The sequence below is a fragment of the Scomber scombrus genome, chromosome 10, assembly GCF_963691925.1.
Source record: "Scomber scombrus chromosome 10, fScoSco1.1, whole genome shotgun sequence".
NCBI classification, from domain to species: Eukaryota; Metazoa; Chordata; class Actinopteri; order Scombriformes; family Scombridae; genus Scomber; species Scomber scombrus.
The window spans coordinates 27,263,361-27,386,078 of NC_084979.1; the positions used below are offsets into that span (position 1 = coordinate 27,263,361).

Here is a 122,718-nt window from a genome sequence, read left to right on the forward strand (position 1 = left end):
TAAGATGCAGCTACTAAATTTGTGAGGTAAATGAGGTATAGAAAGGTATTCACGATGGACCCCTGTGATACAACACAATGTTGTTAAGTTTCAGATATTCGCTACATTACTACATAACTACTGAAAAACCGGTGTATAAGTAGCAGTCTATTTTGGGAGTTCACATGCTGGGAAAAACACCTTTCTATTAATTATTTGAATGTACCAGTAGGTATTAATTTATAAACACGGACGTTTATACTCGAAAATGTTTTCAATTTATTTTTATTTGAAACGCAAAAAAAACACACAAATTACACCTGAAACAGTGTGTCGGTTAAACCTTTTAAAAGAACACAGTAACTTCCCCCAATGTTACCAGGAACTTCCTTAATAGACTCTGGGCTAATGTCACACCCTGTGCATTTACCGTCAGTAATGCAGTACATATACATTCTTGATTTATTGCCAGACACAAAGAATATTTTTCTAATTGCATCCTCATTTCTGTTTTGACAGCAGTTTCTGTCTTTAATTAGACATCAGAAACGTCAGTCTTAACAATCCTTCACAATCCTTCCTGATTCATCTTACACTAGTCATTTCTCTGCATCAATTACTGTAAAAACTGGTGTATAAGTGTACCTTTCAACATGATTTTTCATTTAAAAGTGGGGTGCCCAGGGCGCGCAGGTGGTCGAGTCGTTAAGAGCGCTTGCCATGTACACAGCGGACCCCTGTTCAAGTCCCGGCCGGCAGACCCCTCTGCATGTCACATCCCCCTCTCTCTCCTGTAATTTCCTGTCTCTCTACTTTCAAATAAAGGCGTCTATGCCAGAGAAGATCTTTAAATTTAAAAAATGTGGGTTGCCCGAGGAAGTAAACTCTTGTGGTTATCATACCGTGATATAATTACGATTAATCTCAAAACCGGTTTATCCCAACATCCCTAGCTGTGACGAGTCTTGCAGGGTTATAAATGAGAGAGAGCGACAGAGAGAGAGCTGCAGACGTGGAGCAGGCAGAGCTTTGTTCTGTCTGAAATTTGGCTTGCAGTAAAACTAGACTGTGTCCAGTGATTTTTTTTTTTTAACAAAAGACGAAAACCCTAACCCTAACTTTGGATTTCAGGCCTCCATCATGTCCAATAAGCAGTCCATTGACACCAATGCAAAAGTGGTGAAGTACCTGAACCAGGACTACACGTCACTCAAGCGGGAGTGCCGGTCCTCAGGAAAACTCTTCACTGACAAGAACTTCCCCGCAGCGCCCGAATCGCTGGGCTTCAAAAAGCTGGGCCCGGAGTCTGAGGTGGCCAGGGGAATCAAATGGATGAGACCCAAGGTAAGAGTCCCGGCCTGGACCCGGAGCAACAACTGGATCTAGGTAGATAGGTGCTGGGTGCTGGGGTTCAGGGCAGTGTTAATTTTAACAGCGAATTTTGGTTTAGTTTTAGTCATAGTCTTTTGACTAAAATGTCACATAGTCATAATTTAGTCATCTACATTGTTTTTGTTTTAGTTGACTAAATCTACTGTAGATTTTGACTTTAATCTAATGATATTTAGTATAATGAAGTGTAATTGGTAATACTATAAAAAAAATTATTATAGTCATTATTACTACTAGATAAAATGAATCTTATGTTTAGCTGTTATGGGTAGTAGTAAGGTTTGAATGTTCAATACTCACTTCTCCTGATGTTCATCAGATGAAAAAGGTTTACTTTATGTTTTGAAGATGACATCACTGACAATCATTAATCACCTGCTGTCTCATCCAATCAGGAGCTGTGTTCTTATCAAACACAGTGTCCTTATGCTGAGTTCATCATAGGCAAAGCGGATAGGACCGACATCTGTCAGGGAAAACTGGGTGAGCACGCGCACGCACACACACACACACACACACACACACACACACACACACACACACACACACACACACACACACACACACACACACACACACACACACACACACACCTGTATCTGTGCTCTCTGATCATGTGACCTGCTCTCTGTCAGGTGACTGCTGGCTGCTGGCTGCCATCTCCTCTCTGACCCTCAACCCTAAGATCCTGAAGTGGGTCGTTCCTGAAGGTCAAAGCTTAAACTCAGATTACGACGGCATCTTCCACTTCCAGGTGCTCACACACTAATCAATTAATTAACTAATTAATAATACACACACAGCACAAAAATTTGCCTAAATTTAGTCTGTTTTCAGTATCATTAATTTTACTGACTGAACTTTTTCATTGAGTTTATGTATTTATACATAATATACGGGTCAGTGACAAATAAGGGTCGGCAAGATAAAATTATCAAAAATATCTTTAAAAATTGTCTTAAAAGCAGCATCAGGTTTGTTAAAATGTACATTTTGTACTTTTGTTGGTTTTATGCCATTTGAAATGACATTTCCCCCTTTTTTTTACCAAAAGTAAGACTGAATGCTCCTGAAAATGTCAAATGGAGTAACCACAAAAGAATGATAAATATTAAATATTTTATCCTCCTAGGGTATATTTAAGTGTACTTATACAAATAATGACTTAAATAAGTTGTGACAAATTATGTAAAATTAATTTTTTAAAAAGCTGTTTCATTGCAAAAGTGGATTATATTTATTACATATTTTAGTTCACATTTATTTTCCTGTATATAATCAGATTCTTATGAAAAAAGACACCAATTGACATCGGGTTGCATCACGTCATTGACCCGATATATTTGGCTTCTCTGATATCAAATGGCAGGTCGTTCCATAGTTTTGGGGCGTAAGTGACAAAGTAGTACACAACACAACAAAGAGAAAATAGAAATATATATTAGAAGTAATATAAAATAATAGAAATATATACGAAGAACATGAGGACAGTGACATGATGTTTGATTTCATGCAGCTGTGGCAGTACGGGCAGTGGGTCGATGTTGTCGTGGACGACCGGCTCCCTACCAAACACGGAAAACTGCTGTTTGTTCATTCAGCGGGGGGACAAGACTTCTGGAGTGCTCTGCTGGAGAAAGCCTACGCCAAGTAAGACACTAACAAATAAACAAACAGAATGCACATTAAGTCCTCCTGTTCATACTGACCATTAGAAGATCTCTTATAGACACTTATATGAGGCTTCAGCAATCTGCGCTTTACTCCTGAATCCGTCAGGTCTTTACCTTAAAGGAAACCAGCAGTCAGGTGTCCATATGAACCTCACTGTAATCACTCATAATCACTCACAGTGTGTCCACGCAGTCATTTTAAAGTAGATGTGAAGCTTATATTCAGCTTCAGCAGTCTGAGTTAATCATATCAAGTGGATATCTGACACATTTACAGTCTGTTTAGCATCAAATTCCCTCTGTGTGTTTCCCTGTTGAGCTGTGGTGGAAGTATAGTAACAAAAAGACTTTGGTACTAAAAACACTGTAACGTTGAAACATAGAAGATGAAGACTTGACTCTTTTGGACGACTGAAGCTTCATATTAACTTCAGATCTACTTTTAAATACATTTTTGCACAGAAGCAGGACTGTGCATTTTGTCCTCCATCATTGAATAATTGTGAACCTCTGTACACCATCTGTCCAGCTTTAGGGGAAGTCATGATCAGGCCCAGCAGTTAGCTCCACACACATGGTGGATGCTTCCATTTTGAACTAAATACTTTTTAGACCCTCCACCATTCACAGCAGGAACAACACCAAATCAGCTGACATGAACAGGAGCTGTTAGTGAGTATCAGCAGCAGGGTAAAGGATGTTTACTCAGTAAACATCAAGGGCATCGATACAGAGTCACTAACACACATTTCACTTCCTGTTCCTTCACAACAGTGTTCACATCATCAGACAGTTGTTATACTTCATTTTAAATAAATCTCATCTTGATTTATTTTCATTTTAATTTCTCAAACAAACACTTTTTACTGTAATGACGACAGTAGAAGCGGACCCAAGAGCAAGTCTCAACTCAAAAAACAGTTCCAATCCAAAGAGTGTAATGATAAACAGGTTTGATACAGGGGTAGGCAGTCAGGCTAGGCAGATGTGTCAGAATCACAAAAGGCAAAAGACAGGGTCAAAAACTAAACTGGGTCAAATACACGAGGAGTTTACAGTAAAAAAAGGCTGGGACGCTCACAGGAAACTGAAGAGACAAACGTGCAGAGATAAAGGGGAAGGTGGGATAATTAGACACAAGTGACACCTATCAGGGCGGGGCAGGTAATCACACACAGGAGGACAGGAAGTTAAGATCTCTGAAACGAGAGACAAAGGTGATTACAAAATAAAACAGGAAATTACCAGGAATGCACAAACTCAGCAACTCGATGTTACATTCGCTGTTTCACCTTCATCACAGCAGTGAAGTGTGAGCAGTTGCTCGGAGTCTAAATTAATTTCTATGCTCAAATCTGTTTGTTGATGTTTCGACTTTTTACTAAACAACAAATATTTTCTAACTCTTAGTTATTTTTTTTGTCAAATTTGTTTTATTGAAAATGGAATGCATAATGGAGGACAGGAACACAGTCTACATTTTCAATTGAAAGTGGAGACAAAGACAATACAACAGTGTCTAAAATAAACACGCAAAAAACCCAAAACACATATATTGACACGTAAAACTAGTTAATTCCTTAAAATAAAAACTAAACTAAAACTAAGTAATCACTTAACTGATATAAGAAAGCAAACTGAAAAGCTTAATTTCCTCCTCACTTCATCTTCACCAATGTCAGTGCTTACAACTAAATTTAATTTCACACCAGTTTCATCATATACACCAAATCACACTTTAACTCCTTTCAGTGCTCACTCTGTAGTCTACACATCAACTGTAACTACTGCACTCAGCACAGTTTTAGCTCCTTTGTTCACTTTTACCTCGACAGACACTTCACTTACCGTCACTTCAGCTTCCTTCAGTTCTTTAGTTTCTTTAAATAAACCCAGAACATCAACCTGAAATGTGACTGCTGTAACATCTTTACATTAAGGTTGTTTCAAATGTTTTCACTGCAGTGTTTTAGTTGTACACAAATGTTCTTTTAGTTTAGAGACAGATATTTATCTTATTTAACATGTTCAGTTCAGTTAGCCTGTTTAACTGGCCTTACACATACTAACACTAATGAAATAACAGCACAGTATGTTGTTCATACATTATTGAGTCAAACTCTCTCTGCAGGGTGAACGGCTCGTATGAAGCTCTGATCGGAGGTTGGCCCATGGAGGCTTTTGTGGATTTCACTGGAGGAATGGCGGAGAGCTACGACCTGGATAAAGCTCCGTCCTTCCTGTTCCACATCATCAGGAAAGCTCTGAAGCTCGGCTCGCTGCTCAGCTGCCGCATCAACGTAAAGATAAAGAAACAACTGTTCACATCACAACCAGAGACACAGAGAACATGTGTAGCTCAGAAGATCATTTAATTTCTGTAGAGGATAACATTTCTTCAGATGAAAGTTATAAAACTCCACCCAGCTCCTTTTTCTGCTGGAAACAGTTAAAAAGTTTTAAAAATAACCTCAATTCAACGTCCACTTACTGTATTTTCTTTGGCTTTCAGCTGCATCAATGTCTTCATCATGATTCTGACTGATAAACCTTTATAAATGTCAGTTTCCTGATTTTCTTCCAGAAATCGAACTCAATTGAGATGGAAAACCTCACCAGCTTCAAGCTGGTCCCAGATCACACCTACTCCATAACTGCAGCCCAGCAGGTGAGACATTCTGGGAAATTATCCCACATTCAGCTGCTGAGAGGTCAGAGGTCACAGTGATGTTTTGTCCTGCAGGTGCATTACAACGATTCTCTGGTGGAGCTGGTGAGGATCAGGAACCCGTGGGGTAAAATGGAGTGGAACGGAGCCTGGGGCAGCCGGTGAGTTCAGGTCATCACACCTGTCAGTCAATCAATCAATCAATCAATCAATCAATCAGTCATTCAATCAATCACTTTATTTGCTTTCATTGATTATTTCATTATCATTATTATTCAGAGACGACTGACGAGCTGATAATAAGAATAAATGCTTAGATCATGTTTGTTAGTTGTAACTTCAGTGAGTCTGACTGCATGATGTGAACAGTCCCAGTCAGACCAGTAAAGCTGCGTTCAGACCAAAAGCGTCTGACGCGAATTGAGCAGCAAGTCTACATAGAAAATGAATGTAAATGGCGCGATCACACGCGATTTTATATCAGGCGGCGCGAATGAACGAATGAATAAATCAAGTGTCTGAAGCGGCGCGACATCCAATCAGCGGCGAGTTTCTCCCGACGTCACAAGCGCAAATGAAGCGAATACAGCAATGATCCGAAAATGTATATTTATGACAAGCGGCGCGATATAAGCGATTTTTTCGTGTCAGACGCTTTTGGTCTGAATGCAGCTTTAGTGTGATTCAGTGGTTGTGTGTGTGCAGGTCGGAGAAGTGGAACGATGTGAATTCGGAGGAGAAGAAGCTGAATAACTCCGATGAGAATGGAGAGTTCTGGTGAGCGTCGATATATAAAATCATCATTTTAGCCATTTGATCAAACTTGTAAATCCAACTGCTATTTCTTCTTCTTCTGTTCTCTGCAGTATGTCCTACACAGACTTCATTCGTTACTTTTCCCGCCTCAGCATCTGCAACCTGACTCCCGACACGGTGATGAGCGACGAAGTCCTCAGCTGGAGCTACAAAACATTCAAAGGCAGTTGGGAGAAAGGCGCCACCGCTGGTGGCCGCAAGCAGAACCGGGGTACAACCGCTCATCACTCACAATTTCTTTCTTTCTTGATTAATGTGATACCAAACAACTAATAACTTTTTGTTTTTGATTATCTTTTGCTCAACAGACGACAGGCTCATCATGATTCTGATATTTAATTTATTATTATTGTGTCAGTTTGGTGAAGATTGAATGACAAGTTTAAATGTACAAACAAACCTGCTCAGAGTTTTTCTCTCCACTCGTCTGGATTCCTGCCAGCTGTTAACGTATCTAACCCTTTATTTGTGGACATCATGCAGCTGTGGTCAAACAGTGGCCCGTCGGCCAAATCCCGCCCTCCAGCAGAAATATTTGTCACCTTAATGAAAGTTTAAATTTGGACTTTTATAGTTTAATTGAGTGCAATACTTTATTATGTGTAATTTATTGTTGTGATTGAAACATCTGGTGTTGTTCTGTTCATATATAATTTGTACTGTAACTGTGGAGACATTTATATGCATAGCATTTGAGTCCAATAAATCATATCATATCGTCATTTTTTATATTCTTGTAGATTTAAAGACTAACTTAATCAGTCGTTATTGATTTAATGAGGGAATAACAGCGTCCTCTCCTCTGTGTCTGCAGCCACGTTCTGCACCAACCCTCAGTTCTTCATTAACCTCAACTACGTGGACGACGACCCTCATGACGGCGCGGATGGCTGCACCATCCTGATTGGTCTGATGCAGAAAGACGCTCGGAAGGAAAAATACTTAAGGATTGGATTCTACATCTATAAGGTACACACACACACACACACACACACACACACACACACACACACACACACACACACACACGATGAGTGAGGAACTGAGGAGAAAATACTGTGGATGTTTTGATGAGCTTCCGTTGATCTTTTCTTTCTTTACTTCGACTGGTTTCATTGTACTGTGATCAATACATTTTACATATTTACATTAAAGCAGACTTCATGTAGAGCTTCTTGTATTTTTTACAATTCTCTGTCTTTGTTTCTTGTTCAGGTTCCAGCTACGGTGAGTTCAACATTAATAACTGTTCTCTTACACCAACTCTTACACCAATTAATGACTAATACAACTGAAACTAATACAACTGTCACACTTTGTTTACTAATAAAATAACTGAACAGTATCAGTATACATTGAAGCTCTTCTTCTATGATCAGTATAAAGGTCGCCGTGAAGTCCACGTGGGTCGGGACGTCCTGCTGGAAACGGAACCTAAGCATTGCACAGATTTCATTTTCCGCAGGGAGGTGTATTGCCGTTTAAAACTGCCTCGTGGAGAGTACGCCATCATCCCGTCCACCTTCGATCCGGATTGTGAAGGAAGCTTCATCCTGAGAGTGTTCGCCGAGAAACAATATACCACCAGGTGTCAATGTCTCCTCCACTGGGATCTTAACTGTCTCTAACATGAAGCGTTGCATTATGCATTATGGGTTGTTTGTGGCATTGATGTTGCCCTGGTAACAAGTCTACAGTGTGTTTATAGTGAGAGTGTATCAGTCAGTCATTAAAGGAGTTGGGTTAGTCCAGTTTAACCTGCAGGAGTTTGTGAATGTTCCTGTCTGAGTATAAATGCTACCTGCTGATGGGGCTGCAAGGATGTAACTATCATCCAAGTTATTTTCTCATTAGTATATGCAGTACTGGTCAGACTGGTACAGAAGATGAAGAGTTTTTGTCCTCCCTCTCTCTAAAAACTAACTTTTCTCTGCTTGTTTCAGGTCGAAGGAGGACGTGAACGTTGACTTCAACAAGGTTCATGTTCCATCATTATCTTCATTCACACATATTCATATATGATGCATGTCTATAAGAGATAATAATTGGTTAGAATAATTGGTATAACTGGTTAATAACTGTTAGAACAGTAGAAGCCCAAAAAAAGAATCGACTAAATCAAAAACATTTTAATTAGACAGTTGAAAAACGGCAGTAGGTACATAGGACCTCTATCGGCTAAAGAACGAACAGCAACAGAGATGTTTGAAATACGAGATATGAACATAATCTACGAAGCCAGGAGACTGCTGCAAAAATTATTCAAAGATAATAAAATAATAGAAATATATATTCATTGAATAGTGTAGAGCCATTTCTCTTCTCTATGTTATTATTGCTGGTATATATTACCTTTAAATGTATAATGATTTAAAAACGCCAAAAAAAAACCAATATTAACTTGATAAAAAAATGTTATAGCAGAATTAAAGAATCACAGACATGAACATTAATTTTTTTTCTTTTTAAAAGGAGTTCTGTAATTTTTTTTCTTTTTTATTCTTTGATACATTTTTTTTAAAGTGATGAAATGATGTCGAATGAACGGAATAAGATGTTTTATTTTCATTTGATACAGTGCAGATCTGATCACTGCTTCAAAATATCCGTTTAACCCGGGATGAGAGGAAAACTAAATTTAAAAAAGAGCAAACAATTACAACCAGGAGTTATGATCTTTGTGCTAATGGTTAAGCTCGTTAGCTTCGGCCATGCGTTAAAAGTTTTACACGATATCGATGAGTTTTCGGTCTGATTGTGAAAAAAAGAAAAGAAAAGTGAAACGTCGTCTTAACATCGTCCATCGAGCAGAGCGAGTGGCTTTTGGCTTCATGTTTTATTTTGGAAATCCTGAGGAGAAAAAATCCGTCCTTCCAGTTGCAACAGAGACGCAAAATGATGATGATGATTGAAGATGATGATGATGATGAGGAGGAGGAGGCAGCATCATCATCATCATCATTGTAGAGAGTCAGACATCAGAAAAAGGGCACAGTATCTTTTTGTCTTCCTCCTCGGGGTCAGCAGCAGCGTCACAGTTCAGCCACCAGGAGGCGCCACCAGGAGGAGGAAGCTCTAATTGTCTGTTCTTTCCCTCTTTCCCTCCTTTCATCCCTCCCCTCCTTTCCTCCCTGCAGCTATCCCTCCATCATAGGCATGACTCACCTTGGGTTCCCGCAAGTCGAATCACTAGGGGACCTGGGGATTCTCGAGGATTTGGGGCGCTTCCTCCGGCTACTCCTTGAGCAGCTCCATGCCGGCCTCGCGGCTCATCTCGGGTACGCTGGGAGTGCGAATCTTCCCCCGGGGGCTCATCCTGGAATGAGGGGAAGCAGAGAGGAGGATCAGGAGGAGAAGGAGGAGAAGGAGGAGGATGAGGAGGAGTAGGGGGAAATATTTAAGGTTGTGACTTTCTTTCATCTTATATAACGGCTTTCAGGTGCTTGTTTGTAAATCCAACACCAAGTTTGTGTATCAAATCCTTCATAATATCCCAACCCTTACATAATGTCCATATTCTACACTCTGGCAGTTTGTTCCGCTCATAAAAAGTGTTGATATCAAATTTTGAACCACAGATCAGTTTAGAAACCATCAATACTCGATCTGACCGATCTATAGGGCTGGGCAATAAATCGATATTTTATTGATATTGTGATACTTTATAGATATCGTCTTAGATTTTGATTATCCTAACATCGTGATATGGAAAAAAATGTGTGTTGTCCTGCTTTTAAAGGCTGAATCACAGTAAAAATAAAATTTTCTGAGCCCTGTTCTATTATCTGCCTTTATCCAATTTGTCATTATCTCAACATTACTGATGATTATTTATCAAAAATCTCATAACGTAAATATTTTGTGAAAACACAGATAGTTATCCCTACAATATTGTCAAAATATTGATATTGAGGTATTTGGTCAAAAATATTGTGATATTTAATTCTGCCCATATCGCCCAGCCCTACTGATCAATAAATGTGATTAAACCTTGATTAATGTTTCAGAGAGCAGAGAGAGTGTATTTTTTTAGGTTTTACACCACCTTGTTCTACTATCACACAATATCATGTCCTATTTTACCTAAGACATGAAAATAATGATTTAAAGGTATTTTATAGAAAGTGAAAATTACAAGAACTTAATGGATCTGTGGGGTTTATTGTAAAACAATTAGAGCCATCAGTCTTCACTGCTACATCATAAAAAGAAATCCTAATAACTACTATCTAAACTATTAACTATTCATTTAACTAAAAGACATGTCAATAGAAGCAATCAGTAAACAGGAAGTCACTGACATAACTTTATAAGGCCAAAAGATTTTTTTAAAAACAAACAAAAGAAACTTAACTTAGGTCTTTTTTTCTTTCTTTCTTTCTGCATTCCTGGAGAAAATGGTGTGCTGTAGAATAAGTTGTATTCATGTATTGAGAGGGAAAATATCTCATTTATGATAAACTGACACATTATTTGGTCATTAATGTTTGTAATTTGGGGTTTGGTGTGTTTTTTTCTGTGAAATAATGTTAAACTTAAATAATCACTGATCAAAGGTAAATGGGAGCAATTTAATCATGAAATAATGCATTTTTTTGGTGACATTTTTTGGTTCCAGCTGCTAAAACTTGGGTATTTTCTTGTTTTCTTCGTCTTCTATGAACGTAAAATGAATGTGGTCAGTTTTTGAGCTGTTAAATCGGACAAAACATGAAATCATCTCAGTGTGGCATCTTAAATAAAAAATGTTAAATAAATAATAAGGTCAATAAATCAATATGATATCAATATCCTGATATGGTGTAAGTGTCGTCCTTTCAGACTGTTGTAGTTGTTCTATTATTCCCCTTTAACCCCTTTAAGATTTTTGATAAATTGTCATCAGTAATGTGAATATAATGACACTGAGTAAATATTATGTGAAATCAACGATATTCATGCCTACAATATCGTCGTATCGTATAATATAGATATTGATAACATACAGTACTACCAAGGCGGGTATGGAGGTTCAATTCTAGGCTACTGGCAGATGAGGAGTTTGTGGCCTACATGTCCAATCAAATAGATTTCTACCTTGAAACCAACCAGACGCCCGACGTATGTAAGAACACCTTGTGGGAGGCTATGAAGGCCTTTCTACGAGGCCAGATAATCTCATACAGTGCCAGTGTAAATAAAAAGAGAATGGAAAGAACCAATCAGCTTGTCTCCAGGATAAATGCTATAGATCAGGAACATTCTCAGACCCCTCGTGCCAATCTCTACACGGAGCGAGTGGTGTTACAAACAGAATTGGATACTTTAAATACAGAGTCGGAGGAGGAGCTTTATCTGATGTCCAGGCAGAAGGTATATGAATTTGGAGAGAGGGCCAGTGAGCTACTCTGTCACCAGTAACGATAGGCTACTGAAGCTGGATATTGGGCAGAAATACATTCCCCTCATGGTATAACCACAGATCAAGTAGTTAATAATCAGTTTAAGAAATTCTATGAGGATCTACATTCATCAGAGGCTAGTGATGGACCGGAGATAGATAGCTTCCTTATGAATCTAGACTTGCCTACTATTAGTGATGCGGATAGGGGAAAACTTGAACAGCCTATTGTAGTTGGGGAAATTGATCAAGAACCTAAGGGAATGAAGAGCGGGAAAGCCCCTGGAGCCGATGGGTTTCCCATCGAGTTCTATGAAAAATTCTCAGCTAAATTGATTCCCATCTTGAGGGACATTTTTGCAGAAACACTTGAAAAAGGGACATTACCACCTACCATGACAAAAGCCATAATCTCAGTTTTGCACAAAAAAGAAAAGGATCTTTTGAAATGTGGCTCCTATCGACCTATAAGCCTACTTTCAAATGATGGCCCTCCTGTGTCAGAAGTGCTAATTTCCCTTGATGCCCATAAAGCCTTTGATCGCATTGAATACGATTATTTATTTTCAATTTTGGACAAGTTCGGTTTCGGTCCCAATTTCTGCTCCTAGATCAGGGTCCTATATGCCTCTCCGAAGACATGTATTAGAACTAACAAGGTTATATCAGACTACTTTCCCCTACACAGGGGTAAAAGACAAGGCTGCCCGCTCTCCCCACTTCTGTTTCACATAGCTATAGAGCCATTAGCCATTGCAATAAGAAAAGAGGCAGGCCTGATGGGTATTAATAGTGGCGGCCATGCCCATAAAGTATCATTATATGCTGATGATCTTATTCTTTACCTTTCTGAGCCAGATTCTTCTGTTCCCAAAGCCTTGGATATTATATCAAAATTCGGGAAAATATCAGGATATAAGATTAACCTTTCTAAAAGTATCATATTCCCAATAAACGGCCCCGCACAACAATTGGACTTCAATTTATTCCCATTTAAAGTAGCCAGAGACAGATTCCTATATTTAGGTGTCTCAGTCACACATAAATTCAGTGGCAGGATTAATTATGTAAAAATGACCTCGATTGCCTCGATTCCTGTTCTTGTTTCAGACTGTCCCCGTGTTTATTCCAAAATCCTTTTTCAAGAGCCTAGATAAATGCATATCATCCTTTATTTGGAATAAAACGGTTCCAAGAATTAGAAACGCCTTTTTAGAGAGACAGAAGAAAGAAGGGGGACTGGCACTTCCAAATTTTCAGCATTAATATTGGGCCTCCAACACTCACAAAGTTATACATTGGATACCACATTTCTATCAGGGTATTGGCCCTGTATGGGCGGAGATGGAACAGTTTACATGCAACCCAGTGTCATTACCAGCGATGCTCTGCGTACCACTACCTCGTAGCAAAAAAAGCCAGACAGTCAACCCCATAGTAAATAGTTCACTGAAGATATGGTCCCAGTTCAGGTCCAGTTTTAAACACAAACAAACGCTTTCTTTGCTACCTATTGTATCAAATGGACTATTTCCACCTTCAATGATGGACTCTGCTTTCAAATTGTGGTTTAAGAAGGGACTACTGTGTGTTAGGAACCTTTTTCATGTAAACAATTTTGTATATTTTGAGCACATTGTGGGGGAACATGGCATACCTAGATCTCACTTCTTTAGATATCTGCAAGTATGCAGTCTAGTCCAGAAACACTTTGCCTCCTTCCAATCTCCCCCAGTAGGTGGCTGGATGAGGAACTTTTAGAATGGGATCCTCTGGAACGTGGCTTGATATCTAGACTTTATAGCACCATTCAAAGAGTGGCTTCCCCTTCTTTGAACCATCTCAGGGAACAGTGGAGTGAAGATTTTGGGGCAGATATTTCAGACGAAGTCTGGCAGTATGCAGTCGAACGTATCCATTCAACGTCTGTGTGTGTAAGGCATGGTCTATTACAATTTAAGGTCATCCACAAGCTCCATTTCTCAAAAAGTAAACTTGGTAAGATGTTCCCATTAACAGACCCAATCTGCTCCCGGTGCCATCAGGATGAAGCAACCCTTTGTCACATGTTTTGGTCTTGCCCTGCCCTGGTTCCATTCTGGACTGCCATTTTTGAGACTTTCACATATATTTGTGAGAAAGAGATACTACTAGATCCAGCAATCGCAATATTTGGGGTTGCCCCTACGGAAATCTCATTGTCAGTGGCACAGGGCGACGCAGTGGCCTTTTCGTCATTACTAGCACAGAGGCTGTTATTGTTAAAGTCATAGTCAGCTGGAAGTGGAAATCCGCTAAACCAACATCACTTCCCCAATGGGTACACAATGTCATGTTGTTTCTGAAGTTAGAAAAGCTGAAATATTCATTAAGAGGCTCAACCAAGAGGTTTGATAAGGTTTGGCGTCCGATTCTATTTCCTTTCTATACCTCATTTACCTCACAAATTTAGTAGCTGCATCTTAAACCATATTTTTGCTTTATGATAATAATGCAGTACTTGCATGCTTGTTTCACATGAAACCTTTTCTACACTTATTTCTGAAGTATAGAAGGCTTTTCAGCCAAGCGTAGCCCGATTGCTAATGTTACTATAAATGCAAAGTCACCACGCTTAGCAAAGCTAGTTAGCTATTGTGCTAACTAACCAAGAGCAGGTCAAGATCATTACAAACATAGCTTAGCCTTAGCTACTTAACATATTTTAAAAGTCCTACTCTGACAGCATCTTGACCCCTCTCCAACCAGGCAAGAGTGAAAAAAGCGGACGCAGCAGTTCAAAAATTCAAATGGCATGACGTGATTGGTTGACAGAAAAAGCAGCTGTTATTCTTTTAAATTTGATATATCCAGATGCATTCATTTTATTCATTGTTTTTTTATTATTATTATTATATTTTATTTGGAGCTTTTAATGTCCTACCATATAAAATATGTTTTTGTTGTTCTCAAACTGCCCTCCCCCCAGATGATAACATAAGTAGGGTGTCAATCTATCCAGGGGTATTCTTTAAAAAAAAGACACATTCTGTGTTACAATCTACACAACATGTGTCAAAATGCTATCAACACAGTCATGTGTTAACTGTTAGAACAGATAATAACTGGTTAATAACTGTTTTAACGATGATAATAACTGGTTAATAACTGTTTTAACGATGATAATAACTGTTTTAACGATGATAATAACTGGTTAATAACTGTTAATAACTGTTAGAAAAGATAATAACTGTTAATAACTGTTAGAACAGATAATTGGTTAATAACTGTTAATAACTGTTAGAACAGATAATTGGTTAATAACTGTTAATAACTGTTAGAAAAGATAATAACTGGTTAATAACTGTTAGAACAGATAATTGGTTAATAACTGTTAATAACTGTTAGAAAAGATAATAACTGGTTAATAACTGTTAGAACAGATAATTGGTTAATAACTGTTAATAACTGTTAGAAAACATAATAATTGGTTAATAACTGTTAATAACTAGGGATGCGTACCGATACTCGGTACCATAATGGCACCGGTGCTGACGTAAACGGTAGTAACCAGACCGAAAAGCCACGCAGCTTTCGGTGCTTCATTTCGGTGCCACTGAATCTTTAATTACCGCCCCCCTTAGCGCTACTGCCGTGCCAACGCTACACGTGACGTCAGTTTTTCACCTGCATGGATGGAAGTCAGACATCCCATCTCTCCCGCATATTGATAGCGGCTCCCTGACACCCGCAAATGAGACACAATCTCCCGGAATCTGCAGCGAGCGAGCAAGAGTGCGCGCTAGAGAGTGTCTGCGTGCGCTTGTGTGTGTTTGTTGTGTGACTATCAATGTAGCGCGTGTGAGAGCAAAGCGTCCTGATACCTTTGTGTTGCTGCTTATTAGAGCAATCGCATTTTTTTTTGCATGTTCTCTGTGTTCTGTATTGCTGCTGGTCTTGATAAACTGCAGTTTTTATTATGATGATGACATTTTGTTGTGAATTTTATTTTATATTGGTTAATTTATTTCTTAGTCTTAGTTGTATTTATATTATGTAGGGATTTAAATGAATATTCTTTTCAAATTTCCTTAAAAATAAAAAGGCACCGTTTTTGGACAAAGTTTGTAGCCTATGTTTTCCATTCTTTAAGCACGGTTCGGGCACTGTTTAACCACCGGCACCATTTCAAAAGTACCGGTTTGGCACCGGAATCGGATAAAACCTAAACGATACCCAACCCTTTTAATAACTGTTAGAACTGTTAAATAACTGTTTAATAATTGTTTAGTAACTGTCATTAAGTTTATGTAAAATATGAAACTACTAAAGCTATCCAATAAATGTAAAGTATAAGATTTTCCTCTGAAATGTGTTGGAGTAAAAATATATAAAGTAGTAAAAAAAATAGAAGAAATATCTTAAAATAAATGTTAGACTGTAAAATGAAGCCACCAGTCACCCCAAAAACTACCTTAAAAATAATGTAGATTTAGCACTTTAAATTTAGTTTCTTGAGCTGCAGCCAATTTAAACTTTTATATAGCCTTTTTTATTCGGTTTAATTGATAACAAATCATAATATTTTTTTAGTTCATTAGGTTTTTTTGTAAAGTCTGAAACTACTAAACACTGTCGAATAAGTATGAAGGAGTATAAAGTAGAAGATTTCCCTCTGAAATGTGGTGGAATAGAAATATATAAAGTAGGAAAAAATGGAAGAAATACCTCAAAATAAATGTTAGTTTTCACAACCAGACCCAAAGAAAATTTAAACAAAAACAAACAAAAAAAACCCCTTCAAATACCTAAATACCTTAAAATAAATGTTAATCTGTAAATGAAGCCACCAACTCCCCCCAAAAAAAATCATCGACACAAACAAGTAAATCAAAAACATTTTAATTAGAAAGTTGAAAAACGGCAGTAGGTACATAGGACCTCTATCGGCTAAAGAACGAACAGCAACAGAGATGTTGAGATATGAACATAATCTACGAAGCCAGGAGACTGCTGCAAAAATTATTCACAGATTACATTAAAAAAAAAAGAGAGAAAAAGAAAAGATGGCTGCAAAATGATGTACATTTTTAAAATAAATAAATAATAGAAATACATATTCATTGAATAGTGTAGAGCCATTTCTCTTATCTATGTTATTATTGCTGGTATATATTACCTTTAAATGTATAATGATTTAAAAACGCCAAAAAAACCCAATATTAACATGATCAATTTTTTTTATAGCAGAATTAAAGAATCACAGACATGAACATTCATTTTTTTTCTTTTTAAAAGGAGCTCTGTAATTTTTTTCTTTTTTATTCTTTGATACATTTTTTTTAAAGTGATGAAATGATGTCGAATGAACGGAATAAGATGTTTTATTTTCATTTGATACAGTGCAGATCTGATCACTGCTTCAAAATATCCGTTTAACCCGGGATGAGAGGAAAACTAAATTTAAAAAAAGAGCAGACAATTACAACCAGGAGTGATGATCTTTGTGCTAATGGTTAAGCTCGTTAGCTTCGGCCATGCGTTAAAAGTTTTACACGATATCGATGAGTTTTCGGTGCGATTGTGAAAAAGAAAAGAAAAGTGAAACGTCGTCTTAACATCGTCCATCGAGCAGAGCGAGTGGCTTTTGGCTTCATGTTTTATTTTGGGGAATCCTGAGGAGAAGTCTTTTAAAATCCGTCCTTCCAGTTGCAACAGAGACGCAAAATGATGATGATGATTGAAGATGATGATGATGATGAGGAGGAGGCAGCATCATCATCATCATCATTGTAGAGAGTCAGACATCAGAAAAAGGGCACAGTATCTTTTTGTCTTCCTCCTCGGGGTCAGCAGCAGCGTCACAGTTCAGCCACCAGGAGGCGCCACCAGGAGGAGGAAACTCTAATGGTCTGTTCTTTCCCTCCTTTCCTCCTTTCATCCCTCCCCTCCTTTCCTCCCTGCAGCTATTCCTCCCTTCTTGGCTGGAATCATCCTTGGCTGCCGCAAGACGACAGGCTGTCGTACAGGGAATCACTGAGGGACTCAGGGGTCTCGAGGACTTGGGGCTGGCTCGGGGAGAGTGCCTCCTCCGGCCGTTCCTTGAGCAGCTCCATGCCGCCCTCACGGCTCATCTCGGGAACGCTGGGAGTGCGAATCTTCCCCCGGCGGCTCATCCCAGAATGGGCGGGAACGGGCAAACTGCCTGGGTCGACCACTCGGCTAGAGGAAGAGGGACCGCCGGCCTTCATGCCCTGAGGAGAAGCAGAGAGGAGGAGCAGGATGAGGATGATGAGGAGGAAGAGGATGAAGAGGATGAGGAGAAGGAAGAGGATGATGATGAGGAGGAGGAAGAGGATGATGATGACAAGGAGGAGGAGTAGGGGGAAATATTTAAGGTTGTGACTTTCGTTCATCTTATGTAACGGCCTTCAGGTGCAAAAAAGAAAAGAAAAAAAAAGTAGGTTACAGAAAATCATCCAAGTGTGAATTTTTAATATTCATCTGATTAATAATTTCTAACCTGAGAATGTGCTTCAGTGTTTTTTTTTTTTTTACATTATGTAAGAAGTGAGATTTAAAAATGGATCTCCACTTTACTTCTCAATATATAACCGACACACATTATTATTTATTTGATTTTTTGGTCCTCATTCGTAAATCTGACACAAAGTTTTTGAGTCAAATCCTTCATAATTTCTTATATGATACGATATTTTAAAGATAAGATTCATAATTACAGCAGCAAAAATAGAAAGAGCATCAATAAGAAGAAAGAAGAATAAAAAATAAGCAAGGAATGAAGACAATAGCAGTAAAATAATGTACAAGAGTAATATTGGTGTTAAATGATAATATATCTGATAGTGTAATATTGATATTGCACAGAATTTAAAGTTAAAAAATGTATTACAGAGTTGAATTGAAAGTAATAATACACCTTTTTTATTCATAAACTCTTCTCTCTCTCTCTCTGCTGTTAGATTGAGCGCGGCTCAGTGTAGCGTGAGCGGTGAAGTCGAGCTCGTAGCTGCTTCGACCATCAGTAAAAACTCCTTTGTGGCCTTTTTTCTTTCTTTTTTTCTTCTTCTTTTTTTTAAAGTTTCTGAGTGCTGAGCTGAGTTAGCGAGAAGCTCTCTGGTGTCTGTGAGTCGGTACGAAGCCGTTCAGGCGTTAACTTTCTTTTTTAATATAAATTTCATGATGTTGATTTAAAGCGGCGAGCGGGCGACTCTGTCAGCGCCGACCTCACAAAGTTCACGGCTGATTTAAAACAGCAGACGGTCGGAGTGTTGAAACATTTTTAAAAACACATTAAATGATGATTTTTTTATGTTTCATCCAATTTAGTTTGCTGCGTTTTAAAAGACAGATTCACAGTTTTTTAAAGTCTGTCTTGCAACAAAAGTCAGGAGCAAAAATGAATATTGAAACATGTTTTTCCCTGCTTTTTAAGAAATGTCTTAGCTAGTGAACACCTTTAATAATGTCAACTCCTTAAGAAACTGAATGTTTAGCGTTGTCTGTCCAGTAAGAAGCAATCAGTTTTAGAGGTTTTAAAGAAGATAAAAAATAAAACTTAAATGTTGTGACTTTGGATCTGACTTTTTTCTTTCTTTCTTTCTTTCTTTCTTTCTTTCTGCATTTCTAGAGAAAAAATTGTTTTTTATAATTAATTATATATAATATATATTCATGTATTCATGCAGTTTACAGAGAGAGCGAAATAACTCCACCTGATAATATTACATGTAGAATCAATATTTAGTAATTATTAATCTCTCAGTAACGAGCAGTTTGTGTGGCGATCATAGTTTAAATAATGATCTCAATTAAACTTACAAACAGCTGATGTAGCTCTCTTTTTTGAAACATGTTAAACTGAATAATAATAACTGAGAGTCTGAACTGAAGTCATGTCCGTACCCCTCTGAACGGCGAGCCGAAGGACACCGCCTCCTCCTCTTCCTCCTCCACCGCCAGGTAAACCTCCGCTGGTCCCGCCGGGGTCTTCAGATTGGGGAAGGTCCAGGTCTTTGAGCGAGGGGAGAACATGTTCGCTCCGTGGGCTTCTTTGTCTGCAGGAATGATTAAATTGGTGTTAAAGTTAATAAATCACTGATCAAAGGTAACTAGGAACAATTTAATCATGAAATAATCTTATATTTGATGATATTTTCTGGTTCCAGCTGCTAAAACTTGAGTATTTTCTTGTTTTCTTCGTTTTCTATGAACGTAAAGTGCATCAACATGTTTGTTTTGTTGTGTTTTATTATTTATAGGAATTTATAATATACATTTATAATCGTTTCATACAATAAAGTTTACAGTTAATCTGGAAAATATTGTGTGCTTGATAACCACATCGCCAAAAATGTGGGTTTTATGTATATATTCAGAATATATCAGAATTATTTGACTCCCTAATATCGGGTATCTGTCGCGCTGTAGTGACAGATGTACTAAAATATTAAAGTTTGGAGGCTAATTATCAGAGAACTCAATGAGCTCCGTCCATGTTCTGATCTCTTCAAGCTGTTTTTGGTGTATTTATGTTTTTTTTATTCACCTTCACGTATTACGCCGGCGGAGCTTCGCCCCTCCAGCACGGAGCCGTACTGAATGGTGGGAATCAGCTGTTTGTGCGGCACGTAGCACTCCTCCTGGGACATCAGCTCTCTGTCCAGGGTGCGAGCCCGTCGGCCGACTCTCCCCGGGGAGCCCGAGGAAGAGTGGTGGTGGTGGTGGTGCTCGGCCCTCGCCTTGGACAGACCGCGCCCAGCCGCGCCGCTGCTGCAGTCCGGCAGGGGGAACGTACCGATACCGCTGTCCAGAGTGTAGGTGGACGCACCGGAGCCTGCAGAGACGGAGCAGAGAGACATAAATAAATACGTGAAATATGAGACAAAAATAGATTAAATATGAGACAAAGAGGCAAACGTGTAAATTAATTAATTCTCACTGTATTTTTTAATCTTTTACTGAAGTCTGAATCGGTTCTCCTCGGGGGCGTGGCCTACTTTATCTACCTTTGATATGCTAATAAAGGTGTGAGCCAATTTATTTGCTCTCAATATGCAAATTAAATGTTTCAGTCAAATCCTCGTGGACTGTCACAGATGTTCTGTCCTGGATTCAACTTAAAAAAGGGGAAAAACAACCTAAATATTATATGTAAAAATATAAAGGTACAGAATGGATAAAGTAATATACAGTGTTATATATATTCATTTATATATAATCTACAAAAAACAAAATAAACACGTCACTTGGTATCTTAAGTTCAATAAACCTTCCAGAAATTAAAGTTTTAATACGTGAAATTCAACAACTTTTGGGCAGAGGAAGAGAAATGCTGTGTTGATGCCATTTTCCCCCTTTTAGATTCGATCTTTAGCAGTGTTGTAAATCTGTTTTTATTCTTTCACTGCATCGACAAATCCTGAAAGAACTGGCCCCTGGTTTATATTATATAAGTTGTTATGTCTATCGTCTGCTGGGTCACCATGTCTCGATGGTAATCCTGTTATTTCACCAATAAAGTATATTATATAACTAGATGATTATCTTTCATGTGTTGACATGTAAACAGTATTTTAATGCTGCGGCTGGTCGAGGCTGAAATTAAATACTTTATACACAGAAAGATTTATTGGTAATAATTTATAACATTTTTTATTGATATTTATGTAAAACGTGTAAAATGTTACTCTGCAAAGTAACTAAACGCTGTAAAGTGGAGTGAAAAGTACATTTACCACTAAAATATAACTACTTATAGTATCTTAAACTCGTACTTCGTCATGTTACGTTCCCCCCGCTCGGTCCCGAAAAAGGAGTGATGTCACGTTTCTGATGTGGGTGATAGATAAAATATTGATCAGAGCGATCACAGCCTGTAAACTGAGTTTTATTAGAGTGATGCTGCAGTTTTTAGTCTGCTTGTATTTATCATTATTATAATTTCCACCTTAATGATGAATATTAGCAGCATGTTGTTGAGATTTCACTGTTCTCACTTCTGTTTAGAGTTGTGAGGCGGCTCCTGAGGGTAATACTACATTTTTAAAAAGGCTTATGTAATCTTTACTATAGATGTCTCTGTAGATGTACACATTTTATGTTTTATTCATTTACTTGCTTCCTAATCTGTGTATTTTGTCTTTCTGTTGCTAACGGCAACCACTGCTGACACAGATCTGTTACAGCTGCCGCTTTACTCTGAAATCACCAGAGACTAAATTCAAGTTCTTACATAATATGACTAAATTTCAAACGGGGAAAACAAGTGTACGTGTTTATCACACACACACACACACACACACACACACACACACACACACACACACACACACACACACACACACACACACACACACACACACACACACACACACACACACACACACACACACGATCATGTACACTTGTGGGGACATTACATAGACTTACATTCATTTCCTGAACACTAACTCCGACCACTGACCCAAAAAAAAAATCAGCTTTTTCCAAATTGGGAACATGTTTCGACCCCAAGTAGACAAATCGTCCCTAATTAATAACTGGTCCTAAGTCATATGAAATTTTGACACACACATTAAAATTAAGTCTCTATTTCCCAAATTTAGAGGGTAATTTTGATATAAATGTCAAGTTGTTCCTTGTTTACACCGTCTGTTTGCCCAACAGAAAAATAAAATGAAATAGAAAGAAAAATATAATAACATGGACGGGGTTAAGTAAGTCCACAGCTGGCAGGGATGACACAAAATTATTATGATGATGATTAGTGAACGTCTGAAACCTCGATTTACTGCTAAATACACAGTGAACTATAGAGTCTGTTATATAGTGTTAGTGTGTATAGGAGGGAATGAATGGATGAGGGAGTGATTTCAGACACTGTGACTGAAGCAAATACTGACAGATAAATGTAATCTACTCTTCAACGAGCGTTATTAGTCAGTATTACTGCATCACAGCTGTTTTGTGATGCATTCAGTGCCGCTCTGCTGGTGTTTGGTTTAATGTAACGTTGCTGAATCACTGTTAAGATAACTAGAACATTTTTTTTTACAATTTTTTAAAAAACTGTTATCTTTCTGGACTTCCTCTGATACTTCTTCTTCTTCTTTATGTCAGGAAGAGGAAGAAGTCTCAGCAGTCTAAAGTGTGTTTGACACAACGTCCAGACGATCTGAGAGGAACTGAAAGTATAAGTAAGATATTTTTAGACGTAGATTAAAACACTTGGATGTAGTGGACGGGGTTTGGGATGTTGTGAAAAGCTCCTATGTGTATGTTCATGTCGTTACTATGTTGATTGTGTTGTGTTTTTGTGTCATTATCATTTTTATTACTTATGTATTTTATTATTATATTATGTATTTTGTTTAATTGTTATGTTTTGTGCCTGAGGAACCCTTTGAAAATGAGATGGTGCATCTAAAAACATGTTAATTCATATATATGTTCATTTTGTTCAATTATTTGAGGTCTTATTAGATATTTTTCTAATCAATTATGACCTTTTATTACTTATTTATTAGTTTTACTTACATTTTAAGAGTCACCTTATTTTAATTTAGGTATTTTACTCGTATTTTGGTGTGCATCAGTCTCAATAATCAATATTTACCGTCCTATGTGTTTGTCAGTCATTAGTAAAACACTTGAATGAAAGATGCTATATGAATACATTTTGACTGACATAGTTTTGTGAATCCAGTTTTCATGTTAAACCACAATAAAACATACTTTTCTTTCATCGTTGTTTCTGATTTTTAGTCACATTCCCTGAATTTTTGTGTTTAATCATGTTTTCAGTTGCAGAGCCACTTCCAGTAAAGACTTTAAAAGCCATCTGCAGTCTTCAGCCTTTTTACTGGAAGTGTGTTTACTTCTCTCTGCGGGCTCAAGACTGTGAATCTGGTTTTTATATTCCAGACTAGTTCTACACACACACACACACACACACACGTCTGGTTTGATCTTGCACGAGGTCGTAATGCTCATAAATCTTACAAAATGTGTGCCGCTTCTGTCCTCTGACAAACTCTCCTGGCAGACGCCTCTTTTCTTTACCTGCAAAGTGTTGAGAGTGAACCGAATCTGCGAGGTTCTCGTCTGATGTGATCTTGCCCATTCGATCTGATCCCTGCATTAAAAGAACAACAAGGCAGCAGACGGAGAAGAGAATGAAATGAAAGGCCCCCCGCTCTTCAAAATCAGCAAATTAGACGCCGAGTTCAGGCTTCAAAGCTGATAATAAGAAGAACAAATTAAACCGAAGCTCTGCTGAGATCTCTGTAATTATTGTCTAACAACAGAGAAACGAGGAGCCGTGTGATTCGTGTAGGTACCTTCTCCATATCGTCACGACTGCCGGTGTGACTGATGATGTCGCCCTGCTGACTGAACACCGGCTTCGACGACTTACAGTCGAACGAGAGCCGGCGCTGAGGCACGCTGATCACATCCTTCCCGTCCACTCTGCAGTCATAAAAAACACACATATCCAGTTAAAATCTCAAAGTTTAGTGTTAGTATTGTGCAAATCATCATTTTAGTCAGTTTCAATCAGTCAAAGGTAAAAATAAACATTATTTGAAGCTTGTATGAATGTAAACTGAATATATTTGGATTTCAGGTGGTTGATGAGACATTTAAAGACGTCACTTTGCATTTTATAGACCAAATGTTGAATGTGTAGAAAATAATCTATGATCAAGGAAATAATCTTTCTTTGCAGCCTGAGTCATAATTGTTCTTCAACATCTATTATAAAGGAATAGTTTGACATTTTGGGAAATAAGCTGATTTGTTTTATTGCTGAGAGTTAGATAAGAGTGATACCAGTGTTGTGTCTGTGTGGTGAATATGAAGCTACAGATGATTAGCTTAGCTTCAAACTAAACACGGTGAATCAGCATTTAACTACCAACTGAACTCAAATCAGCCCCAAAATGTGAATATTTTTAAATCCAGGTTAAAAAACATTTCTCCTTCCATGTGTTTTGTTTTCTTTCTTTTCTGTACTTTTTTATCTTTATCTTTTTCATTATAACTGGGTGTTCTTGTTTTTTGTATGTTTTAATGTTTCCAATGTTTACTGTTTAATCATCCCCTGATATTTTGTTTTTATGTAAAGCACACTGAGTTGACCCTGTGTGTGATATGCACTATATAAATAAAGCTGCCTTGCCTAGCTTAGCATAAAAACCGGACACAGCTAGTCTGTCTCTATCCAAAGATGATGATCCTGCCTAAAAACAGCTCTAAAGCTCAATAATTTAAATGTTATATTTTGTAGGGATTAAACAAACAGAGCTAACAGTTTCCCCCTGTTTCCAGTCTTTATGCTAAGCTACGCTAACAGTCTCTGGCTGTAGCTTCATACTTACAAGGCAAAGCAGCTTTATTTATTTATTTATATAGGGCCATTTCTTACACAGGGGCAACTCAATGTGCTAAGAATTGGAAGAATAAACACATACAGTTAACATAAATACATAAATAAAACCCAATTATAGTACAAATTGAAAACAGAGTACAGAAATCTGCTTCTCGTCAAACTAACACTAAGAAAATAAAACTAGTGTATTTCCCAAAATGTCAGACTACCCCTTTAAAGCTTCAGTCTGTTATAAACTGGCCTCCACTCGTCCTCACCTGTTTAGCAGCTGTTGCATGAAGTTGTCGGAGCGCGCTCCTCTGTACATGACAGCCAGCTGTCCCTGAGCTTGGTCCATCACCACCTCACACGAGTGACCCCTTCCAGACCTCTCCACGTACGCCCGCTCCTCCTCCAGGGCCCTCCTCAGCCCCTCCGCCTTCTCCATCAGCGTGGAGATGTTCAGACCCTCCACGCCTTCTTTACACCTGGTGGCCATTTTCACCGAGTCCCTCCCCACCGAGGGGATGTTGATCTTCCACTCTTTCTTCTCGTCTTTCGCTTTGGTCCCGTCGGCTTTGCGGCTCAGCGCGGGCAGCTTGCTCTTCTTCAGTCCGAACCAGCTGGCGATGCCGTTGGAGGCTTTCTGCTTCACCTCGCCCACCTGCACTCCTCGGTCCTGCTCCTGGAGCTTCAGCACGTTCTCCTCGATGCCCTTCATCACCTTCTGCTCGATGGCCGATTGCGGGCTCGGGACCGGCTGCACCGGCTTCTCCCCGTCGGACATCGGAGGTCTCGGAGGAGGAGGCGGGAGGCTGTCTCCGTACATCGGATTCTTCTTCCCTTTCCCGCTGATTTTGGTTCTCTCCTCGGATTTGGACGAGTAACGCGGGGCCTCGGTGGGCTTCCCCGCTCTGTGGACGGACGGGCCCTGACAGGGTTTGGACGGCGACTTTGGGGGGATTTTATTGGGGCTGTTGCTACTGTGAGGCCCCACACCGGATTTAACGTTATAAGCCAGATTCAAGGAGCCGGGACACTTAATGTTGTTGCGTAGTACCTGCGGAGCGTCTGCGTTGGGCGAAGGTAGACCTATTTTGCTTTTGGGGCTTTCAGTCTTTGTCACACACAGTTCTTGTTTAACTAGACCAGACGGCTGAGATTTGACCCCCTGCTCGTACAGCGGAGACGCCCCCGGGTACTTCAACACGCCACCGCTAATTTTAGGCTTTCCGTCCAGAGAGTCTGTGTATTTTGAGTGTCTCTGCTCCTCTTTAGGGAGCTCCATGGGCCTCTCCGCCGTCTTACTCCTCTCTTCGCTGTGGGCGACGCCGCTTTCCTGGACACTGACCTGTAAATCCTCCGAGCTCCGCAGCTTTCCCAGCGCTGCCAGTCTGTCTTTGAAGGCGTGGTGACTGGAGTCCGCGGGAGGTCTCGCCGGCCCCGTCGCAGGCCTCTTGGGGATCGAAGAGTCGTTTCGTCTGATCGGAGGCGGAGGCGGCTGGGAGGGACCGGAGCTCTGCTGCACCGTCACCTCCCTGACGTCCACCTCCTGCTTCTCTCTGGTCCGCGAGTAGTTGGGTCGGGTCTGAGCTTTGCTGAGGGCAGAGGAGTTGGGAAGGCTGTGATGGTTCACCCACACCGGACTGTCCGAGTCCTCTTCGTCGTCTGAAGTGGACTCCGACGTGGACGAGGACGACTGCTTCCGCTGAGGGACGGGGTTGAGGACGCTTTCCGGTAACGATTTCACCAGCTTCCTCTCGCCACCGTTCGCCTTCGCTTGCGGCGGAAACGTGGTTCTTTTCTCGAGACCCTGACTCGGTTCCGCCTCTCTAGAGTTGGTAGATATATCACAGACGTTTTCGTAATGTGGGACCCTTTGGGATATTTTGGGCGACGATGACGACGTTGAGGAGGGAGCGCCCATCTTTGAGGCAACTTTGGGTGCAGAGAGGCTGCTGTAGCTTATGTCCTTAGCGGGCGGGGAGCAGGGGTCTTCGGGCTGCGGAGGGGAGGTGGGCGCTGAGTGTGTGGCAGGGTACGACTCGGACCTGGCGGGTGGCGGCGGGGGCTGCCTGCACCTCTCCGTAGTGGTGGCTCTGCGCGTGGGGACAGGAGAGTGGTACACCTCGTAGTTGTTGGTGCGACAGGGGATCCTGGAGTTGCGGGTGAGTTGGGGGCTCAGACGGACGGCGGGGGGCGCAGCCTGAGTCTTCTCCCCCATCGAGGGAATCTTTAGGAACTTGAGCAGTTTGGACGGGGAGTTGATGGCGGCGGCTTTGACGTCGCTGAGGCAGGAGGGGCTGGGACTGACGGAGGCGCCGGCTCTCACTGAGGACGCCTCCGGATCTGTGCTGTCTTTCTCGGGGACGGCTGCGGGGTCGTTGGACGTGGCGGTGCTGACGGACAAGAGCGCTAAACCGTTGTGAACGCCATCGCTCGCCTCGGAGTCGCAGCGTGAGATCTGCGCGCCCTCCGTCGCAGGACCGGGCAGATGGGAGGCGGGACAGAAACCGACGAGCTCTTCGGCAGCAGCGTTTAAACAACTCTCAGAGTCGACCTGCTCCTGCTCCACTCCTATCGCCTCCAGGCTCTGATCGTCCGTCTCTGTGATTGATGAGTGGGTGGGGGCGCCTGCCGGTTGCTGGTGGGCGTCATTCTTGGTGCAAAGTTTAGACGGGGGAACAGACTCTGCAGTTCTGCTCTTACCGTGACATTCGCTCATAGCAGCTGCGGGAGCTACGTGACTCTGGGTGGCGGCTTTTGAAGGACTACAGACGTGGTTGCATGGCTTCGGAGGACCGTCGGGACTCCTCTTGCAGTGTAAACAGCAGGTGGTGCTCCCTCCCTCTGACTTCACCGCCCCGTCGCCGTTGACGTGCTGGTGCGGGTCAGCGTCAGAGCAGGAGCAGTGGCAGTGCGTGTGGAGGGGTTTGCACTGTAGTGGAAGTGGGTCCGCGGTCGTAGCCAAAACAGCTTCTGTGGACATGAGCACCTGGCTGTAGTCGCAGAAAGACAAGCTCGTGGTGGACGGGTGAAACTTCAGAGGGTCCGTCTCCTCCATCTTCCGCAGGACCTCCAGGATGTGTGCTTTCTTCTTGAAGAAGGGGGACAGGGCCTCCATGGAGGCGGCGGGGCCACGAGGGCCTGGGGAGGCATGTTGTGTGCGGTAGCCATTTCCCTTTCAGACAGAAAAGAGATCTCTATCAGCGTAACATTCACTGCCGTCACTTAAAACAATTTACTTCATAAAGACCTTTTGAGTGCATGTGGGAACATACAGGAAGTGAGAGGCAGATTAGCAGCAGACGTCTTTTTTTAAACGCACAATAGTGAAGCAAATGTCAGAGCATTCATATGGAGGTTGGGGGATTGTGCTCTTATTTAAACTCTATGATATAATCCTCCCCTGTGTCACTCTTAATGTTTGATAAAGCTCTGAAATAAACACCTTGGCTTGTGCTTCAGTCTGTGCCGGCTCCACCTGCTTGGCAGAGTCATTGTGCAGCTGTGCATTGTAGTCTGGGAGGGGTCCCGCCTGGACCTGTAACAGGAGATTCATGAGGCAATTATGATGACACTGTATACACTACAGGGTATTGTATACGCACACAGCACACACACGCACACACACACATATACACACACACACATACGCTACTAGGAGCTGCATTGTTCGAGCATCTGTTGGAACAATATGGAGCAGAAAAGACAATACTGAGATCTGCTGCTGTTTGAAAGAAAGAGGGTAAAAAATAAACTAGCAGCTGGTCTGTAGTGTCAGAGCTGTGCACTGATATTCAGACAGAGAGATTAATTAGCTTTAAGTAAATTTTAAGTGATGAGTACTCCACAGATTTGCACTCCTATAAATAGCACATTTTAAAACATTGATGCAGCAGAACCAGAGGGAGTGTTCTCTTATTCTTAATTTCAGACATTTTATTCTTCTCCTTGTCACAACCTGGTGCCTACATTACCCACAATGCAACTTAACTGCTGACAGCTGGGTGGGAGATTTGGGTGTGTCGTGTCAGTAGCAGCTAACGTAGCCTGGAGCTGCTAGCCACAAGCAGGGATGAGGAGCAGGCTTCTTTTCTAACGCCACACCAACAGATGTGTTTCATTAATCAAACTTCAGCCCCTAACGACGCCGATTTAAGTGACATCACTTGAGGCAATGCATCAGATTTCACAGCCGTTTCCTCTGCAGCCACAAAAGGCTTCATAATACAAGCTTTTCCACATATGCAGCAATTATAGTAAAACAGTAATTAGAGTAATTACAATAAAATTATGAGTGGAGTTCCCCTTTATGCATCTATATTATATTAAATACATTTCTGTGTCAGCTTTGGTTACTTTGCAGATTAAATTATTATGAATCAAATATATAGTCAGCGTATAAAACATGATGAATGATGATGAATTAATTGCTGCTGTTATAATGCAAATTTCCCCATTATGGGACTAATAAAGGAATATCTTATCTTATGAATTGTTATAATTGTTACAGCTAATAATTGAAGTAGTTAAAATGAACAGCTACATCACAACAATATTAATCAAATTATATAATATGTATAATAGTTATTCCTTTATTATTTTTAGTATTTTTACTATGTTGTATCACTACTTTTACTTAAGATACTTTCTCTACTACTGTGTTGAGACTGTAAATGAATCACAATAATTTCTGGAACATTAAAGGAGGAAGAAGATGATGAAGCTCGTTCACCTGGTAGTGAGCCGTGGGGTGATTGGGTAGTTTCTGCTGAAAAAGCTCACACAGCGCTCGGTTTTGTCTCTCTAGGTCGAACACCAACATCTTCAGCTTGATGCACTCCTCTCTCAGATCCTGCTCAGTAAAAGACACACACACACGAACACACACACACACACAGCTGTAAGATAAACAAACACACAGTAAAATAAATCCAAAACACAGATGTAGAAACGTATCCTCACGCTACCTTCTGGTTTAACAGAGCTTGGACCACGTGGTTGGCCACCTGATAACAGAAGAGAACATTTATATTTTAACATGTGACCCGTCAGAGCAGAATTTATCAGCATTTTTTCTTTTTAAGTTTCTAAAATTAAATAACAACACATTATTCATAGAGCTCACCTCATCCAGGCATCTCTCATAAGCTTCTCTCTGACTCTCATTTGCCAGCATGAGTGCAGAGTTCTCTGCCTGCGAGGGAAAATAACAATAAAACATGTTGCTGAAAAATGCTCGTAATAGTTCCCGGCCCACACGGACTCACAAAAAACAGCTGCTGCAGCGGTGAAACATTTGTCTGACAAGAACATTACTCTCCTACAAATAACATTACACTGCAAACAAGCAGAGAACATCGTCTCCTATAACGGCTCCGCAAATAAAAATCAATGTTTTAACAAATAATAATAGACTTTAAATCGCCATATAATCAGCTTTAAAATATGAAATGGACTTCATGTCTCTTCTCTTCTTGGAGATGATTCATAATAATTATAATAATAGGAGGAAGAGGAAGGACAAGAGGAGGAGGAAGAACAAGAACAACAACAAGAAGAAGAAGAGGAGGAAGAAGAAGAAAATGAAGGAGAAGAAGAAGAGGAAAAGGAAGAAAAAATTCTAAGAAGAAAAAGAGGAAGAAGAAGAAGAAGAGGAAGAAGAAGAGGAAGAGGAAGAGGAAGCAGAAAAATAAAAAATAGAAGAGGAAGAAGAAGAAGAAGAAGAAGAAAAGCAAGAAAATTCTAAGAAGAATATGAAGAAGGAGAAAAAAGAAGAAAAAATTCTAAGAAGAAAAAGAGGAAGAAGAAAAAGAAAAATAGAAGAGGAAGAAGAAGAGGAAGAAGAAGAAGAAGAACAAGAAATTCTAAGAAGAAGTAGAGGAAGAAGAAGAAGAAGAAGAAGAAGAAGAGCTATTATTTTAGAGTTAACGCCTGTTTAGGGTTAACATTTATCCTGGGAGAACAACAGGAGGATTAATAACGTTACAAAGTGTTTTGTACAAAAGGAAATAAAAGCACACAAGGCGACCAGGAGCACAGAAGTAACTGTACAAGATGTATAAAATAATAATACAATTAAACCTGTTTCTACAGCTGATAAACTTTACTTTACACACAGATCTTTGATTTTAAGTTGAATTCTGCTTCATATTAAGATCCACACTGTTGCTGTTTATCATCAGATTACATGTTTGTAGTTTAGCTTTGAACCGAACATCAACAGACCGACTTTCTTTATACAAAATAGTACGATTAGCTCCGAGCTTCATGAATATTTAACTACATCCTGGTTTGAAAGGATAAAAAAAGAAACGAATCGTATAAATAAAGATGTTTCAACATGTGGATTACGACTGTTGAACTGCTTTCTTCTGTTTCCTGTAGTCTGTAGGAGGTGAAACCGACCTTCACGGCAGGATTACATAACTCAGATTCAATTATCCGCTTTTCAATTTGCTGAACAGCCGATTAGATTCAGATAAGATTCGTTCGTATTAAAGTTTGTGATGCAGACGTGATGTGATGTGTGTGCGTTTCCTCTCCCGTCTCCTCTCACCTCCAGCTCTCTCAGTCGGTCCATGAGCTCGCTGCTGTTGTCCTCCAGGTAAGACTCCACGTCCGCCTCCTCGCCCTCCTCGTCCGAACCGAAGTCCTCGTCGCACATTCTCTGTTCAGCCTCATCAGACATTGTTTTCATCTGAAACACAGAAGAAGAAACCGAAAGTGTCACCACTTCTGCAAATACAAGACGATCAGACGCTCTGACAGGTGACAAACATCATGAGGACACGTCTCCATTTCTGTTTCTAAGTCACAGTACATGTTTCATCTTTCTTTAAAAGTTTGTATTTGTTGTTTAATCTAATATTCAATTAACAGAAATTCATTTGCAGCTATTGTGATGATCGGTTAATCCTTCAAATTAAATTGAAAATGGAAAATAATATTAATTTTTTTAATATGACTGCACAAAAAATAATAATGCATCAAAATTAATGTTGCTAATCATTGACATTCCCAGACTGTGATAATCCCATCCAACAAATAATTAACTTTGCATTTAGTATATGGAAAATAAATCATTATTTGTGTTTTTTCATTTAAAAAAAACATTGTTATATGGAACCAAACTGGCATTTAAAGGGTTAAAATCCTGAAAACTAATGAATATTTGATAGTAATTATCAGGACTGATGTGGGTTAGAGAAAGAAAATCATTGAAATAAGAAAATAATATTAATTTATGTTATTTTTGTCGTTTGTCACAGGCATTGTTGTGCCTAATGAGCCACATGAAACATTTTCTAAAAATGAGGAACAAGGGTTAAGTCTTTTTTTTTTTTTAACCAAAACTTGCATAAATTCACTGTTTCCAGCTTCTAAAAATGTGAATATTTGCTTCTTTTCTTTGTCATATTTGATAGTAAATTGTATATCTTTGGATTTTTTGCTGCTGTTTAGACAAAACGAGACATTTTAATACATCTTTATGAGCTGCAGGTGATTTTAAACAAGCATTTTTCACCATATTTTGACAATTCATAAACTAGAATATAATCTACAGATGAATAAATAAAGATAATTTCAAAAGAGATGACTCATCTTTTCTATTAAAACCACAGTATGTATAAATATATACTACAGTCTACAGCTGCACTAACATTAAACCATCTACAAATGAACTAAAACTTATAAATAAATTACTTATAAAACTATGAATTAACAATAAAATTCATCCCGACGGCATACAGTGGTTGGTGAGTGTCGGTGAGGTTTTATTCTTCAGGCCTGAGTAGAGTCAAAATCTTTCTTATGCTTCACAGCTTCCCGCAGTCGAGTCGGGTAAAAAGAAGTCCACCAAGTTTTTTTTCTGTTTTTTTCTGTTGCTGTCAGCACACAGTAATAATTGAACAAGACATTTTTTACCGAGTCAGAGCTTCTCTCATGTGGATTTTTAGTCCCTGGACAGCCAGAGGACGACGCTCGAAGAGAGAGAGAGAGAGATTTTGTGGGGTAAATCAACTAAAACTGGGGAGGTGGGAGGGGGGCTGGGGGGGCGGAGGGGACAAAAACAGGATTTTGGAGAAGATGTTCCCACCATCCTCAGTGGAAATTAACACTCTTTGTTCTCCTGCCACTCACACGAGGACTTAATAATCTCTGTGACATTAAAAAGACTCCGACACGAGAAGAAAAAAAAAGGAATCAATTTGTGTGTCCAAGCCAAGGTGACAAGGGCTGACTGTAAACCCCACCCGTCTGGTTTCTCACAGCAAAAACCAAAACAAACAAGCACAGTAGGGGGGCGGGGGGAGTGTGAGGGTGATACCAGTTCACCGAGGTCTGCTTCACATCAGACTCCGTTCTCATCTCCGAGAGCGACGTTAACGTTATTACCAGCATTAAACTCCCCGTTTATCTGACAGCCACGACGTTTCCTTTCAACACGAATACACAGAGTCACATCTAAAAAACGCTACCTTCTCCTCTACATACGCCGAGGATTACTGCGCAAACACATTTAATCCGTCCGTCCTGCATTGTTTGAGATATACTCGGGGCTGCGTAGGAAGATAAGACCTTTTTTTTTGTTGGTTTGTCTGTTTCCATATTCCTCCGCTCAGCTTTTGGACTAAAAATCCACAGATTAAAAAAAACGCAGCACCACACTGAGCGCACAAGCTGCCCCCGAGTCTGTGAGCGTGGTAACACTGCAGGGCTTTATGGACGAGGACCAGTCTAGTAAGGCATGGCTCCAGGTGTGTGTGTGTGTGTGTGTGTGTGTGTGTGTGTGTGTGTGTGTGTGTGTGTGTGTGTGTGTGTGTGTCTTAGGGACATGAGAGGGGGAAGTAGGTAAGTCCACGTGGACCCAGATCAAACTGTCACATCTTAAGGAGTCATTAGAGCGGATGAGACGAGCCTGATTCTGTGGCTGGAGGCCAATCAGGAAATGGCACAGTTACTAGTAGTGTGTGATGTCGGACTTGGACAGGTAACACACACACACACACACACACACACACACACACACACACACACACACACACACACACACACACACACACACACACACACACACACACACACACACAGTATTTAAACTTAATTATAACAGTAGTTTATTTAGTAATTTACACTAGAAAAAACCAACATCAAGATATATATATGTATACCCTAAAAATATTGCGATATTATTTATACGCAATCACCCAGCCGTACATTCAATCAGTTAGAAAAGTTTGGTTCAGCATCTTTTTACTTAAGAATCTATTTAGTTATTGTTGTTGTTGTCTTATTATCTGGCTCGTGTGCTTTGTCCTTTAAATTGAAACAAATCACATCGGTAATCATATTGACATCAGTATAGAAAGAAAAACCCATATACACAAAGTATGAAACGCTGCTGGGAAATGTTCAATAGCTTCAAATACTTTTATAAGTAATTAGTAAAAACCTGCCGGGGCGGAGCTGGCTGTGTGTAACGAGAGCTGTTTGCAAAGCGTTTACAGGAACATTATTGAACTCCAGCGACCCGCCGACTGCAATCGCCCGACTGACCGAACCTGCAGCAGCAGCAGCAGCAGCAGCGTCCAGAAAGTCTATAGGCTGCTTATTGAGCTGCGATTGACTGAATGCACACGTATAATGGAGGGCTGATCAATGCGGCCCATCTAAGAACGGAAGCAGATATTAGCCGCTCGTTTGACCTTGGCTGCAGGAACGTTACTGAGTGGTTATAAATACCAGCTTCTCTCTCTCTCTTCTTCACTAATGCACGTTAAAGCTCCGGGGCCAAGACAACATGCACACACTCTCTCTCTCTCTTTCTCTTTCTCTCTGTGTGTGTGTGTGTGTGTGTGTTTGCGAACATTCACATGGAAATTACAGCGTGGACCAAAAGACAACAAAAAATGATGCTAAATATAACATGAAACTGTGGTGCTGCTGCCACCGCCGCCGCTGCTGCTGCTGCTGCGGTTTTACTTTGATGTGCAGACTTAACGTCACAAGCTTCGCCCTCTAGAAACAAGTTGCGTCCCCCCTTTTTTATTGAGAATCCTAAACAGGCCTTCACTTCACTGCTGAATCTGATCAAAAAGGTTGGGGTGGTGGGGGGGCGATCAACTGATGAAAAGGACATGATGAAGGGCTCGGTCATTATTAATGTCTGAATTAACATCCGCTGGAAACACAGAGAGAGAAAGAGGGAGAGAGAGAGAGAGAGAGAGAGAGGCAAAGAAACAGCGTGAGGAGTACAGCTGCTTTTATAAAACTGCAGTATTGTCATGGTGGTGGTGGGGTTTTATAAAAAAAAGAGCCTGAAACTGAGCGCACACACACACACACACACACACACACACACACACACACACACACACACACACACACACACACACACACACACACACACACACACACACACACACACACACACACACACACACACACACACACACACACACACACAGAGGCTCATTGACGAGTGGGAGGAGGAGGAGGAGAGGGGCTCAGTGGAGTCCCAGCGGGGTCCCGCAGTGCCAGGGAGCTCCTTCCACCACCACCGAGCTCTGCTGGCAGACTTACAGCCGCTGGTGCTGTCAGAGCCCAGCAGAGAGAGAGAGAGAGAGGGAGAGAGGGAGGGAGAGAGAGAGAGAGAGAGAGAGAGAGAGAGAGAGAGAGAGAGAGGTACAGAGAGAGAGAGAGAGAGAGAGAGAGAGAGAGAGAGAGAGAGAGGGGTACAGAGAAAGAGAGAGAGAGAGAGGGAGAGAGAGAGAGAGAGAGAGAGAGAGAGAGAGAGAAGCCACAAGGGGAATGCAAAGAGAGTTAATGTTGCTGCTCTGCTGAGTGGCCTTGCTGCATTGCCAGATAGTGTTTTTTTTTCTTTTTTCTCCATCCTTCTCTTCCTATGGAGCGACATTTGTATTCATCACGGAGAGTAAAACATCATAATAAAAGTAAAAATAAAAGTCCTTCTATCATATTTCAGTAGGTATGGGAGCGAGATGGAGGACGACGCCGGCTGTGCATTTATTTCATACGTCTCACACTCCTCCTTTCATATCACCGGAGCCGCTCACAGGAGACACCGTTTAGTTATTTTTAGTGAAAATTTGATGGAATGCAGCGATAAAGCACAAAAGGAGGAAATCGTCCAAAGAGGGGGAAAAAAAAACCCAAAACAAAATGTTTTTAGATAAGCAGACGCGTACAGACACACACGATTCAGATGAGAAAAACAGACGAAAATCGACACAGCAACAAATGAAATGGCCTCACATGAGATAAGAATCAGTGTGGTAATGAGTGGAGTTGGGTTAATACACCGGTCCAGTTCAGTTAAGCAAATCATTACGGGACCATTAACTATTAGCCATTAACCCGACACACTGGTTCAGGTGTAATATGTGTGTTTTAATTGTGTGTCAAATAAAAAAAGTTATTAAAAAAGTTTGAATTTAAACGTCTGTGTTTATAAATGAATAGCTACTATCGATACAGCAAAGTATCGCAATATGCATGACAATATTGTATCGATACACACACGCCAAGTATCAATCTTTTATTATAGAAGTTTATTTTTCCTTTGGGGACATAATTTGCAGGTGAAAAAATATAATGAATCGCAATATATTTAAAATTGCAATAATATTGTATTATGACAGAAGTATCGTGATCATATCGTATCGTGGAGCCTCTGGTGATTCCCGCCACTAATAGCTACTCATTCAAATAATTTAATAGAAATGCGTTGTCCCCTGAATGAGATCCCCCAAAATAGACTGCTACTTATACACCGGTGCGACTTATACACTGGTTTTTACGTTACTTGTGAATGTTATGTTCCACATCTGCCAAGTCTGTTCTGGTAGATGCCACAAAATTCTGCACATTGGTCCTTTGAGTAAAAACATGGACTACACACTGTATTAAATATGTAAAGTTACTATGTTCTTTTTTTAGGTTTAACTGAAACTCAGCCTAATCCGAACCCGGCCTGAGTTAATATACCGGTCCAGTTCAGTTAAGCATATCATCACCGGACCATTAACCATTAACCCGACACACTGTTTCTGGTGTAATATGTGTGTTTTGATTGTGTTTCAAATAAAAGTTTTGGAGTATAAATGTATGTGTTTATAAATGAATAAACCAGTCTTTAACAGAAAAGTGTTTTTTCTTGGATATTGTTTTCATGGTAATTTAAAAAGTTTGTTTCCTTTTTCACGATGAAAACAAAGCGGTACTTGATTATAAAAATGATGGAGATAAAAAAAAGGTGAAAAAGAGAAAAGAAAAAACAGATATAAAGAGTGTGAGGTCAGAGTCAGCACAGAGGTTTATTTTGTCGTTTAAAAACCTCAACCTTTCACACACCACCAACAACAAAAACACACGAAATCAGACTTTCACCAAAGTATAAACAAAGTGCAGCGAGGCGAAGCGATCTCGAGCATTTTAAAAAAAAAGAAAAGAAAAAAGAAAAGAAAAAGATCCAAATCGCTGAACAAAAACACGCGGGATCATGTGTTAGCCTCCGAGCCAAAGCGAGCATGTGGTTTTCCTTTTTGTACTTCCTTAAAAACGACTCAGATACAGATACCTGTACATGGGCAGCGAGGAGTCGGACACTGCTGCGCATTCATCGGCAAACAAATAAAAGTGCAACTCAACACCAGAGGAAAAGTATCTCTAACGTGTCAGCTGCTGTAAATAAATATCTTTAAACAAATTATCCCGACAGCGACTTCTGCAAAAGGTTGGTCTGAACTTCTCGTGTGTGTACGACACCGAAACATGATGTGCTTTTTCATTTTCAGTGAAGTAAACACCTACAAAAGCACCTGATAACAAACCAGCAGAGACACAAGCAACAACTCAACCATCAATACTTTCTTCACCTCGCTCAGTTCAGATGATTTTCACTTAAATACTTAAATACTCTGATGATAACTAACACATGAAATGAAGAACTGTAGAGCTTAGACTATTAGACAGTTAGTCAATTAGTTGAATTAACCAGTAACTAGTTTGATAATTGATTAAAGGTTTCATAAACTCCAGTTAAACAATCTCTGCTTCCAGCTTCTCAAAGTGGAGTATTTAAGCTCTAAAGCAATTTGACATCATCACTTTTGGACTCTGGAAACCCGTAATGGATATTTTTTTTTAACTATTTTCCGACATTTTAATAGAGAAAATGATTCACTGATTAATAGAGAAAGCCATTTGCAGATAATTGGATGGTAAAAATAACTCTTATTGAACTGATATGCTGAAAAATTGGCCCATTTTGGATGTTCCATCAGAAAATTAACCATTAACTAAGTTTGATAATTGATTAATCGTTTTCATTTTCCAGTTAAATAATCTCTGGTCCGGCTTCTCAGATGAAAGTATTTGCTGCTTTTCTCTTTTTTTTATATCATTGTAAAAACTGAATATCTTCAGATGTCACCTGGAACTTTTTACACTTGTGTCTGATGTTTTCTGGACTAAATAAGTAATCAATTAACTGAGAAAACAACCTGCACAATCAGAAAATGACAAAGAAAATCAGCTCTAAAGCGATTTGATATCATCATTTTGGACTCTTAGAACTTGTAATGGATTTTATTTTTTACTATTTTCTGATATTTTATAGAGAAAATGATTCATTGATTAATCGAGAAAGCTGATTATTGGATGGTAAAAATATCTGTTAAGTCCCATTTTGAATGTTGCACATGCTAACACGCTCACCTGTGGTTTCAGCTCCCGTTATGATCCTTGAAGAGGAGTCAGTCTCCTGTCAGGCGCCGCTGTCTCCCAACAACAAAGCCGAGGAGCTGAAGAAAAAAGAGAAGAAGAAGAAAAAACATCAGTAAACTCTCAGCCTCCTCTTCCTCCACCGAGGTTTTTTTGGCGAGAAACCTCCTGACATTTCTGCCAATCCTATTTGTGTCCCCGCTGCGAATCATAAGACAGAAACCACAAGATTTGGCCGCTCGAAACCAGAGATCTCGGGGGGGAAAAAAAAAAGTTTGGTGGAGAGCCGGCCGGTCGCTTCAGGTGTTTTTTTTTTGGGAGACCAATGTCACCTCTGTGTGACGGGCTGCGGCGGGCAGAGGCTGCAGCTTTTTCCTCAGCGAGCGAACAGGAAACCGGGAGGAGAGGAAGAAGACGCTCCGATGCCCCTCGGGAGATACCAGCGCTCAGCAGACGCCAGCTATGCCAGGACCACAAGCCTCCACAACCCCCCCTCCACCCACACCCACTCCTCTATCTCGCTCCCTTCCTCAATCTCTCCCCCGCTCGTCTTTCCTTTCATCTCTGAGTCATTGTAAAGTGTAATGAAAGAAAGCTGGATGAATAATTCAGCAGACACAGCGTTTAAGAACTCCCCTTTTATGTCTTTCTGATAACACACGTTGAACGCCACGCAATGATTTATTTTACTTTAAGTCTAACGTGGGATTCACCTATTAAAAGACTTTCTTGTTAATAATGTTTAATTTGTATTTTAAAAATGGGACGCCACGTCTTTCCCTGCAGCCGACGTTTTTGTCTCATCACCTCCGATGTGTGTAGACACCGAGCCGCGGCGTTAACTCTTCATTTCCAAAGCCGTCTATAGGGTAACACGGCCTGATCCGTTTAGATCTTATCAAATTGAAATGGGATTAGAGGTGTTGAGCATCTGCCCTCTCAATCTGGGTTTTAATAGAGCAGGAGCAGTTCATCTGTTGTGGCCGAGTCCACCTCGGTACAACGTACACCTGGCCCTGGGAAACAAACATAACAAGCCGGGTGATCTGTGATCCGCGTCGAGGGAAGCAGGATCACAAAAGGGACGGCGGGGATCACCCACACACACACACACACAAAAGAAACGTCACCAGTGTTTATTTAGCGAAGACGGACGACAGAAAATGATGAAATATTGAGTCAAGTGCAGGTTTTTTAGGGTGAGATGCTGCAAGTTGAGGATGAGTCAAATATATTCGTGGAATGAGGGCAAGTCTGGGGAGAAGAAAAAAAATGTTCAAAAGGCGACTCAGCCAAAGACGAAGAAGAAGAAGAAGAAGGGGGAAAAAATGCACAAAAGCTTCTTAAATCATGTCAGTCGCACTCTTAGGGGATTTGGCATAGGCAAGGCCGTCTCAGGATATGTCAAACAGCACCCGTTTCCATCTGCCAATCTGGGAGAAAAGGCGCAGATTGAAGTTATTGCTGTGTCGGCAAAGCGTGCGTGCGCGTGTGTGTGTGTGTAGGCGGAAGATGTAAACAATGTGACAAAAACCTAAATCCTCAAATGGAGGAATTAAACAAGATTGGGGAAGACTGATCGCCCTTTCAACCCCCCAAAAAATGTGGGCCAAAGTCAATTTTTTTTTATTACCATAGCGTTGTCTGCATCTTTTAACGCAGTTTGTGATAAATATCAAAGACGTGGGTGAGACAGAATCAGGCTGGCGGCGAGGCGGGTGGGGGGTGGGGGGGTGAAGGGGTTCCCTCTGTGTGCTGCTTCCTGTCTGATGTTTGGCTATATGAACCGAGACGAATCATACAGAAGCAATATTTGGGATGAGAGGGGGGTAGGAGAGGAGAAGGTGGGGGGAGGGGTTTTTCTTTTTTGGAGGAGGAGGAAGGGAGGATGGGAGCTCCCCTTTTCCCCCAATAGGCCCTGAAAGGTTTGGATGTGCGCCATGTACGTCTGAGAGCAATCAAACACACACACATACAGAACAGAAGGAACGCAAAGGGATCCTTAAAATCTCTTGCCAGGGCGACCTCCACACCCAGAGAGGAAACAGCAGCATCACCAACCCTCTCTGACGCTCTCTGATATCTTTTATCGCACACGTTCAAACGAAAAAACATCCTCCTAAAAATCCAGCGTAACACCCCCCCTACTCTCTATCTCTCCTCTGCATCGCCTGGCAGATTTATGACACTTTGTTAGCTGAGACCAAAACAATCCAACATAAAGCGACACTGTGGGTTTTTTTCTAAATGTGAGCGAGACCACGAATTTAACAGCTAAACACACACACACACGCACACACACACACAGGAAATCAGACCTGCCCTAACAGTCATCTCATGTCCATTCATGTCAAGTCAACACCAGAAAAAACCCAGAAAAAAACACAAAAAAAAGAGAGGAAACAGTCATCCTAGCGCTGTCACATCACTTCATCCTCACACAAGTAAAAAAATCTGCTTCATTGAGACACAGGAACAGCCTAAAAACAACATGTCAGCTCCAAAACTGCACCGCTATCTACACATTTTTAACACATTTCCTCCCCTCTTTTCTTTCTCCTTCCTTCAGCTCACCTTGCTCCTGCTGTCTTTTTCCTGTCATTCAAGTCATCTGAAATCTCTCTCTCTCCTCTCTCTCTCAGCAGCAGCAGCATGTAAAAAAAAGGCACCACCACCAGCAGCAGCAGAAGAAGAAGAAGAAGAAGGGAAAAAAAGAGCGACAGAAACAAGAGAGAGAGGCCACAACCTTACATTTCTGTTTCCCGGCTGCGGAGGAGATTATTTTCCTCCCTGTTGAAAGTGCCGTCACCCCCTCTGAGCGTGGCGAGGAAGCCGGTTTCCTCTACGCTACGGGCTAGAAAAAGGCCCCGTCCTTGGGTATGTGCATTGTGTGTGTGTGTGTGTATGCGCCTGTGCTGTCTGCAGAGGCTGCCATGTCTCCCATTGTTCCAGGGCGAGTGAGTGAGGCAGGCTTCCTACCCCAATAGACCCTGCCTACTACAACAGCTGTGGACCAGCCCCCACCTCTCCTGCCTCTCCTTCTCTTCTCTTCTCTCCCCTCCTCCTCCTCCTCTTCCTCCTCCTCCTCCTCCAACTCCTGCCTCTCTGGCTTGTGCTGCTGCTGCTGCTAAACATTAACCCTGCAGCTGCCGGCTCGGGCTGTAAAATGATAGAGAAGGAGGGAAAGAGAGAAAGAGAGAGGGGGGGGGTTGTGTTTCAAAAAAAAAAAAAAAAGAAGAGAGACCCTCACCATGTAGGGGGACAAAGGGGACGTAACAGAGAGGATATGAGGATATCCGACGGCCCCGGCTGAAGTGACAGGAGTCGTTTACAGAGCCGCTCGCTGCCCTAGAAAGAAAGCAGGCTCTGTGTTAAGAGGATTGTCTTTCTCAATCACAGCGGTAATAAGTGTTGGACTGAGTGCTGCGTGTGGAAGAGGAAGAGAACAAAAAAAAGGGAAGAAGAGAAGTCATCAGATATCTGAAAGAAAGGAAGAGGTTTAAAACTCCCCACTGATGTTTGTTTCTATTATCAATTAATCTGATGATTGTTTTCTCTATTTATCGATAGTTTGCTTGACAATAAGGTAAAAATTAGCCTCTACAAGTTAGCAGAGGTCGAGGTGGCATATTCAGATCGTTCAAAACTAAGTTATAGTGACTTTCATGTCGTATATGATTGTTTTTGTTTGAAAAAGGCCAAAAATTTTAATAATTGGTCAACAAATGAAAATCACATTTCCCTGAAGCAGAAGGTAGCGTGTCTTCATTGGAGCTGCTAAAAAATAGTCGATTATTTGTATTAAATGGGACACTGAAAATGTGTCAGCAACTATTTTGATAATCAAATTTTCTATATGCAAACACGTCCTGGTACCAACTTCTCAAATTTGAGGATCTGATGCGTTTCTGGGTCATATACACGTACAGTATGATGGTAAACTGAGTATATTTGAGTTCTGGACTAATGGTCGGGTAAAATAAGACATCTGAAGACATTACAATGAGCTCTGTGAAAGGAATATAACGGGCATCACATGATTCATTGTGAAAATACTCCACAGATCAATTGATAGACGATAATTATTAGTTTCTTTTAATTGTCTTGTTTTGTCTGAGCAACACTGAAAAAGCCGAAGATAATAAATGTACTATCACGGAAATACTCACAAATTACAAACTGGAACTTTATTTGGTATTTTGTCCTAGAAAAATAACTTCAATGATTAATTTAAGATCAAAATAGTCACCAATTTGTTGATAACTTTAAAAAAATATCATAATATTATAATTTAACAACCTTTTTATGATTATATGAAACAAAACAAAAGCATCAGATCTTCACATTTGAGAAGCTGGAACCACAGAACATAAATATATTTGACCTTTTCACACTACAACAAACAACTGATCGATAATTAAAATAATTCAACGTTAACGTTGCCAATCGTGTAATCAATACATGAATCAATAGTTTTAAGCTCTGGTTCAGTTCTTCCTCTTTGTTTCAGCTGCCGCCTGCATCAGGAGAGAAAATCTGCCTCTATGTCGTGTCTGAATGGTCAGCACACGACAAATGAAACTCTGCTTCACACACACACACACACACACACACACACACACACACACACACACACACACACACACACACACACACACACACACACACACACACACACACACACACACACACACACACACACACACACACCCCTGAACTTATCTATACGTCGCCGGGAGGAGCTTTATTTGAGAACATAAACGTCTGAATCAGCTGCACCGAACATTAAACAGACTTTATCCTGAGTACAAAGTTCAGGTCATATCAGACTGAGCTCAGGTGTGAATACAGGAGATTATCTCCCAGAGAATTCACAGCGAATGAGAAGGCGTGTTTATGGCATTTTGAAAGCTTTTGCAAAACAGACCCAACATTCCCATATGATCAGCACTTGACGACAGCGGCAAGGAAAAACTCCCCTAAATGCAGCCTATATATCTTTAAAAAAAATATCGGCACATATCGGACGACACCGATATGTGGTAGGCCAATATATCATTTTATTTAAAGGGCCACAAACAGCCCAATTTGATCCTATGTAGGCTGGACCAGTAAAACCATTACATAACAACCTACAAATAATATATTATAACTTTATTATAAGCTACATCATTTTGTGTGTTGAATTAATGGTTTAAATGTGACAGTATGTATTCATAGTTTTTTCAGACAGTTGTACTTTGGTCAGGCTGGAAAAGCAGCAGAAATATTGGAGTTATTTTCCTGCAGTCTTTCATACTGGATTGGACCCTTGGCGAGGCCGGGTTCTGGCCCACGGGCCGCATGTTTGACACCCTTGCTTTGTCAACGTTAGTGATCTTCTGTCCTGTACTGTCATGTCAACAAAGCTTTTTTGAACATGTAGTAGTATTGATATCATTACAGATGCGTGTGCCGGCCGTCTTTGAAACGCGGTAAACAAAACACTGTCACTGTGACTCCTGCACCTCCGCCTCCGCCTCCACCTCCGCCTCCACCCCTCCCTCAGCTAAAAACAACCCACAGTATTTTCAGTAGGTGAGAACATGTCTGTCACAAACAATCTCCTGCCTGTGTGCTGCAGCATTTAAAGGGCGACTCCATAAATAAAAATCAGCATCCTGATTCTTTGGACATTAGAGCTGCGTATCATTTAAAAAATGATGATACCAGTACCAATCAAAGTATCCTTAAAGTGATACTGATGCCAACTGAGTACTTCATTCGATACCCATCATGTGAATAGAAGCACCACCGCTCCTCCACATCTAAATGATTTGATTTTTACACAAATGCATATTGAAAGTCTTAAAAATAAGACTCTTAATTGAGGAACGCTTGTGAGCAGCATTGTAAGTCCATACAAAGAGTCATATTTTCTAACTCAAAAAGGATCGATTGCAGGTATCATTTGACGGGAGACATTTCGATACTACTTGGTATCGATTTATTTCGTCACCCGATCCCCGGCTCTACTGGACATTGCTGATTTTAAGTAAAACAGGTCCGGTGTTTCACCCCTGCGTGACTCATGTGCTCTCCCTGTTAATGAAGCCACATCATCCTCATACTCCTCCCCAGACATACCAGACACACTAAACCCGAGTCTGATGACAAAATGACTGGGCGCCAAGGCAACAACAACAGGAGGAAGAAAACACGGGTTTTTCATGGCCAGAATGTGGGAGGATAATACAATAAAGAAGAAATGCAAGAGAGAGAGAGAGAAAGAAAGAAAACATCCCCTACTTCTGCAAACAACTCTGTGACCAACAGATCTATACGTACTCATTTTAAAGTTGAGTGATTTCTTTTTTAATTTGACCCTAATTGAGTAGACAAAGAGACCTGACCTCAATCGACTTTACCCCCAGCACCAGACTTCCTATAGTCAAAATCAAGTGCCCTCGGGGGGGAAGGCTCACATGAATGTCACTTGTTTCAAGCTATTGTCATTCAGATTTGACCAAAAACAGTTTCTGGGGAAGTATAGAAATGCCCCACATTCACCGAATTTCCAATTGAAAATGAGCAAAAAATAAATAAATAAATGAAAGCTGCTGCAGCTGTGTTTTACAAAAAAGATAATGTCGACACTGATGAATCCACTGTGGGAAAAAATGTGGGGGAAAACCCAAAATACTTCTACTACAATCAACTATAAAATGAGCCCCAGACTGGACACCCCCCCCCCAGGGTAAAACAAAAAAAACTGCACAGGTCATCAGAAAAATCAACACAGGCCAGACGAAGACGATGAGCTACACACATCAAACATTACTCAGATCAAAAAGAGCTGGTGTGTTCAGTCGGGATTTATCCTCTTATTACTCACACATATGGTCTGGTCCCCCCCCCCCCCCCCCCGTCTGCCCTCGTCTGCCCTCATCATCCAGGTCTCTAATCTGTGTCCACCTAGTGGTTGAAAGAGACACCCAGCGTCCGACCGTCGCACACACTGCTTCAACTAAATCCTGACTCATTGTAAAAGGTTGTTCAATTTAAATTCAAAACTTAAGGACGCAGCTCATGACGGGGTTCATTGCACAATGAAATACTAAAGAATATAAAAGTATTTGCAGTTTTAAAAAAGGGGGTTTGGAGATAGTTTCACTTCCTAGAAAGCAAAACTGACATGCATGGAAATTCTCAATTATTCATCAAGTAGCTCTAAATATATAATATCTCAATCCCATCATACTAAACAGTATTTGTGTGTGAGTGTTTATTTGTTTTAATACACAAAAATGAATGTATTATTTACTAAAAATAGTTAAAGTTCAGCAATATTTGGGCACAAACAACAATTATGCAATAATTTTTAAATATAGACACTAATAAATGGTTAGAAAAATTGTCAAATTTTGAGGGTTTATGGATGCAATTCAATAAAATGCTAAAAATTCAGTACCGTTTTCTCTATTTTTATGTTTCTATTGATGCTTTTTGCCTACTCATCTCTGTGTGTGTGTTTGAGGTCTTAATATATTCTCTAAAGAAAAATCTCTAAAGATGTGTACGAGCTACAAGCTAAAAAAACATAAACCCAACAAGGAGGAGTTAGCATCACATCACTAAAAATGTTCAGCAGCTAGACAAACCTCAACGTATCGAAGTTCATATATAACACATTTACAGCCATGATTCCTGTCGTTGCTTAAGTATTCACAGTTACCAATAATAACAATAATTCTTCACTGATATTTATAATTTTGATGATAACACCATAGATTACGGGCCACAAAACATCCAATTTGCAAACTATTTCATGAGTTTTCAGAGTGGGAATCTTACAGAACCAAGTTAGAGATAAAAACAAGTAACATGGACTTTAATGCATAAAAACTACAACAACAAAAAAACTGGCACAAAATGTTAATAGCTTATCAAAGAATAGTTTCATGTCAGTAATTTATATTTAGCCATGTTGGCATTGTGCTGGTGAGTGGTGGATGACGATGACTGATAGTCAGTTGGCGAGTCATCGGCTTTAGTTCAGACTGAAATATCTCAACAGTGATTGAAGAGTTTGTCATGAGGTATAAAGACATAATAATGTTCCTCACTGGATGAATTTGAGTATCTTTGTTGATCCTCTGACTTCTCATCCAATGGTCACGTCAGAATCAGTCGTATACTTTTGGTTTATACCTAAAAAATCAATAACATTCCCATCAGCTTCAGCTGTAATTTGTGTTTATAATTAGCCATAGTTGTCATGCCAACAGGCTAAACTAATACGGCTAACTTGGCGAACATTAAACATGCTAAACATCCTCATCACAAGCATCAACCTGCTCTCACCCTCGGATTTTAACTTCAAAGTTTTTGTATAGGTTGTATCTACCTATCTATGTATCCATCTATCACTCTATCTATCTATCTATCTATCTATCTATCTATCTATCTATCTATCTATCTATCTATCTATCTATCTATCTATCTATCTATCTATCTATCCATCTATGTATCCATCTATCACTCTATCTATCTATCTATCTATCTATCTATCTATCTATCTATCTATCATTCTATCTATCTATCTATCTATCTATCTATCTATCTATCTATCTATCTATCTATCTATCTATCTATCTATCTATCTATCTATCTATCTATCTATCTATCTATCTGTCTATCTATCTATCTATCTATCTATCTATCCATCTATCTGTCTATCTATCCATCTATCTATCCATCTATCTGTCTATCTATCTATCTAAATTATATATTGTTGGATGCTGGTTTGGCTCTTGAGATTCAACATTTATGTCTAATGATTGGCAGGTGAATATTTTGGCTCACGATAATGTCAAACTACCAGAAGAAAATCCTGAGAAAGTTAAAAACTTCAGATAAAACTTCTTATTAAGGTCAAACATTACAGTTTAAATAGAGAAATGCGTGTCGTTGGCACCTGTGCAGAGATAATTCAACATGTCAAGACAGCAGCACAAACACGCAGTCAGTTAAGCAACTCGCACCACTCGACAAAAAAAAAACAACTGAATGAAGTCTTGTTCGGAGATTGTCATATCTCCGCTGTGTCGGACATTAACGCGCGCAGACATCTGTACGAGATGAATGGGACATTGAAGGAGGGGGATTCGCTTTCCTTTCTAAGAGGGTCAAAGGCTGAACAGGCCAACATGACCTGAATGAGAGCCGGTCACATGGTCCCCTGGAGCTAACACAAGGGGAATGAGGATAACTCAACATAAAAGGGACTATTGTCACCCCCCCCCCCCCCCCGCCCCCCCCCCCCTCCTCCACCCTGACTCCACCATCCACTCCCCCCCCCCGAGTGAGGATTCTTCAGTAACTGCTCGAAAAACTCAACGGTGACGTGGAGAGATAAACGAGAGCCGGACACAAGAAATGTCAAGGAGGCAATAAAACCTTAAGTGTTTCTTAATTAATGGAGGAAAACTTGGCTGGAAACTCCCCCCGTTGGATGGATGAACTTCTCCTGGAGGCGACACCAGAGGCGAAGTGTGACCAATGTGAAATTCGATGCAAACGACATGTAAAGCAGGAAACGTCGTCACACGGTCATCACGCTCATCACGCTCATCACGCTCATCACGCTCACACCTTCTATTCAAAGCAGGGATTTACACACATGCAACGTCTGAACTCCTGATGATGACATGAGACGACATCAATAAAACAAAAGGACAATGTCAACCGAACACATTTCAGTTTGAATTTTGAAGATTGATCAATAACTACTTTTCACTTTCTAAAATAGCTTATTTGCTGCTTTTCTTTGTCTTGGATGGAGCTGCAATGATAAGTCGATTATTTTAAAGTATTTAGATAATCAATGAATCGTTTTGAGTCCAAATTCTCTGGTTTTAGCTTCTAAAATGTGAATATTTATGTTTACTTTAGTCTATTATGACAATAATCTGAATATGTTTGTGTTGTGGACTGTCGGTCGGTTGGCAATCTACATTTTTCACCATTTTCAGACATTTTTTGGACCAAACAACTATCGATTAATTGATAAAAATTATCTGACAGATTCATTGATAACGAAATTAGAAGAGAATTAGTTTTACTGCTTTTCTTTGTCTCGTGACTGTAAACTGAATGTATTTTGGGTTTTTGACCGTTGGTCGAACAGAACAGGTAATTTGAAGATGACGACTTGGCTCTGGGAAAGTGTGATGTACATTGTTTTACTGTTTTCTTACATTTTTAGGACTAAATTGTTAAAGGAAACTGTCTGGCTGGTTTATCGATAACAAAAATAATAGCTAGCCGCCGCTTTAGTAAAGACAGAAAGCGACGATCCGTTAGCAGATGGTCCATCGTAACTGTTTCAGGTTGGAGGGGCGGCTAAAGCGAGACGGGGGGGGGGGGGGGGGGGGGACGATTGTCAGGGATATTCTGAATTAAGGATTGTAAATCAGACTCGTGGGGTACAAACCCCCATTGAGGGGCAGACAGTTTAACGGGCAGTAATGTGCACAGCTCCATGTGAGGCTGGAGAGCTAATCCACCTACAAGAAATGTGACACCGGGGCCTCGGAGAGGAGATGTGCAGGGTCTACAGCTGGAGCTATGAAAGCCCCGGTGGGGTCGGCGGAGGCCCTCTATCCTGTAAATTTGCATGATGCCTCGGCTTAGTCGGACCTCATTAAGAAGTCAGCAGTCGTAGCCGGTGAGCCATCATTAGTGGCAGGATCTGGTCTGTGTGCGTTACATGTGCAGCCAACAGAAATCTGCTTCACATGTGGGTCAAAGACGTGATGTAACCCAGTGTCAATTGGTGTAACCGGTATTTCTTCATAAAAATCTGATTATATATACAGGAAAATAAATGTGACTGGTGGGTTAGGGTTAGAGCTCATGCCACATAAACGCAGTGTCCCTGGTTCGAATCCAGCCAGAGACCTATGCTGCAGGTCATTCCCCTCTCTCTCTTTCCCTGTTTCCTGTCAGCCTCTCTGCTAGTTACTATATAAATAAAAGGCAAAAAAGCCCAAAAATAATAAAATAAATGTAAATGTAGAAATGCTACTTTTTTTTCTTTTTATTTGATGTTTTAAAATGAAGTAATTAGTTGTTGTAAGTACACTTAAATACACTGTAGGTGGATAAAATATTTATAATTCTTTTGTGGTTACACCATTTGACATTTACAGCAGCATTCAGTCTTACTTTTGGTAAAAAATGGTGCAAATGTCATTTCAAATGATATAAAACCAACAAAAATATAAATATAAAATATAATAATTAAAACATTTTTTTTTTTTAAATTGTTCACCTTGCCAACCCTTATTTGTCACTGACCCATGTACACCTTTAGAGGTACCTTTTCCTTTTTTTTTCTTTAAGAGCAGCTGTGACCTTAAATATAAAATGACTCACATGTGAAAAGATTCAGAGTCTGCTCTTCAGTTCATTTCTGCATTCATAAAAAGGCCCTGGTAATGAAAACCATTTGTCGTGGCCCCTATAAAGCAGGTTTCATACCACTGTAAATACTCCACAGAGAGAGAGAGAGAGAGAGAGAGAGAGAGAGAGGAGATGGTGGTGTCCCCCTGCCAACCAGACTACGAGCCATGTAACCAGACTTTGCATGCCAAAGGAACAACTGCGTTTTTCTTTTTTTTTTAAGTCCAGCTCCCACACTGGATTTCCATGTGTGTCAGCAAACGTCTTTACTACCTGATCCTCGGTGAGTCATATTCGCACCAAATGACTGAACTCTGACATGCCTGGAAAAAATGTGGCTGAGGGCTGAAACAAGACAAGCTGCTGCAGACGACGAGTGAATCCAGGTCATGGGCAGCAGCCATCATGTCCGGTCTATGGAGCGGAGGAGTATATGAACAAACTGTGAAACAAAAGGGGCGAGATCAGGACGAAAAAGTACTACAAAGCATTTCAGAGGGGTTAGCCAGTTATTCTTTGGGCTTAATTCGGATTTACTGACTCACTTTTTAAACACGTTGGATCACCACGGTAACAAAATGAGTCAACAGCTTGAGTACAGCCAGGAGATGAACTGATAAATCGGAGGATAAAAGCGCTTATTGCACATATTTCGGTATCAGGGTATAAGTAGGTGTCAATCAAGTAAATTTCAACGGAATTTCCTGAAAATCGGCAGAAGAAGAGTTTAATTAATTTGCATTTTTATTGATCTACTGTTGTAAATATCAGGAATAGAGTCAGTAAGATAAGATAGTTGGTGGAGCTGCTGTTAAACCTTTGCAGAAGACGAGGGTTCGTACAAGATGAGATGATTAAAAGAGCGATAATCGAACCTGAAATAGGTGAAAAAAAATTATGGAAATACGATTTGGTTTGTTTAATGTGTTAATTTTAGGGGTCTCAACAGATTTTCGCCTCTTCAGACAAGAGCTTTTCTCTCTTATTTTACTTATTTATTAAATTATTTATTAATTAATTTATTCAGTGGATGTTAAAGCTACAGTGCGGGACTTTTGTCTCCCCCTACAGGCAGTGAGAGTAATTACATGTCAGACAGGCTCTGCTGTAGCCTACTCTGTTGCTATTGTTGTGGCTGTAAAACGATGGATAAATTGTTTTAAGCGTCACACAAACCCTGTGAAATGACTTGTTTCACTATCAGAATTTGATCCAGTTGGTCGAGAAAATAATTTTGGTAAGTGTATTTTATCCCCATTTAAAAATAAATAAATAAATAAATCTAGCTATATAGATATGATGATGGCTATATGGCCCGATGCTCTACTATTGTGCTCTGAGGGTCATATCTGTATCTTTTGTATATGTATATACATAATTTACAACTATATGTCTAAATATTTTGTTCTTATCAAATATGGGTCATAGTACTATCATTTTGCATTTATGTACATAGATTGTTCTTTTTTCTTATTTTTCTTTTTTTTATTCATACATTCTTTTGTTTGCACCCATCTGTACACCTGAAAAGTATTAAGTGGGACTGGCACATCATGTGACCATGACAGGTGACCATGGCCTTTTGTGAATTTAAGATGGTGATGTTTTAGTTGATTTTTAGTCTGAAGAAGAGCATTGTTCTCGAAATGTCACGCTGGTGATATCCTTATAAATGCCTTCATTAGGAGCTGCAGTGTGCTGACTTTTCTCTTGATTCCCATTCAAGTTGGCAGAAAGCTAACCGCAAGTTAGCCGCTCAACCGGCTGAGGTCTCTGGCACACATCCAAACAGCTGGAGATTTAAAAACTCAGCAAACTGAAATACAGAGAGCTTTATCTGATGGTGACGAGCTTAATTAGCATTGTGTGAACTCGTTTGGCTTTAATGCAACAAAAGTTCATTTATATATAAAAGTTTTACACTGCAGGTTTAAGTCAAATGCTTCAGATATGTGACGATGTATTTGCTGCACTTTGTCACATTTAGCTTTTATTGATAAATCAACTTTTAGTCGCAGTAACACGACATAACACGAGTATCATGCAACTGCAACACACAAATGCCAAAACTAAATCTGAGGTAATTTAGAAACTGTATCACCAATACACAGTTTGTCCACCAGGGAGCAAGTTGATTTAGTGTGTGTTACTCTATTAGACTCAATGAGATGATAACTGGAAATAAAAGTAAAACCACTAATGCGTCCTATTTGAAAAGTCACTCCTTATAAGCTCAATAAATTAAAAACACTTAACGATGATCCAGATTAATCAGCGTTAAGTCTTGATGAAGCCACGTTAACATAGAGAAAGAAACGAGCTCTTTGATACAGGCTCCAAACATTTGGAGAACAACGACACCAGACTGGACAAAAGCGAAGGACAAAGTACATCTGGCCACATCTGGCCGCCAGGCACGGCAGCTCAAACTCAGACCTGGAGCTCGTAGTGCTATCTCAGCAGAGCCGGGGCGTGCTCATCATCACCCACATCCTCTTCCCAAGGCCTGTCCAAGAGGAAGGACCTATTTATGGTACAGAATAAAGATAATATGGAGGGGGTTATATATGGAGATCCTCCTTTTTAAAGGGCGCTCTACATCTCCAAGGGAAGGAGCGCTGCTGTTTAAAAAAAAAGAAGGGGGGGGGCCTATAGATCTGAGCTGATGGGGGAGACGTTTGGAAACAGGAAAAAAACACTGAAGCAGCACCGAGCAGCTCACTAAAGCACCTTGTGGGAGAGGGTTTAGGGATTGAAGGGGTGGTGGTGGGAGAGGAGGAGGGGAGGGAGGGAGGGTGCATAAAGCGCCTCAATAACAACTTATTTTAAGACAAATGAAAATAAACTGCAGAGCTGCACAAAGGAACCCTGTTCATCCGACGCTGAGGATACGAGACAAAACCTCCCGCTGTAGCCGCTCATTCTTTATCTACACAGTCTTAATCCAACTTATCACGGCTCATAACTCAAGTGCATAAATCCAACTTTAGATTCTTACAGATGCTGTTGCCGTAAAACAAAAAACCACACAGCAAAATTGCGACAATTTAAATCCCTTTTTTTGGGCCCAAACAGGACGTGGTGGGGACCTGGTTTGCTTGAATTGATTAAAGCTACATTCCAAGCCATATTTTCTCTGGACGGACTGATGAATCGAATGTTTGTTACAGCTGCAGCAGCTAAAGCAGTGTTTTGCCAACTCCCAATGTTTTTTATGACCACAGATTCCTCCCTCTCTCTCTCCCTCTCTCTCCCTCTCTCTCTCACACATATTAGGATTCCTTTAACCCTTACATACTGTTCAGAGTCAAATTTGACACATTTTTTACATTCAAGAGCTGTATAAAAAACACCTAATACTCATTTCCTCTAGGTGGACTTTTCCTTAATGTGAGCCTAAATATGGGTCAATGACGTGATGTAACCATAGACTGTATATAAGAAATGGACGTAACATCCGTGATGTCACCCATTGGTTTGTGGACTGCTGCTCGGAAGCCAATAGTATCGGATCTGAGCAGCGCCATCTTGAAGATTTCAGGTGCATGCCGGGAAAAATAAAAACATGGATTCTACTTATATGGGCATCAGGAGGAGCAAGAGGCGCCATCCTGAACCTGTGAACCAATCAACCTGTCAATCACGACGTAGCCATGCCCTAATGCATACCCTGCTTTATCGTCAAATATAAAATCAGGGAGGCCAAAATTTCACAAATGAACATCATACTGCATTGAAGAAGGCTTTAAACTAGCGATTGAGACCATAAACACATTTTGAAAACGTTTACTGAGGTTATAAATCAAGTGAGAAGTTGGTGAATTCTCCATTGTCTTGTATAGAGACGGAAGTCCTTTGACACCAAAACGGTCGCCCCCTGGTGGCCTTTTGGTAGAATGCAGTTTTAAGTTACTTCCTCGTTGGAATCATTTCAGAGGACCGGAACTCCCCGCCTGGATGTAACCCAGTGTCCATTTGGTGTAACCAGTATATTTGCATTAAACATCTGATTATATACACAGGAAAATAAATGTGAACTAAAAGGGGGAATAAATACTTGCTTTTGAAAGGCAACGCTGTTTTTTTAGAATTTAGAAAAAAACGGTTGTTTTTAGGATATGTCTTGCTTAATATTGACAAAATGCTTTAAGATTTAAATTTAGAAATACTCCAAAATTGTTTTCTTTTCATTTGATGTTTTTAAATGAAGTAATTGTTTGTATAAGTACACTTAAATACACTGTAGGTGGATAAAATATTGAATGTTTATCATTCTTTTGTGGTTACACCATTTGACATTTTAAGGAACATTCAGTCTTACTTTTGGTTAAAAAAAATGGTGCAAATCTCATTTTTGAACTTTATAATAAAAACAAGTCAAATTTGGAGATTTTCATACACGACAATGTGTATCAGCTGCACAACATTTTTAAAATGTATGTGTTTTATCTCCATTTTTATATATTCAGGGTCACATTAGGAAATTCCAGCTAGAGGAAATGAGTATTGGGTGTTTTTTTACAGCTATTATATGTAAAAATAGGTCAAATTTGACCCTGAACAGTATGTAAGGGTTAAATCATGCTTCTTTCAGGAGGTCGGACTTGGCTCTGATGCAGTTTATGTGGCTTTAAGTTGCTTTTTTTTACTTCTTGTGTTAAAATATTCGAGCTGACATGCAGACAAATAATCACAAGCTCTTGGGTTGGGTTGGGGTGGGGTTAGAAAAAAAAAATGCAGAAAAACAAGACAAAAAAAAGGGGGGCGGCTGTGATGAGACACTGCAGGCAAAGATACTTCCTTTCATCTGAATATCTGCATTGTGTGTGTGTGTGTAAACAGTCCTGACGATGATGATGATGATGTCTTACAGATCTCTCAGTCAGCCCCCCCCCCCCCCCCCCCCCCCGCTGTGACTCTGGAGGGGTAACTGATGAATATTTCTGCCCTGCTAATGCTTATTCAGGGGTAAGCAGTAAAGTGGTGCATAACCATGGTAACTAACAGTACCTGCATGCATCAGACGGCTGGGTGGTGAAAGGGGGGCTGAACTGATAAGCTGATAAGAAGAGGAGAGAGAGTCCAAAGCCTCGGCCTATAGCCTCCTATCTTCAAAGCGTGGAGGAGGAGGGGGGGGGGGGGGGGGGGGGGGGGGTGCGCGACACCGAGAGATAGGCCGACTGCAGGAGGCTCTGACCCGTCTACGCACCCCGACCAGACTTCAAACCGACTGAATTATCGTCCCACCGCTCCTTCCTCCCTGTAAAAAGCCGTAAACTGCGACCTAATAAAAAGATATTTCACAGACCTGAGCTGACCTTGAGCGTCTGGAAGGTTGTTTGCTCCGTAAAAACACACAAATGCTGCGACGTAGAGCTGAAACTGTGGGCCGAATAATTGATTAATTGATCGACAGAGAAATAATAGGCTGCTAATCTGATGATGGATTCATTGTAGTCGTATTGTAAGCAAAGATAGTGGAGAAAAAACCCAAAAGTGCTTCTCCAATGACAGAATTTGCTGCTTTTCTCCTTTTTTTCTGTATAAATGTAATGTTTTTTGGGTTTGTTGGTCTATTTTCTGACATTTCATTGCCTATACAATTAATTAATGGCAGAGAGTAATCAGCAGATTATAGTTTCATCTTTCCATTCCTCATCATTGTTATTGAGTTTAAAGCAGGAGTCTTAAAGCTTTTAACTTCTCCTGCATGAGTGTTACAAACTCTTCTTATTCTTAACATTCATATATCCGAGTTTATGTGTGTAAAGACAGGTCTTCCTGCAAATATAAAATCATTCAAATCTTTAATAAAAACTGGATTCTTTTTCAATGCACAAACATAAACTAACAGATAATTAAATGTATCAGTAGAAATGTGCTGCCATGTTTTTAGGGCTGAAACTAAGCTAATTTTTAAATTGTCTGTTAATATGTTAACCTTTTTCTTTCCATAAAGCACTTTGAGCTGCCTTTGTGTAAGAAAAGGTGCTATACAAACAAACTTGCCTTGCTTTACCTTTAATTAATCAATGTATTGTCTCTTTAATAAGTTACCAGAGCCTAAGTTGACATCTTAAAATCACCTCTTATATCCAAAACTCTGAAGATGATGACTAATCGTTTCAGCACTACCATGTTTAGTGGTGGATTTTGATGCCTAATAAAAACAATTTAATAACCGGAGCAGGTTAACAGGACCGACAGCCAAATTAAACACTTACTTACACCGTGCCACGTCCCGCCTCCACACCCCCTCGCCCCTTCTCGCTGTAATAAAGTCTGAACACCGTATGTGGCGTCTGTGCGAGCCGGGCTGCAACAAGATGTGGGACACAAAGGCGTGCAGAACATCTGTGAGCGATTACAGGCGAACAGAGCAAGCGAGCCAGCACTTATACTGCCCATTACACTCGAATAAGTCACTGGCTCAGCTCTTCATGATGTAATGCGGCGCAGCTTTGGATATGCAATCTCCAAAGTTGCACTGGGACACGGGCTCTCACAAAACTTCAATCGAGCTCAAAACACGGGCACACAGACCATAAATGTAATCTAGCGAGCGGAGAGTGGAACCACATTTATCCGCGGAGCCCCTCGGCAGCTCTGAGGTCATTCCTCCTCCTCCTCCTCCTTCAGGATGAAAGAAGAGCGCAAGGTTTGGGAGTCCTTTATGTTCTCCGCCGTCGCCGAACGTTTCATTCTCAAAATCGTCACCGCCCCCCGAGCTCGTGTTTGAATTCTTTCTCTAAACATGCATCAGCTAAAAAAATGTCAATAATCCGACTCAATCAACAACTTAGAAAAATTACATTTACACTGAGTTTAAGTTTAGAAGTTAAAAGGTTTATCTGCAAGTACCAGACTTAAGTACAATTTTGAGATACTTTAATTGAGTATTTCCATTTCCTCCTGCTTTATACTCCACTCCTCTACATTTCAGAGGGAAATATTGTACTTTCTACTCCACTACATTTATTTGACAGCTTTAGTTACTTTTCGGATAAAGATTTGACACAATGGCTAACGTAACAAGCTTTTAAAATACAATACATTGTTAAAGATGAAACCAAAAAGCAGTGTGTAGTCAGGGTCTCATTTCAGATGTCTATGAGTTGTTAACAGCTCCACCAAATAGTGATTTTTCTCTCTAAACTTCTCACGTTTTAATTTCAATAAATGTTCAAATGACCCAACATTTCACCAAAAATTTGAGAAACGCTGAAAACAGATTTGTGTATCAGAACTTTGTTTTTTCTTCTGTCCTCTCCCGTAAATAATCTCACCACCCCTCATATTTATCTGCTGACCCTTTGGAGGGGCCCCACCCCTAGGTTGGGAACCACTGGACTAAACTAGCTAACTGTATATAAAGTAGTGTAAACTAGCTCCACCTCCAGCAGCTACAACAGTAACATGCTGCTCTAACATTGATGCTTCATTATTAATAATCTAATGATGTCATATATAATAATATATCAGTCAGAGGGACCAAACCACTACTTTTACTGTAATACTTTAACTACATTTTGCTAATACTTTTATACTTATGTACTTTTACTTACGTTTCATGCAGGACTTTAACTTGTAATGGAGTACTTTTACATTACTGTACTGGTACTTTTACTTGAGTAAAGTACCCAAAAACTTCTTCCACCACTGTGTATCTGAGTGAAATCATCTCTGACTTTTCTCACTTACTTTCTCAGGAACTAGTCTCCATCGTTTTTGCTCCAATCATGAGCTCACACATGTAGCCTATGAGCTCTTTTCTGACACGATGCACATTTGTCTGCAATTGCCAGAAACAACAAAACAGAAACATTACATCAACAGACAATTTGTCGAAGGCACGAGAGATGCGTCATCTCGTCCTGCAAAACACTAAAGATTCATCGGAGCGTTTCACAGGAGACTCTTCAGCGAAAAACTTAAAACATTTTACAGCCTGAATTCTGAGCCCATCTCTTTAAGTCGGTAATTTAAAATAAAAAATGGGTTCAAACTATTCCTCCATCTCCATCCTTACTTCATCTAACTTGGTCTTTGTTCAGAAAACGATGAGACAATGAAAAACAGCATGAGCGTCTCTCTGGCTTTAAACCAAACAGGCGCAGATCATTAAGTATGGATGTTTTCTCCTCGGCTGTGCAGCAATAGATGTCTTTAAATCTTGTTTTTAATCTCCCAGCAGACCTTCAAACTTATCAAGATTACTGGCACATGTTTCAATGCCAATTAAAGAAAAAAAAAATCCTTCACAATGTGAAAACAAACAGAAACAATCCAGCTCTCCTCATGACTGTCAGAGTCATTCAGAAAAATGTGGAAAGGTTAGCACTTTTACTGAGAAGCAGCATTGTTTAAAACTGTGATCTCATAACACCAATTCATGGCCCTTTCTGCTCCGAATGAACGTTTATAATCGGTAAATACAGACACCGATCCGATCTATTACTTCTCTGTTACTGCAACTGTTTCGTTAAAGTAAGTTTTAAAGCAAAAATTCAAAAAAATCTCTGAATCCAGCTTCTCAAATGTGAAGATCTGCTATTTTCCTTTGTCTTTTAAGAGAGTACACTGAATGTAATTAGGTTTTAGGTAATTTGGAGACATTTTAAATAGGGCTGGGTATCAGTACTCGCTAACTTTAAAAAGGTATCAACCGAAATAAATCGATACCAAGTAGTATCGAAACGTCTCCCGTCAAACGATACCTGCAATCGATCCTTTTTGCACCCAGAGCTAGAAAATATGACTATTTGTGCGGACTTGTTCACGGCCAATAAACACGACATGTGATTGGCCCAATGCCACAGCAGCTACAACCCGTCTGTGGTGGTGAAGTCGTGGTGAATTTGAGTTAGCGCGTTTAGCAGTTCAGCAGCCAAGATTCCACTTAAACGCTCTAAAGTGTGGCTACACTACACGCTCGTTACACCAGATAAAAGCAAGAGCATTAAATGTGTAATGGGTGAAGTACTCAATTGTTGTCATTATCACTTTAAGGGTACTTGGATTGGTACTGGTATCGTACATTTTTTTAACAATACCCAGCCCTAATTTGAAAGTAAAGCGATAAATCAATAATAAAATATATTCATTAATTGCAGTCCTAAACACTGCATTAGTTTGGTGATACTCAGCCTGTCTACATGAGTTTTCCATGTTCCCTTTTCTCAGATTTCTGCCCTAAAACGAGGCTAAAGCTGCAACAGGATTGGATTCCTGCTCGTATATAACGAAATTAAAGAAAAACGTGTTTGAACATTTAGGAACTAGGTTTAGAAAAAATGTCCAAACCAAAACCCAACCCTGAAAACTGGAGTCAAATCGTTCATATAAACAACACCCCCCCCCCACCCCCAACATGAGGCGCTTCTGCTCATTCATTCAAATCACAACCCCCAACTGTGTGCTGCCACTAAATTTAAAGACTGTTTTCACTTCCTTTTCCTCTCTCTTTGTGCTGTTTTCTGACACTTTTTAAACCAAAGGCATCAGAACTGTGAAGGAGAAGAACATTTTGAGCCACCAGAAACATTTAAAGACATTTTTCAGACACGTTAAATAGGATTAGGGTTAGGGTTTTTGGTTGCAGCTTCTCAAATGAGACGACTTGCCTTTTGTCTTCGTCAAATATCTTTCTGATATAGATAAGTTGTATGTAGTTGTATTTAGGGCCTGACTGATACTGGACTTTTGGAGCCGATGTAAAAAAAGTAAGAAATTCTGATATCAATATATCAGCCAATAATATTATATATACAGAATATATATGTAAACACTCCTTTTTTTTCTTTAACTGTGGTTACCTAACAAATATATATAATGGTGGCATGATATTTAACAGTTTAAAATAAATCAGTGCACTGAAACAGTAAACTTCACTGGGAATTTAATATGTATTTATTCAACTTGAATTCGGAAAGAGGATTAAATATGAGTAAAATGCAGCCTATATATCTTTAAAATCAGCTGATAATATCGGTCGAGCGATATATTGGTTGGGCTCTAGTTGATATTTGCATATTGTTTGTTTATTTGCAATCTTCAAAACTGCACCGTCATGTCAATAAAGCTTATTTGCATTTGCAGATACGTCTAAATACATGTGGCATTGATATCAACATAGAAACAGTCATCATTACAGATGGAAAACAATCAGCACATAGGATATCGGACAACATAAACACCAATATCTGTGATAGGCCAATATCGGTCAATAATATCGGTTGACCCATATATCGGTCAGGCTCTAGTAGCATTAGATAGTCAATTGAACAAAACTAAAACTAATTGAAAACATCACTTCGGGCTCTGAGAAATTGTGAATGCAATTTTTTTCCACCATTAGTTTCCATTTTACCAATTTAAGCCAGACATACAATGTGTGATTTTAGCAATGTTTTTGTTTAAATAGCAGCTCGCTCTGTACGAGTAAATCACTCACGATGTAAAGCCAGGGCTCACGATGTATGTGCTCACACTGCACAGTCCAATGGTCTGCTGAGACTTAACTGCTCACATTATATGAGTGAAATAAACATGTAGGACCCCCCGAACCCACAACTGTGTGACTATTTCAAAGAAGAAGAATGTAAGAAAGAAGAAGAACAAGAAGCAGTAGAAAAAAATGTTTTCGAAGTTTGTAGTCATGCGCCGAGACGTCCAAGAAAAAACAAAAGAGGCACCGGCATGTATGGCTTGGAGGACGTTGACAATATGGTATATCCATTTTCCAAAAAGAACTGGAGGTAAGCAACAGTTTGGTCAATTACATTTCGATTTCTTTCCATGTTTTCGTGCAGCCGCAGTGAGGAAGAAACACTGAATTTAGGCGAATCGGTTCATGGCCCAACTCAAAAAAGAGTCTGAACTCAAATATAATCAATTAAATGAGAAAACAACCCTCAGATTAAATCATTAATGAAACTGCAAGTCATCGCTAGCTGCAGCCTTAATCTACTCCTTACAGAAACTCCTCATAATGAAACTTTGAACTACTAGAAACTAAAGAGAGGTTTCAAGTTTCTACATCACACTCATTAAATATGCATACTGCATCATGATTGGCCAGAATAAAAAAATAGTTGTGACGTCACAAATCCTGCTCTGGTCCCAGCCTTATAAATAGCTGAGATTTACTGTGAGAGCTCAGAGAAAGAGAGAAACTTTCCACCGAAAACAAGCTTTTCTAAAGTCAAACTCACACAAGCACATACATTATTAGACTGCGAGGTGAAGCTCAAACAACCAAACTGAAGCATAATATTTGATTGGAGGGAGCTTTAAAATCAGCTGATAACAAACATAAACACAAACTAGAGCCATATTATTAAAACTATGATTACTCTGTTAAATCCCTTTCTCTTCACATTCCCAAAAAGGGTGGTGGATCCTTTCCTCTACCTCTCCCTACTTGCTGATGCCACCACCTCTACTTACTGGCTCTGCTGCAGACATGTTAATTCATTCACTCGCATTATTATTATAATTATCATCATCATTTTTACAGTTTCTGGTTTTGGCTGGTGCAGTTTTTTGACAATCAACAAGATTGAGGAAAAAAAGAATATGAACCGTTAGTGACCGTTAACGCTTTTAAACAAGCTGACAGTTCCATCTCCGAACGTTCCATTTTTCAAATTTATAACCATGGCAACTGCGACACAGCTCTCACGTTTTTTATCCACCATTAAAAAAAAAAAAAGCACATGTTTCAACCTTCAATAACAACAACAACCTTTTAAATGTCTTTTTGTTTTTTTAAAGGCCATAAACACCGACATGAGTCCCCTTCTCCAACCTCCAACACGGGCATAAATGCTGTTACGCCCTTGCGTCTCCAAACAGTGGAGGAGGGGGATCGTTAAACCTTAAACATATAAATGAAAACACACGAAAATATAATAAAACTGCTTAATTTCATATCTTTACAATCTTTTCCTGTACTGTACTTTACCGGTGATGTTAAAACAAAAAAGGCAACGCCAGGATGTGTGTGTCGGTATGCAGATTTCTAAGCTACCGTTTCCATTTTTTTTTAATGGTCATTTCTTCTATTTTCTCCTCTTTGTTTACACTCACCTCATTTGGTTGGAGACCGCCGGAGTCGACGCTGCCGTGTCATCTTCAATATATATATATAAACTAGGCTAGTATGTGTTAAATGTTTCGGTTAATGTCTGAACCTATGTGTGCTCATTTTTCTAGCCTCCTGCTCTGCTCTACTGCTGCTGCTCCTCCTCCTCTCTCCTCCTCCTCTCCCTGCAGCAGCCGCTTTCTTTCTCCCCCTCTTTCTGCTCAGTGTTTGGGTTGAGGAGGAAAAGTGATGTCATTGCATGAAATTGCATTACCCGCCCCAAATTTCTTCTTTTTTCTCTCTCTCTCTTCTCCTTCAGATCAGAGAGGTTGTCCCATGCTGCCAAACATAACTTCACCATATACTTATATAAATATAAATCTGCCTCTATATGTGGTTTTTTCTTTTTCTTTTTGTGCTCTAAAATACGCTCTGCACATTTAAAAATACCTCTGCTGGGACTGTAAATCTGTCCGGATTAGTGTATCATTAAAAGGGCAAGTTCAACATTTTCAAAAAATCTGTTTTATAGCAAGTCAAATGAACAGTGGCACATGTTGATTTTAACATTTACAATAAAAGAGATGGGAGGGGACAGACTATAGTCTTCCTTCTGTGCAAAAATGTGTTTAAAAGTTAATCTGCAGCCATCCAAATGAGTCAAATCAAGTAGATATCTTTCAATTAGAGTCTGTCTAGTGCCAAAGCCTATTTTTTTTTTGTTATACTTCCACTGCAGCCCAAAAGGAAAACGGTCTGAAGAAAAGGGAAAAGTAGGGAATTTGATGCTAAAAAGACTGTAAATGTGGCAGATATCCTCTTGATATGACTAACTCAGACTGCTGAAGCCTTGTATAAGCTTCACATCTACTTTTAAATGAATTTTTTTAAATAGCCATTTTGAATGACTGCAGCAATGTTCATATGACATACCTATAAATTGAAAGACATACCTATAAATTGAAAGACAAAAACAAAAAAGTATCAGAAAATAGTTTATTTGTGGATGAGAGATGAGTGCACTTTAAATTGTTTTAGTTACACAGACAAACAAAAGTGATGTAAAACTGAGAAAAATGTTGACCAACTAAACTGGGTGCAATTTTAAAGGCAATTTAACCCAGACTAAACATGAAAAAAACAAATAAATACACCCACATGACAAACAAACAAGTACAATCAGTGAATGTAAAGTCTAATACTCTACTGGAAATGCTTCACCGTCGATCAAAGAGCTGCAACGATTAGCTGATTAATCGCCAACTATTTTGAGTCATTGTTTTGTTTTTTAAAAAAAAGAAAAGAAAAGAGTCCAAATTCTCAGATTCCAGCTTCTCAAATGGAATATTTTCTAGTTTCTTTAGTATTTTATTACAGTAAACTGAACATCTTTGGGTTGTGAACTGTTGTCAGGATCTAAGACAATCGAGGATGTCACGTCGGGCTGTGGGGGAAACAGTGATTGATGTTTTTCACCATTTTCTATATTTTTATAGCAACTAAAAATCGTCATAGTTGCAGCAGCCCTGGATCAAGAATCAGTCTTTGAGTTTTCAGGGGTTTTTTGTATTTTGTTCATCTGGGAGCATCGACAATGGCAGCGTCAATGTCTTGGAGTGAACCGTCTGTGGCGTCACCTTCGCCTCCGACAACCTCTGACACCACCTATAGGAGGAAAAAGAAGAACAGGAAGTGAGTTTACCTGCTGCTAAAAAAGAAGATCTGCTGCTTTGTTAAGTTTAAACGGTGTAATTTTCAGCTCCAGAATGTGTTGGGTTTTTTTGTTTCGTGTTTTTCTCTGACTCGGACACGTCAGCCGACATACAGCACAGGAGAAGAATGTGGAAAAACAACAAAAATAATTGCTTCCTTTATTGACTCGCAGGCACACTGTACATGTTTATTCGAAGCCTGTTTACATGATGTGATTTTGGGGCTGAAAGAAAGATGACACTCATGGGAAAAAAGCAAAAGAAAAGGTTTTTGTTAATTAAACACCGACATCTGAGATCTCACTGCTGGATGATTTGGAGCTTTGTCAGTTTTTGATGCAGCTCGACTTTTATCTCCAATGATGAAGTTTTAGATTTAGGACTACAATCCAATAATGTGACTGCTGTTATGACTAATGTCTACAAACAATAGGACAGTGCATTCTTTATTAGTGCTGCAATAATTAGTCAATTTTGGACAGCTGGTTGGACAAAACAAGACTTTTAATGACATCACTTTTAGGGCTAGAGGTCTTTGAGTCGATGAACTGCTGAGTAGACTTGCATTCGTCAGCTGGATCGCTGCCTCTTTTTTTTTTTTTTTTTTTTAAAGCTGCGTCATTACACAGACTAACGCAGGGTGAAGGGATAGCAGCTGTAAATCTTTAGTTTCTTGTCTCTACATGACCTAAATACAGAACTGTGATAGAAACAGAGGGATGATTAAACAGAGGACAGAAGAACAACTGAAGCAAAGTCAGCTTAACTACTGTTGAAACAGGCGCGTACCATGACTGAAAGACGTATGGAAAATGTGACTATAAAAATTACTTACGAAGCTCCATTTTTGTTTTTATGTTGTTTGGACGGTTCTTTAAAACTGTTTAATTGTGGAATATAGTTTTATGTTGGTTTTTACTTTTACGAGTATATCCTATGTTTTGGCAATCAGCGTTGGTTGATTTGGATGGGAGACGTGCAATTTCCATGTTGTTATGGATGAAAAGGCTGAACGTTGACATATGCACGCAAGCATAAGGCTAAAACCATTTTTTCTGGTTTATTTATTGGGCATTTTATGTCTTTATTATCTGTTGACAGTAGAGAGAGAGAGAGAGACGGTGAATGAAGTCAACTGGACTCAAACCAGGATAACCCGCTGAAAGACATTTTTCCACAAACACGCTTTGCAGAACTGGGATCCAGATCCTCTCGCCTCCGCTTCAGACACTTTATAATGCATGTAAGTGGCACCTTTATGTGTGAAGCTGGTGTGCAGATAGATGATAATGATTTAAAGTCTCTGCTTGCAGCCTTTTTTAAACCCCATTTTCATCAATGATAGTTTGCACAGTGTAAGAGGCGCCATCAGTCAACAGAAAGATTCAAGACGTTCAGAAAGTTAACCTGGTCGTCCATGATGGCGTCCACGTCCCTTTCAGAAAGCTCCTGTCCTGAGGTGTCCAGGTCGGCCGTGTCGGGGTCTTCTCCGGTCAGGATGTCCATTGGGGCCTCAGCAATGGCTCTAATAGTTTGGTCCTCCAGAGCCAAGGCCGTGTCAAACTGCAGGGGGGACGGAGGACCCTGCATACCATCTCCTTCCACATCCAGGTCCTGCATTACATCAGATTTTTATGTATCATAAAATTTAAAATCCACCAGTGACATTTAAAAATACTTGTAAAAGGAGGATCTGGCAGTAAATGTGGAACAAGATACGAGGTGAGAGGAAAAAAGGGAACACCATCATCCTCATAATCATCTCTACGTACGTCACTGAACTCTAGAGGAAGGCTCTCTGTGGGCTGAAGCTCTGCAGCGCTCAGGTACATGTCTTTGCTGACGGGGGTGAACTGCTCCTGCGGCGGAGCTTCTTGCTCCGGCTGATACATGGGGGGAGGCAGGGTGAGGTGAAGCGGGCAGCGAGGATCCTCAGACTGACCCATGTGCACAGTGCGGTCGCACGGGACGTCCTTCAGGCCGGGACACATTTTGAAAAGAACCTGATTGCTGTCCTGGAAGATGTCTGAGCGTCTGGCTGTCAAGGATAATGACATGCTGTACCCAAACAGAGAAACTGACACAGAGGTCACAGATAAAACTGCTGCTCCCATTTTCAAAACATAAATGGGAAGCGCCATTTCATATTTCAAGTGTTTGCTAACGACATTTAAAGAAAAAAAAGTGCGTTTCTGTATATATATGATTATTGGCAGATATATCGATATCAGAATTTTTTAATTTCCCTAAAATCAGCCCCAAAAGTCCACTATCGGTCGGGCCTTACAAGCAATACATTGATTTCAGTAAATAATCTTTCTGTAGTTAATTCTCAACGTAAAGCTACGAGTTGCAAAAGGCTCGACTGTTTTATGCCCGAGTGGTTTGGTACAGTGTGTTAGTGATTTTTTTTGTCTGGAGTGTAAATACTTTGCAGCTTGTTCACAATGAAACACCGACGACAACAAACTAAACTGGCAATTAGAGGAACACAAAATTCAGTACATGCAATAAAACCGGTTTAACTACAATGTAAAAAAAACAACTACACATAAATGTTGTTGAATGGGAAATAATAATGTAAGAAAAGAAAAAATGAAGATGAGACAGGTCTGGAAGGGATTTTTCTTTTGTTCCTTCCAACTGAAATGATTAACCCCTGTGCGACTCTGGGAAAAATCAACAGACCACAGGAAGGAGTTTATGTAGGCTCCCTTTGAAACCAGCACCTACTGCAAGCTGCTGGTCTTGATCGGGGCCGGAGTGAATATGGAGAACTCGACATGCAGGAAACGTTAATATTTTCTGTCCTGCAATTCGTTGAAAATCCATGTGTTTAGTTTTTTGTGTGTGGAAATATGCTAAATTATTGTGGTTTTATTTCAGTCAAAGCAACACGAGAACATCATTGAGGATACGTGCGACACAGTGGCGGGTCATGGGCAGGCAGGGGTTGGTACATCGGGTCCCTTCCACAAACGAGATACATTTCTCGTACGCCGTTCTTGTGTGCGGCTGCAGAGAGAGAGATAGAGAGAAGTGTCAGATAAGATCGCAACACTCAACCGAGACGGAAAAACCTCAACATAACAGCATTTCCTTTATAACTATAATCATCTTTAAGGACTATTATCATTCCTGGATGCCACAAAATTGTCAGAGGAAGAGGCATATTGAAAACTAAGAGAAACTCCTCTGGTTGTTTTTCAGCGTCTTTACTGATCAAATCTCAATTACATCCTGCAAGCACTGGAAAAATGTCGAGTGTAATCTAAAAACCAAAAGTATGCATTTACCCCCCAAGTCACTGTAGTTTTGGACAATCGTGTATTTTACCACCACTTTTCTGTAGAGCAAGTTATATTGTTTTTCTTTTTATCAGAAAACGTTGTGTTTATTTAACAAAATCTTTGGTGTTTTGGCTCCGTGTAATCATGAAACAAAACTGACTGAAGTTGGAGTGCTGCCTTTTAATTTTAAAAAGGGGTCGAATGGCCTCACTTACCCCTCGTGGTACATAGCCACCAAATAGTTTGTTTCTTGCTCAGATTTTGATTTAGGGAGACTCAGAAATATTTACCTCCACCCAAATACAACAAAAAAGGTGAACGGTATTTAGTTTGAACTGCTGACAGCATTGAAAAAACAAAAAAAGAAAAACCCCAAATATATTAAATAATGTATTCACCACCAACTTCTCCTTCCGCAAAAAGTGTCTGGTAAATATGGTTAATGCATAAAACACAAACAGTGGGGGTTGTTGTTTCATTAGTGATACGTTCTCCTCAAGCTGTGACTCTGCTGTCAGAGATTTGTGAGTGTTTATGAGATATCATAAGTATCATCGACACGCCTAAATGAGCCATATAAAAAAAAAGTGACCTTTGTTTTTGGGCAAGTTTCATAACCAAAAGAAAAAGAGAACATGTTTTCACTGCAGAGCTCAAAGTTCTGTTTTATCAGCAGACAGAAAACGAAACATTTAAAAACGATCAGTAGTTGGAGATCTGAAATAACTAGAAAAATCTTGATGGTAGAGCAGCCAATGGCGTCATAAGAGCGACAATGTAACGTGACAGCAATCAAGATGAAGTGGTCTGCAGATGAAGTTTCTTAGTAAACACTGTAATATAACAAGTTGTTGTTGTGCAGAAATATGCCAATAAAAGTCTCAAGAAAAAACCACACACTATTGCTGTCTATCCAAGTATGATGAATCTGTCCCACTCATAAATTGTTTGTATTTATGAGAAATTTTGTAAATACCATAAATTCTTAAGCTGCTTGAATTGTATTAGAACTTCTTGCTTGAGGTCCATCGTTTCTACAGACACGCTGCTTTTGTGGTTTCAGATATACAGTGCTGCTTGAAAGTTGGCTCTATTTCTGCATAAATATGACCTAAAATATGATCTTTAAGTTCCATCTTACACGATTATCCAATGTTACATATTTGTGTGAGGCAAAAAGTATGTGAACCCCTAGGATTGTCAATTCATTTGAAGGATAGATCGGGTGTTTCAATCAATGGGATGACGATCAAGTGTGAGTCTGGGAGGCCCTGATTTATTTAAAGAAGAGAAATCTGATTCTTTACTGTCAACGTCTGAGCTTCACAACACACGGTTGGTGAAAGTGTGTTATGTTTCCAACAAAAAGGAGATTTCTGACGACCTTAGAAGAAGACTTGCTGATACTCAGCAGGCTGGAAAGGGTTATAAAACCATTTCATAAGAATTTGGACTTCACCAGTCGACTATCAGGCAGATTGTGTAGAAATGGAGGACATCCAACACCAGTGTTACCCTATCTAGTTTTAAATAATCGGGTTTCAGGTCAGGTTTTCAGAGACTTTCAAGCAGCACTGCATTCCTCCAAAGCATCGAGTATCACAAACTAAACTTCCTTCTTCCACATGTGCAGATGAAAAGTGGGAGTTTCGAGCTAGTTTCACTACTTTCTGCTCTAACTTCGATGGGTTCCCACCTGAGGAGCTCCGTCTGTCACAGCCTGCCTCCTCTCCCTCAGCTGCCGGTGCAGCAGGGCTTCCACGCCGTACCGACGACGGTATCGACGCAGAGCTTTGAGCTTCTTCAGGTTCTCTCTCTCCTTCATCGACAGTCCTTCAGGGCCCGTCAGCAGACTGCTGCCTGTCATCGACATAAAACAAACAGTTATAACCAACGCCTGTGATGTCCTGATTTCCTAACAAGAACTGTTGAGTGCTAGAGGTGTGACGATAAACAACACTATTTTTAAGAAAACTTCAATGACGAAATATGACCATGAAATGAAGAATCAAATTATCACGAATTAGAATATATTGCTAAGAAAAATGTTTTAAAAAAAACACAGCAATAAAAGTAAATGGCACAAATCCTATATTACACAAATACAACAATAAACTAATAAATTGTGGTTTATTTGGTAGTGTTACCAATTTTACTTTTTGCATCATTAGGCTAGCATAGCTGGGCTAGATTCCCCCGCTCCTCCTACTTCGGACTTTCAGTGGAGAGGTCAACCCCCCCCCCGCTCCTCTCCCCATCTCCTACTTCTGACTGAAATCTTCTCAGCAGGTAGAAGATGCTAGTTCACAAATTAGAACAAGGGCACCTAGTCTAACAAGGTTAATTGAACCAGACGTTGACATTATAAAAAGAAGACGGGACGTAAATATATTAGCGATAGAAACGATTTTGCTGGATACTCTGTTTCGAGACAGCTTTTCACCTCGACGAGAAACATCGTCACGTTTTAATATCACGTCACACCTCTATTTAGTGCAGGTAAGTAAACAAATAAACAAAGCAAAACATGATTAGTCAGTCATCAATTAGCCGCGTGTTTACCGAGAGTTTCATGCTCCACTTTGCGGTTGTGCAGGTATCGGCGCTTTTTCTCCTTGAGCAGGTGCTGCAGGCGTTTGAACTGGTCGATGTAGAGAGACTGGAGCCTGATGAGTTTCTCTCGAGTGATGAGCGCCACCTCTTCTGCCGTGTACACTCCCGCATGTCTGTCAGTACACAGAAGAAATACGTTCATCATAAAAACTACCAGCAAAAAAAAGACACATACTCAACTCTTTAAAACAAGCTCCAACTAGTCTGAGAACACAGTCTTAGTCATTTTACTGCACACAATAAATCAAACATACTTTTTTGTATTTATAATAACAGGAAATTATACAATATGTGTGCCTTTGGACATCAATAAAAGTAAGATTTTAATTAAGTCACAGCTGATTAAACTCTAAAGAGAAAACAAATGTCCCGAAGATATGACCTTTTGGGGGGGGGGGGGGGGGGGGGGGGGTCATTTAGTTTAATTCTAAGCAGTTGTGAGTAGTTCCTTACGGTTCCTTTGTGCAGTGCAGGACAATATTCCATCTAAAAACACTCTAGGATCACCTGTTTTTGTAGTTATAATGACGTTACCTCATTTTGTCACAAATTAAGGTCTGCAGTGTGAATCCAATAAAATGACAATCTGACTTTAAACTATCTCAAATTGTCTCAAACACATGATATTCAGCTCACTTTAGAGGATCCTCGTGATCACTGTCAACGCTGTCGGCCTCGCTGTCAGGGTCTCCTCTCCACGTCTGATCTAACACCAGAGGACCCTGATCCTCCTCACTCAGACTGTCCTCGTCTGCCAGGAGAAATGTAGTCAAACGTTAAGATGTTTATGTTTTTACACATTCAAAAAGAAACTGCAAGACAAAATGACACATTGCTTGACTCAATTTGTCACAATACAGAAGAAGATCCAGTGCACACGTGATTAACTTTACTGAGAACGTCTAAGTATTTCTCAGTCTGAATAAGAACATTTACCTAGAATACGATTTGCTTCAGAGCGGCCTCCCTCGATGCTGTTCGTCTCCCCTCGGTTGTATCCGCTGAGCTGAGACAACAGTGACTCCGGGGTCGGACCAGACGACGCCTTTCTCATCTGAGCGCGGAGAGCCATGGCGTTCCTGCGAGCGTGCTCTGCACAGAACGTCACTCTGAGGAACAGACCGGATAATTGGAGAATGGATTGTTAGTGTAATCTGATTATTAAATAATCAAACAGGTATCCAACATACTAAGTATTTGTTAATTTTTCTATTGAGGTTTTATTATAGTGTATTTTTACATATTTATTCTTTTATCTACATTGTTTCTTGTATGTCAGGTGTCCAAACTATTCCATACAGGGTTCATGTGGCTGCAGGTTTTTCTTTCCAGCCAAGCAGGAACTCACCAAGCTCGACTCATTTAATCAGCTGATCTCAGTCTTCAGACAGTTAATTGGTCGTATCGTGTGGTCTTGATTGGTTGGAACAAAAACCTGCAGGCACATAACGGCCCTCCATGGAATAGTTCAGACATGCCTGTTGTATGTTTCCATGTTTATCTTTCTGTCTGTTGTGCTGCTGTCAAATTGCCCGATAAAGGATCTTAATAAAAGGCTGAAATGAACAAGTCAGAGATCTGATTGGATTTGTTATCAGATGTTTAGAGTTTAAAGGCGTACTCATACTAGGTGATCCATACCGTGACTGAGCACACTTGAAGATGTGGGCCCTGGCAGTGTTTTTCAGCGATGTGACTCAGGCCCGGCTCGTTATACAGCACAGGCAAACGAGGGAGCGGGGAAGGGGGACAAATTGTGCTCGGGCACAGTACAAGGCAACCGGGCCTAGTGCGAGTACACCCATACTCAGGATTTCCACCGGGTACGGCTACTCCACGGTTTTACTCCGTCCTCCTATGCCACCGGGAGCGTTACAGCAGCGGAGCAGAGCGTGCTCTGGGAGAGAAATCTGCCTTTTAAATTAAGTTGCACTATTAATACAGTAATTATGGCAGCCCAATTAAATCCAAACAAGTGCCTTTAGGCTACCGTAATTACTGTAGAAGGAGCACAACTAAACATTCCAATTTTGTTAACTTGCTCAAATTTAGTTTGTAATTTTCTTTGATTTTTGTGCTTCTATTGTGGATGAGTAGGCTACGTAGATAAATTCTCTCTTTATCTGTTTTATTCGTGTGTGTTGCTGAAATACAACCAGGAGGCTGGTTCTGATTCTGTGTCTGACTTCCTGTCTGGTGCCATCTGCTCTGTTGAGCTTGGCGTCTTTGAAACAGCGCCGTCAAAAATAGATCTGCTGCAAATTCATAGCACTACGGTACGGAGAGATACTGCTGAGACGTGCTGCGTTGCTCTCGGTGGTCACACTCACTGATTAGAGTGGCAGAGATCAGCTCCGGTAACTACGCCGCTAACGGACCCGGTGGAAATTAGCCTTTAGACTCTATATACAAGTTGAACCCTTGGACAAGAGAAACACAGTAAATAAAATGTTTTGTTAAATTCTGATTTCCGACTCACCCATCTTTCCTCTCGACCTTTGGCGCGGCGTTCGGGCAACGTTTTCCGTTCTTGGAGGAGATGTAGCTGCACTGCTTGAACGGGGCGGTCTTGTCCTCTAGGATGTGTTTGATGCAAAACTCCAGGCCGTCAAGGCGGGGCTGAGGGCACGGGCGCTGGGTGAAGGAGCAGGCCTGAGGCTCCTGAGGACGGGGCGTCTGGTTCACCCGGTTCCGACTTGATGGCAAAACATGGATGCGTATCCTGTTCATCGCAGATCTGCAAAAAAAGGAAACAATTAGTCCGTTAACTAGATTGTTGACGGACTGACTTTTCTCTGTCCTTAAACTGAACATCTTCAGGTTTGTATTGTTGGTTAGTAGTCATCCATATTGTTGAGATATTAATATCTTGCGTGTTCATATCTAGATTTAGATACGAAAACTTTATATATCGTTCAGTCCTACTCAGTTATCCTTGCAATCAAATGATACTATGTCCCCTCCCTCCTCTCTGTGATGGTTGGCTTTTCACTAACCCATGAATGAAACTGTTTGGAGTAATAAAAAAAGTTTAAATTTCTGACCAGGTAAGACAGCACATCAACCTTAACCAGCACTGACAGAGAAAAATTAGTTAAAGTACTACGGTAAAGGTACATAAGTTGTATGAGTGATGTAGTTAAAAGTATTAAAGTTAAAGTAGTGGTTTGGTCTCTCTGACTAATATTTATTTATATATAAATATATATATATATCATTGACATCATTAGATTATTAATAGTGAAGCATCAGTGTTAGAGCAGCATGTTACTGTTGTAGCTGCTGGAGGTGGAGCTAGTTTACACTACTTTATATACAGTTAGCTAGTTTATCAACAGTTAGACCATGAAAACCATCATAACGCAGCTGTCAGCAGGTGTCTTAACTCTTTGCAAGAAGCAGAAAGGTGGTTTTCAATTTTCCGCTGCAGTACAACTGAACTGTTGCAGTAGATTTGGCCAATGAGAGATAGTTGGATGTTTACCCTTTTCAAAATAAATGTTAAATTTCCCCCCTGCTGTACCAAAGTGCTGCTAAACATCGAACCCCAAAACAAAGGTAAATACCAAACTGTGAATTTAGTGTACTGTTAGACCCTTAATGGTCAGATACAACAGGACAACTAAGAACAACACCTTCGGCTCTGGGAGAATACAATCAGCATTTATAGATGAAGTAATTAATCGGGATATTGAGGCTTGAGCTACACTACGTACCAAAAATAAAATGATTTGTCGATTAAATCATTTTAGAGCTGCAACTAACTGTTATCTTTATTATCCATTAATCTGCCAATTTAATTGGCCCAATTATTTTCTTTATTTAATGGTTTTGGCAATAAAATGTCATAAAATATTTTTAAAAACTCATCTCTTTATATAATTATAAGCAAATGTCTTGTATCTTCTGATCAGCAGCTCGAAATACAAATATATTCAGTTTACAATCACGTACAACACGTAAAATGTTTAAATTGTCAAATTTGAGAGGCTGCAACAAGCAAATTTCAAGAGTTGCCAATTAATTATCTGTTAATCAACTCATTGTTTCAGCTCTAAATCATTTCATGTGAATCGGCATTAAAGTGAACATAATTGTACTGTTGGTGGGATTAAACAAGACATTTAAAAGCATCACCTTGTGCTCTGAAATACAATAGACGGTTTCATTTTCTGACATTACATAGCAAAAACAGCATTATATATCGAGGCTGCAGTTACATTAATAACATATTGCATCTAAAAATGTGGACAGAAATCTGTGGAGCCCGCAAAGAAATGTGCCAGCAGGTGATTCACTGAGACATCTGTTTACATTTTGGAGATACATGTGGTTTATTCAGACACAAATAGGTCCAAAGGTCAGAGATGTGGCAATGTGCTACTGATTTCACGTAGTTATATAAACTTCAAAACACAATAAAAACATTCATGCTTTATCCTCTTTTCATTCATTTGGGATAAAAATGTGCATATAAAAACAAAATGTGCCAACATATAATTCACAAACACATAAATTCATGGGGAAAATCCTGTTTATGGGGTTTAATAACCTTTCAAACTGGAACAACCTAAAAAAAACTGCTTCCAAATACATCTATCAAATTTCCTTACATCCTAAAAAAAAAAAGACATGCATATGTGCAAAAATACATCAATTAGAATAATATCTGTATTATATAACTATTGCATCTTAATGTTTTATGTCACGTTATTTTCTGCCACTGTTTGTACAAGTTAAACATGTTGAATGCTGCTGTGTGAACATTTTACAATTTAGTATGTTCAATTAATAAAGCAGTGTTAATGAGATATGGATTAAAGGAAATGTTCATTGAAGCTAACCTAAAAACACATCAATTAGAATAATATTTGCTTTTTGTACGTTTTGTCATATGTGTTTGTGCATTATTTGTTGAATGCTGCTGTGTGAACATTGTACAAGTTAGTTCAGTTAAATTAATAAGATTTAATGAGATATTAGTGATTAAAAAGGAAATGTTCATTGAAACTAACATTAAAACAGGGGGTGGCGGGTCAGGTGGTTTATCAGTATCGAGTCTAAAAAATTAACTTTTTTATACTTATTTTAATGCGCTTTAAACATATGGACAACAACCTATAAATATAACTATGCATTAACAGTGAATGCCAGAGTATATTGTGTTATACGAGTTGTAATAACTGCAGCAGAAGTGCATTTCTCCCTCCCAGACCGCTCTATTAACCGGGCGCCACACCGAGCGTCAGCCCGCCTCTCTTCACTGCGTCACTCCTCTCTCAGTGGAGCGGCCGCCATCTTTGTTCGCCACTGCTAACACCAGCTAACGGCTAATATGAACAATTCGCGGCTGTGAAGCGCATTTGAGTGAAATATTTCAACAGATAATGGTCCCTTTAGATACTATCGATATCCCTCCATGTCAGAAGATGAATAAATATGTTGTTTTTTTGTTAATGGTTGCTTACCTTTCGCACGGTTGCCTCTCTACGCGCAGCTCCCGAAGCACACTGCGTCGGTTTGCCTGCATTCCCTGATAACTGCCACGGCCACCACAGCCCGCCCACTCCAAGCGCTGATTGGCCGAGACGCCACAGCTCAAAGCACGCCATTGCTTAATTTACACGCCAATCAAGGAGGGGGAGCATGAAACATATATATTGCAACAGTAGAATAAGCTTCATGGAAACATTTATGATGCAATGAGCAAGGGTTTTTCTTAAAATATTTTTTTATTGACTTTAATTGGGAATAAAGCAACCACATTATATCAAAAAAGAACAGTGTTCAGATATAACATTTTAAACTGAAAAACAAAAAACAAAGAAATCCCAAAAAAACGTTTATATTTCCAGACCTGAGTGTCACTAAAAACACCAAGACATGAAAAAAAACATGAAACTTATTGTAGCTATGTGATTTTTGCATTGTTAGGTTGCATGAGTGTCTTCCATTTATTTCTCACATATGGGTGTAATCTGAAATGTGTGTCCTTTTGTATGACTTTCTCACAGCATAAAAGTTAATACTTTTCTTTTTTTTTTTTAAACTGGAAGATTTGTCCAGATCAAATAAAACAATTTTTCCCCAAAGATGGCAATGATATATATTGAAATCTATTCTAATAGTCTCACCATTATACATGTAACACTTTGTCAATTGCATTGTAGGCAAACCTACCAAGATAAATATTCAGTGCATTTACTTTTTTCCCTGTTACAACCAAGAGTGTAATAACTAAATTACTTTTTAAAAACCTCTGCTGCCTGAGCAAAGAGCTGCACTCTTCTCTGTGTATCTTCCATATATCAAAAGGAACAAAAAACATTTTACAGTTGTATGGCTGATTTTGTTGTACTGCATTACTGTGAACTGCCTAAAACAAAATGAGTTTTTTGATAAACAGGTTTTAAAAAATGTTTAAAAAAACAAAAACGCAGGTTAAAAGCAGTAATACTATACAATCAAAAAACCATGTAAAGCTTAATATGAATCAAATGTACAGATGATACCCGATTCTCTTCCCAACATATAGCAGTCTTCCATTATTTTTGCTCCAACACAAATTTAAACATTAATTCAAATTAAAACAGTATTATACTTCATGCTTATGACCCTGTAGTGGAGGTATGTCAATAACCTGCTCGCCGTGGATGATTTTACACAACTGAAGAACACATGCAAACTTTTTTTTTGTTTTGTTTTTTGATGTATCATGGCTTTGTGGATGGATTATAAACAATCTGAAGCTGGGAAAAAAAACCATCAAGTCAGTTTTTTTGAGGGTTTTACGATGCATATGGAGTAACAAGACAACTTCAAGATGATTAAAATCAGATCGGCATGTACTCACAGGTATACACTGGGATTTTACACTTCTTTTTAAAAACATCCCCCAAAAAAAGGGAGAATCGATAAAAAAATGAAAGACGACCATAAAGACAGACAGACAGAAGACCTGTGACTAAGTCTTTGATAATGTGTGTCGTGAATACTTTGTTGTGTGCGGAGCTCAATATGGTCACCACAAAGTTAGCACCGGCAGTTAAAACTTTTATTTTTATGGCAGAGTTTCATGGTTACAGTGGGGCGCTGGGAATTATGTGTACCCATGTAGGCTGCCTTGTGTCTTATATTTTCATGTAGCTGTAATCACCCAAAAAACTGGACAAGTGACAGTTACATTACAGGGGAAAAAAAACTCACATTTATTTCTAGAGGGATTTTTTTGTGTTGGCAATTCCTTCACTGTGACCATACCGAGTAGATATGTTTTAATAATTTGAACCCTATGATCCATAGATGTACAGTATATCCTTTTTGTATGAACTTTGTCCATTAGTGTAATTATTAGAGAACTGACATAATATTTTACAACCATTTAAAACAATGACTGCAACACTTAAAAATCAGAAAAAAGAAAAAAAAAAAAGTACAAGCTTCGTTAATTTACATCTTTTTTGCAATTTTTCCATAACAAAATGTAAAAAATATTTCATGTTTTAAACATTTTACAACCTTTGTACAAGTTTACCAAATAATGCAAGAAACAAAAATAGATAACACCAAGGTTTGGGGCTATCACCTAATTTTTTTTTCTTTTTTTTTTGAGGCTATGGGTGGGGTTGTTTTTTTTTTAAAAAGACAAAAATATTGAAAAGATGGCTTTGGAGACATGCACTCTCAAATTAGCCTGTACAGTCTTGATGACGAAATAGAGAGAGGGAAGGGGCCTTAAGGTTAAAAAAAGGGGGGGGGAGACTATGTTTTTTGTTTTTGTTTTTAAAAGCATTCAATTAATAAATAACATACTATAAAAACATTATAAAAAAGACAATCGGTAAGAAGACCTGACAGCTATGTGATGGAAATCTTTTCCTCATGATTTCAAAGACAATGACTTCTTTTCAAAAAACTGATGGTAAAAAAAAAAAAAAAAACCAGGTCCCATCATCACATTTCATTTGAGTTAAGCAGAAAAGAAAAGAAAAATTAGTATGTACACTTTCCTGTAAATATTTTTCTCACATTTTGTAAGCTTTTCAAGCCTCTCATTATTGCCCCACAAGTGAACCGTAAAAAGAGAGAGAAAAAAAAAAAACTCATCTCACTGGTACATTTCTCTGCTGTCACACTGAAGCCTATAAAAATGTTTTGTGAGTATTTAAAACACACAAAAAAAATCATTATACAATACTCTATGTAACAACATGGATGTCAAGTACAATGTACATAATTCATCTCCTGACCGGGATCTCACTTGGGTAGCGGCGGCAGTGGTGGAGGCGGGTCTGAAGGCAGGGGCGGCGGCCTGGAGTTGCTCCCTCTGGAGCCACCGCTGTACCGGTACTCCCCGTACTGGGATCTGTAGTCAAACATGGACGGCTGGGACGGCTGCACCCCCTGCGCGCTCAGGAGTGAGTTCAGCATTTCAAAAGTGTCCTGGTACTCGTTCGACTGGGTCCCGCCTGCCGCGCCGTGTCCGTTAGTGTCCGTCTTGTCGCTTTTGGAGTGCGAAAAGCTCCCTTGGTGGTGTGGAAGGCCCAGAGCGGGGAGGATGTCTGGACCGTGCCCCAGTGTTTGCCCCGCGGAGGAAGACAGGGACGGTAGCTGGTAGGGATTCCTAGAGGACTTGCTGACTTTTGAGGTCTGGTGAGATCCTGACGAGGGATCTTGGGAGTGTGTTCTCTTGCGCGAGGCAGAAGTGGATGAAGAGCTCGTTCTAGAGGAGTCACTGGGGATTTTTTTACTGCTTCCTAACGCCCCGCTGGAACTAGATGAGTGTTTATGTGAAGAAGACAGTGAGGTGCCGCTAGAGGACGAATGGTGGTGGTGGTGATGATGATGGTGATGATGGTTTGACCGGTCCCTGTGCTTGTCCCTGGTCTTGCCCTCCTCACCTGAACTCCCCCTTTGCTTCTCAGGCACTCGTATTCTGACTTTGATGTCTGGGTCCTGGCTTCGGGCGCTGCCACTGCCGCCTCCACCTCCTCCTCCGCCAGCGAGGGGGAGACGCATTTTCAAAGAGCTCCGGTCGTGCCTCTCCTTCTCCAGAGGGATTTTCAGAATGATGGGAGACGGGTTGGACATGTCAGAGGAGGAGGAGCTGGACTGCTGCTGCTGCTGCTGCTGCTGGTGATGATGCTGCGGCTTCTCCTTCCTCTGCTGCTGACCAATGAGAGCCTGGGCAGCGTTGGCGTAGTCCCTCTTCACGCTGGCCTCCATGTTCTCCAGCTTCCGCTTCTGGGCGGCTAGGACGTCGGCGTTCTTGGCACGGTACTCACTCAGCGACACTTTAGCTGGGGCGTGGACCTCGTTATTGGCCTGCTGCTGCTGTTGCTGTTGTTGTGATTGCTGTTGCTGCTGCTCCGCTACACCCTGGCCTTTACCGCTCCAAGTCGCAGCGCTGCCAGGCGTACCTCTCTCCTTTTCGCCCACGGATGAGGAAGAAGAGGAGGAAGGTGGCGCTGAGAGGCTCATCAGGCCTGCCACAGTGCTCTCTGAGGAGGCCATGGAGATCATGCTCATCATGGTGTCCCTCTGGTCACCTTCCTCCTGGACCTTTGGCTTGGCTTTTGGTGTCTGACCTCCAGCCTGGGAGGCAAGAAAACAGACAATTCCTGTTAAGTGACTTTGAATTTAAAGCATATCGGAGTACAAGAAGGTGTGTTTTGAATAGTATATGAATGTATTTGTGTAAAATGTATATCTTTTTTTATGTATACATAGATAAAACAACCAATTCCTGTTAAGTGACTTGTTTGCTGTGAATTGAGGTATATCAGAGTATATGAAGATGTGTTTCTCTAATATATGAATGCATTTGTGTACAAATTATTTATTTAAATATAAGTAGATATAGATAAACAACCATTTCCTGTTAAGTAATTCAACAAAAAACTTGACTTGGCTGAGCTCTGTCACAAAAGCTCCAGAAAAAGAAAAAAAGTTGTACCTTCCAGTTGCGAATCCGTTTCAACCGACTGGGCGTTCTCTCCAAAATCTGCAGGAACTCGTGTGTGAGCTCTGAATGAATTCATGAAAACAAAGAAGACAAAATCAGCTGGAGTACGTGTTTAAAAAAGCTCCACATTTATCAGATTAATGTCTAACTAATGCACGACTTGCGGGCCCCTCCTCAAAACACTTTCTCTTGCTTGCGTGCGGAATAGACGGAGCTACAAGGTCATTCGGAGCACATACCGTCCAGCAGCTCAAGGGTAACTGTGGGGTCAACATATTCCCACCAGTGTTTGCCATCTGTAGACACAGGGATTTCCCAATTGGACCACTTGCAGGCGAGGTGGATGCACACGCAGGCCACCACAGGAGGACTGTACTGCAGGCAGAATGTGGTCAAGTGCAGACTATGTGGCAGCATACGTCCCAGACGATCAGAAAACAGAAAAAACACGGGGAGAAAAAGAGAGAGAACAGACAGACATTCAGTATATATAGTTTTCAAGGATTAAACGTAAAAATCGATGATATGTAAAGAACTGTGCATATACCTGTTGGTTGCCATGAAGTATGATGTTTGAGCCAGATCCTTACTCGCTGGAACAACAACAGAACAGAAAAACATACTTAAAATCTACAACTGTTTTAAGTGCGAACTTATAAAAAATTGTGCAAAATATATTGTAAAAAGGTGCTACAAGTAAAACTCAAACCTGTCTTTTGATGCTCACCTCTGACAAGCTGGGTGCACTTGACAACATGAGTATGTGGATGGTCAATGGTGATTTCAAAAGCTGCAATAAAAAAGGAGACAGAACAAAGAATATATGAGATGGAGAAGTCAAACGTATAAATCCACTTGACAGATCTCCAGGTTTCAAAGATTATTTTCCATTCAGCAGTAAAAAAACAACAACAACAACAAGTAAAGTCCCTGAAAACCAAAAAACGAACAAGGCGTTAAAAACGAAAAAGAGTTAAGAGTAACGTGGAACGTCACTTTGAACGGGTGTCTTCCAACAACATCCTGGACAGCGTGAAAACGTTAACAGTTTTAAACATTAACGGCATGCAAGCTAAAAATCTTCAGCAATTTCCTGACAGGTGAGAAAACAGATGGGTTGTTTAAAATTAAAAATCATTAACGTTATTTTCTTCAGCCGTCTTTCTCCATGCTCGGAAACATGAAGACGCACTAAAAACAACTGTTCGTGAAAATGCATTGTTTCATCTCGTAGTCCTCAAACAGATGGCTTGTAGACAAAATAAAGAGGGAAATGTAAAAAAAAAAAAAAAAAGTTTTTTAAAAGGACACGACAGAAACAAAAGCGTGGAAACGGTAATGTAGCAGTAAGGCGGTGTTGCTAAAATATTACGCATGCGTGTCACTTTGCAGCGCTGCTAACTGCACACAAGGTTTCTGTAGGACAAAAGTAAAAAAGGTTAACACTGTTTTTTTTTATAATCACATGAGTTTCAGGGGGGGGAATAAATCAGGGGACCCAGTTCTTCCTTCCCAACTTACCCAAGGTCTGGAGAATTATGCTCTCAAGAATGACCAGGTCTTGAGCTTGTTGCAGGTAAGCCTGAGGTTGAGAGGAGAGGCACGTTACTCACTGGGAGGAGGCCTCTATCCGTTGTCGAACAAGAGCAACTGAACAAAAAGGTTTTTTGACCATTTGTCTGCAAGGCTTCGTGAGGTGAACTGAAAGGTCGGGTTACAAACAGCGGCAGAGTTTACGGTATTATATTAAAACTCAACCTTTCATGTATCACTGATGAAGCCTCACAGATAAGTACAGCTGCTCTTGTTTTACAACCACTAGACATCAAATCACCTGGATCACCAAAAACCTACAGAGTTTACGACCCTGATGCATTTCCTCTTTTGCTCTCGCCCCAAGCATCGAGCAGCCTCAACGTAAGAGGCAGCAAGAGCTCAAAACAAAAGATCACATTAAATTATTGTCCCCAATTCAAATAGTTGGTATATTTTTACCAAGAAAATGTGCATTTAAAAAACATCAACATTAAAGCTTACATTAGAAAATCGTCCATTATAGGAGAAGAAAACTGTCATGGTGAGTTACAAATTAAAACAACATAGATGTTACAAGTTTAAAAAGGTTCGTTCCCCACTCATAATGTAACGTGAAAGTGCTGCTATAAAAGGAAAGATTATTTCTTAAATGTTACTTATGAATAAGCAGTAACTCTACTAATGAAGCAATGCAAGCAGATACCAGGGTTTCTGCAGGTTTGAAGTTAAATTTAAGATTGTTTACGACCATTATCAATTCAATTGACCTACACGAAGTACACAAAAATAAGGAAAATCTCAGTCTCAGAATTACTTCCAAAGTAACAAAATATTTGATGTGATCTTGTGTGCGACATCTGTGCTTTCACACCAAGTGTGCATAATTTGAGCGACTTCTTGCAGATAATACACTGCATTTCAAATTGATAGTTTGGTATCAGTTTTAACCAACCACTGAATCCTAATTGTTGAAGCCAACACAACCTGGATCCTTTCAGAAAGAATTGAAACACACAGATCTAACAGTGAATCCCACCAACGCATTTCTCCAACAACAAAAAAGGCGACGAAGGAAGCGATAAATGAACGTACATATTTATGACTTAACTAAGTATGCAACATATGGACGTATATATAATCAAATTTTAGACTTTTTAAGACCCTGCAGAAACCCTGAAATACAGATGAAACCACTACTCTATTAGACAAACATATCAGCAGGCAGAAAAACAAAACGCTACTGATTTTCCCAACTTACATCACTGCGCACATCTGGCGAAGGATCCTGAGGGTTGAGGCATGCGTGGGCCACCTTGATAACGTGTTCCAGCTTTCGGGGTTGCTCCTCAACCTTGGCAGCGAGGAAGAGAGCGGCAGGAGAAATGACCTGGTGAGAGTAAACAGAAAATAAATTCACAAAGAGTTAAGATATAAAACCTGGTAGTTTCATCTGGGAAATAATCAGGCAAGTAAATCAAAAAAAAAAAAGAAAATTCAAAACTTACATTTCTGTGAAATCTTGTGAATGATTGGACCATATAGAATCGATGCATGTACACAATCGCTGTGTTAATTGTAAGCTGGGACCTGATACATGGTAGTTAAGGGAAAACATTGCAAACAGAAGAAAACCTGTGCTTTTTGTGCGCGTTTCTTATACACACACAACTATTTTATGGGACTGTAAACAACTCAGACATCTGAAATATGACAAAGAGACAAAATACACACTGCAGGTTTCTAACGTGCTGTCACTCCTTGTGTGTATATTTCTCAAGATTTTGTGTTGATATTTATAAATAACTGATGCAGACTTTTTCAATTACACCCCAAAACAAACTACCAATAGATATCAGGGAAGCCAGTTCACTAAATATTTTTAAAAGAAAGCTAAACGTACTCTTCACTTTAACTTTTACACCGGTCACAACAGCACTTATTTTAATAGTTGTATTATACTTTGTTCTATATGGGTTGTACTTTATTTTTTAGCTACTTTTACTAAGGACTAATTATTGTTATTGTTGCTTTTCTTCATATAGTCAATCTTCCTCACCTACCCTACCCTCCATTCAACACATATCTAAGCACACTTTTGTAGAATATGTACCCTGTTTACAGATTACAGAAACCTATAGTCATTCCTTGTGTACATTTCTTGAGGTTTTATATTGATATTTATGTGAAATTAGAGCCACTAAACTAAAGTCACTCTCCTTGTAGGTGTAAACACACTCAGCCAATAAAGCCTATCTGACTCAGAACAACAAAAAAGTTAAAAACACATACAAATAGCATACTGACCCCAAAGGACAAGACGTACAGCGTGTTTTTAAGATAACATCGTCCTCTTATTCTTCCTTCCCTGCAGTAACAACATCACATTGGGCCGGCGATTGCTAATGCTAACGTCCTGGAAAAGGCCCGCCGATAACACAAGGGCCTTCACGGCTCCGGCTCAGACAACTACGCCGCACTCAGTTAGCCATACCCTGCTGCCCGAAACACGGTTAAAACCAACAAACCCAACCTTCGGAAAGAGAGCCTGAAACACATAAACAAGCGAAACTCCCGCTAAAAGAGAGGACACACAATAACGCGAGCTAAACTTCGCCGATGCTAACATGCTAACCCGTCTGATGCTAAGCTAGCCTGAGACATTAGAAAGGATACACGTTGAGCCGCTGTCCCATGTCCTGGAGGAGGTTGGCTGCCTGTTGCCGGTAGGACAGCTCCTTGTCGGGATCAAGTCCAGCTCGCCGGGATGGGCTGTTGTCGATCTGTGGCCGGGTGTAGTACCATTTGTTGTTACAGCTTGCGGGGAGAGAACGAAACGAAGCCGCCATCACTGAGAAGGAGGATAGTTTAAAAGCGCTGCGCGTCACAGGAACATACGTCACACCGCGGGAGGGAGGGGGGGGGGGCGTCGGGTACGTCGGGAACGTAGGCAGCGCGGTTACCCATAGCGACCGGCAGATGTCAGAATTTTGAGAGTTAGAAGTAACAAAAATTAATTGATAAAAATGGAGGTGAATTGAAAAACAGAGTGATAAACTATCACATGATTTGATTAATTTAAAGTCGATTTTGATTAAACAGTCGTGACACAATGAAAACAGAGCCACGTTTCATCATTTTCTCCGTCTTACATTTATCATTCATCATTCACAACACAAAAATGAGAAAAGTGGCCTCAAGGGTCGAAGTAACAATGATCTGATCTGATAGAGTTTTTGGCTGCAAGTTGAGAGCCAAAAACTTGATCAAATCACTTGATAATTTATCACTCTATTTTTCAATGCACATGCATTTTCATCACCTCCATTTTTATCAATTATTTTTTGTTACTTCCACCCCTCATACAGAATATCCTCCTGCGACCCAGACCATCGACTTGTGTCCTACTCTGCAGTGTACATTTTGTTTACATGCATCTCCTTTTACTGCTTTCATTTATTGGTGTTTTTTTTTTTTTTAGATTCACTAACTATGGTGTCAGAACTATGACTTGCTCCTCAACACCAACAAGACGAAGAAGAGCTTGTCATTGATTACAGAATAAATTAAGGACACACAACACATGCCAGTCTGGTGATCAGTGGAGAGGATGTGGAACAGGTGGTGGACCTTCAAGTATCTTGGTGTTCATCTCTCAAGGGAGCTGACATGGAGAGCGATGACATGGAGCAGCTGGGAAAGAAGAAGCTCCCACAGGAACTCCTCACCAACTTCTACCAGTGCACCATAGAAAGTGTCCTGAGCTATATGGATGCACCTGGTGTGGTTCTCCAGCTGCACCTCAGAGGAGAGGAGAGATCTGCATCGGATCACCAAGACTGCACAAAAGACCATCGGTGCCCTTCTTCCACTCTTAGAAAAAGATCCACTCTGCTCGGCTGAGGAACAGAGGTGGAAAGATCAGGTCAGACTGCATGCTCCACTCTGGCCGACTCAGGGTCATGAAGGCATGAACTGAGTGATTCGCAACTGGAAGATACAACTTTTCTTTTTTTTTCCTGGAGCTCTTTTGTGACAGAGCTCAGCCAGGTCAAGTTTTTCATGAATACTGACATGATTATAAGGGAGATCATTTCTTATAAAGATTTACCTCTCATTTGAAAATGTATGTATTAGTTCATGTAGATTTTGGAATATAAAATAAAGATATTTGATGAAAAAAGTCAAAAGTCTGGCATGAGCTTAATTGGTACTGTGACACCATTTAAGCCCATGTGTGCTCCAAATAAGTCGTGATTTATTTATAAAATATAAAAAATATTGATTTCAAAGAATTAAAAACAGCAATATATGTATTCAATAACATGTTAAATATTAAAACATGAGGAAAAAACTCCTGAGCAAAATCTTAAAGGTCTGACTTCAGATGTAACCCTCTTTGTAATCAACACAGTAACTGTAATTAAATTAAATTTTTCTCAGTAATTGTAAAAATGTAGGTATATATATTGCATAATGCCATTACATGGAACTAGTTACTCCCCAACACTGCTCATAGTTATGTATTAATTAGTGTTTACACTGTAAATATTGTATTCCATCACTTATATTGTATTAAGTATATATTTGTGTTACCTTCCACTTTGTCTTGTTAAATTAATCCTAAAATGTGTTAATCAGAAAACATGAACTAGATATTGAGGAAAATAATACAAGTGACTAATTATGACTCTGATGCTGCACATGAATAACGAATAATTGCAAATAAAAAGTAAAACTGCAAATTGTGCAATAAAGACAAGAAATAGACAAAAAACAAGAATCAAACAGAGCAGATATCAAAAAATCGAAAAGAATTTATTTTAAATCACAAAAATGTTATAAAATGGACAGATAAACTGAAAGCAGTGTACCAATGGAGTCCCAGAAAGAAAACAAGAACAGGAACCGTCTGATTAATCAAAGGTACATTTGAATACACACCGTAAAATACAAACATGTGAGTTAAATCATTTCAATTGAAAAATAGATTTTTTTTATTCATTACTTCCAATAAAGCTGATAAAACAATTTCTTTTTACTCTTTCGTTTATCATTAACTAGACCTCTTTGTTGTTCATCTGAACTTTTTCTGTATATTTGGGCCTCGCATGAATGTATTACACATTTTTTAATTTCCCCGGCCAAAATGTTGCATGTATCTGTGATAATGAGACGGACGTTTGTAGATGCTGCATTATGTAATAAAGATTCTTGTCTGAAACATAAGAGCCTCACTGGTTTGTGATCTGCTGTTCTTCACCACGTTTCATCACGTATCCGTTAAACAAAAACATAATGAGCTCCTGTATTTTAAAGACAACCAACGTAAAAAAGTGAAATCAATGGAAATTTGTTGTGTGAGGCAAAATTCAAAATAATTACTTGAAGGCATTTCAGTAATGAGAGAAAAAAAAATCATCCAGTAAATATCAAGTAGTTGACATCAACAACATCACAAGTTTCTTTTTGTCTACGCATTTCCACCCAAAAAACATTTAAATGATCTAACCCACCCATTTATCGTTGTATTTCAAGTATACATTTCGATTTTGAGGGAATCCTATCAGTGACATTTGTGATCTTCGGGAATCTCTGGTGTACAAGTCATGAAAATGCTTTACAAAAAAAAAGAAACAAATAAAACAAAAACGAAAAAACAGGCTCTAAAACTAATTATTTACACTATTCCAAATCGTTCAGCACGCTTCATTTTCTTTGCCTGTAGAGAAAGAAAACAGCGATATAAATACACAATGTTCATTATAGGTCAACAGCATTGTGATGAAATATACTGGACAGTGTCTAATAAGGGTTGGCAAGATGAGCAACTCAAAAATATCTTAAATAGTTTTAAAAGCAGCATCAGGTTTGTTAAAACATTTTGTATTTTTGTTGGTTTGATGTCATTTGAAATGACATTTGCACCATTTTTTTTTAACCAAAACTAAGACTGTCAAATGGTGTAACCACAAAAGAATGATAAATATTAAATATTTTATCCACCTACAGTGTATTTAAGTGGACTTATACTAATAATTACTTTATTTAATAAATAAATGGTTCCTGATGTACATGATTCCCCAGATTAAATGTAATATTTAGAACAATTGTATTCCATTACCTTTATTTAATATAAAAGTTATAATGTAAGATCATGTCAAACTAGTTGATATGGTGTTTTATTGAGAATTTAGTGTTTTTAAGCAAGTTTAATTATTTGGTACAAAGTTTTTATGGTTACACCACTTAGACATTTTTGTCATAATCCTCTAATATATTCTATAATAATTTTAAAGAAGCATGTAATGGATAAAAGAAGCTTACCTCGACCTCGGGGCCTACAGCTGTCGCTGTGCTTGCCAGGCCACCGAACCTCTCCTTCCTTTTTTTCAGCTTTTCATCCTCTTCGATCTGGAAAACATGTTAATGTCACTTTAGCGCCAAACAAAGGACTAAAAAGAATCTATAGAAAGAGCTGTAGAAAAAATATTATTAACTAAAGTGTGCAGTTAAACATGAATCTCTGTGTGGACTGCAGGAACAACCACATGCTGTCTTTCTAAATAGCATTTAAACATTTCTTTCACACAGTTACCTTTTGTGAAATGGATGAAACGTTCATGCCAAATCTTTCTGCTCTCTTCTTCAGCTGATCGCTGCTTACCTTTAGAGAGATACAAAGACATTCAAATAAACACTTTATCATTAAAGTAAATGAAGGAATAAAGAAAAGTATCAGCTAAATAATAGAAAGTATTTTTAACACTTACAGGAGCTTTACTGTTTGCAACGCCATCTGTAGCTCCTGTTAGAAATAAGAATATAAAGGTGAGGTGAGACCTTTATTTAAACATTATGACAAACATGTTCAATATTATATGTAGCTCCAAAACATGCGACCCATGATCGGTTATATTACAGTAACATCAGTGACTACAGACCTGGAGAAGGACTTGAGGCCTCGTTGGGTAAACCAAACCTGAAGAAAATGAGCAAAATTGTGTCAACATGGCTTTGTATATAATAATGTGTCTAGCATGTTTTTTCCACCCAAAATCCCCCACCCTGAAATGCTTAATCTGCTCAATCTATAAAATAACATATTCTTCTCATTCATTGGAAGAAAAACCCAAACCAGAATCTGTGATTAAGAAAAATAGTTTACAGTTTTGGACACAACATGTCAATGCGTGTGTAACCTCAACGTTTCATGTTTCAACATCATACCGGGTTTGGCTAAAACTAGTTGTGATGTTAAAATGATGCAATAAACTGCTGAAAGACAATTGCAGCCACATTGTCTTTTGTCTTACTATACAACACAACACAGTTCTGCCCTTCAGATCTGGGAATTTGGCAACGTTGCTGCATCAAAGTCTGAGGCAGGAAGATACAACCACCTTCAGATGATCAGATCAGATTACCAAAAACACTTGAAACAAATTTAGCAAAGCTGAGTCTTTGTTTCCAATCTGATCATCTGACTTCTTGTGCTTTTTTTTTTTTTTTTACCCCTGCTGACTTCTTTATAGCCAGTTATCCAGAGAACCGTCGGCTATGAAAACTATGAAAACAACATCCAAATTCCGATAAACTGGAATTATCTCTAAAGAGACACTCGGATAAAGTTCCTTTGAAGTCTCACCTTGCTGCACGTATGGCCTTCTTGCTCTCAGAGGATGCAGGCACGCTGAAACGTTCGGCCCTCTTCTGTAGCCTCTGCTCGACAAAACATTTAAAAATCAGAAGTTGCAGACAGAAACTCAACATTCAGACTTATAAGTTCTGCTGTGTAATGGATGTAGTTATGTTTTAGAGTTCATAATGTGTATTAACATTTTTGAACATATGTCATACGTACTTCGGTGGCAGTTGACGGAGGACTTATTTTCACCACCTTCTTTTCAGCTTGTCTGAAAGAAGAAAAAATGTTAAGAAAAAGATTGAACAAAGACTGAAAACGTGATAAAAACTAAAGCAGCTGTTTTCAATGAGAGACAATTATACTCCAGACTTGATGACCAGACTGTTAAAATAGTCTTTTTGTCATGTGGGCAGAGGTGTCTTACGTAGATGTTCCTCATAACTTTAAATCAGACATGACGGGACGTTTACAGAAAAGAGACACATGCTGGTGTGATATTTGGCACAGAGAGGACGAGAGGAAAAGTTTAATGATATGAAGGAAGATCACAGGCTGCGTCACTGATGGCTTTTAAAACTTATTTCATCGTTGAAGCCTTAACTAATGGTCTTTGTGAGTGTGAGGGCTGCTGGCCTCCACTGTAGTGAATGTCCTTTATTTAATAAATAAGACTTAAGACAGATAAAACACAGACAAGCAGGGTAAAAAAAATAGTTTTTATTCTAAAGCAGTAACTGCCCTAAATGCTCCAACAAACTGATCCTGTAATAACTACAACAACAATTGTTGTGTGTAATATTTAAGGGGAATCGTGCAAAAGTGATGGCAGCGTGTGGAATGTCTTATGTGTGTTTATTATGAGTTTTCACCGTCCTTTTAGTATTAGTACTAATTACTTCTTTATGTTATTCTTTTATAAGCACCTTCTTTCTTTTTTACTTATGGCACCATTAAGATTGCTTTCAGTTTAGTTAAACATGTACAATGATAATAAAGACGAGTCTATTCTACTTTATAAAGTCTGACAATGCAGACAGAGGGAATGACTGGATGCTAAGTGAGACCTGTGTGGATGGAGTCTGTTTTTTTTTTTTTTTACAACCAAGAAACTCAAAAGAAAAACAAAGTAAAAAAAAAAAAAGGATGTAAACTTACTCGTCGGTTTCAGTAGTTTCAGACTCCTTCTCTGCTTTTTCGTCATTGGCAGTCTCGACTTTAGTGAACTCCTGAAATGAGAATGGAAACATTAATCACACAAATGGTCTAATGAGGTCTTGAAGGAGACACACATTTATTGAGAAAACATGCCATAATTTCCCGGAGGCCAAAAGTAACTTCTTTAATTAATCTAGCAAACAATCACATTACCTCTGTATCCTCTCCCAGCACATCATCCACGTCCACGTCTTCCTCTGTTTGGATTAAAGAATGAAAACATGTTCAATCACCAGAGAGAAGAGAGAAAGAAGCCAGGTGGCGATATGAGTGATTTTATCACAGTAAGAGTTGCATAAAAACAGGGAGAAGACACAATCTAATTATAAAACCATCGAAAAATCAATTGGCATCTCATATCTGCATTGTGTGTAGAAGCAATTAATCTTGACCTTATCAAGTCCGTGTTTGATCACCTCGAGTCATGAGAACAGTTACAAAAGGAATATCTTAATTTGTGTGCTACTTGATTACATTTCACCTTCATGTTTATAACACGTAAAAATACTTTTTGTTCTCACCATGTTCCTCCAGGTAGGCTTGCAGACGGGCGATGAGCTCCCCTTTGTTTCCCTTGGTGTCCAAACCTCGGGCCTCGCACTCCTGCCTCAGCTCGGCAAGCTGAAAGAGAAACAATAGAAACACTTAACATTTACAGAATCACATTTTTATGTTAGTATTACAGTAAAAGTACTGCAGTATTATGAGTGATGTAGTATGCAGTATTACAGTAAAAGTAGTGGTTTGGTCCCTCTGACTGATATATTATTATTATGACATCATTAGATTATTAATAGTGAAGCATCAGTGTTAGAGCAGCATGTTACTGTTGTAGCTGCTGGAGGTGGAGCTAGTTTACTCTACTTTATATACAGTTAGCCAGTTTAGTCCAGTGGTTCCCAACCTAGGGGTGGGGCCCCTTCAAAGGGTCAGCAGATAAATGTGAGATGATTAATGGGAGAGGAAAGAATAAAAAAAACTAAGTTCTGATACACAAATGTTTTTTCAGTTTTAGGACTTTTTATCTAATCTTTGATTTTTGGTGAAATATTGGATCATTTCAACATTTATTGACATTATACCACGTGAGAAGTTTGGAGGGAAAAATCACTATTTGGTGGAGCTGTTAACAACTCAGACCTCTGAAATGTGATCCGACTACACACTGCTTTTGGTTTCACCTTAACAATGTGTTGTATTTTAAAAGCTTGTTATATTATCCATTGTGTCAAATCTTCATCTTAGTCAAATAAATGAAGTGAAGTGGAATAATAAAGTAGCCGGAAATGGACATAAAGTAAAGCAAAAGTACATTAAATACAGTCCATACTTTGCACCACAGCTATTAGTAGATAAAGCTCATTAAACCGAGTTTTTATGAGCTCACTTGTGTAATAAAAAACAGACATTTATTCACCGGCGTCGTTAATTTATGAGACAAGGACAAACATGGCGGAATAGTTTGATCCACATTCACACCTATAATTCAATATACTCTTAATTAGCTCTTATTTTAAACCCCTTCTTGAGCTTTTTGTTGCTTTAATGTGAGTTATTACTCCATATATCTCGGCGCTTTTAGCCCGGTTAGCTGTGTGAACACGCCGGTCAGTCTGCACACATTACAACTCATCCAACCGATCAGTTACTCTACACCAAACTGTCTCAAATTAAATCTAACAACAGCTATAACACGTCTCTTATTAATAAGATCAGCTAATGCAGGTTTTAATATATATATTTAAGATTAGCACCAACCTTCAGCTTCTGCAGCTCTATCACTTCAGCCATCTTTCTTTGTTGATGATTTACTTCCTCCAATCACACAGGAGCTGCTTTACTTCACTGTGAGCGCTGATACTCACAGCGCCGCCCGCAGGTAGGAGGGAGGAACTGCAGCTAAGAAGGTTATATATATTTATATATATAAATTATATACAGTCTATGGTTTACAACAGAGGTAACCAACACTTTTTTTTTTAAAAGGACTGTGTGACCCCATAAAATAAAATAAAATAAAATAAAATAAAATAAGATAAAATAAAATAAAATAAAACGAAATAAAACGAAATAAAACGAAATAAAATAAAATAAAATAAAATAAAATAAAATAAAATAAAATAAAATAAAATAAAATAAAATAAAACTAAATGAAATTAAATTAAATCAAATCAAATCAAACAAAACAAAATAAAATAAAATAAAACTTCATAAGATAAAATAAAACTAAATAAATTAAAACAAAACAAAACCACAAAATAAAATAAAATAAAATAAAATAAAATAAAACGAAATAAAACGAAATAAAACGAAATAAAATAAAATAAAATAAAATAAAATAAAATAAAATAAAACTAAACTAAATGAAATTAAATTAAATCAAATCAAACAAAACTAAATAAAATAAAATAAAACTTCATAAGATAAAATAAAACTAAATAAATTAAAACAAAACAAAACCACAAAATAAAATAAAATAAGACTAAAATAAATCAATTATAATTATTATATTATTATTTTTTGATACTGCAGTTTTTGCACACTGAGTATTTTATTATTATTTATTAAATATATACATATATTTTCTTATCCATCCATCCACCCAGCCCCCTATCTATCGATCTGTCTATCTGTCTGTCTGTCTGTCTGTCTGTCTGTCTGTCTGTCTGTCTGTCTGTCTGTCTGTCTGTCTGTCTGTCTGTCTGTCTGTCTGTCTGTCTATCTATCTATCTATCTATCTATCTATCTATCTATCTATCTATCTATCTATCTATCTATCTATCTATCTATCTATCTATCTATCTATCTATCTATCTATCTATCTATCTATCTATCTATCTATCTATCTATCTATCTATCTATCTATCTTTTGTTTTTGTGTCTCTTCAGAGTACAGAAGATGAAGGCAGCAGGTGCACTTTCTCGTTGCCAGGCAACAAAGTGCTAATCATAGCTCATTGGGCATCATGTTGCAATAATGTGAAAAAGCTAGATGAAAGCTTACCTACAAATTAAACAACTACAAATGTGTTGTTTAAATTCATGTTGGAAATAGCAAAAGAATCTAAATATAAGCTTTAAAACTGACCCTAAAGTTGAATCAACACCTTTAAAAGTCTCAACAAAATCACTGTGTTGTTTTACAGTATGCTTGAATTTATATGTTTAATACATTTTTGGGGGGCTGCACATGTTAGAGATGAGGCATGAGTGGGAGTTACCGGGTTCACTGTTGATGTGATGACAGATGAATAGGATTTGCTTTGACAATACTGACATTGTTTCAACAAAAAAAAAAAAAAAGAGGTTTAAACAGTGTCACAGTTTGGCATATGATATGGAGACAAAAAATCTTTCAACAAAGTCACTTCACAGTTCTCGAGCGGGTGGACGGACAAAGCCGGATGAATTTAGGGAGTCACAAGTGCTTCAGTAATCCTCATTAGCATTGCATTCCTCTACTTTAGCAGTATGTGTGACCTATTGTTCGAGTGACACAGAAACGAACAGCTACACAACACACACGTTAATATTTCTGACATTACCCAAGTGTTATATTTAAATAAAGCACATTTACAGTTAATAAAACCAATATAAATATACTTTTTTTTAAAGGTTTTCCATTATGTTGATTTGAAGGCAGATTATTTCAGGTTGCAGCATGAATATCTGCACTTGATAAGGCATAATTAGAGAGGAAGCCCAAAAATGGGTCAGGCGGCGGTTGCAGAGATTTAGGTGCTCATTCATTTTGTATTTGAGGGCACATGCTTTGTGGAGTTGGCTGCCATGTAAAACCTTTAGAGTTCAAGAGACTGTAACCCTCGCAATCTAGATATGATTACTGAGCTTTTAGCAGTCTGATAAATTAGTTATTTCCCCCCAAATTTTATGCATTTTTCATTAGCTTTTGTTGTTCTGACAGAGGCCTTGAAATATTGCAAAAGCAGCACAAGGACAAGGTAACTGCACAAGGTTGGTATTCATGTAAAATATTCACTATACTGCAGATAAAGCCACTTTTAAACCTTAATTAATCCCATGCAGAGCAGCAAAAAGTACAAGAACAGATTAATAAGTAGCTTTTAACAAACTATTATATACAAATGAACATGAAAAATTAAATTTAAATACACTAAATACTATTTAAGAGAATATTTAAAAATCTGGAGTGCATCTTAGCTTTGTAAACAAAAGTAAAGTTTTTTATTTTTATTTAAATTACACTCTATGGTCAAAGGTGAAGGGTCACGACAACTGCAAACAGGAGTGAAAAAACTATGTCATTCTGAGTCTGCAGTACAATGAAAAGCCTTTAATATTTCACAGCTGACACCAACGTGTTTCAGCTGAAAACCTTCATCTGGGTGTTTAAATAAGATACAAAACAAAGGCACTAAAGTGGTGCAAGGCATGATACAAATGAGTTACAGGTCTGTGGATGAAAGGAGGGCGAAAAGCCTAAATGTTATGTTATATACACCAAATATTTTAACTATTAAATTGCAGCGTTTATACCAACTTCAGCTAATTGTCTCCTGGCTGTAGCTGAGTGGCATCAATCTTCTCATCTTACCCTCAGCAAGAAGGAAAATAAGTATTTCCCTATTTTCTCTTTATAATGGGTTCTGAAGGACAAAGATGACGAGGGTTGCAAAAGCTCTTTTCTTGATTAATTGTTTAGTCTGTAAAATGTCAGAAATTAGTCATAATTTGAGTCAATAGTGATATCTTCATCCAACCATGTCCAACAATGAGTCAAAAACCTAAAAATATTCAGTTTACTTTCACTCATGGCAAAGAAAAGTATTAAATCATCACATTTGAAAAGTTGAAAGCAGCAACTTGTCTTCCTTTTTTTGCTTTAAAAATCGCTAAAATGATTATTAGATTATCAAAATAGTGCATAGTTGATCAACTACTTGATTAATTGAATAATCTTTGCAGCTCTAATACAATAAACTATATTTATGTAACCATTCATTAAGGTGAGCATCCTTTGAATTATTATTATTACTATTATTATTACTATTATTATTACTATTATTATTATTATTATTATTATTATTATTATTATTATTATTATTATTATTATTATTATCATTATTATTATTATTATTATTATCAATATTAACTCCTTATTTAACTACAAATACCGCCTCACAGTTGTATGATTCAGCCAACCAGTCAAACTGCAGTTTACATTCATGCCTGTCCAAACTCATAATCACATTCAGACTTTGAAAGAATTGAATAAACGTATAAAGTGTATTTTTTCCTGTTATGTGTTCACGTGTTTGGCCAATAAAAGCTGATCTGATAGAAAACACAAAGTTCCATGACAGTAGACGTTGCTTCAGATGTGGATGTTGCTGCAAAGACGCTACAAATCACATTTTTAATCACCACAGTTTCAAGGTGGAGACTCAAGATTAGTGTCACCAGGGATTTTGGGCCCCATGAAAACGTATCACATTGGGCCCCACCGCCACCACACACAGGTCACGCCAACCATGTGCAAATTCTGTAAGCACACCTCTACCTGTGAGGGTTGCAACTCTCTAGTCCAACACTAACTGTCCAGTATTTACTGACATTGAGCTGTGAAAATATAACACTGTGCAGACATGCATGCAGCACTCTGCTTACAAATAAAGCGTTGAAGTGAAGTTGACCTTTGACCTTTTGGATATAAAGTGTCATAACTTCACTATTTTATCCTATTAGACATTTGTGGGAAACTTTGTCATCAGTTCATCCTTGAGTCCAAGTTTGTGCTGAATTTTAGTACATTCCCTCCACCTGTTCTAGAGATATCTTACTCATGATGTGATGGACGCACGGACTTACAGACAACCCGAAAACTGCTTCCGGCCTCGACGGAGGAATAAAAACTCTTTATGAGCACTCGAGTTTGTCTTGTGATTCAACCTGTTGCCATGCAAAAAAAGTCTCCATGTGTAATTCTGCACTTCTTATGTGATTATGTGGCGCTTTCTCCTCTGTACTGTATGTACGACTGTAATCGCCGATACGTGCTTTAACTGTAAATACACAGATCACAAATCAGTCCAGGTGCCCCTAAATCTTATTGGAGGGCCTCAAGAGGATGGAGGCGTTCCTCCTGCTAATACACAGTGTAGGTCAAACATCAGAGGGTTTATAAAGCCAGATTTCTGTCGCCTGCTGCTCACAAAAGGGATATTTCATTAAGAGGAGGGGCACTGACAATGAGGACGTCTGTAGTGTTGCTGGTGTTGCTGGCAGTGGCTTCACACACTGCTGCAAGTAAGTAAAGAAAATGCATTTTTTAAAATAGGATTTAATGTAGAAAGTGTGAAAGAAATAATTTAGAGAGCAGCATAAAAATGTCACATTTAATCTGTCTCAGGTCTCGGGTGTGATGAGGCTGCAGTTTCAGATCTTATTATTCAGGATGTTTTCTGTTTCTAAATGAGTGCAGTGTATTTCAGAATGAGTACTTTTCATATTTTAAGATGGGATAATCTGAATAATCTGTCTTTCCACTGGACAGACAAGCAGCTCTCTAATATTACAGCCAGTGTAATGAACAGCACTCATAATGCAGGTTTTGTTTATTGCAGGTCATAACATTCAGAAAAGTCTTTTAAATCTTCTGTTTTCTTTTTCATTATTGTTTCTCTAACTATCATGAATTACTTCATTTTAAGACAATATTTACAAAATTGGCACACAGTTTGTATTTTTATCAGGCAACAGTGATTTAGCTTATTTTTAGATAATTTTAGGCACTTTTTTGCCTTTCTTGGACAGTTATTGGTGAAGATGATGAGAGGAAACTAGAGAACAGATGGGTATAATGTGCAGAAAAGGTCACTTGTCTGACTCAAACCGGGATATGTGGTATGCGCATTAACTATTCAGCCACCAGGGAAGCTACCTGTAGGTTTCTATCAAATACTGAACCTCCAAAGATGCTCTGAACGACAAAATAGATCAAACCTATCCTGGTTTAATCTCTTCCTTCCAATGACTTGCTGCGTTTAATTTCCTCCAGCAGAGAAAAAGTGTTTTGGTCCATAAAATCTGTTTCTGTTTCAAGCTTCAAAACTTTCTCATGACCACTCTACTCAGTCATGCATGAATTTAAATGACACAGAATCTGACCTTTGTAATGCAAAGCCCCGACTGTTTATCTTAATCCTTTTTCCATCTTTAACCATAAGGTGACGTTTAACATAAAAACAAGACCTAAAGGACTCATTTCTGGACATGCACTCAGTCTAATATTCTGAGAAATCAGCGTCATGACTTCTGAGGAATGAATGAATAATTTGGCCTATTTGCATATTATTTTTCATTTGACTACTTCGATAGTTGGCATCAAATTCTGAGCCGAACCACGAGAGGAAGCTGAAGAAAGAAGTGTGATTAATCTGAAATAATCCAGACTGAATTCATAATCACATTCAACAGTCTGCTTTAGATAATAGCTCTATTTTCTGGCATAAATGTAAGCTTTTATTTGAACTGTATTTAATCCAAATTCGACCCTGGTGACACTGTTAATCTGAGATAAAATCATGCACACACACACACACACACACACACACACACACACACACACACACACACACACACACACACACACACACACACACACACACACGCACTCAGCTGAGCATCACATGAGACGGATTGAAGGAAGTAGAGAATTATATTTGGGCACCTTCAGACACTTTATGTTATGTCACATCACTGGTGGCAAATAGATTTAAATACAGCAAATAAAATGAAATATATATTTTCCAACAACGATGAAACTTTAGACAGGATGTAAATGAACTAGATGTCACTGAAATGCTTTTTAAGAGTCCAATAAAATAACAAGAGAAGAAAACACTTTGTTTTACAGGTTTATAATCTCCTAATAACTTTGCAACTAACTGGAATTAATTAATGTAAAGTGTACCAGTTATATACTGTTTTTATTTTCATTATTATAAGAACTAAATTGCATCTCTCTTTCTAGGAAACATTTCGGAGGTTATTAGGTTTACTCATGAAATACAGTGTTAGCAAAAGAATATGTGTATGGAGCTGGTGGTTTCTGCTTTATTACCTTTAATATATTTATTCTCAATTTATTTTCAGAGCCCAAAAACCGTTTCACTCGCTATCCATCATGGAACACTAAGATGTACCCGATCTGGAAGGAAGGAGACGCCCGATACAAAGACTCTTGGAAAGGTATGTTTGTTGAAATATGGGTGGAATTATACATAATCCAAATGCTATCTTTACATGCTTTAAAAAAGACAATTAAAGGGTAGAATTAGAAGTTTGAGATGCAACCAAGGTGTTTGGGGTGCTCACATGGTCAGCATCTTAAACCTCTAGACCACCACGATGTCCCATTAATTTATGCTTTATGTATATAATCCAAGGACCATTACACATATTATTTAGACTCACAGACATAAACATTTTGTACCCATGACTCAGTGTTTTCCTGTCTTCTTCATGCAGGTGGCAGAGTGACTTTCAATGTAGATAATGATTCACCAACTCTGACCGGAGCCAAAGTCACATTCACCATCGACTTGGAGTTCCCACACAACCAGAAGGTGCAGCCGAATGGAGACGTTGTCTGGGCTGAAGACTGCGTTGTCAATGGTAACATAACGTGCACACTCACACACATAATAGTAAATCACCATGCACAATACACACTTGACAGAAAGATCTCAACAAATATCAGATGGTTGTTCATAAAATTAGGTTGAGATATCCGTGGTACCCAGATGATGCATCCTGACTTTACCTTTGATCCGCGCTTTAGTATTTTATTGAACAATAAGCACTGACAAGAGTCACGCCTGATTATTGTTCTGTACACTCTTGTCTTGGTGCTATTTAAATATTCTTAAGTAGGTCAAAGCTTTCTAATAGTCACAATGTTCTTTCTCCTGCTACAGGAACAAAGTACCGTGAATCTGAGCCAGTATACTCAACACAGAACACAGACTGGGAAGGTGTCTTCCCTGATGGGACACCAATTAAGAAGGACAAGAAGCCGAACTATGTGTTTGTCTGGAAGACCTGGGGTAAGTGGAGCCTTCATCAGCAGTCTTAACAACATGTCTCTGCTCAATGACTGAAGATAAAACAGATGTTGGGATTGGTCAATGTTGGGATGGGATGAACTAAGCTGCAGCTGGATGTGGTGTTGGTGGGCCAGTAGAGGGTAGTCTTTCCTCTGGTCCTGATGAATCCCAATAAACCAGTGCAGTGAAGAAGATGCTGTGCTGTAAAAGAGGTTAAATCGAGGTCCTGACTCATCTTGGTCATTAAAGATCCGATGACACTTATCACAAAGAATAGGGAGTTCCCCCGATGTCCTGGCAAAATTCCCAGCCTGACTCTCTCCATCTGGCCAACTAATCATCTCCCAGTGTAATTGAGTCAATGGTTTTCTCCCTCTCCACCTCAAATTGATGTGCGGTCAGTGTTCTGGCACAAAATAGCTGTCATGCTTCACATTGGTAGTGGTTGAGGCGACTTTCCCCCTTTCACTGCGAAGCGGTTTAGGTATCATGATAAAGCACTTTATAAATGTAATCCAGTATTATTGAAAACACCAAAGGCTTAGACATTACTTTGCTTCTGAGGGTCACAGAGTTCCTTATGACCCATGCTCTGACCCGAAAACATGGCCCAGTGTGGATTAAGAGTGAGCCTGATCATATGATCAGATTATGTCATTTCATTTGACCCTCAAGACATGTAAGACAAAAACAATCCATTACTTTCACTTTTCAGAGTTCAAACCTTGCATGTCTTATGGCGTAAGGCTTCAAGGATTTACTCCAAAATGTTTTTACATTAACAAGTAACAAACACATAAATACAGCTAGTCTTACAAACTGTCTTTGGTTTTTGGCTTAAATTACAAAAACACTAATAAACTGTCCTGTATGAAATGCAAAACCTGTTAGCAGCTTGATCGATTATCTGTCCTCATTGGTCTTCTGAATGTTACTAATGTACATCATAGAAATATTTTGTGCAAAAAAAAAAGTATTGCTTCATAGGATTTCCTGTAAGACTCTCACAATCTGTGGCTGGTTTAAGATCCTAATGGAGCATATTCTGATTCACTTCCTGACTTGTGTAATTCACTCCAAGACTGTTAAATTTAGAAAAATGTGGAAACCCTTTCTCGAATATGCTAAAAAATAGGTTAAAATGTTCAAGTCTGTCTTAAAACGGCAGTCAGGAGCCCAAATTAACATTGAAACCTGTTTTTCTTGCTGTAATCATTCCTTCTGTTCATACTGACCAATAGAAGAACTTTTCATAAAGCACTTACAATGTAAGTGATTGGGGGACAAAATCCAAGGTTTGAACTAATATGAAGCTTCAGTCGTCCACGAGTCAAATAAAGTAGATATCCTTCAAAGTTACAGTCTTTTTAGTGCCAACATCCCTCGTTTTGTTACTATACTCCCAACACAGCTCAACAAGGAAACACTGTCCAATTTATCAAAATAAATTATACTGCATTTTCTCCAGTCAGAAAATATTTTAACCAGGTCTATTGAAAGAAAAAACCCAAAACACAACATTTAAACCTGGAAAAAGATGGACTTGATTACCAAGTAGACTCCAGAGACTGTTTAAAACACAGTTTCCTGATTTGAGAAAGCTTTATAAAACCAGAAAAGAGTGAAATTATGTTTGCTTTTATATATCATTCTCTAGCAAACAAGCTCTGACCCTCAATACATCTTATAGAAAGTTTCCTGATACAATTTTATGAAATTAATTGGATTATATTGTAGATATTTGTATTGAGGAGGAAGAAGCACAGTGAACTCAGCAGGCTCTTCGATGCTCCTCTGACAGGTCAGTACTGGCAGGTGGCAGATTGTTCCTCCTCCTCTCTGACCATCGCGACAGATGACATCCCACTGGGCTCCTACACCATGGACATCGTTATCTACCACTACCGCAGCAAGGAGAAGTTCATTCCCCTGGGATACGCCTCCACTCAGTTCTCCATCACTGGTAATCAGCTCAGATTTCTTAAGTATTAACTGCAGGTCTAGAAGCTATAACCTTCAATGAGTGTTTATTTTGTTGTTGATGGTATTTTTTGGTCCCCCGCCCCCCCTCAGATCAAATCCCATTCGCCGTCTCCCTGGACCAAGTGAACGACATCGTGGCTGGAGACATGCACTTCATCCAGAACAGAGCCATCGCCTTCACCATCACCCTCCACGACCCCAGCGAGTACCTCAGCAACGCAGACATCACCTTCAACTGGGACTTTGGGGATGAGAGTGGAGCCCTGATATCCAGAGAGCTGACCGTCACTCACACCTACATTAACTCTGGATCCTTCCGGCCCCAGGTGGTGATCCAGGCCGTGATCCCAGATAAGGCCTGCGACCCACCAGTGGACCCCCCAACCAAGGCACCTTCTGATCACCAAACCACAGGTAAGTGAAACTGGACTAAACAAACAATAAATAAAGCATTAATTACTGAGCTTTAGAGGTGTTGGCAGCCAGATGTTTAAACTTTGGATAGACCAGGCTAACTGTCCCTCCCTGTTTCCAGCTCCGTATTAAATAGACCGATATGAGAGTGGTATTGAATTTCTGGCAAATTTCTAGCAATGGTAGATTCAGTAAAATCTTTAACCCTTGCATACTGTTCAGGGTCTAATTTGGCCTATTTTTACATTTGAGAGAAGGAAAAAACACCTTAAAATTGTCATTTTAACCCGGAAATTTGACGACTTATCCTTATGTGACCCAAAATGTACAGAAATGGAAATATTTCAAATTTCAAAAAAAAAATTGTGCAGCTGATACGCATTTTGGTTGAGTGTTCGGTTATCATTTATTCGAAAAAAATTCAAAATCTACCATAAAAAAATACTGTTTATTCACCATTCATCATCATCATTTATTGAAAGCGTTATGTTCTCCAGTGTTATATAACGTTGGACCATTAAATAGTGTGATTGTAAATTATATATTTTTTAAAAATTCCATCAACTACAAGCGTAAAAACTAAAAGAATAAACTCTCTGCTCTTTGAAAGCTTCATTAAGGATGTATTACCAATTTATTAATGACTGATGAGGTATTCATGAATGATTTGTGGTTCCTAAATTATATATACTTATGAGGGGATACTATGAAATGCCTGAACATGAACAGTATATGAGGGTCAATAATGCTTACAATGTTTTGCACCCATCTATTAACCATTACAACAGCTCTACATGCTGTATATGTGCGTCTTATTGAAGCATGGACCTGTTTTAACTCTACATCCCTCTCTGTGTACAGTGAAAGCTCCTGTACTGGAGTCTGCTGTCCCAATACTGTTAACCACCAAAGCAACTGGTCTGACTGTCAACATGGTTCCTTCAGACACAGAGGAGGACAACAGCGAGGATGAGGCCTCCACCGCCTCCACAGCTCAGCCTGGTCAGGAAACATCGGCAGTGGCCAAGACTCCCTCCCCCGTCAACAGCGACAGGCCTGCTGGCTCAGCCTCGGCCGGAGCCTCCATGAAGCTCACATCTGCGAATGAGCGACCTGAAGCTGGTAAGGCTGTTTAGAGTAGTTGCTCGTACAAAATAAGGGTAGAATTTCACCAGAAGATCACTTGTTCAATCTCCACTAGATGTAGAACAGCAGTGAAGTGTCACTAGGTTCATACATGCGAACCCGAATGTCAGATGAACCTGATAAGAGCATCAGCTGATTTCCTACAATGTAAATGCGATGTAAATCTTTAAAAAGGTGCTGCTATTATACGAATCCGCAGGGCAAGCTGGTTTCCAAATGAATTGTTCTATTGTGCTTCGACGTTTAATGTTTGCATCCTGATTTGCATGTTGACTGAGAGTGATCAGCGCAATCATCTTTACAAGTGCACTAAGAGACTGTAAGAAAATCATTGGGGTCGAAAGTGATGCTAAATCTTATATTTGCACTCTATTTTTGTCTTTGGATCTTCCCTTACTAAGAAGTGACCTTCCCCCAATATCTCAAAGCATTACTTTTAAGGAAAATACAACAAAATAACAAAAAAACACCCATGCTCTAACTTTGAATAAAGAACTTTTAAGTCAACGTTAATTACAGCCACCAAATGAGTGAACCGGACACATGCAGCAGCTCTGTGGAGCAACAAGTCTTCCATCCATGCACTCAGAACAACACATACATGATCTGATGCTCTTATCTGAAGAATAACATCAACATTTCTTAACTGTTTTTATGATCTGACAATGCTAATGTTAATGTTTGTTTCGATTTAGGGTAAGAAAACATAGATTTGGGTTAAAAATACCAGATGAACCTCTTATGGGACCCGTGGGCTAAAGTTTGCTGTTGGGCTGACAGAAAATTAGAGGACCTTTGTCGTCAGTTGTCATGGTTAAAATAAATTAATGTCGACTCATTTTTGGACTTGAGATGATGTAATGCTAACCCTAACTCTGCTATTTGTCCTCACCAGGTGCAGCAAAGCGTAGAGTGACACTAACAAGCCAAGCTAAAGTGGTAGTGGTCACTAAAAGGGACGCTAAACCCGATAAACCCTCTGATGATGACTGCGTGATTTATCGATACGGCTCCTTCTGCACTGGCATCGAAGTGGTTGGTGGGTGACCTTTTATTAATGCTATCTAAGTTCATCAATATGTTAAATGGAAATAATTAAAACTTGAAATCAGTGACAGTCCCTCACTCTGTGTTCCTTGTGTTGGTTTCCAGAGGGCATTGAAAGGGTAGAGATTGTGAAAATGAACAATGCTGTGATGGAAATACCTGGAAAGGACAAACACGCTTTGGATCTAACTATTACCTGCCAGGGAAGGTGAATACTCTTGCACTACAATTTCTCAAATACACCTTTAAAAGCAGTTTATCTTAGTTACTTTTACTGACTGGATCATCGTCTTTCTCCAGCCTTCCAAAAGAGGTGTGCAGTGTGATTCTGGATGCGCAGTGCTTGAGGCCCATTCACACCGTATGCAACATGGTGGAGCCGTCCAAAGAGTGCCAGCTAGTATTGCGTCACTTCTTCAATGACTCTGGTATCTACTGCATCAATGTGTCCATGGCCAATGACGTCAGTTTGGCTGCCACCAGTGCCAAAGTCAATGTCGACATGGGTACGCAGCAAACCACCATGCAACACTACACAAGTTTGGTTGTTCTGTTTAACAATCAGCCTACCCTGAATACTAACAGCGTGATCTTTGTCCTATTCTTTGTTTCAGACTCAGATTTGTCCTCTTCTGGCACTATCGCCATGATGTTTGGTGCCCTGGCACTCGTCCTGGCAGTAGGGATAGTGGCATATTCTTACAAGTAAGAACTGTAACTTGACATGCCTTGTGGATATCCATTTTTCTACAAATGATACCCAATCTCATTCAATTAGTATATGATGTTCTATATTTGTCTCTTTGTCAACAAATCCCATGAAAAGACTTCCTGCGTATCCAAAGGCTGATATAGCTTCTTTGTCTGGGCAATAGAGCTCTATTGTTTTCAATCCAACATACACTCACTGGAGCACAAAATGTGTATTAATCCATGGTTGAAAACAGCTCCCATCTGAGCCTTTTTCAACAAGACAAAAAGTCTACAGACATGCTAGCAGCTCTGTGACGCTGCAGCCTACTTAAAAAGTAAATTAGTGCTTTGAGCTAAATGCTAACATCAGCATGCTAACATGCTCACAATGGCAAAACTGACATTGTTTGTTTAGTAGGTTGCTGACCATGTTAGTGTAACGTGTTAACATGGTAACATTTGCTATTTAGCAGTAAGCACACAGTATAGCTTAAGTTGATGGGAATGTCATTAATTTTTACAGGGTTTTAATCATTTTTGGTCACATTTGATCAGTTTTGATCTGATGGTGCTAGACCCTAAGGTCATGATGATTCATTTTCTGGATATGGGTAGCATTACATGGCAAGATGTTTAATGGTTGATTAAAGGATAAGGCTGGTGATTTTCTGTCTTTTTATTGTCAACAATTCCAAACCAACAAAGCCTGATATATCTTCTTCCTCTTTGCTGTAGACCTGAATTGTTGTCCAAAAACTATTGAAAACATGTCGGTCACAGGGCTAACATATATAAGGACAGACAACCATTCACACTCACAATTTAGAGTCACAAATGACCTCACCTGCATGTTTTTAGAAGTTGTGATATGTAGCATAAAAATCTACTGAAGAAAAACTATGGCTATCATACTCATCTTACTCTTGAAGGAATATGTCACCTAGTGCAGCTCTGAGGCTCATTGACGTGTTTTAATCGTTTCTGGACAACAACAGAGACATGTAGAGACATGGAGATGAAAAAAAGATTGAAAAGAAAAAGAGAATACAGATGACAAGTTATACATAGACGATATAACTGACGGTAATGGATTTAGGGTCACAAAATCAGGCAAATGTCCATTTCCTCATTGAGGACCTTGGCTGACATAATGTTTGGAGTTTAAATCCAGATAAATTCTCATTTCAAAATAAGAATATTTATGTCTTGCCCCCCTCAGTGGGATGTTCAATTCCAACATAACTGTGGTTCATTAGATAGAAGTGGCTGGCCGTATAGCTCTCATGGTCATGGTATCTTGTACAGTGTGTGTGTATTCCTCCATGTTAGTTATGTGTGTGTATATGCATGTATAGACATATATAAGAGTTTTGTGTTTACATTGTATGCTATTTCTATGTAACATTAGAAACTTGGTTCACGTGACTGTATCATGTGACTAGCATCATGTGTATATTTAAGATGGCGGCGTGCATCGTCACTTTGGCCGGATGAGAAGCAGTGGTGCTTGAAAAGTCACCTTGGTGCAATAGATAAAGGGAAATTGGAGCCCTGCAGCGTGCAAGCTGTTTATTCAGTTTATTTCATCCCTAGAGCTATGCCTCAAACATGGACGAAAATAACTTTTTTGTGACATGCTTTTAAAGATTTATGTCTTCAGTTGGAACCAATGGGTTTGGGGCTGATAGCCACAGACAGGTTAAAGAACTCAGAAAGTACTGAGAGATAACTAACACATTGTACATTTTGGTATTTTTTAATGGGATTTGTTGGCAATAAGAAAAATAGACTATCCGCCACCTTACCCTTTAAGCACATGCAATTTAAACAGTGTGTCTGGATGTTATGCTTCACTCCATAGGCGCCTGAAGTCCTACCGACCTCTGAAGGAAGATGTCATGGTTTCCGCAGAGCCGCAGCTCGGCCGGGCACACACTTCCTCCGCAGCATCGATGTTCCGGAGCCTCCTGAACAGGCAAGGAGCCGTCGACAACTGCCCTCTGCTGCAGGAGAGGCCGGTGTGAGCCTGCCTTACACAACCGAATACCTAACCAAGCATCATCTGATCTACAAGTTACAGGCACCTGGGATGTCTTTTTATACTTTTTTTTTAAAAAACTAAAAAGTTTTCTAAACACTAAACTTAATGAGTGTGTAAACAATTATGCTTAAATCAAGAACTTTCCCGGAATTATGCCTTAAAACATGTTCTGATTTTTGTACGTATTTCATGTTTGGTAGTTAAAGTGTATGCTTTCATTTGGACAAAACTGACTTTTAATGTTTTTTCCAATAAACTTTGCTCCAAACAGTTGTGCAGTTTTGATTTACTTCAATCATAACACATTATAAGGTAGCTTCTTTTATGGTTGTGGATGAGCTCCTTTTGGGATTATTCAAGATTGCATACAGAATCCCTGACGCCACAAAAGCGCAGCTCCGTTCATTTCCTCTGTGAGATAGGCTTATAATATTCACAGATGTCACATTTTGACCGAGATAATCTTCACAAATCATACTCATGATTTGTGAGACATGCATTGAAAGCTAACACACAACTTCACGATTCAGTTGAGATAGAAAGAAAGCACTGGATTAGTTTTGTGGACCCAGAGTTTCAACATGCTAATTTATCTCAGCCACAAACTGCTGATATTCATTGTTTTAATGTTTAGAAGTAAGATATACATCTTGCATGTGCTATAAAACCTATTAAATTATCATTTAATGTTTGCATAAATCTACAACTTTATTACACATTATTGTACAGTTATAAATACCACCTATATATGTACCACTGGTACTGTATATTTAGGAAGCATTAATAAAAACACAAAAATGTCACATGTCACAGGAATTTTATTTCGAACAAAGCCAAACTGACATTTCCAGGATATTAAATCTGAACAGCCAAACTGGTAATTGACAAACATTTCTGCTTGGAATGTATTCATGAACACATTGCAATCAATTGTTTCCCATTTAACTAATGCCTTTGTGTCCTTTTTAATATTCCTCTCCTTCCTCCTCTCCCTCACCCTCAATGGAGTCAACTCCAACCTCCTCGTAATCCTTCTCCAGAGCTGCCATGTCCTCTCTGGCCTCAGAGAACTCTCCCTCCTCCATACCCTCACCCACATACCAGTGAACAAAGGCACGCTTAGCGTACATCAGGTCAAACTTGTGGTCAAGCCGAGCCCAGGCCTCTGCAATAGCAGTGGTGTTGCTCAGCATGCACACAGCCCTCTGGACCTTGGCCAGATCTCCACCAGGAACCACAGTGGGAGGCTGGTAGTTGATGCCAACCTTGAAACCAGTGGGACACCAGTCCACAAACTGGATGGTGCGCTTGGTTTTGATGGTGGCAATGGCGGCATTCACATCTTTGGGAACCACATCGCCACGGAAGAGAAGGCAGCAAGCCATGTACTTGCCGTGGCGAGGGTCACATTTCACCATCTGATTGGCTGGCTCGAAACAGGCGTTTGTGATCTCAGCTACTGAGAGCTGCTCATGGTAAGCCTTCTCAGCTGAGATAACGGGGGCGTAGGTGGCCAGAGGGAAGTGGATACGAGGATATGGCACCAAGTTGGTCTGGAACTCAGTCAGATCAACATTGAGGGCACCATCGAAACGAAGGGAAGCAGTGATGGAGGACACAATCTGACTGATCAACCTGTTCAGATTGGTGTAGGAAGGACGCTCGATATCGAGGTTCCTACGGCAGATATCGTAGATGGCCTCGTTATCTACCATGAAGGCACAGTCAGAGTGCTCCAGGGTGGTGTGGGTGGTCAGGATGGAGTTGTAGGGCTCCACCACAGCGGTGGACACCTGAGGAGCGGGGTAGATGGAGAACTCCAGCTTGGACTTCTTGCCGTAGTCGACAGACAGACGCTCCATCAGCAGGGAGGTGAAACCAGAGCCGGTGCCACCTCCGAAGCTGTGGAACACCAGGAAACCCTGAAGGCCTGTGCACTGGTCAGCCTGAGGACAGAGAGGGAGAGACATGATTAAATATGAGATACAAACATATGATCGTAATCACAGCTATTTCTTCCTGATATGAAGTCACCCACCAGTTTGCGGATCCTGTCCAGCACCAGGTCAATGATCTCTTTGCCGATGGTGTAGTGTCCTCGGGCGTAGTTGTTGGCAGCATCCTCCTTGCCAGTGATCAGCTGCTCAGGGTGGAAGAGCTGGCGGTAGGTCCCAGTGCGTACCTCATCTAAGGAGACAGGTTCAATCACAAATTACTTGACGGTTTGACAAAGTTAAAATCAAGAAGCAACTATGATATCTGCATTTCTGAGAGCTTACCGATGACTGTGGGCTCCAGGTCGACAAAAACAGCCCTGGGGACGTGCTTTCCGGCTCCAGTTTCACTGAAGAAAGTGTTGAAGGAATCGTCTCCTCCTCCCAGAGTCTTGTCACTGGGCATCTGTCCGTCCGGCTGAATGCCATGTTCCAGGCAGTAAAGCTCCCAACAGGCATTGCCAATCTGGACTCCAGCCTGACCAACGTGGATAGAGATACACTCACGCTGCGGAGAGAAAAAACACAAGGTTATTTACCTGTATGCATTAATTTTTAATTTAATGTACATGCTTTCACTTTGGCTTCTATAAAACATCTATAATTAGGTAGGCGGTAGGCGAGTTGCTCCCCCTATTTGACGCTGGCAAGCAGTGCAGTAGGAGGCACCTCCCTGCACCACAATCCGCAGGGGACAGAAATACCTGACAGCAGTTTACACACAGTGGAAGGACGCTCCTATCGTCTTTCCTCCAGAGTCTTTTTTTTGTTTTTGTCCTCTCGTGTTTTTTTTCCCACCCTCTCCCTCTTTTGCAAGCATAAGCACGACTGCAGGCTCATTTGCATGTGCACATGCGCATGCACATCATCAGCCTGGAATATTCCACTTGCTCTCTCTTTGAGCCTTGAGGATGCACAATCACAGTTCACCCTGAACAATCACAGCTCATCCTCAACAATCGCTGTGCTATTTTCATATCGCACAAATCTACATAGAAAACAATAAAAAAATCACCAGTTAGGATGGAATCAATTAAGAGACTATGTTTTCCCCCATTAAGCTTTCATATTTCAAGGCATTATTAGGGACAGAGACACTGTAACATCAACTTTTAAAGCATGAGTGAGATTAAAAATAGATTCGCTTCTGTACGCTATTAATTAAAAATTATTGCTGTAATCTAATGTTTCCATCTATCTCCACACAGCCTGCCCCTCCCTGCCTTAAAGAAGGGTAGTGCATTCATAAGATGTTGTATTTTTCCATATCTATAAACTATATTTGACCTTTTTTTTTTTTTTTTTTTTTTTTTTTTTTAATCTAGAGAAATAATGCTGCTTTTATTGATCAATCAGATTTATTTCGCCTCCTCTCTCTGTTATTGGAGCCTGAACGCAGCCAGCCGGTGCATTGTTCCCCATCTACACAATGACTTATCACATCGATCACTGCTGCACACCAATCTGTTTGTCAACAACCAAGTTATATATCGTCAAGAAACGTGGAAATCCAAATAACAGCTGCATAAAGCATCAAAATGCGCAAGTTTGCCTAATTACAGAGGATTAGTCAGAGATGAAAAACGTCGTGTTAACAGCGGAGACGCCGGCTGCTGCCTCTGCTGCTCCTGCTGCTTCTTCACCTTCAATTAACTACCTCCTGAAATCTCGTCTAAACTGCCTCGGAGAGTTAAATGGGATGATATTACTTACCATGTTTTCGTTTGAGGGTTAAAGAGGGAGAGAAGGAGAAGAAAATGTGAAAAATTTAAAAAGGTCTTTGCGTCGCGTGTTGTACCCAGCGGGGTCGATGCAACAACTGCTGAATGGGAAGGAGGTGCAACGAGATTTATACGGGGCTCCTGTGCAAGAAAAAAAAGAGGTTTTACTACCACCATTTGGTGAGAAGTTTAAAGGCCAGCTAGTCTGTATATACATGTAATTTTTTTTTTTTTTTGAGCAAAATGATAATTGCAAAACCTGTTAAATATGTTAATAAGGAAAACATATTGTAGTGAAGGTTATTATAGGAGGGCTGTGATTGTCATATCTATTTATAAGGACAATAAGATTTCTGCAAATGTGCCAGTGTTAGCTTGCTGGCAAATTTTCAACTGCAGTCCTTTTGGCGACATGTTCTGACACCGATGAAGTGATGATTAAAACATGTATAACATATAAATGATAGAAGACAACAAGCTGCCATGAAGACAATTTTATTTCTCATATGATCTATATATAAATGTCTCTCTCTTTTTGTCCAACCAGAAGATATTCATCTTACAATGATATAAAACAGAGAAAAAAGCAGATTAACTATACAGATTAATTGATAGGCTATAATCGACTAAATGATTAATCGTTTCAGTTTATTATCATTATCTTGGATTAAGGTGGATGAAGGTGATGTTTCATTAATATGTGATGAGTATGATGAGAATCTGTCTTAGATTTAATCCTTTGTTGCATATTATGCTACATACTGTATGTCATTTTCCCTATTTATATTTTTGTGGCCATATATTTGAGGTATATCCCGCTGGAGGAAAAGGGGCAATTTAAACAAAGCTCATTTATTATGCATGCCGAGGAATGAGCAGATAAAGATTGAATACCTCTATTCTTTAGGTGTGGCAAAGTACAAATCAATAGAAAGCTGCTCAGTGCAAGATGTGAGTAAATTCTGTCTTAAAATCTGTGACACACGCTCGATACACCTGACGCGTTATAAATAATGCAAAATGGCTGAATGCTTCTGCTGCAGAAGATGCTTCCATCCCACTCGAGCTGCTATCAGCTGGGTTTCCATGTTGTTCGAGCCTGCCATGGTATCAGCTCGGCATGCCAGCTCTTCTGCGCTCCTCCCTCTTTGTCCTAGATTCTCTGCAATGATGTCATTCAGTGGGCCGATCACGTGACTGCATGTCTGTGTGCCTTTGCTGTTCAGCTGGGCTGAGGTTTGGGGTGTGGGTGTGCCTTCTCTTTTTTCCGTCCTTGTTTAAGGAACTGAAAATGCCTGAATGGTCTTTTTTAGAGTGATGTGTCGTCAGTGTGGCATGATGGTTACCACTGAAGGCAGCTGGTATGTGCATTGGTCAAGGTCCTTCTGCACAGCTCTTCTGCAAAAAATGATTGAAAAGCCATTTAAAAAGAGGTTTGCATGTTGTTTCTGACATAATCAGCGTCTCTACGGATGCTGCAAGCCAGCAACACTTCCTCCTTGCAGCATGAACCAAAACACCCACCGTGCTGTGGGAGAAATCATCATTTATTCAGCAGGGAGTTGAGGATGCATGATTTACAACCGGCTTTTGTGGTTGTTGTACTCGGTGTGAACTGCAGGGGATGAAAGAGAAGAGCAGGAAGCTGCCGTGGCTCCCAGCCAGGACTTCTTCAGAGAACATTCTACAACCCTCCTCCCCTCATCCTCCCCTCCTCCTCCTCCTCTTCCTCCTCCTCCCCAGCAGCTGCTAGACAGGGAGGGTCTGAGCAGCTGCACACCATGCGAAGGGAGGGAGGATGGGAATGCTATAGAGATGGGAGTGGTCCTTCATGGCATGAACATGGCTGCACTGCATCCTTCAGAGAGAATATGATACCCAACATAATGACATATTTTCCATCTGTCACTTTTTGTAGGTTTTAATACAGGTGCTTTAGCTGAACTGGGTCATCAAATAAAAGAATGAAGTTGGGATGTCTTTCTTTTTTTTTTCTCTTAAATGAATATAATAAGACACTGTAATATTTTGAGCTCTAGCCTCAGCAGGTCTTGACATATTTTGATGTGAGGTTTTGAGGGTGGGGCAGGAATACTGGCCTGGGGGTCCACATGGTTGGTGGCCTGTCATACATGCTCTCTGAAACATGTTCAAGATTAATGAGAAATGGTCATTCTTGATTTATATACTGATGGACTCCACCCGATGACTCACAGATATAAATGATCACAGATATTTTTTGCTAATGACGACTTAGCATTTTGGGCTTTATGCTCTCAGGTACCACCCTCTGTGATGATCTTTAATGTATATTTTTATGGTATCTAATATTTAAAAATGGTGGTAACTCTTTAAAAGCGTGCTTGCATACACCCACATGCACAAATTAAAACAGATGAACACGGACACACAGATACAAACATATATTGATCCAGATGTGACAAATGATCAATAAGTATTGCAGGAGAAAATGAACACAAAAGAGTAATGCAAAATATTTCACATTGTGTCATTTATATTTTCCTTTTCTACATCTTGAAAATCTATAATGTTTTATGTTGAATTTTTATCCCTCATAATTTTCACACTTTCACACAAAAACCTGCATATATCACCACATATTGCTCGTGTGTGTGACATGTGACAAATATTCTTTGAATCTCTGAGAGATACTTAAAAAAAGGGCCTAGAAAGAGAAAGTGAAAGCATGTGTGAGTTCACAGAATAACGGATAAAACATTAACCTGAGTTAATGTAAGTTGAGCAGTGTCATCTTTTAAAAGCATTAGTATGACATGCAGCTTTAAAAAAAAAATTGAATGTTTTATTGAGAAGATAAATCTGGTTTCTTTATCAGCTCGTCCACCTGATAGTAGCCTGAAAATGTCAACTGTGAGGCATCATCAGGTTTCACACTTTTTAACCCAGACATACTGAAAAGGCCCGTTATAACTCACACTTTACATTCACTGTGATTTGATGGTTTCACATACTTGTCTGATTTCATCCTGACTGTGGCTTGCAGGTAACTTACTGCTGCTCTTGACTTTGTGTCTCAAAATAGGGTTTATTTCAGGAAGTCAGACATTCACAAAGGTATTATTTCAGCACTTGGGGCAACTGTTGCCACAGAGTTTTCTTCTGTTGTTAGCAACCGAGGAGCTTAACTGTCCGTTAGTTTGCCGGCCCCACAAAGAACAAATTTATGGTCTCTCTCATTGAAAGCTGAATGTTTAAGACAGACTGCAACAGAGCTATCGTCCAGTTATATTACTGTCTCTTTAAAGACTGACCTTTACAGTAGCCTTGATGAATTGTGTGAACAAAAGAGCTGAGCCATGCTGAAGCCATGCATCTTGTGCTGCAGCAGCCACACCCCATCATCCCCACGACAATTTATCATATTCATAGATGTATTTTTTGGTGGGGTTTTAAAAGCAGAGACCACATGAACTTGTAGGTGAACAAGTGCGTTCCCTTACAGACACAGACACATCATGCCAAAGGATTTTGGAAAAGAGGTGTCTGGGCACTTCACATCCCCCCACACTCGGGGGCAGCTGCACTGCACCACATTAATGCTGCTATTTAAGCTGGGTCACGTGACTACCAGATAAAGGCGGTCTATGTGGATACTGGGCTGTATCCAGGCAACTCCGTTTTTCATTCCCTAGCAACGGTTAAATCTTGGGAAGAGGGCTGGGGAGGGGGGCTTGGGGAGGGGGAGGGGGGTCGGTCGTCTGTTGCTCTCTGTGGCCTACATGCCCCTCATCACAGGAGAGTTTGACCTCATTTATACAGAGAGACCGAAAAATAATGATTGGAAATACAACAAAATCCTTCTACTATTAAATAAAGTCCACAGCATTATGTAAACAGTGATTATTAAAATAAATTAAAAAACATGTATTATGTATTAATACATGACAAGCTGAATTATATAATACCAGAGGATACCTAGTTCTGGTAAAATGATAAATACACCAAAAATACAACTGATGGGAAAGCCTGGCTGGCCTCTTTGTAACACAATCCATCTTAAATTAGGTAAGCCATGTTGCAAACTGCTCATGACTCACATTTGGAGTGTATTTATTAATGCTGTCATTGGGTAGAATAACATATTACACCAAGCAGCATCCCTCTTTTTGGAAAAGGCATGCTGATTGTGCAGCGTGGAAGGCATGTATGAGTCTGAAATGGAGGCAAAAGGTTGATGAAGTTTAAAATTTAGAGGTAGATGAGTGGACTGATTACCCCATTTATGTGTGAGCTGGCTTTCAGAAAAATCAATCATATGAATTATATATGAGGCCTGCTTAGATCAAATAATTAATATTCAAATATTATTCTGAAATTGAAGCATATTCTATTATAATATCTTCTATTTTGTGACACAAGCTATTTTTCCTGTTTATGCTTATCAGTTTATAACGTGGGAGTTCATGTTTGGCACACTTGGCTCGTCTGGTACCGGCATGCCGAAAATTACGCAGCATTTTCCTTACAATTAAAGGCGCCATGCTCGCAGCACAATACCAGGAGGATGTCGGGATGTTGGGTGGGGTCTGAGGGACGGACTGTGCAGCCCAGATACCTCTCAGCCAATAGGAAGCCTGGGATTGCCTCTGAGAGTAAAATTGACAGGGAGATGACCAATAGGAGCACAGGAGCCACCGGCGCGGGGGCTGCTCTTGCATATATACCTCTGTCCATCCTCATGCACGCCATTATCTCTTACATCGACCCCATAACTGTCGAATTGTAAGATACCCAATCAAGGAGCTTCTTCTTCAACTCTCAAGCGCTAAAACAGAACAAAAATGGTAAGACATTTATTTAAAAGCCTTTGAATGAATAGTTGAATTTGTGGTCAACAGGATGCTTTTCTTCTTTAAAAAAAAAAAAAAAAAAAATTATAGATGTTGATTGTGGGGTGTGAGGATGAAGGGAAGGGGAGCTTAATATTACATTATAATAACTTGAAAGTGGGAATAATAAGAGGTGGAGATATAATTAAATGTTACTTAAAATAGAAATATGTGTTGAACAAGTTAAATGCATGCAGACCAGAGAAGAGGCTGCAGGTCTTTTGGTGCGCGCTGTGGATGGATACGTGGCGAGCAGGCTGAACAAAAGAGGTTTTCATCAGATTGCAATGTGGACTGAATGAATAATGACGGCTTGAGTCCAAAACGTTACACCAGTCTGCAGGATTTTCAGTTTTCAGCCTTCAAATCCCCCCTCCCTCCCTCCATCCCTCCTCCTCCTCCTCGTCCACCGGTCATCACTTTTGTCCTCATCGTGACAGCTCCGGCCGGCAACGTCAAACTCCTCATGCACCCGCAGGGAGGATGCGCGTCTGCAACTGTCCCACACCCAATGAAACCCAATCCGCCTGGTGGAGGGATGGAGAGCCCTGTCAGCATGGCGCAAGGCATTAAAAATGCATAGTGCGAGGCACGGACACTGCTGAGCTGTCACCAGATGGCCGCTGCTGACATAAAGAGAGGAGACATATCTGTTACTGCTAGATCTGGCTGTTATTTCACTGCTTATAACAAATGTAATAGCACTCGGGAATACAGTTTCACTTAAAACGTCAAAGAGAGAGAGAGGGGGAGGGGGAGGGGGTTTCTGGTCGCAACCCAGCTCTGATTGGTTGACGCCATCAATTAAGATTATCAATTAAATTTAAACAGTGACGTGATAAGCAACAATGTAAGCTTGACATTTAACCCCCACTTGTTCAACACATATAATAATAAGCTTGATTGAGATTTATAAATCAATGGAAAATATGATTTGAATTCTGCAAAACAAAACAATTTAAATGATTTAATATGTTTTCTCTTTTCCACTCTGACAGGTCTAAATAATGAATTTATGAGTACAAATGAATGCAAATGTAAATAATCTATTGGTTTTTTTTTTGTTTCTGTCCACAGCGTGAGTGTATCTCTATCCACGTTGGTCAGGCTGGAGTCCAGATTGGCAATGCCTGCTGGGAGCTTTACTGCCTGGAGCATGGGATCCAGCCGGACGGACAGATGCCCAGTGACAAAGCCATCGGAGGAGGAGACGATTCCTTCAACACCTTCTTCAGTGAGACTGGAGCGGGAAAACACGTCCCCAGGGCTGTTTTTGTCGATCTGGAGCCCACAGTCATCGGTAAGTGTTATGTCTGTCGCTTCTGGCTGAACATTAATAAAGTTAAATTAAAATGAAATATGTGACATTTTTGCAAACCACGACTGATTCAATGTATGGTTTTGTCTCCTTAGATGAGGTACGTAGTGGGTCCTACCGCCAGCTCTTCCACCCTGAGCAGCTGATCACTGGCAAGGAGGATGCTGCCAACAACTACGCCCGAGGACACTACACCATCGGCAAAGAGATCATTGACCTGGTGCTGGACAGGATCCGCAAACTGGTGGGTGACTTCATATCAGGAAGAAATAGCTGTGATTACGATCATATGTTTGTATCTCATATTTAATCATGTCTCTTCCTCCCTGTCCTCAGTCTGACCAGTGCACAGGCCTTCAGGGTTTCCTGGTATTCCACAGCTTCGGAGGTGGCACCGGCTCTGGTTTCACCTCCCTCCTGATGGAGCGTCTGTCTGTCGACTACGGCAAGAAGTCCAAACTGGAGTTCTCCATCTACCCAGCTCCCCAGGTGTCCACCGCTGTGGTGGAGCCCTACAACTCCATCCTGACCACCCACACCACCCTGGAGCACTCTGACTGTGCCTTCATGGTAGATAACGAGGCCATCTACGATATCTGCCGTAGGAACCTCGATATCGAGCGTCCTTCCTACACCAATCTGAACAGGCTTATTGGTCAGATTGTGTCCTCCATCACTGCTTCCCTTCGTTTCGATGGTGCCCTCAATGTTGATCTGACTGAGTTCCAGACCAACTTGGTGCCATATCCCCGTATCCACTTCCCTCTGGCCACCTACGCCCCCGTCATCTCAGCTGAGAAGGCTTACCATGAGCAGCTCTCAGTCTCCGAGATCACAAACGCCTGTTTCGAGCCAGCCAATCAGATGGTGAAATGTGACCCTCGCCACGGCAAGTACATGGCTTGCTGCCTTCTGTACCGTGGTGATGTGGTTCCCAAAGATGTGAATGCTGCCATTGCCACCATTAAAACCAAGCGCTCCATCCAGTTTGTGGACTGGTGTCCCACTGGTTTCAAGGTTGGCATCAACTACCAGCCTCCCACCGTGGTTCCCGGTGGAGATCTGGCCAAGGTCCAGAGGGCTGTGTGCATGCTGAGCAACACCACTGCTATTGCAGAGGCCTGGGCTCGGCTTGACCACAAGTTTGACCTGATGTACGCTAAGCGTGCCTTTGTTCACTGGTATGTGGGTGAGGGTATGGAGGAGGGAGAGTTCTCTGAGGCCAGAGAGGACATGGCAGCTCTGGAGAAGGATTACGAGGAGGTTGGAGTCGACTCTGTTGACGGTGAGGGAGAGGAGGAAGGAGAGGAATATTAAAAGGGACACAAAGGCGCTAGTGAAACAGGAAACAAATGATTCCCTTTGCTCTTGAATACATTCCAAGCAGAAGTGTTTGTCAATTACCTCTCTGGCTGTACAGAATGAAAATCCTGAAAATGTCAGTTCGGCTCTGTTGTCAATAAATTTCCTGTGATGTGTAAAAAGTTGTTAAAGTCTGTGTTTTTTATATATCTTGAATGCTTCTTGCGAATTAAGTGAAATTGCAGAGAAATTTTTCAGTTTGTAAATAAAACTAAACAGGTGAAGAACATGACGAAGACAAGAAAACCCAACAAATTCCTAAATAAGAAAATTAAAATGTCTTATTTTAAAAGAAAAAGCTGATTAAAATGATCTTTACATATGAGCTGCAAGTTGGAAAACCGAAAGAGAAATTGTACATTTCGTGTTTAATGTCTTTCCAGCTTATTGCAGCTTTAGTTCAAGTTTGGAATTACAAAATAAGGATAAAAAATGATCGTAGGGTTTATTCTCCACTAGCTCATGTTTGCTTATTACCAGAGTGATTTGGTCACATCATCTATGAGCTTTCTCTTCCTCTCACAAAGGAAACACTTAAAATCTCCCCAGACATGCACACGAGTACACAGTTTGCTTTGTATATGTAACATTTTCAAACACTTAAAATAAAAAAAACTACTCTAGTGATAGAAACTATTACTTGAGAAAAATATCAGAACAACCAAATTTGAGCCAGTGTGAAAGTATGTTAAAAGACGGGTTCACAATTGCTCCAAGTGTCTTAAAATAATAGTCGGGTGCCCAAATAAACATTGAAATAAGGTTTTTGTAGCTATACTGATCCCTTAATTTGTATTTCTCAGCAACAGTGCATATCAATAATCAACACTGTAAATAGGCCATAATTATCCAGGAGGCCAGTTTTCACCTGTAGTCCCTGGCCAGGTGTGAAGTTGTCAGCCTTAAAATGAAGAAACACATTTGAAACAATAACCAGGCCTGTGTGAGGCATGTCAGTAAAAGCAGAACACAGACGTAGGCAGAAATACTAGTAGAGCAAGTTTACAGGCCAACCAAGCAAAATACACACAATTACAGAACATCTTAAATTACACAACAGCTTCATAAAAAAACAGACGTAAGCAAAAGACAGATATGAGCAGCAATGATGAAGGCATCTGAATGAGCGTTGCCAGATTCGGTGGTTTATAAGCCACGTTTTCAACTGTCTAGAAGAGGACCTGTGATTGGTGAGTTCCCTGGACTGAGTTTCCTTCTGCTGCTTTAATTGAAAAGGCAGATTCACTGAAAGCATATGTCCTTATTGGAATAATGTAGTTTCCTCTTGTGACTCCTGCTGTCTGCTAACACTGACCATTAGAGGATCCCTTTATAATGCACTTACACTGTGAGTGATGAGGGCCCAAAATCCACAGTCCTCCTCCTGTGTTTATCTGAAGCTAATATGAAGCTTCAGCCATCCAAATGAGTCAAATCAAGTAGATATGTTTCAACGTTACAGTGTTTTTAGTACCATAGTCCCTCTTTTTGTTACTATACTTCCACCACAGCTCAACAGGGAAACACACAGAGAGAATTTGATGCTAAAAAGACTGTAAATGTGTCAGATATCACTTGATATGACTAACTCAGACTGCTGAAGCTGAACAGAAGCTTCACATCTACTTTTAAATGACTGTGTGGACTCACTGTTGATTTGTCCTCTATCACTTCCATTGAAAACACATTTGAAGATCTTTTAATAGTCAGTATGAACAGAAGGAATGATTACAGCCAGGGAAACCTCTTTACTGTTCACAAGGACATTTGACTGCTTGTTTTAAGACAGACTTGAAAAATTGAGTCGGTGGCTGACCAGCTGTGATCTCGTTTCCCACCTTAATCATCAACAGAGCATCACAGCACCCATAAAATAACATATAGGATCACAGGCATTGGTTGGTGAATGTTTTGTTGTTTTTTCAGAGTGCATCATTTAACTCAACTTTCACTTTTAGGCGAACCAACAATGTGATTTCTTCTCTCACACCTCTAAGTAATACGACATAACGTAGCAGTAACCTGATGCTAAAAAAGGGACAATAATGATGTAGAGGTGCAACGATTGGGCGGTTAACCAGTTTGTTGATCAACAGAATTAATTGGGAACTAAGTTGACAATCGATTAATTGCTTTGAGTTATTTTTCATGAAAATGCAGTAGAATGTTCTGGCTCCAGCTTCTTATATGTGAATATTTCCTGGTTTCTTTAATCCTCTTTGACAGTGATCTGAACATTTTTGGTCGGGACAAAAAAAGACAGATTCAAGTTGCATCTTGGGAGAAACAGTGATCAACGTTTTTCTTCATTTTCTGGTATTTTAGATGAAAATATTAGTTAGTTTCAGTCCTACTACGATGCCTTAGGTATAATTATAGACAGATCCAATATCTTACATAGGAAATGTGATATTTTAAAATTTTATTTAACCATTATCTTACCAGGTACAGCACCATTGAGGTTGGAAACTTCTTTGCAGGATTTTAAACGTTATTTAAATCCATCGGTATCATTTAAAAGTCTTCAGGATGCAGTGGAGATTAGACAGCTGATTTCTCTGATATTACTCTGTCTGCTCTATACTGCAAGAAATTAGGGTTTAAAATTGTTTTATTGACAATTTTCCTGCTGTTAGAGACATCAATATTTTGTAGATTTTAATATTCTTTAATGCACTGAGTACCTCAAATGGCCAGTCTACTTCTCACTTCATTCATCAGTTTAGAAAACCACTGGCTTCACACTAACTCTGTTACTAGTTTGTCAGGCTGATTTTTTTGTCCATTTTGTAGCTTTTATATAAATATAAATGTACATTACATTACAGTCCTGTGCTCCTTGCTGTAAAGATCATTGTGTGAAAATGATACATCCCCACTGAACAGTAAAAACCAAATAAAAAAGCTACTCAGCCCTTTACCCGCTCATTTTATCTCTACTAAACACTGTATACATGGTCCCAATAAAATGAATAAATAAGTAAAATAAATGTGTGTACATGTTGCATTAAACTAAGCCAACCAAAATTTTCTCTATTTACTATTTACTATAAAAACATGAAGAATTAAGAGGAGAATACCAATGGAGAATGTGAATGTGGTGTTTTATAGAGACCCACAGCAACATGTCTGATCCAGATAATCCTCTCCGTACTGTACGTTAATCCCGTCTCGTCTTATGTTGCAGCAGAGAGCTGCAGAAATGCCCAGTTTCCTGTAAACTAAACAAAAGACTGAACCTCCAGTCAGACACACTATAAAGAAATCAGACTGTATAAATAGTAAAAACTGGTCATGCAAGGTGCGGACAATGAATTTAAACAGCTTAAGATGATGTGAAGTATCATTTTTCATTTGTAAAAGGGTGACAAACAAAATCATTTGAGTCTAATGTGAAACATATGAATCTAATTTAATGACGCCTTGCGAGTTTATTTAAAGGGTAATGTAACACCAAGGCTAAAAAGTAAGCTAGTAAATTAACTTGAATGTTTTACTCCTAAATAAACCACACAAACACAATATATTGCACCGAGATGTAGATGTGTAATATTGTGGTTGTGTTCTTAATATTTCACTTGTGTATAATTGGTCAAAGATTGTAGGCTTAATGGTTTTTCTTTATAATATACTAATATCTGTGAAGAGGAAGATCTGTGTGAATCTTAATTAAAATAATAAAAACATGATAATGAAGCATTAATGGCAGAAGATTTTAAGACTGTTTGAGGAAATTTAATAAATATCAGCTACGAATATGGACAAACTCGTCAAAGTAGCTATTGCAGCAACAAATGCACTCCAATGGTCCCCCAAACACATATAGGGAATGCCATATAATAAAAACCATCACAGTGTCTTTCATCATGTGTTGCAGGCTTACTTAACGGTCTGGCATTTAGGATGATTTAGGGTGAATCAACCAGTGACACAGTTTGTGTTAATCTGAAATCACTGAAATACAAAAGGAACCATGTCTGAGTTTTGGAGACCTCTGCTGGTTGTGATGAGTGCCAAAAAAGTGTCAAAACCAATAACAGCTGGCTTCATATGCTCAACAGCAGCTGTGAGGACAATTTTGCCATCTGTCCTCCACCCACTGTCCTGTTTCCTCCTCCGTCCTGCTTCAGCGAGAAGAACAAACAAAGAGGCAGAAGACAGGACAAGCCGATGGAAACCTTTGGTGCCCTAATATCAACTCGATTAGATCCACAAACACTCCTCTTTAGGTTGTGTGTGCAGATGGTTATCATAAAGAAAATAGGTCTCAGTACATCCAGTGATCTGAAATGTAGAGCCTGCATGTACTGAACTTCTATACATGCTTTAAGCTGTGGGTGTAACATTGTGTGTCGTCTTAACCCGACCATAAGCTGAGTTCCTTTCTGTCGCCATGCATAATAATGAAAAAAAAGCGGATCTGTAATTGATAAGTGGAAAAATATGACTTAACCGAAAGGGAAATAGTAGCCTAAATAAAAACTAAGAATTGTACCCAATGT

The 122,718-nt window shown here is 39.6% G+C and overlaps 7 protein-coding genes, 1 non-coding gene and 1 pseudogene across 9 annotated transcripts; 3 read left to right on the plus strand and 6 right to left on the minus strand.

Annotated features, from left to right (window-relative positions):
- The window catches only part of LOC133987710 (calpain-2 catalytic subunit-like), an 11,671-nt pseudogene extending 3,477 nt beyond the window's left edge, over positions 1-8,194 (plus strand).
- Positions 8,195-16,779: 8,585 nt separating this feature from the next.
- On the minus strand, positions 16,780-62,684 carry nckap5l (NCK-associated protein 5-like). 2 transcript variants are annotated; one of them, XM_062427724.1, is made up of 13 exons: positions 62,568-62,684; positions 39,027-39,112; positions 31,843-31,983; positions 30,412-30,480; positions 30,254-30,292; positions 30,019-30,138; positions 28,732-28,824; positions 25,559-28,461; positions 24,250-24,379; positions 23,972-24,044; positions 20,457-20,744; positions 19,814-19,965; positions 16,780-18,141 (listed from the first exon to the last, which is right to left on the minus strand). In XM_062427724.1, the coding sequence occupies exons 3-13, from the start codon at positions 31,981-31,983 to the stop codon at positions 17,878-17,880; spliced, it is 4,272 nt and encodes a 1,423-aa protein (XP_062283708.1). In that variant the 5' UTR covers positions 39,027-39,112; positions 62,568-62,684; the 3' UTR covers positions 16,780-17,877. The 2 variants fall into 2 exon arrangements, 1 of the variants encoding a protein (XP_062283708.1); XR_009925601.1 differs by lacking the exons at positions 16,780-18,141; positions 23,972-24,044 and having other exon boundaries at positions 19,844-19,965.
- Positions 62,685-63,544: 860 nt separating this feature from the next.
- Positions 63,545-75,709, minus strand: kansl2 (KAT8 regulatory NSL complex subunit 2). The gene is made up of 10 exons (XM_062427725.1): positions 75,646-75,709; positions 72,657-72,914; positions 71,114-71,286; positions 70,814-70,928; positions 70,127-70,290; positions 69,261-69,424; positions 67,193-67,289; positions 66,047-66,300; positions 65,682-65,888; positions 63,545-64,227 (listed from the first exon to the last, which is right to left on the minus strand). The coding sequence occupies exons 1-10, from the start codon at positions 75,705-75,707 to the stop codon at positions 64,138-64,140; spliced, it is 1,584 nt and encodes a 527-aa protein (XP_062283709.1). The 5' UTR covers positions 75,708-75,709; the 3' UTR covers positions 63,545-64,137.
- On the minus strand, positions 66,903-67,036 carry LOC133989409 (small nucleolar RNA SNORA2/SNORA34 family). The gene has a single exon (XR_009926547.1). It is a non-coding gene; the product is annotated as a small nucleolar RNA SNORA2/SNORA34 family (small nucleolar RNA).
- A 211-nt stretch (positions 75,710-75,920) lies between the features above and the next one.
- Positions 75,921-84,523, minus strand: ccnt1 (cyclin T1). The gene is given in 9 exon segments (XM_062427726.1): positions 75,921-79,771; positions 80,133-80,203; positions 80,381-80,544; positions 80,689-80,824; positions 80,827-80,931; positions 81,663-81,723; positions 82,936-83,064; positions 83,183-83,264; positions 84,351-84,523. Coding segments are annotated over 9 exon segments (2,259 nt in total). The 3' UTR covers positions 75,921-78,433.
- A 1,952-nt stretch (positions 84,524-86,475) lies between these two features.
- sarnp (SAP domain containing ribonucleoprotein) lies at positions 86,476-92,347 on the minus strand. Its single transcript, XM_062426870.1, has 11 exons — positions 92,296-92,347; positions 91,059-91,158; positions 90,691-90,734; positions 90,478-90,548; positions 89,539-89,590; positions 89,323-89,396; positions 88,619-88,656; positions 88,448-88,482; positions 88,273-88,341; positions 88,002-88,088; positions 86,476-87,396 (listed from the first exon to the last, which is right to left on the minus strand). Exons 1-11 carry the CDS (start codon positions 92,326-92,328, stop codon positions 87,355-87,357), a joined length of 645 nt encoding a protein of 214 aa, XP_062282854.1. The 5' UTR covers positions 92,329-92,347; the 3' UTR covers positions 86,476-87,354.
- A 4,420-nt stretch (positions 92,348-96,767) lies between these two features.
- Positions 96,768-106,933, plus strand: pmelb (premelanosome protein b). Its single transcript, XM_062426869.1, has 12 exons — positions 96,768-96,825; positions 98,674-98,769; positions 99,049-99,195; positions 99,498-99,626; positions 101,428-101,589; positions 101,700-102,023; positions 102,885-103,150; positions 104,076-104,208; positions 104,322-104,424; positions 104,517-104,722; positions 104,831-104,921; positions 106,771-106,933. Exons 1-12 carry the CDS (start codon positions 96,768-96,770, stop codon positions 106,931-106,933), a joined length of 1,878 nt encoding a protein of 625 aa, XP_062282853.1.
- An 841-nt stretch (positions 106,934-107,774) lies between these two features.
- tuba1c (tubulin, alpha 1c) lies at positions 107,775-110,727 on the minus strand. Its single transcript, XM_062426867.1, has 4 exons — positions 110,658-110,727; positions 109,230-109,452; positions 108,989-109,137; positions 107,775-108,896 (listed from the first exon to the last, which is right to left on the minus strand). Exons 1-4 carry the CDS (start codon positions 110,658-110,660, stop codon positions 107,916-107,918), a joined length of 1,356 nt encoding a protein of 451 aa, XP_062282851.1. The 5' UTR covers positions 110,661-110,727; the 3' UTR covers positions 107,775-107,915.
- Positions 110,728-115,419: 4,692 nt separating this feature from the next.
- On the plus strand, positions 115,420-118,296 carry LOC133987484 (tubulin alpha chain-like). Its single transcript, XM_062426868.1, has 4 exons — positions 115,420-115,491; positions 116,614-116,836; positions 116,950-117,098; positions 117,191-118,296. Exons 1-4 carry the CDS (start codon positions 115,489-115,491, stop codon positions 118,169-118,171), a joined length of 1,356 nt encoding a protein of 451 aa, XP_062282852.1. The 5' UTR covers positions 115,420-115,488; the 3' UTR covers positions 118,172-118,296.
- Positions 118,297-122,718: the final 4,422 nt, after the last annotated feature.

Excerpts from the sequence above, each read along its gene's own strand:
- nckap5l (XM_062427724.1), bottom strand. The coding sequence starts at position 31,983 with ATGAAAACAATGTCTGATGAGGCTGAACAGAGAATGTGCGACGAGGAC. Across the intron at positions 30,139-30,253 it reads AAGCTCTGTTAAACCAGAAG|GATCTGAGAGAGGAGTGCAT; the intron begins GTAGCGTGAGGA and ends TTTACTGAGCAG. Across the intron at positions 24,380-25,558 it reads ATGCAACAGCTGCTAAACAG|AGTGGACGGGAAGGATGTGA; the intron begins GTGAGGACGAGT and ends TTATGACTGCAG.
- kansl2 (XM_062427725.1), bottom strand. The coding sequence starts at position 75,707 with ATGCAGGCAAACCGACGCAGTGTGCTTCGGGAGCTGCGCGTAGAGAGG. Across the intron at positions 65,889-66,046 it reads TTCCTCTAGAGTTCAGTGAC|GACCTGGATGTGGAAGGAGA; the intron begins GTACGTAGAGAT and ends GATGTAATGCAG. Across the intron at positions 64,228-65,681 it reads ACGCCATCATGGACGACCAG|GTGGTGTCAGAGGTTGTCGG; the intron begins GTTAACTTTCTG and ends TTCCTCCTATAG.
- sarnp (XM_062426870.1), bottom strand. The coding sequence starts at position 92,328 with ATGGCTGAAGTGATAGAGCTGCAGAAGCTGAAG. Across the intron at positions 89,397-89,538 it reads CTCCGTCAACTGCCACCGAA|AGGCTACAGAAGAGGGCCGA; the intron begins GTACGTATGACA and ends TTTGTCGAGCAG. Across the intron at positions 88,483-88,618 it reads GGCCTCAAGTCCTTCTCCAG|GAGCTACAGATGGCGTTGCA; the intron begins GTCTGTAGTCAC and ends TATTTCTAACAG.
- pmelb (XM_062426869.1), top strand. The coding sequence starts at position 96,768 with ATGAGGACGTCTGTAGTGTTGCTGGTGTTGCTGGCAGTGGCTTCACAC. Across the intron at positions 102,024-102,884 it reads TTCTGATCACCAAACCACAG|TGAAAGCTCCTGTACTGGAG; the intron begins GTAAGTGAAACT and ends CTCTGTGTACAG. Across the intron at positions 104,425-104,516 it reads ACTATTACCTGCCAGGGAAG|CCTTCCAAAAGAGGTGTGCA; the intron begins GTGAATACTCTT and ends GTCTTTCTCCAG.
- tuba1c (XM_062426867.1), bottom strand. Across the intron at positions 109,138-109,229 it reads CCTGGAGCCCACAGTCATCG|ATGAGGTACGCACTGGGACC; the intron begins GTAAGCTCTCAG and ends CTGTCTCCTTAG. Across the intron at positions 108,897-108,988 it reads TGGACAGGATCCGCAAACTG|GCTGACCAGTGCACAGGCCT; the intron begins GTGGGTGACTTC and ends CTCTGTCCTCAG.
- LOC133987484 (XM_062426868.1), top strand. Across the intron at positions 116,837-116,949 it reads TCTGGAGCCCACAGTCATCG|ATGAGGTACGTAGTGGGTCC; the intron begins GTAAGTGTTATG and ends TTGTCTCCTTAG. Across the intron at positions 117,099-117,190 it reads TGGACAGGATCCGCAAACTG|TCTGACCAGTGCACAGGCCT; the intron begins GTGGGTGACTTC and ends CCCTGTCCTCAG.